The sequence below is a fragment of the Hemiscyllium ocellatum genome, chromosome 13 (genome assembly GCF_020745735.1).
Source record: "Hemiscyllium ocellatum isolate sHemOce1 chromosome 13, sHemOce1.pat.X.cur, whole genome shotgun sequence".
In the NCBI taxonomy this organism is placed as follows: Eukaryota; Metazoa; Chordata; class Chondrichthyes; order Orectolobiformes; family Hemiscylliidae; genus Hemiscyllium; species Hemiscyllium ocellatum.
This window is the reverse complement of record NC_083413.1, coordinates 63,196,718-63,340,896: the sequence shown is the minus strand read 5'-3', so window position 1 is coordinate 63,340,896 and position 144,179 is coordinate 63,196,718. Positions and strand designations below refer to the sequence as shown.

At 41.5% G+C, this 144,179-nt stretch overlaps 2 protein-coding genes across 6 annotated transcripts; both read left to right on the top strand.

The window, feature by feature from the left end:
- The first annotated feature begins 21,377 nt into the window (after positions 1 to 21,377).
- nmnat3 (nicotinamide nucleotide adenylyltransferase 3) lies at positions 21,378 to 73,308 on the top strand. Of its 4 annotated transcripts, XM_060834875.1 has the most exons (6): positions 22,298 to 22,560; positions 27,195 to 27,340; positions 42,176 to 42,371; positions 51,493 to 51,596; positions 62,972 to 63,030; positions 72,779 to 72,887. In XM_060834875.1, the coding sequence occupies exons 2-6, from the start codon at positions 27,232 to 27,234 to the stop codon at positions 72,791 to 72,793; spliced, it is 483 nt and encodes a 160-aa protein (XP_060690858.1). In that variant the 5' UTR covers positions 22,298 to 22,560; positions 27,195 to 27,231; the 3' UTR covers positions 72,794 to 72,887. The 4 variants fall into 4 exon arrangements, with proteins under 4 accessions (XP_060690856.1, XP_060690858.1, XP_060690855.1 ...); XM_060834873.1 differs by lacking the exons at positions 22,298 to 22,560; positions 62,972 to 63,030 and adding an exon at positions 21,378 to 21,422 and having other exon boundaries at positions 72,779 to 73,306; XM_060834872.1 differs by lacking the exon at positions 62,972 to 63,030 and having other exon boundaries at positions 72,779 to 73,308.
- A 15,223-nt stretch (positions 73,309 to 88,531) lies between these two features.
- LOC132821917 (retinol-binding protein 1-like) lies at positions 88,532 to 141,672 on the top strand. 2 transcript variants are annotated; one of them, XM_060834878.1, is made up of 4 exons: positions 88,532 to 88,604; positions 91,046 to 91,224; positions 95,876 to 95,977; positions 100,570 to 100,653. In XM_060834878.1, exons 1-4 carry the CDS (start codon positions 88,532 to 88,534, stop codon positions 100,621 to 100,623), a joined length of 408 nt encoding a protein of 135 aa, XP_060690861.1. In that variant the 3' UTR covers positions 100,624 to 100,653. The 2 variants fall into 2 exon arrangements, with proteins under 2 accessions (XP_060690861.1, XP_060690860.1); XM_060834877.1 differs by lacking the exons at positions 88,532 to 88,604; positions 91,046 to 91,224; positions 95,876 to 95,977; positions 100,570 to 100,653 and adding exons at positions 113,735 to 113,807; positions 131,940 to 132,118; positions 137,991 to 138,092; positions 141,543 to 141,672.
- The last annotated feature ends 2,507 nt before the right edge of the window (positions 141,673 to 144,179 follow it).

Here is a 144,179-nt window from a genome sequence, read left to right as displayed (position 1 = left end):
GTACTTTCAATCTTTAGACCCATTTACATTTTCCCATTTTTGCTCACAACTATCTGATACATTCTATTCCTGATCCACCCTTTGTTCTAATGCTATTTGTCTTCCCAATCTTGTGTATAGTTTATATTTCTTCCATAATGGTCATTCTGATGTCACTCCAGCTGCCAAATTTCACTAAACCTTCCTTATTTCCTTATGGCACTCTTTGCAAAGATATTGCCCTTGTCTCATTCAGGTGCAGCCGAGAACCTATCCCAGAAATGATTGCCCTGCCCAGAATTATGAATTCCTGCCTCTGCACCATTTCTCCAGAAACATATTAAGTTGTCTCAGTTGATCCTATTCTCACTAGTATGTGGCAGTGACAGTAATCCAGAGACCGCCACATTTGAGGTCCTGTAATTTTTTTAAATATCTCCACGTGAGTTCTTGAAACTCTATCTGTCTGTCGGTCAGACTCAACCCTTCTTTCACCGATGTTCTTGGTTTCAACATGGACCTTGATGTCTGGTCATTCTGTTTCCTTGCAGCATAATATTCAGTACCCATTCAGTGATAACCTTTGCCCTGGAATTAAGATAAGCAACCTACCTAGTGCTTAAGCTGCTTCCAGTGAGGTGACAATTGAGTCATAGATGTATACAGCACCAAAACAGACCCTTGGGCCAATGCTGACCAGATATCCAAAACTAATCTACTCCCATTTGCCAGCACTTGGCCCATATCCCTCTAAACCCTGTCTGTTCATATACCTATCCAGATGCCATTTAAATGTTTGAATTGTACCAGCCTCCTCCACTTCCTCATTTCATACATGCACCACCTTCTGTGTGAAAAAGTTGCCCTTTCGATCCCTTTTAAAATTTTCCCCTCTCACCCTAAACCTATGCCCTCTACATCTGGACACCCCCACCCCAGGGAAAGGACCTTGTATATTTGTCCTATCCATGCCCTTCAATATTTTACAAACCTCTACAAAATCACCCTTCAGCCTCTGATGTCCAGAGAAACACAAATTGATGGTAACAGAAATCTCCTCCTAAGTACTGAATCCACTGCAACCATTGCATTCACACACTTTGCTGCATCCCTGTAGTCATTTATCCCACAGTAGAGCGGGTATGTTCTATACATAGTTGAGGTATTGTCACTTCCAGTAGCACTAAAAACTAGTCTGAGAATGGCACTCTTAGCCAATGGATTCCATCAGTACCAGTCTTTTCCTTTCTTTATGGGTGGCCATTTTACTTCCAAACTCCTTGTGGTCTATCAGATGATAAGATACAGGGGCAGAATTAGTCCATTCAGCCCATTGAGTCTGGTCCACCATTTGATCATGGCTGATTTGTTTCTCAACCCCATTCTCCTACTTTGTACCCATAATACTTACCAATCAAGAAGACCCTATCTATCTCTGGCTTAAATTCACTCAAAGACTTGGCCTCTACACCCTTAGGTGGCAATGAGTTCCACAGACTCACCACCATCTAGCTACAAAAATTCTTCCTCATCTCTGCTCTTAAGGGTTGCCCCCATCGCTGTGAGGCTATGCCCTCGAATCTTTGTCTCACCAGCTAGTGGAAATATCTTCTCCACATCCACTCTATCCAGGCCTCTCAGTATGTTGAAACAAAAACAGAAATTGCTGGTGAAACTCAGCAGGTCTGTCAGCACATATGGAGAGAAAGAAGAGTTAATGTTTCATCATTTCTATTTTGTCACAGAATTCCATCACTCGCAGTTCTTTTTTATTCACTCAGTATTCTGTCAATTTCAATGTGGTCCCCCAGATCCTTGTAAATTCCACCAAGTTGCCTCATGGCCATCTCCCAGAACACACAATATTGGTAAATCCCAGCCTCCTGCATGGTGTGCAGTGACTCCAGGTGGGCGTTAAGTTCCAAGATCCTCAGAATGAGTTCAAACAACTTGAGCACTTCCTAAATGCATAGTTATCCAGGAAACATTAATACATTTTTGGGGTCCCCCATGGCACAGAAAATTTTGACAAAGCATGGAGCTGTCCTGTCATTTTGCTTAAAATCCCCTCTCCTCATATTTAATGCATCATTTTAGTTTTTCCATTTATTATTTAATTACTTATGTATACAAGATTTTTACTTCATATAATTCTGATCTCTTTAATGTTGACTTACTATTCAATTAATTTTAATATTATCCCCTCACATCTGACTAATGAGTCTGGCTCTTTATATATTTACTTATTTTCTATTGCCTCTTGCTCTACTGAGCACCCTAATTAATGTTATCACTCAATGTAGAAAACAGAAACTTGTAGGCCAGTTAGCTTAACATATGCATAGGGAAACTTTTATTACTAAACAAGATATAGCAGAGCACTTAAATAGATTAAAGGTAATCAGGCAGAGTTAACGTGGTGTAGTGAAGGGAAAATCACATTTAACAGATCCATTGGAGTTTTTTTGAAGGAAGTAACGTGCTGTGGTTTACAGGGAATTGATGGATCTATTGGGCTTAGATTTCCAGAAAGCATTTGGAACAGAGATATTATTGAAAAAAATGGAAGCTAAGGGTTATCATACTGATGCAGATGGAAGATTGGAGCTGAAAAATGTGTTGCTGGAAAAGCGCAGCAGGTCAGGCAGCATCAAAGGAGCAAGAGAATCGACATTTCGGGCATAAGCCTTCTTCAGGAATGAGGAAGGTATGCCAAGCAGGCTAAGATAAAAGGTAGGGAGGAGGGACTTGGGGGAGGGCGTTGGGAATGTGGTAGGTGGAAGGAGGTTAAGGTGAGGGTGATGGGCCGGAGTGGGGGTGGGGGCGGAGAGGTCTGGAAGAAGATTGCAGGTCAAGAAGGTGGTGCTGAGTCTGAGGGTTGGTACTGAGATAAGGTGGGGGGAGGGGAAATGAGGAAGCTGGAGAAATCTGCATTCATCCCTTGTGGTTGGAGGGTTCCTAGGTGGAAGATGAGGCACTCTTCCTCCAGGTGTCATGTTGTCATGGTCTGGTTTCTTTGCCCTATCCATGCCCTCATGATTGTATAAACCTCTATAAGGTCACTCCTCAGCCTCTGATGCTCCAGGGAAAACAGCCCCAGCCTATACAACTTCTCCCGAGAGCTCAAGATCTCTAGCCCTGGCAACATCCTTGTAAATCTTTTCTGAACCCTTTCAGGTTTCGCTACATCTTTCCGATAGGAAGGAGACCAGAATTGCATGCAATATTCCAACAGTGGCCTAACCAATTATCTGTAGAGCTTCAACATGACCTCCCAACTCCTGTACTCAATACTCTGAGCAATAAAGGAAAGCATACCCAACGCCTTCTTCACTATCCTACCTACCTGCGACTCTGCTTTCAAGGAGCTATGAACCTGCACTCCAGGCTCTCTTTGTTCAGCAACATTCCTTAGGATCTTACCATTAAGTGTATAAGTCCTGATAAGATTTGCTTTCCCAAAATGCAGCACCTTGCATTTATCTGAATTGAACTCCATCTGCTACTTCTCAGCCCATTGGCCCATCTGATCGTGATCTCATTGTATGCTGAGGTAACCTTCATCACTGTCCACTAACCTCCAACTTTGGTGTCAGCTGCAAATGTACTGACTATACCTCTTGTGCTCATATCCAAATCGTTTATATAAACAATGAAAAGTAGTGGATCCAGCACTGATCCTTGTGGCACTCCATTGGTCACAGGCCTCCAGTCTGAAAAACAACCTTTCAACACCACTCTCTGTCTTCTATCTTTGAGCCAGTTCTGTATCTAAATGGCTAATTCTCCCTGTGTTCCATCGGATCTAACCTTGCTAATCAGTCTCCCATGGGGAACCTTATCGAATGCCTTACTGAAGTCCATATTGATCATGTCTACAGCTCAGCCCTCATCAATCCTCTTTGTTACTTCTTCAAAAAACTCAATCAAGTTTGTGAGACAGGATTTCCCATGCACAAAGCCATGGTGACTATCCCTAATCAGTCCTTGCCTTTCCAAATACATGTACATCCTGTCCTTCAGGATTCCCTCCAACAACTTGCTCACCACAGATGTCAGGCTCACCAGTATATAGATCCCTGGTTTGTCCTTACCACCCTTCTTAAACAGTGGTACCATGTTTGCCAACCTCCAATCTTTTGGCACCTCGCCTGTGACTATCGATGATAAAAATATCTTGGCAAGAGGCCCAGAAATCATTTCCCTAGCTTCCCACAGAGTTCAAGGGTACACCTGATCAGGTCCTGGGGATTTAACCACTTTTTTGTGTTTGAAGACATCCAGCATTTCCTCCTCTGTAATATAGACACTTTTCAAGATGTCACTATGCATTTCCCCACATTCTATATCTCCCGTGTCCTTTTCCACAGTAAAATATTCGTTTAGCATCTCCCCCATCTCTCCACATAAAGGTCGCCTTGCTGATCCTTGAGGGGCCCTATGCTCTCCCTAGTTACACTCTTGACCCTAATGTATTTGTAAAAACCCTTTGGATTCTCCTTAACTTTATTTGCCAAAGCTATCTCATGTTCCCTTTTTGCCCTCCTGATTTCCCTCTTACATATACTTCTCTTGCTTTTATACTCGTCTAAGGATTCACTCAACCTATCATGTCTATACCTGACATATGCTTCCTTCCTTTTCTTAACCAAGCCCTCAATTTCTTTAGTCATCCAGCCTTTCCTTTCACCCTGACAGGAATATACTGATTCTGGATTCTCGTTATCTAATTTCTGAAGGCTTCCCATTTTCCAGCCGGCCCTTCACCTGCAAACATCTGCCCCCAGTCAGCTTTTGAAAGTCCTTGCCTAATACTATCTAAATTAGCCTTCCCCCAATTTAGAACTTCAACTTTTAGATCTGGTCTATCCTCTTCCATCACTACTTTGAAACTAATAGAATTATGGTCGCTGGCCCCAAAGTGCTCCCCCACTGACACCTCAGTCACCTGCCCTGCCTTATTTCGCAAAAGTAGTTTTGCACCTTCTCTCATTGGTACATCCACATACTGAATCAGAAAATTTTCTTGTACATGCTTAACAAATTCTTCTCCATTTAAACCCTTAACACCATGACAGTCCCAGACTATGTTTGGAAAGTTAAAACCCCTTACCATAACCATCCTATTATTCTTACAGATAACTAGAGAGCTCCTTACAAATTTGTTTCTCAATTTCCTGCTGACTATTGGGGAGTCTACAATACAATCCCAATAAGGTGATCATCCCTTTCTTATTTCTCAGTTCCATCCAAATAATTTTCCAGGAATATCCTCCCTCAGCACAGCTGCAATGCTATCCCGTACAAAAAAACGCCACTCCCCCTCCCCCTCCTCTCTTGCCTTCCTTTCTATCCTTCCCATAGCATTTGTATCCTGGAGCACTAAGCTGCCAGTCCTGTCCATCCCTGAGCCATGTTTCTGTAATTGCTATTATATCCCAGTCCTATGTTCTTAACCATGCCCTGAATTCCTCTGCCTTCCCTGTTAGGCCTCTTGCATTGAAATTTATTGCAAGGAAATTGAGTACAAAAGTAGGGAGATTATAATCTACTTATATGGGACAGTGGTGAAATCACATCTGGTGTGCTGTGTAGAGCTTTGGTCACCTTATTTCAGGCAAGTATAAATGCACTGGAAGCAATACAGAGAAAGTTTATCAGATTAATACCTTGCATAGGCAGGATTCCTATGAGAAAAAGTTGGACAGGTTAGACTTTTATCCCCGGGAGTTTAGAAGAATAAGAGGTGGCTTGATTGGAAATTTTAATGATCTTGAGTTGTTTTGTCTTGTAGATGTGGAAACAATATTTCTTCTTGTGAGGGAACCTAGAACAACGGGTCACTGTTAAAAAATCCGGGCTTGTCATCTAAAACAGATGAGGTAATTTTTTTTCTCAGAAGGACTTGTGCTTTTGGAACTCACTTCTTATAAAGAGAGTGGAAGTAGAGTTTTTGAGCAGAATGTTTATGGGGAAACATGCTATTGAGTTGGACGATCAGCCATAATTGTAATAAATGAGGGAGCAGGCCTTAATATTCTACTCCTGCTCTTATTTTGTTTGTTTCTCAATATGTTAAAGATGGAGATAGATAGATTCTTGGCCAGCAAGAGAGTGAAAAGTTTCGGAGTGGGCAGCAAAGTAAATTTGAGGATAAGTATGATTTTAGTAAATTACCAAGCAGGCTCAATTGGCTAAATGGGCTATTCTCTCTCCTTATTCACCCTGTTTAACAAATTTCCTCAAAAATCTTGTTGTTCTCCTTGCTTTCCTTCACCAACATTCTTTCTCCTTGAATGATGAGAATTATTAACTATTGTACTTCAAAACTCTTTTCCTCTTTTCAAGAGTTATTGAATGGAAAGATTCATCTGATTCATCCTTTTATTCTTGTAACACTTCTGCTTAATTTTTGTCAGACTTTGTTAGTCCTCTCCCTTGGGTGGAGCCAACTTGCTTTACTTTACAATAAAATTTGCATAAACTTTGTGTCTTCTAGTTATTCTCATTAAATTGCATAAAATTATGTCTTTGCCTTGGTGGAAATACAAGTGCAAGATGATATATTGTCAAATTAAGTCCATTGTCTCATGAGTATGATCCTTATGTGCAGTGAATGTGGTTTATTTTACCTCATTCTGCACGTTGCTTCCCACTTTTCTATGTAATTTTCCTCTTCCCTTTTTATTCCTTATTCCATGAGCATGGTTGGAAAAGTCAGGATACATGCAGCCAACTATTAAAAACTGAAAAGCATCAAAGAACTTTTCTGAGGAAAGTTGAGATACAGTAGGGATTTGCACAGCCTGATTGAGATGGGAGTTGAACTGGAATATATCCAGAGAGCTGTGAAAATGTAGGCTTCAGTGCACACATTAAGGTGCTAAAAGTACAGGCTCACAGACACTGTCATCCCCAGTGACATTGGCACATATTTCATATTCAAAATTATTCTGTTCAATAACAATACCGGGAAAGAATATCTTGGTTGCTATCTTGTTCAAATCAAAACAGAAACTGCTGGAAAATTTAGCATGTCAGGCAGCATCTGTGCAGGGAGACGTAAATGTAGTATTTCCAGTCAACAATCTTTCATCAGAAGCACAAAACTTTACAGATGTCCAAGATTTTAAACAAGTTCAGAGGCAGGGAACTTGGGGAGAAATTAAAAAACAAAAGGGACTGTTTTGAATTTTGTTGAGCTCAGAATGGGGAACCTTCCAGATTCCACAGGCCTAATTCAGGAGCAAATTGATTTTCATTCCAATTGTGGTGGTGCAAGTGAGAAATGGAGTTAGGAACACTGCTCCTGTAATGTGTGTTAAAGTGTATGGCAGTGAAGGGGGATTGTGGGGAAGGTCAGCCTTGGTGATAAGGACTTTGTCAAAGCTATTAATAGAACAAAATAAAACAAAACAAAGCCCACTAATCCTCACCACACATACCCTTCCACATTCTGTATACATCTCCCATGCCTTACCCATGTCAACCCCTGCCACCTAATGTGTTACACCAACTCTGCCACGGCCCATCATATCCTTTGATTTATGCCCTCTATGTATTCTGATGGCTCCCCATACTCTCCATTGCAAACCTATGCCTGTTTACTCATCTAATGGTCCTCAACAGCACTTATTATAAGCTAATTTGATTTGTACCAACCCATGCCCCTTACTTAGCATCTTTTGCCTTTACAACTTCCATGCCAATTAATTTAGTATCTACCAGAAGTGGATCTCAGGACTCATGCTATGGTGAAATAAAATTAACTTCTTAAACGTGTACTGACATTCAAAAAAATCACTCTGATAAAAGTCAATTCATTATAATTAATTTGCTTCTATTACTTAATCCTATACAAAAACAAATACTTGTCTTCATAGTTCTTCTTCAATCAAACTGTGAAATAACAGGGTGATAAAGATGGTTGTAAAATCAGTCATACAGCACAAATCCTATGATAATCCTTCAGAGTATCCCAGCAGAGTGAAATAGCAAAGACAGATCTTTTTTATAGTGCAGACATTTAAAAGCAAACTAAAGGCAAGGGGTGTTATCCACAGTATATGTTACTCCTTCAACAAATTCCAAACATTGAAAGGGATATGACACAATCACAAAACTGTGCTGTCTCTTCCTGATTACCTTGAGTTTTTCTAGTGCCTAGTCCTTAACAATTAATTCAAACACCTTCCCATGACTGACATCAAAGTATAGCTTCCTTTTTCTGCCTCCCTCATTTCTTGAATCTTTGCTACTTTACAGTCTGATGGAACAGTCCTGAAATCTAACAAGTTTTGACAAGTTACCACTGACACATCTACTACTTCATTAGCCACCTCTTTCAAGAGCCTCAGATGAAGTCCACCAGGACTCTGAGACTTATCAACTCACAGCTTCATCAGTTTGCTCAATTCTTGACTGATTATAATTTTGCCAAGTTCCTTTCTTTCCTCAATTTCCTGTTTTACAACTAATGCTGGAACTTTTTATTTTGCATTTTCTATAGAAAAAACAGAAGTAAAATATATATTCATTACACATGCCATTTCTTTATTAACTAATATTAACATCCCCTCTACAGGATCAGCACTCAATTTGCTTACTCTTTTCTAAGTTAGATATCTACAAAAACTCTTGCTATCTGTTTTCACATTTCCAGCTTCCTTTCATGCTCTAATTTATTTGTCCTGATTAAATTTTCAGTTATTCTCTGCCATTTTTGATATTCTGACGAAACATCTGACCTGCAAAAACTCTTTGTGGAATTATGTGCTTTTTCTCTTATATTTGGTACTTTCCTTAATGTTTTTAGTTAGCCACCAATGGTGGGTCCTCCCCTTGTAAATTTTCTTTATAGTATGAGTGTACTTATTCTGAGTATTCTGAAGTATCCCTTTGAATGTGAGCCACTGTTTCTCCCTTAATCGATTTCCCAGCCTAATACCCCAATTTCATGCACACCTTGTAGTGCTTTTATGTGAAGTTTCAAAAAAACTAATCTTAGGCTCGTTCTTCTCTCTTTCAAACTGGATATGAAGATCAACCGTATATTGACTTGCTGCCACCAAGAGATAGCTTTACTCTGATGTCCTGAATTAATCCTGTCACTTCACATAATACTTAGTCTAGCATAACCTGCTAGCTAGAGAAAGTGAGGACTACAGATGTTGGAGATCAGAATCGAGAGTGTGTTGCTGGAAAAGCACAGCAGGTCAGGCAGCATCCAAGGAGCAGGAGAATTGATGTTTCGGGCATAAGCCCTTCATCAGGAATGCTGTCAACTGGTTCCAGAATGTGCTGTTCTTAGAAAGTAATGTAAGAGACTTCTATGGACTCCAAATCAAAGCTGAATTTTCCAGTTTATTTATAGATTAATGTCACCCCATGATTATTGCTGTTCTTTAGCACAAGAACCAATATTTCTTCTTGTATACTTATTTATTGGTTACTAATCGAAGGCCTGTAGATCACTCCCACACGTGACGTCTTTCCTTTATTATTTCTCGTTCTTCATCCAAACTAATTCTTCATCCTTCTAAACCATACTCATCTCTAACTATTGTACAAATGCCAATTTTGATTAACAGTGCTACCTCTCCAATTTTACTGAGCTCTCTATTCTTCTCGAATGTCATACGCCTTTAACATTTTTAACCCAATCCCTCTAATGGCTATCAGATCATAGTTGTTCACCTCAAATGTACACTGTCAATCTATTTACTTTGTTTTGAATGCTGCATGCAATCAGGTACAGAGCCTTTAGCTTTGCTTTAATGTAACCTTTGTGACACCTGATCTTAATTACTGGAATATTCTTAAATGTTTTTCCCCTTTCTCTTCCTGCCACCTTTGAACCTTTATTTTCCATGTTAGTATTTTTATCTCCTGTTCAGAACCTTATCCCTTGATTTGTTACACTTTTGCGACCATGAACCTGACCATCACTTCTGCCCATCTGCCCCACATTTTGTTTAAAGCCTGAGTTATGTAGCTCACGAGAACACCAATCCCAGTATGATTTGGATACAAACCATCCCAATTGTACAAATGCCACTTTCCCTCATGTGAATGCAAATGCCTGAATAGAAACTTATTTCTTCCACATTTTTATCTTTCACTTCTCTATTTACTCCTTCTTTTCTAAATTGGACATGGCTTAGGTAATAACTCTTCAATGTTCTGCCTTTTAATTTAGTGCTAATTATTTTATTCTCTTGGCAGGACCTCTTTTATAGTTCTATCTATGTCATTATCATTAACCATGACTATTAGATCCCCTCCCTCCCACTGTAAATTCTTTTCCACACAAAACCGATATTTGCCAAGAATCACATTACGTTGTTTGGCACAGAGAACAGTGTCAATCCTCCTCATTATACTGTCCCCTACTAACAGTACATTCCTTTTAATTCATCCCTCTTGGTTGACTTCTTATATGACAGTGCCATGGGCAGTTAGCTCATCCAAAGTGCAGCCCTTACTCTCAACTAAACAAGTTGAAAAAACATTAAACCTAATGGACAATTGAAAATGCTAAAGGCCCTCTGCTCTTACCTCCTTGGTCTCCTTATCTGCCTCATTCATAGTCATAACCTCCTGGCCCTGACCACTGACTAAATCAGAAGATTCTATCCAAAGGAGTCTGTCTGACTTCTGGAACCAAGTAGCTTTCCCTCTCTCTGAAGTGTCATAGTGTCTCTAACTCAGTCTGTGCTGAAATTCCTGTGAGCACTTAACAGAGGTGTTTGCATCCTGGATCAGACTGGCATTGAGAAGCTTCTTAATTTTGCAATCGCAGTACAACACCTGCCCTGTCATTTCTAATAACATATCGACCAATCCATGACCTGTTGCACTGACTTCTTCCTACCTCAATTCCACTTTTTTCATTCCTTGTATAATTTCTTCTTACAATTTGCAATTTTTCCAACATCCTACACTATTTTAAGACTTCAGTTTTCTGATCCTGCCTGTCTCCTTTTTATTAGGAGCACCAATCCCTCTGCACCTCCCCACTCCATCTGAAGATGATTTGCATCTTCTTTACACAATACACCAACCCACTCCCCATTCACATCACATTCTTCCACTTTGCTATTTCTCCTTTAATTTCCTGCATTAAAACAAAACTGCTGTGGTAACTTTTATGGTGAGGATTTGTAGTCATTATTATGGCACAGAAGGAGACCATTCATTTCACTGAGTCTTTAGTGCCTGCCTACAGGGGATCTGTGGAACATTCTGCTTTAATTCTAAACCATGTAGTCTTTGTCGCCTCTTTCTCACTACACTATATCGATGTCATGACCGATTGTGAATGTATTGGAAAAAGTAATCAAATTTGCTTTCAATTTCCATCTTTTCCTCACATTCACATGATTCACTTCTGGCTCTTGTTTTCTCTTCTGTGACCCCTTTATCTCCATTACAGACCTTGGCCATGGTTCACTATCAGCACTGACTCTTCCAGCTTATCTCAATTACACTTTCTCACACCCCACTTCCTGAAATACATCTATTCCATTCTCCCAACTCCATCACCATTGCTCTGTTTGTCAGTTGCCACTTTCCATGCAAGAGCTTCTGATATATGTTGCTTTTTTTTCTCAATTGAAGCATCCTTCCTCCCCTCTAGCCCTACCATGCAGATAGGGTTTTTGACCAAGCTGGTTTCATTTCACATACTTCTGCTCACCATTTCCCATCCTCCCAAAACCAAGATGTGCTCTCCTTTGTCTTCACCTTTCACCACCTTCAGGGCAATGCCACAATAAAATGTATTTTTTTCCACCTCCACAATCTCCACTTCTCTTCCAGGGCACCTTCGCAATCAGGCTCAAGAGATGCAGCACGTGGCCTATTACCTCAACTTTTTCTACCATTCAGGTCCCCATTGAGTCCTTTGAAGGGAAATAGTACTTCACTTACTTGTATACTTGTTTACATTTTTAAGTTTATGATAATGTGGTCTCCTCTACACTGGGGTGGTCAAACGCAGATCAAGTGATCACTTTGAGGAACATCTCTAACTAGTCCAGAAGCATGACCCCGAGCTTGTGATCACTCATCAGTTTAATTCTTTACAGCCCACTCCCAGTCTGATCATCCTCTTAAGGGCAATTAGGGATGGGCAACAAATACTGGCCTAGCCAGTGACACCCACAACCTTTGAATGAATGGGAAAAAATTCTCTGTTGTCAGTCTCCTATACCATTTCAATGACTCTCATTGTAAATTCAGAAAATGCACCTCAACTTTTAATCAGGCACTTTAACAGCCTTTCGGACTCCACCTTGAATTTAATAATGTCAGATCCTAACCACTACTCCATTTTGTTTTTAACAGCAGCAATTCCACATCCTGTAGACCCTTCCTCTGTTTTTCACTTGAAACATTATCAATTCCATTTGCTTTGCACCATCATACTTTTTGTAATTTGATATCCATTCTTTCAGAGAGCTCCCATTTAGTATTTTCCTTTTCCTTCCTCCCTCTCTCTATTTTTGTATTTATATACTTGTTTAAAGCCGAAATAAACTTTTTCAATTCTAACCAAAGGCGATCCACCTGAAACATTCTCTTTGTTTCTCTCTCCGGAGATGCTGTCGATTCTGCTGAACATTTCCAGCAATTCTCTTTTTTCTTCAGATCGTCAGCATCCACAGCGTCTTACTTTTGTTCAAATAACTCATTTCTCCAGTGAGAATTTGATCATTTGCCTGAAAAGAGAAATAATTCAAACAGCTAGTTGATCCAATCACTTCTGAAGTCAACATTCTTTGGTTGTAGGTCAGAAGCTGTAACTTGTGAAGTGTTAGACAAGAGTAGTCAATCAAAATGAACAGCTCCCCTCAGGGAGATTTTTAAACAAATAGACTGGTACTAACATTTTGCAAGCTGATCATTTTTTTTGCACAGTCTGCTGAAAGTTTGTTTAATATATGACAGAGAAACAAGAAAATAGGTGCATGGGTAGGGCATTCTACCCTATGAGCCTGTTGCATCATTCTATATATTCATGGCTGCCCATCTAATTCTGCTTGCTGTTCCCAAGTTTTTGCCACCGAGTTTTTATCATCTGCAAAATTGGAAATGTTGCAACTGGTCCCATATCCAAATCATTGATAAAGTTTATGAACAGCTGGGGCCTACGTACCAGTTGGGCCCTTGAGGTACTCCACAGGTCACAGACTACAAGGCTGAGGATGAACTATTTATTCCAATCTTTGTTTTCTGTCAATGAACCAATTCTCAATCCATGCAAGTATGTTAACCCAATTATATGCACTTCATTTTTCTTTACTCACCTCTTGTGTGGGACTTTATCAAAACCTTTCTGAAAATCTAAATTTCACAAATACGCTGGTTCCTCTTTAACAAAGCTACAAATAACATCCTCAAAATACTCTTCCAGGTTTGTCAAACGTGATTGCACCTTCATAAGTCCATCTTGATTTTGTTCAATCAGACACATATTTTCTCAATGTCCAGTAGTCAAATCCTCTATAACAGATTCTAGTATTTTTACCACTCCTGGCGAAAGACAAACAGGTTTATAATTCTATGTTTTCTCTCTCTCTCCTATTTTAAATAGTGAGGTTGCATTTGCAACCTCCCAAACTGCAGTTCCCCTTGCATAATTAATAGAATTTTAAAATATGTCACTAATCACCTAATTATGGTCACTGACCAAACTATCTCTGCAGCCATCTCTTTCAACTTGTTAGGGAAAGGTCACTGGGTCCTCGGGATTTGTCAACTTCAGGTCCTATTAATTTCTCCAATACTACCATTTTACTGAAATTAGTTCCACTTCTGAAGAGACCCTTGGGTCTTAATTATTTCAGGGAGACTTCTCATATCTTCCTCTGTGAAGGCTGACAAAAAAAAAGTTATTTAGTTTCTCTGCTACTTCTGTATTCCAGAGCCAAAGAGTAGAAGAGGCCTTTTGGCCCATTGTGTCTGCATTGACCTATCTGGACTAATCCCAATTTATTTCCTTTGTACTTGCTAAGTGCCACCTTTTCCTTCTTCTCCAGTCCTGAATATTTCTAGACATCCAGGGTTCTCTGGGCTTATTGTTCCTACATTTCACCCTAAAGAGAACATGTTGGACTTGTACTCTCCCAATTTCCTTTTTCAATACCCCTCACTGTTCTGCTGTAGATTTTTCCACAAAAGGCTGTTCCCAGTCTACGTTGGCCAGATGCTGCCTTCTTTTATTAAAATTTGCCTTCCCCACAATACAAAACTTTTTTTTGCAGGCCATCTTCTTCCTTTTCCAAAACAAACATTAAATATATGGTGTTGTGGTCACTATAACTTAAATGTTCTGCCATGTGCGTCAATTCCTGAAAGTTGCCACCCAGGTTGACAGGGATGTTAAGAAGATGGATGGTCTGTTAGGTTTTAATAGTAGAGGGATTGAGTTTCAGAGCCATGAGGTCATGTTGCAGATGTACAAAACTCTAGCGCAGCTGCACTTGAAGTATCGTGTACAGTTCTGGTCACCGCATTATAGGAAGGATGTGGAAACATTGGAAAGGGTGAAAAGGAGATCTACCACAATGTTGCCTGGTATGGAGAGAAGGTCTTATGAGGAAAGGCTGAGGGATTTGAGGCTGTTTTCATTAGAAAGAAGAAGGTTGAGAGGTGACTTAATATAGACATACAAGATGATCAAAGGATTACATAAGGTGGACAGTGAGAGCCTTTTTCCTCGGATGGGGATGGATAGCATGAGGGGACATAGCTTTACATTGAGGGGTGATTGATGCAGGACAGATGTAAGAGATAGGTTCTTTACTCAGAGAATAGTAAGGATGTTGAATGCCCTGCCTGCAACAGTAGTGGATTTGCCAATTTTAAGAGCATTTAAATGGTCATTGGATAAACATTTGGAGATAATGGAATAGTGTAGGTTAGATGGGCTTCAGATTGGTTTCACTAGTCGGCACAACACTGAGGACCGAAGGGCAAGTATTGCGCTGTAATGTTCTATGTTCTATGTTCTAATGCTCCCTCATACATGTGTTAGGCTTCATTCCCATATAACAATAATTCTTCATTATAAATTGTTTTGTTTTTGCTTGGAATTGAGATTTGTCTTTTTTTTCCTTTTTTAACATAGCTATTGAAACTTTCACATTCCATTTTTATGTTTCTTTTTATTTACATTCATATTTCATTCTCTATTTCTTTATCAATTTCTTGATCCTCCTTTACTGAATTCTAAATTTTTCCCAATCCTCAGGTTTATGACTAATATTTGGTAACTTTATAAGCATCTATCTCTGATCTAATACAACCTTTAGCTTTCCTAATTAGCCATGGCTTCCTTGCTTTTCCTTTTGGATTTTTTTTTGCCTGAAAGAAATGTTTTGCTTTTGAAAACTGGTCATTAATTATTTAAATACTAGCATTGCCTATCTATTAGGAGAAAGTGAGAACTGCAGACCTGGAGATCAGAGTTGAGAGTGTGGTGCTGGAAAAACACAGCAGTCAGGCAGCATCCGAGAGCAGGAGAATCGATGTTTCAGGTGTAAACCCTCCATCAGGAATGAAGCCCTTCATCCATCATTCCTGATGAAAGGCTTATGCCCAAAATGTCGATTCCCCTGGTCCTCGGATCCTGTATTGCCGACCTATTGTCAAACCTTTCAATGTATTTTGTCAATCCACCACATCCAACTCTCTCCTCATACCTTCAAACTGTTTAGATTTAGGACTTTATTTTCAGATTGAACTAGATATTTTTCAAGCTTAATGAGAAGTTTCATCATACTATCATTCCTGAAAGGTTATTTTACACAGAGATTATTAGCTAGGCTTTTCTTGTTGGGTAATACTAGAGCCAAATAGTTTTGGTTTTTACCTCAATGAATTGCACCAGCAAACTATCTCTAACACATTCTAGGAATTCTTACTCCACAGCATTGGATTTATCCAGTCTGTCCATTCAAGTCACCCATGCTACGTGCACCTCTAATTTCTTGATTTAAACCACACCCTACATCACAATTTCTGTTTAGAGAGTTATAAATCTCTTATCCCTCTGTTGCCACTTGCTGTTTCTTTGCTCCACCTATACACCATGCTCGTCTGATTAAAGATCCCCTCTCAAAAATAAGCTGATCCTGTCCATTATTACCAACACTGTTCAACTTACTTTTCCTTTTTATCTATCCCTCCTCACTGTTCCTTTATTTTTCAGTTCCAGTCTTTGTTCCTGCACCCATGGCGTGTAAATCATGTCATTGTCTGCTGACACCCAATGTTGGTCATAGCCATGCATACACATCCCCATTGGAAACAGGCATGTGTACAATTTTAAAAATGCTACATCGTCACACAGAATTCCAATGGCCCAATACGCAAAGGAACTGCACATGCTCAGAAAAGAAACAAACTATTGAAACAGAGTTCAGCACAGGGCAGTGAAAGCGGGGCGGGGGGTTGTGAATATGGAGTGGGTAGCAAGAATGGAAGGAGGAGAGAGGGGAGGAGGGAGACAGAAAGAGGACTTGGGGGGGCTCAGCAGTGGGAGGAGGAGGTCCAGGAGGGGAGGAAGGTCATGGGGTGTGCTAAAAGGAAATGGGGCCACCATCCCCCTCCCCACTTTCACAGTGCCCTACTACCTTTCACGACTCCCTCCACCCCTTCCTTAACAGACCCCTTTCCTCTCTTTGCAGCCATACCAGATTTAAAGGTGAGCCTGCTTAAATGACAGGTACTAATTCCTATAAATAGATATGCACAAATTCCTGCAGTGCATATATGAGTGATGTCAATAGATATGACCTTTTATCATACCCTTTTATTTCTACTTACACCATTAGTTCACTTATCATGTTACAAAACTGCACGCATTCAGACAGAGAGCAATTATCTCTGTCTTTTTAACACTAATCTGTAATTTGACCCTGTTTGATTCTGAGATTTGTTTCTGCTGCATTCCAGGTTTAGTTACAGCTATTCTATATCCCATAACCAACTCAATTTTTATTCTACCTGATTTCTCTCTCTTATTCCCATTCTTCTGATAAGTTTGTTTCAGCATTCCGCAACAGCATTGGCAAATCTTCCTGTGAGGATATTTGTTCTGATCCTGTTAAGGTGTTTTGCCTGCTCCAGAACTGCTCCCAATGTCCAAGAAATCTCAAGCATTCCCTCTGATAGCAATTTTCCAGCCACATGTTTGCACATTTGATTTCCTATTTCAGTACAGGAAACAATCCTGAGGCTACTGACTTTAAGGTTCTGCTTTTCAATCTCATGCCTAGCTCCTTAAATTCTACCTTCGGGACCAAGTCTCTCGTTCTACCTATATCATTGCTACCAATGTTGACTATCACTTCTGAATCTTCACTCTCTCCCTAAAAGAACATCCTGTAATCACTCTACAATATCCTTAAGCTTGGCACCAGGGAGGGAGGGGGTATACAATCCTGAAGTCACATCTACAGTTGTAGAAATGCACCTCTGTTTCCCTTGCTAATGAAATCATTATCAGAATTGCTGTTTCATGTCCTGTACAGCTGAGCAACTAGTGGTGCCACAAGTTTGGCTCCTTCTACACTCCCCTCCAGTGAACCATTACTCTCATCAGTATTCAAAATCCAAAATAGATTAGTGAGTGAGATAGACTCACTGGATTCTTACATATCCTGCTTTGTCTTCTCTGATGGCCTAGCCATCACCTACTCCCTCCCTGCCTACCTGCTCTTAAGCTACAGTTATAGCAACTTGTCAAACATGCCATTCATGTAGATTTCAGCCTCAAGGATGAACCACAATGACTCTTACCTCCAGGACAGGATTCACTCTAATTTTATTGCCGGCCCTCTGAGTCTTGTGTTCTGGATATGGAAGTCAATGCCACGATCAGTGTATTGTCACCGATTGCTACGTGCCAAACGGCGGGGCAGCTGCATGCACACATAGCCGAGCAGTCTAGAGGGAACTTTGCTTCCAGAGCACAAGCGTTTGAAGCTGGAGAAATTTCCCACACAATTATCTCGGCATGTGAAATGACCATAGCTCCTAATATGGCAGAGGATAGGCATTCCGCACAGCTCAGCTGTCCTGCCATTTCTTCAGCTTACTTTCAGACAACCTACTTTAAACTGGAGAGTAGAAAGTAAAATTGTTCATTCAATGATTCCAGCTGAATTACAAACAAATACCAGCTTATGACTTTACTGTGGCATGACTGAGTCTCTCCAATCTAGGTGCACACTGATTCCCACCTCCTGCCTGCATGTACGAGGGAAGGGGAGACAGAAAGAGAGAGAGGTGCTTTGCAGATAAATGAAAGCCTTGAGCCTAATCTTGATTTATATTTTCCCGTTCTGCTGCTTCACCAACTCACAGGTAAAAAAAGTGTGTGAGGTCTTGGTCCCAATTAATATCCTCCTTCTCCACTGTATTTCCAATTCTTAGAAAGGTTTTGCCTGAACATAAACAGAATTTGTTGTTGCGGTAGGTTCGTAAAACAGAGTTATTGGGTTAGAGAGCCCATACAGGGTTTATAAAGGCAAAAAAGACTTTAATTTTTAAATGTTATTGGACAGTTTAAACTTAGCAATGACCAATTGTGGGCCCGTAAAATGGCAAACAAACATTAAACCTTGAGAACGAATGTCAAGCGTGGCTGGAGGATAACATATATGGAGCAGCACGGTGGCTCAGAGATTAGCACTGTGCTACCTCACAGTGCTAGGGACCCAGGTTTAATTCAAGCCTCAGGCAACTGTCTGTGTGGAATTTGCACATTCTTCCTGTGTCTGTGTGGGTTTCCTCCCACAATCCAAAGATGTGCAGGTTAGGTGAATTGGCCATGCTAAATTGCCCATGGTTCAGGGATGTGTAGGTTGGTTGCATTAGTCAGGGGTAAATACAGAATAGTAGGGGGATGGACTACTCTTCAGAGGGTTGGTGTGGACTTGTTGGGTCAAAGGGTCTGCTTCCACACTGTAGGGATTCTATATTTAAAAAATACACAGGGACAGATCATTCTGTTTGTTGAGGAGCAACAGGATACTGGGGCTATTGGATAGATTTCTTTTGGAATTTAAAAAAAAAATCAAGATTCAGAAGAAATTTTGAAAATATATTCATGAGATCCAATGAAGTTCAGTTTCTGTTCAAAACCAAAGAAGGCATTATGATCGTGAAAGAAAAGACAGCTGGAATACCAGAGGAAACAGCTTGAACACTGTTGATAGGTCACAGAGAGACTGGGCTTATACAGGATTCTTGGCCTGGATAATATAAAGTCATACAGGGCCATGGGATGTTGAACTGCCCACTTCGAGCTAAAGCAATATATATTACAGAAAGGTAGGAAGGGGTCACCGAAAGGGTTAGGTGCAGCCAAGTTTTTGTTGTTTATTGATCAAGTCAATGCCCTAGGTAGAAAGACAAGAATAAGCATAAAAAGCAAATCCACAACAGTTAAACATTAACAACGGGAAATGTAAATGTGGCAGGGAATTGTTCCTGTGCTTTGAAAATGAGCGGTGTTCAATCATGACATTAAGGGTGCTCATAAATAGGTGGTCACAAGGAGCAAATTTTTCCCAGCCACTGTCATGGACATTAGTAAGCCAGCTGGAAAAGTAGGGAGAGATTGGCAGAAATTAGATACTTGACATTGAGAAATAAAAAAGGTCTGGTACCCAACCAGATTTTGAATGAGGAAATGAGATTTTTGCTCGTGAGCAGAGAATGGTCAATTTGCAACTACTTGCACGTATACGGCTTAGGTTTGCTCCATGGGCACTGACCCTGTGCACCACTCCACACTCATCCCAGGTGGTGGCATTGGCCACATACCAGCCTCACCACACTGACGTGGCACATCACCTACAATACAGCTCTGCACTTCACTGCTGTACTAGCAGCTATTATAATAAATGTTGCTTCAGAGTTGACTAACTGTGTTGGGTCCCCTTAGTCTAAATGAGCATGGCTCCCCTTAGATTTTGAGACTTGGCTGTTCGGTTGATGCCCGTATACTATGCTTGCTGTGTGGGCAGGTGTGAGGTGTGATGTAGCTCAGTCATCAAAGTAATACAAATTGAGGGATTGTTAACAGAACAAGTAAGGAGAGATGCACCCCCTCCACCTCACCCCTGTCCCCTACCCCCTTACTCAGCCCCAGTCCTCTCCCTCGTCCCCTCCCCCTCACTAACCCCATCCCCTCACCTGTCACTCACCCCCTCAATCCCATTCACTCCGCTGTCCAGCCCATCCTCAGCACTTCACTCACACACCCACCCACTCCTCAATCACCCACCCTCTCCTCCCCACCCCACCCCTCACTCACATCCCCCTCACACTCACTCAAAACCCCAACCACTTCTCTCTTACACCCAACCATACCTCACTCACACACCCACCCACTCCTCAATCACACCTCCCCTCAACCATCTGCTCCTTACTCACACACCCCTTCACTCCAACCCCTCACTCACAACCCACCCACTCCTTATTCACACACACCCCCTCACCCACCCATTCCTCACTCACTCACTCACCCCTTCACCCACCAACCCGTCATTTCACAACCCAACCACTCCTCATTCACACACACACCCTCACCTACTCACTCCTCACTCACACACCTTCACTCACCAACCTGTCACTCACAACCCACCCACTCCTCATTCACATACACCCCACACTCACTCATACACCCCCCTCACCCACCCACTCCTCACTCAATCATATACCCTTTCACACACCTACTCCTCACTCACAACTCACCCACTCCTCAATCGTACACCCCCTCACCCACCTATTCCTCACTCAAACCCCCTCACCCACCTACTCCTCACTCACACCCCTTCACCCAACCCGTCACTCACAACCCACCCACTCCTCAATCGCGCACACCCTCTCACCCACCCACTCCTCACTCACTCGTACACCCCTTCACCCACCTACTCCTCACTCACAACCCACCCACTCCTCAATCGCACACACCCTCTCACCCACCCACCCCTTCACCCACAAACCCCTCACTCACAACTCATCCACTCCTCACATACCCCAACCCTGCATTAATTAACACTTTTCCCATTTCTTCCCACTCACCAGTAATACCTCTTGTTCAACTGAAGACCCTCCACCCACCAACCCCGTGTAATTTAGAGTGAGTTAACATTTCTTTCCCTCTCTCTGTCTTTATAAATACTGCCAGACTTGCTGAGGTTCTCCCCCACTATGTGTGTGTTCCCGATTTCCAGCATCCGCGGTTCTGTAACTGAACACGTAGCTGGGCTGGTTTGAGATTAAACTGAGTTGGTCTTGTTATGTCGGTAGCTGCTGTTGTGAATTTTTGACTATGTGTTTAGTCCCTCCTCTTATTCCGTTCTGAACAACCCTGGAGAATCAGCCAGCAGAGGGCGAGGGAAAGGAATAGATTTGAGATTAAGGTGAGTTTATCTGATTCCTGTTTGTCTCCCCCCTCCTCCCCTCTCTCTTTCTAGCTGCCCCTTAATGTCTCACAACTAGGATTCACAACCGAATGGTTTCTGAGTGTCCCATGCACGGGAGCTTCCCCTCTGATGGGTAAGGGAGCTGTACAAAGACGTGAACCTTCACTGTATACAACTGGAGGCACCCTCTGCAGACCGAATACCACAGCGGGAAAAAGGAAGCAAATCTAGACATGTTGTTGCATTTGTTTTGGGTGGGAATCAGCCGGAAGCCAGATTGAGACGGCGTTGCCGAAATGTAAAAGTTGGAGCAAAAAGTCCTGTTGTCGAAATTGGAGCAGTCTAGGCCCGGAAGAATGAGCTACCTTTCAGCTAAAGCAGTTCACAGTAAGAGAGGGGAAGCCTCAGGATTAAGGAGGCAAACAGCAGTGCTGTTGAGGGACACTTACAAAAAGGCAAACATGACTTCCTTCCTGATTTTATAACAGCCTTCTTGAGATCAGGGTAAATGTTCATTAACCTTTTTGATTGCTTTTAGTTTACATATGTTATCCCTTCAAAATAGGAGAGAAACAAAATTGGAAAGGGGTAAAAATATATTATTTTAAAGAAAACCCATATCATGTACTTAAGTAGTGGGAGAGGGATTACATGCACAAACTATATACATGACTAGAAATTAGATTTAAAAAGCAAAAGACAAATATACATGTCTATATACCAGCTTATCTGGTAGCTCAAACACTTTATTTTTACTTTCAACTAAATATATTTGCAGTACCTGTTAAGCATAAACACAAGCAGCCAGTTTTGCAGAAATGAAATTGACTATTTCATTTATATTTGACAGAAGGAATGATGTCGATGATGACACACACTCTTGTACAAATAGTCTGCTGGGATTTTTAATGTCCACCCTAAATGGTGCCAATAGAACCTTGGTGCAATATTGCGTTCATTAAACCCCGCTGCAGGTTATGCAACCAATCTTTGGAATAAGACAGAAACCCTCAATTTTTTCCTTTCATTAATAAGTGCTGCCAACAAGAATCCCGCTGAAGAATAACCTGGTCAGTTCCATAATCACTCTTTATTACTGAAGGCACCCAACAGGATCCCGCTGAAGAATAACCTGGTCAGTTCCATAATCACTCTTTATTACTGAAGGCACCCAGTCAGGAGAGATTTGTATGTACTTTTTTTAGATTACTGTAGATTTAGATTACTTACAGTTGGAAACAGGCCCTTTGGTGCAACAAGTTCACACCAGCCCTCCGAACAGCAACCCACCCAGGCCCATTCCGCTACATTTACTCCTTCACCTAACTCTACAGGCAATTTAGCATGGCCAATTCATCTAACCTGCACATTTTTGGACTGTGGAGGAAACCAGAGCACCTGGAGGAAACCCACACAGGCATGGGGAGAATGTGCAAACTCCACACAGACAGTTGCCTGAGACGGAAATTGAACCCGGGTCTCTGGTGCTGTATGCGGTAGTGCTAACCACTGTGCCACCCATGAAGTCTATTCCTTTTACTAGGAATAGACTTGCAACTTTCCTTCTTTGTTCATAGCATGTGCACATTGCTGGCAAATGCATTTATTGCCCATCCCAAATTGCCCTTGAGAGGATGATGGCGAGTCTCCTTTTGAACCCCTGCAGTCCATTGCACAGTAGGTACACAACTGCGGCCTTGACCAATCTCCGTGTCTTGGGTCCCTTCAGCGGACAAACTAATAGTCCTCAGTGACCTCAATGCTAGAGTTGGCAAAAGTGCAGACCTTTGGGATGATCTAATCGGGAAAGAGGGAGGAGGGAAGCAAAACTCCCAACGGCATTCTACTCCTGGCCAAATGCAGCAAATACAACCTCCTCATCACCAACACACTGTTCCGCCAAAGGGACAAATAGAACACAAAATGGCAGCAGCAACGCTCCAAACACAGGCACCTCTTTGACCATGTCAGTTGCCAGAGCGAGAGATCAGAAAGACATTAAAATCACCCATGCTGTGACAGGAGCTGACAACTGCTAGACGGAACATTGTCCGATCTGAGCCAGGATCAACATAAATATTTAGCTCTGTCGCAGTGGAGACAATAGAAGCAGTGCTATAAAAATTCAACATTGAGGCACTTAAAGACCCAGAAAAGAGAGCCCCGTACAACCAACTTCTCTCCACCAACCTAGCGACGTTGAGTCACAGGATTCCAACAGCCTCTGCTCTGCCGTCAAGGCCATCACCATCATCAATGCCTACAAAACCCTGGCTGGTCACTTAACCACAAAGCACCAAAACTGGTTTGACAAGAATGATCAGGAGGTCCAAGAGCTGATTAGCTGGAAGCGTATGGCATTATTAAGTGTCAAACAGAAGCCGCACTCGGAAGAGAAAAGACAGGCCCCCAGGCGACTGAAGGCTGAGGTCAAACAATGGACCCGTGACATGGTGGGTGGAGAAAGTACTGGAGGCCCAAAGAATGGCTGACAGCCATGATGTGCAGAGTTTCTTCCGTGCTGTCAAGTCCATTTACACACCCAAGACACAAAGCCCCACTCCACTGCTGGTCAAGGACAGAGTTACTCTTGTCAAAGGCAAAGAAGCCAACAAACAACCCTGGGGGGAGCACTTCTGAGACTTCCTCAGTCTGGTTTCTGTCATCAATCTGAGGATTCTTGACTGAATCTCACAGCATGCTATGTGGCACAAGCTCAGCAATGCCCAGCCCCACACAAATGAGAGATGACCATCCGCCAGCTCATGAACAACAAGCCTACTGGAGCAGATGGTAACCCCGCTGAGGATTGAAGTGCTGAGGCACAGAGCTCCCAGTGCAGCTACACGCCATTGCCTGCCTTATCTGGAAGGAGAGGAGCTGCCCAGAAGAGCTCCAAGATGTCACAGTGTGAACAGTTTCAAAAAGGGAACAAGTCCAACTGTGGTAACTACAGGGGAGTCTCCCTGCTATCAACAGTTGGGAAAAGTTATCACCCAGGTCCTCCTCAACCGTCTCCTCTCTGCGGCTGAGGAACTCATCCTGGAATCGCAGAGGGGCCAAACAGACATGATTTTCACTGCGTGACAGCTGCATGAGAAATGCAGAGAAAAGAACCTCTCCCTGTACGTAGCTGCCTTCGACCTTATAAAGGCCTTTGACGCCATCAATCGGGAAGCGTTATAAAGCATCCTTTACTGCTTTGGTTGCACCATGAAGTATGCCACCATCATTTGCCTGGTCCACAATGACTTGGAAGTTGTGGTAATGACAGATGATAGTGACACCACTGACCCATGCCACATTCAGACTGGTGTCAAGTAGGGCAGTGTCATTGCCCAAGCACTGCTCTTGATTTACCTGGCTGCAATGCTTCACCTCATTGCTGACGAGCTCCCTGCTGGAGTGGACCTAATTTACAAAACCTTTGGGAAATTATTCAACCTCTGCTGCTTTCAAGCCAAAACAGAGTCACCCCAACCAGTGTCATCAAGCTTCAGTACTCCGATGATGCTTGCAAACTGAGAAGATGAACTCCAGACCATCACCAGCACCTTTACAGAGGCATATGAAAGCGTGAGTCTTGCTCCACAAGATGAAAATCCTCAACCAACCTAGCCCAGCATTGTGGAGCGAACCCCGGATCATCAAAGTCCACAGGGAGGCCTTAGAGAACATTGACTACTTCCAATATCTTCCGACAGCTATTGATGAATAGCCTGAGGAAAAAGGTATTCAAGGCCAACATCATCAGATCTGACACCAGCATCATGGTTTACAGAGCTGTGATGGTTCTCACCCTCCTGTATGGCTCTGAGACATGGACTGTCTACAGCAGACACCTCAAGGTGCTGGAGCAGTTCGACCAAAACTGTCTGCGCACAATCCTGTGAATTTTCTGGGGAAAACCAATCACTGACATCAGCGCCCTCAACCAGGCCAACATCGCCAGCATCATGGCACTGACCCCCCCTTCATCAGTTGCGTTGGGCTGGGAACGTCATCCATGTGGCCAACATAAGACTCCCTAAGCTGGTGCTCTACTCCCAGCTTTGAAATGGCAGGTGAGCCCCAGGTGGACAGAGGATGTGCTTCAGGGATACCTTCAAGGCCTCACTGGCAAAGTGCAGCATTCTCACAGACACCTGGGGATCACTGGCCCCAGACCGTCCAAAATGAAGGAGAAACATCTGGGAATGTACCAAGCAGCTTGGGATTGGTATAAAAAGCGGAAGCCAAGCAAAAACAGCGTAAAGAGCACACTGCCACACCAACACCCCACCCTCCCTTTCCCATGGCCACTTTCTGCCCCATGACTGATATGATTGACCTCTGACACCCACAATATTTTCCAATGTGCTAGCAATGATTCCATTGGAGAGTTTCCCCCGATTCCCATTGACTTCTGTCTTGTTAACACACCTTAATGTCACACCTAATCTAATGCTCCTATCATGTCAAACACAATCACTTCTTCCGCACTTATGGAGTATGGCTACATTTTTCCCCATGTTTGCACGGAAGCTGTAATCATATTAGAACTATGTGTCCCACGAGAACCTGAACTGAGCATCACATGAGTCCATTATCGATGAGCAATTACTGTTTGATGGTATTGTCAATGATACCTTCCTTCACTCTGCTGATCTTTGAGAATAGACTGCTGGAGTAGTAACAGTCTTGTGGACAGCCACATCTAAGTAATTTTGCCCATTATCGGGTAGATGCTTTGTGTAGCTTTACGAGCACAGCTCAGTAGAGTCACAGTTAATTCTGGAGTGCAGATTTTCAGCATTTTAGCTGGGATGTTGTCTTGACTCCTTCACTTAGAATGCAGTTCTACACTGCAGCAAATGAGCTGTCTAGTTCAGTAATTTCTGGCTTCAATTTGGTATTATTATAGTATCAGACATAAATAATGGTTAGAAGAAAAATAGGGCTTTCACAGAATCCTGTAGGATGATAACACATACTGGTTTGAAATTCATTGTTGCACTATTTTAACAAGCCCATTTATTTTAAACTGATTTGACATTTGTTCAGATAACAGAGGGAGCTTTTTGATGAAACCATTAAATGTTTTGAATGCTTTTCAACAGCATAATTTCAAGGTCTACATTTATTGAAACTTGAGAAAATGCTACTCTTCTTGAGAGTTTTGGATTCATTTTTCCTTTATTCATGGGGAGCGCTGTTAATTCTGTTGTTTGAGCAATGAGAGGCAGAGATTTTAAGTTTGATTTTGAGCATGGTTCACTTACATGCATCTCAAAATGAAGCTGTTGAGTGTCATGTTCTCAGATGAGGGTGGGAGGAAGTGCTTTGATGTTCAGAGAGAATTCAGATGCATGGCACACTGTGCAAAGTGAAGTAGAAAGCAGCACTGTCACACATGCATGACAAACTGTTGGATTACTGGGTTGAAATAAATCACAAAATTTACACTAATACGTTAGACAGTGAACTGCTTGAGTTCTGGCGTTGTAAATACAGGCTTTGATTCCTTTAGAACTCAAAAACACTCCTTACCCTCACAGCCATAACAACTATCTCCACTGTTTGGGTCACTCCACTGTACTGTGTACTAATGTAATTTTCTTTGTTACATTTTCTCAATAGATATGGTGTTTACTTCCTTGGCCTGAGTCTATTAAATTCCCACTTCTTATTTTGTATATCATTCCATGTCCAAGTACGATTCTATGTGTACCTCAGAAATATTTGTTCATGTTTCTGACCAGCTCAATTATATTTCTTCCTTCCTTAAAGCTTTAATTTTGGCGTCAGACACCAGCACTGTGCTAAAATGATTAACCGTATTCCAGTTGCATTGATTGCCTGCGGCTCCTTCAACCCTATCACAAATATGCACATGCGAATGTTTGAACTTGCTAGAGATCATCTTCATCAAACAGGTCAGTTTTCTTGCAACTTTAAATGGGGCTGTGTTACATTTCAACTTAAAATGACCACAAGATAAAATGAAATATTGAAATTACCTTTTTTCATTCGAAGGAGATTCAGTTGACAATAATGACCTATTTTGTAATGAATATGAGTGTGTGAAAACAGAATGAAAAGCAAATTTACTTGGACAGCTGTTGAGTAGATGAAAGGTGACCAGTAACATTCCTTCTGATTCCTGCTATGTCTTTCCATTTGTCAGAATGATGGGTATCAACACTGACGAGCTTACCATTATTCTACTGTTTTCCTGCGCATCAGGTATTAGTCTTTCTCAATTCAGGGTTAGCACACTTTGGATGCAGATTGAAGGTCTCTTCACAATCCTGTTTAAATGTGTCACTGTTTCTACCTTGAATCAGCATGCCTGTTCCAGTATTTCTTCTGAGGGACGTTGTTAACTAGTTCAGAATTAGGGGAAATTTTGTGATTCTGCAGTCAGTGGTTTATTTGAGCCTGGCTAAACTCACTGAAGTTAGGATTTTTACATTAGGTTCACGTTCACACCATCAATTTTGTCTTGAACCAGTTCCAGAATCTTGCAGGGAATGCCATCACCTACAAATTCCTCTTCCAACTATACACCAACTTGAGATGGAACTATGTCCTTCGCTGTCAGTGGCTCAGAAACCTGGAAACCACTCCTTAACAGTACTGTGGATGCATCTGCACCATTGCATTATTGCTGTTCAACAATGTACCTCACCAATAACTTATTTGGGACTCCTGGAATTGGGCACGAAATGCTGAGTTTTGCCAGTGTTGCTGACATCCCAAGATAGGTCCTCTCTAGTCATGCCACTTGACAGTGTCCTATACTTATATAGAAGATGGTAATGAGTGGTTATTAGTAACTAGTGATTATTCATTTGTGAAACAGACTTAGACAAATCTGTTTTTATGGGTTAGCATCATGTAAAATAAGACCAGGTATGTTGCCAGATTTATATAATTACCCATTATTCCCTCATATCTTTTAGAGAAGGTAGGTTGCCATAGCTGTCTGTGACTCTAGTCTCAGTAAATAGTTAATTCGTAATAGCATCAGAAGTATCGACCAAGCTACTCAGTAGAGATAGTCGTGATCTCACTATTACTGATATGTATTAGCATCAATAATGGATTTTATCTCATCAGTCCCTGTCCTAGGTATGTAACTGAGCTTGTGGTGCCTTTCAAGAGTAGTTTTCACACAAAGATACCACTAGCTGTCATGAGAATGAATATTGTGCTTTTTTTTTACTGACCATTTAAAGAAGTTTAAATGATCAGATTCTTTTGGACAGAATAGAAAATTGTAAGAGGTTTGTCCCAGAAATATGTAAAATATTAATAAAACCAATGCAGCTCAGATGGTAGAGTGATCATGCCTCCTCTTTTATGAATTGCAAATTGTCATTGCCATTGTATTAAATCCATGCTGTTGGCCATGTGCCACAGAAGTGCTGACAGGTGGCACATTTGCACCACTTGGTTGTCACAGTTAAACCTGTATCCTTAACAGTGAGCTGTAATTACGTACAGGGTACAAGTATGCCATATTTGCGGGTTAATTATCATGAACGTCTGTGAGATCTTTAAAAATGCACATGGTGAAAATGAAATGAAAAATCATGCTTTCTGAATCAGAGGGGCTAGAACTCAACATTAGTAATGATACAAACCAGTGAAGTGATTGGAAAAGGAAATGGAGCAGAGAGTACAGATGGCAGCAGATGTACTGCTCCTGTTTTGTGCCCTCTGTGAATTTGAATTTTATCCCCAGGGTTCCTAATCACAAATCGTTTTAATAAAAATAAAGCTGGGAATGAAATTGACTCTTTCACTGTTTTTGCTTGCTTTCTATAAACTCAGATTCCAATAGAGGTGAAATCTATAAAAGTGTTGTTAATTTAAAGATACAGTATGCATTTTTGAAATTTTACATGCAGGCAACAGTCTGAATTAGAATGAAAACAGAACTAGCATTTCTGTTACAATGTATAGATATACTGTACTGTTCTCTTTTATTTTTCTGCTAAGTTGGTTTGTAACATCCCCACTATTCCTGTTGATGATCCTGTCTAGTCAATTCTAAACATATTTATTGGTATTTCTCAAATTCAATATGCTAACTAAATTATCATTCATGTGTTGGCAAGCCACAGTTTGAAATGCCAGTATGAGGTAGCTGTTGGCATTCATGTATTCAACTATTAATTAATCCCTTGAAAGATCAATCCTAATATAAGGGTTAAACTCAATAAAAGAAGGCCAGCTACCAAGTGTTTACAGCTCAGAAACAGCCTAACTGTGGGGTGGTGCTGAACTCGTAGTAATGTTACTAGATTAATAATCTAGAGCCCCAGGCCAGTGTCCTGGAGAAATAAGTTCAAATTGCATTGTGGCAACTAGTGAAATTTAAATTCAATAAAAACCTGACAGGGAAAAAAGCTACGATAATGGCAACTATGTAACCTTTGTCGATTGATGTAAAAGGTAATCTGGTTCACAAGTATTATTTAGGAAATGAATCTGCTGTTCTTTCCTGGTATGGCCGACATTTGACTCCAGATCTACAGAAATATGGTTGACCCCTAACTGCTGGCAATAAATGCTGGTCCAGTCAATGACAACTTTATCCTATGAACAAATGGGGGAAAAAGAAAACTACCCAGTCTGTCCTTGCTAGTGCTTGTATTACACTTGAACTGCTTCTAGCTACAACTGTCTTGGGAGCTATATCACTAATTATTGACAGTCACTGGGTCAAAGTCCTGGAGCTCCCATCTTAGCAACACTGTGGTGTCCACCACATGGACTGCAGCATTTTACAAAAGCAGCTCACCTCCACTTACTCACAGACGACAGATGTCGGGCAATAAATGCTGGTCCAACCAGTGATGCCTCCATCCCATTACCAACATTTTAAAAACTGCACCCATCTTGCTTGATTGGATCTTAGCCACATGGCAACATATCTTTCTACTCCTCTGCACCCCCTTTTGACCATGTATCCTAATAATTCCTTTTATGGATTGATATAAATTATGGCTGATAATGATCCCCCTTAGGATTGTGACGCTTTATTACCTTGAAAGTGCTATATAAAATACAAGTTATTATTGATGCTGAGAGACAGCTAATTCCACCCAATGCAGAAAAATCAAAATTTTAGCTGTGTACATCATAAAGCCCAATCAGATTTCAGTTCAAATTATAGCTATAAATAAAACATGACAAGGCTTCAATTTAACATTAATTATAGCTTGAACATTAGATCAATCAATGCAATCTTTAAATTTATGTTGAGACTGCGTTGTTTGAAGTCATAATGGTTACAATGCAAAAGTATTCTGACTTGTTGACTCGGTAGTAAGCTAATATTTAATGTGGATGTCGTATATCTAATCAACATCTCTAGGATTATAGTTGTTAACTCCTTTCTGTGCATATGATATGATTCTTTTGGTTATTGGCATTCTTAAGTTTATCTTTCTTTCATGAGTCAAATTAAGAATGGGGATGTCTCTTCGTATTACACCCTTGGGGTTCCTGGGAACTAGAATTGCAACAATCTATGATAAATTATTTTTCTCCTGAAATAAATATTGCCCTTGGGGCACTCCCACATTTTTAATGCAGCATCTCTAATTCACACAACTAGCATAAACATAAATCTCTGAGTCCCATGGTTGCCATTCATTGTAAAGTCTGGAAACTTTGATTTTTCTTCTTTCTGCAAACACTGCACACTTAGAATTCAGCCCGGCTCGATAGGTTTTAAGGAAGTGATGTGCTGAGCTTACAAGTGAATGGTATCATGATACTGACGAAAGGTGGTGTTGTGTCTAATACTGTGTATAAGCTGAGTAAGATATCGTTCTGCCAGTTTGCTTCTCCCCAGCTAACCCTTCTTTACTCCAAAGTTTGTGAGAAGATTTGTAGCTTGGGTGCTCGTTGTTGTGGTTCTGTTCGCCGAGCTGGGAGTTTTTGTTGCAAACATTTCATCCCCTGTCTAGGTGACATCCTCAGTGCTCGGGAACCTCCTGTGAATTGGCGAACAGAACCACGACAACCCTTCTTCACATTCCTGCCAAAGTTCTCATCATCACAAATGGGAGTTAAAAATGGCACCACTTTTTCTTAGAGGATTAGATGGATTTCAGGCAGCACCCTATCGTCCTTCTCAAGGGCAACTAGCAATGGCTAATAAATGCTGGCCCAGCAATACCCACATCCCACGAATGAATAATAAAACAAAAATCACGCGCCTACGGTACTATAGCTAACACTGGGAACTGCTCAGGTTCTCTGTAGTTTCCATTGCCAAAGGTGTCAACACCAACTGTTGAGCCTCCACAAAAAAACCCCTTTATCTCACATTATAAAAGTCTGTGATGATTGGTGCTCAAGACTTAGTGTTCGATGATGTGCAGATAAAAACTTTTGGGGATTTTTCTCAGGAGGTCAGTGAGGGAATTCAAACTTCCAAAAGATTTAAGGCTGATGGAAAAGATGAGGGATTGATGGAGACATTGTCATGAATGTGGGAAAAAGACAAAAATCAAAATCTTGCTGGAAATCAAAAATGACAAGGATGCTGGAAATGCACAGTGAGTCAGGCCAGTGAGTGAGGAGAGAAGACATCAACTTTGGGCCATTGATTAAAATTGAAAATTGACAGTTTTAGTTGTGGTAAGGTGTGAAGTCCAGTTCAGATTGAAACAGTTTGCTGATTTTGTGAATTGCCACGGCTAGCCTGAATGAATAATTGAAGCAGATGGAAGTGGTAGCTCAGTTTCAGATCCGAATTTGTCAACAGTTTTGATCTTATCTTTATTCCTCTAGATTGTAGTTTATTAAACAATCACACAGCATAATAGCAATGGATTGTATGGTGATGAGTTTAATTGGCATGTCGAGATTATGATTACTTACGGACAATGACAAAAAGAGGTAGCATACAGGTGCATACTTGAAAGGAACTCTTTTCCAAAACTTGTTTATCTCTCCTGCGGCTCCAAAGTACCCTCAGAATTTACCACTTTAATTCAGGTACCTCCCAGTTTTGCTTTAGTTGGTATATTGGAAAGAAATACTGGACTTGTGAATATTTTGTTGTACCGCAGGAGTCCCATACGTGCTCAGAGAAGGAGAGGAATTATTACTTGACGTTGTTGAGCCAGATCTGTGGTCAGCTAAGCCAGTTGCACACCATGGAGTAGATATTAAAAATTCTTTGTCCCTAATTAGTGCAGGGTGCCAACCAATTAACTTACTGGTGCCACTGGAAAGTCCAGTCTATTTTAAAGCCACGCCATAAGCATACAGGCAGCAGATTGAAGCTACCAAGCATTGCAGCTTATCTTTTTCATGCTAGTGCAAATGAGTTGAAAGGGGACTTGAAGCAGACTTTGTTATTCCTGCAGAGGAGACAACACATTCTTTCGTTGTGCTTTGCAAGCATTTTACTGAGACAAAATTTTAATTTGAGGCGAAGTGCCATCTGCTGCATATGCATATGATCCGTGACCTTGATCAGAGACAACGTTAAAGGCCAAGCTGGTGTGTAGAGCATTACGAAGAAAATCCAGACTGTGGAAAGTGGCAGATGGGCAGAAGGAAGGAAGACAAAAGCATTGGTTCCAGATAACTTGGCATCAATGATTTATTTCAAAATTGTAAGCATATAAAAATTATAATTTAAACCAAGGAGCTAGCCATGCATAGCCTATATATTGGTTGCACTATTGCTGACTTCATGACCTGGGGCAAGTTCTTGCTGCACTGTATGGTGGCTCAGTGGTTAGCACTGTTGCCTCACAGCACCAGGGACCTGGGTTCGATTCACGCCTCTGGCGACTGTGTCGAGTTTGCACTTTCTCCCCGTGTCTGCGTGTGCTTCCTCCAGGTACTCTGGTTTCCTCCCACAATCCAACGATAGGTAGGTCAGGTGAATTGGCCGTGCTAAATTGCCCAGAGGTTAGATGCAGTGGTCAGGGGTAAATATAGGGTAGGGAATTGGGTCTGGGTGATGTGCTGTTCGGAGGGTTGGTGTGGACCTGTTGGGCTGAATGGCCTGTTTCCACACTGTAGGTAATCTAGTCTAATATATCTAATCTAAAAATATTATGCTTTGTAAAATCGCCAGCGTGCATCCTCTTTCTAGAGTCATGTGTTTGATGCTGGAAAAGCACAGCAGGTCAGGGAGCATCCGAAGAACAGGAGGGTCAATGTTTCAGGCAAAAGCCCTTCATTGGGAAGCCCTGCATCCCCTTCCTAGCTGAGAAAGAAGATTGAATAACTTAATACAAAAGATTTTGAGGCAGGTAATAAGTGAATGGGGAGCTGAAGAAATGCCACAACTATTCAGAAACCATCAGACTTCCTCTTTGCAGCAATGATCATTTCAACAGGCAAGTCTGAGCTTCCTAGTAATTGACAATGATGTATCTCATGGGTTAAGCAGATATGATATAGGATTAACCCTTGTCGCAAACTGCTTCAGCGTTTAATATACTCAACTGACTTTTATCAATACTGCATTCACCAATGTGCTGACAGCGCATATTAAAGATAAGCTATAAAGCATAGTTATTGTGATTCATAAAAAATCTACAAAGCAAAATGAATCAGTGGATAAAGAGCAGTTGCTATTTAATTCCTACCAGTACTTCAAGAGGTGTTTGATTTCATGGGAGCCTTAAAGTGAGGTTCTTCATTTTAAATGATTTCTGCGCAGCAGCATTTGCTGCCATGGGACTGGATTTCTGGTGCAGCCTAGTCTGTGACAGCCCAGCTAAGATGTTGGTGGTGAAACCCTCAACCCACCATAGTGACTCACCAGCAGTTTACTCCTGAGAGTGGTGTTAATTTAAGGCACTTTAAGGTGAGACTTGCCCCTCCCTCTTGAGAGGAAGTTCCACTTTAGATAGGTGGGACTAATCAGCTGACAGTTCTGTCACCATGGCAGTGTAAGGTGGGAATGGTGGTTACTGCTGGACTGTGGAAGGATACAAGAGCAGCTGGAGAAAACCCACGCAGACACTGGGAGAATGTGCAAATTCCATACAGACAGTTGGTCGAGGTTGGAATCGAACCCAGGTCCCTGGCACTGGGAGGCAGCAGTGCTAACAACTGAGCCACCTTGCTGCTGATTGCTAAAGATAAATCTAGTTGACTGAATTTGTTAGAAGTATTTAATTACATTGGAGAACTATCTGGGAGGGACAGGAAAAGTTTGAAGTATTTGAATGTCTTCTGGATTAAGATTTTAATATGTGATTTTTTTTGAAAATGAAGCAAGTCATTTTATGTGCTGTAGTTTACCTGTTTTCTTTTACTGTAACAGTGACTTTGATGAAACAGCTAAGCAAAACTGTCAAGGATTTAAAAGATGCAGTTTATTGCCCTAACTACTGGAAAAACCTGGCTTTGAGAGGATTGGGGGCTTCTCTGCTAACAGTTACCTGGCAACCCTTTCTGTTTTTACAGACCCAGAAATCTGAGTAAAGGAGACACCCTTGAGCTGTTGAGTCTCTTTCCTGAAATCCTATTCTCAGTGAAACTCCTGGGAAGATTAGAGTTTCCAAGTACTGAAATTACTTGGTAAAACCTGAAGTAGTGCACTGTGACCAATTCATAGAGACACAAATCCAAGTTGGTTTGAATTAGAACTGGACACATATTATCAATCTATGATTTTGTGGTAGGTTCGGCTTCGTGGACAAGAAAAGGTGGACATGAGAAGTTGCCACATTCCATCTTTAGTTTCTGGATCTTTGGCCATTCTAGATCATTTGACTTTGTTTTTATAAGAAAACACCATCTCTGCAGAGAGTTTTCTCTTTGTGTTGTGAGAGTGTGTCTGTGAGGGGATCCAGGGATATAGTTTAGTCCTAAAACACAGCTACAATGTTAATTTGTTGCTGTCATTTGTTTTAAGAATAAGTTTTGTTTATACTAAGTGGATGAAGGTCATTCAAAGAAGCCTAGTGGATGTTTGCTATGTTTTGGACAAGAGTACAAAAGGGTGGAATTGGACAATTAACACATTTATACAAATGGTGCAATTGGTTGAGTTGGGGCTTGATTTATCTGTGCATTCTGGGAGGAATCGTTACAACAGACTTTTGTTGAGAGAACAGATGCAGTTGAGGATAATGTTTGATGTTATTGTGTGAATGGAATTCCAAAAGGTGCCTGCAAACGTGTCATATAACAAGCTTGTTAGCAAAGTCAAAGATTATATGTAGTAGCAGTGTGGTTGTTAGATTTGAGTAATGGCAAATAGAATGTGGTGAGAGACAATTGTTTTTCCTACCAAGTACGTAGTATGGTTTCCCTGTGTTGTGTTAGAGTCCCAGCTTAAGTTTAGATGTTAATACAGAGCAATTTCAGAACTTGACAGTGACACATGATTGTGAACTGTGAGGAGGTTAGGGATAGTATCACAATCCCAGGCTAGACAGGCAAATTTCTGTTACCATCCCAGCCAAGTAGGTCACCAAATTCCATTAAAACTTTGTCTTCTCACCAAATAATTTAAACCTTTCAGTTTTGAAATGGGACCTTGGAACTTTGTCTGCTCTAAATCAGATTGAACAACTCATTTCCCAGTTCAGTCTCTCTTCCTGAGACTGGATTCTACTGAATTCACACAAAGCTGGGCATCTGTCTGAAAGCATGACTCCACATTAGCTTCTTGCAGCCATCGTTCTGTCTACTCACTCTTGGACTGTGTTCAGTGACCCTTCAATTGTTTCAGACACTTCAAGAGCATCTTGTCCTTCTTATTAAGCAGAATTAAATGGAGCCAGCAATGTGATATCCTCTGCTCCTAATGTTACCATCTTCACAGCAAACCATTATATAGAAAATGGATTTTATCAAAATAAACTTCAAGACAGTGTAGATGGGTTGGTAGAATGAAGCATACATTTAATGCGACAAAATGTGAAACAATACATTTTGGAAAGAAGAGCAAGGAGAGGTAACACAAATAATGTATGTAGTTCTAACAGGAGCAGTGCTAACCTACACCAACGGTGTATGGGCTTAAATCAGTAATGTTGGTAGGGCAGATTGAAAAAGTGGTTAAAAATGCAAGTGGTATCTTAAGCTGAGTAAATAGAAATATTCAGGCCTGGATTTTCAGCCAAGGAGACTCTACAGTCCTTTTAAAGAAGACTTGTAGAGTCATAGAGATGTACAGCACAGAAACACACCCTTCGGTTCAACTTGTCCATGCCGACCAGATATCCCAACCCACCTGCCAGCATCCGGCACATATCCCTCCAAACCCTTCCGCTTCATATACCCATCCAAATGCCTTTTAAATGTTGCAATTGTATTAGCTTCCATCGCTTCCTCTGGTATCTCATTCCATGAATTACCACCCTGAGTGAAAAGGTTGCCTCTTAAGGTCTCGTTTATATCTTTCCCCTCTCACCCTAAACCTATGCCCTCTCGTTCTGGATTCCCCCACTCCAGGGAAGAGACTTTGTTTATTTATCCTGTCCATGCCGCTCATGATTTTATAAACATTGATAAGGTCACCCTTCAGCCTCCAACACTCCAGGGAAAATAGCCCCGGCCTGTTCAGCCTCTCCCTATAATTCAAATCCTCCAACCCTGGCAACATCCTTGTAAATCTTTTCTGAACCCTTTCAAGTTTCACAACATCTTTCCGATAGGAAGGAGACCAGAATTGCACACAATATTCCAACAGTGGCCTAACCAATGTCCTGTACAGCCGCAACATGACCTCCCAACTCCTGTACTCAATACTCTGACCAATAATGAAAAGCACACCAAACACCTTCTTCACTATCCTATCAATCAGCGATTCCACTTTCAAGGAGCTATGAACCTGCACTCCAAGGTCTCTTTGTTCAGCAATATTCCCTAGGACCTTACCATTAAGTGTATAAGTCCTGTTAAGATTTGCTTTCCCAAAATGCAGCACCTCACATTTATCTGAAATAAACTCCATCTGCCACTTCTCAGCCCATAGGCCCATCTGATCAAGATCCCATTGTAATCTGAGGTAAACTTCTTCGCTGTCCACTACACCTCCAATTTTGGTGTCATCTGCAAACTATACTTCTTAAGCTTACATCCAAATCATTTATATAAACAATGAAAAGTAGTGGACCCAGCACCGATCCTTGTGGCACTCCACTGATCACTGGCCTCCAGTCTGAAAAACAACCCTCCACCACCACCCTCTGTCTTCTATCTTTGAGCCAGTTCTGTATCCAAATGGCTAGTTCTCCCTGGATTCTGTGAGATCTAACCTTGCTCACTAGTCTCCCATGGGGAACCTTGTCGAACGCCTTACTGAAGTCTATATAGATCATATCTACCGCTCTGCCCTCATCAATCCTCTTTGTTACTTCTTCAAAAAACTCAATCAAGTTTGTGAGACATGATTTCCCACGGACAAAGCCATATCTCTAATCAGTCCTTGCCTTTTTGAATACATGTACATCCTGTCCCTCAGGATTCCTTCCAACAACTTGCCCGCCACTGACATCAGGCTCACTGGTCTATAGTTCCCTGGCTTGTCCTTACCACCCTTCTTAAACTGTGGCACCACGTTAGCCAACCTCCAGTCTTCCGACACCTCACTTGTGACTAACGATGATCCAAATATCTCAACAAAGAGCACAGCAATAACTTATCTAGCTTCCCACAGAGTTCTAGAGTACAGCTGATCAGGTCCTGGGGATTTATCCACTTTTATGCATTTCAAGACATCCAGCACTTCCTCCTCTGTAATATGGACATTTTTCAAGATGCCACCATCATTTCCCTACATTCTATATGTTTCATGTCCTTTTCCATAGTAAATAGTGATGCAAAATATTCATTTAGTGTCTGCCCCACCTCCTGCGGCTCCTCGTAAAGGCCGCCTTGCTAATCTTTAAGGGGCCCTATTCTCTCCCTCGTTACCCTTTTGTCCTTAGTGTATTTGTAAAAACCCTTTGGATTCTCCTTAACTCTATTTGCCAAAGCTATCTCATGTCCCCGTTTTGCCCTCCTGATTTCTCTCTTAAGTAAACTCCTACTTTCTTTATACTCTTCTAAGGATTTACTCGATCTATCCTGTCTATAACTGATATATGCTTCCTTCTTTTTCTTAACCAAATTTCAATTTCTTTAGCCATCCAGCATTCCCTATACCTACCAGCCTTTCCTTTCACCCTAACAGGAATATACTGTCTCTGGACTCTCGTTATCTCATTTCTGAAGGCTTCCCATTTTCCAGCCATCCCTTTACCTGCGAACATCTGTCCCCAATCGGCTTACAAAAGTTCTTCCCTAATACCATCAAAATTGGCCTTCCTCCAATTTAGAACTTCAACTTTTAGATCCGGTCTGTCCTTTTCCATCACTATTTTAAAATGATCAGAATTGCGGTTGCTGGCCCCAAAGTGCTCCCCAACTGACACCTCAGTCATTTGTCCTGCCTTATTTCCCAAGAGTAGGTCAAGTTTTGCACCTTCTCTAGTAGGTACATCCACATACTGAATCAGAAAAGTTTCTTGTAGACACTTAACAAAGTCCTCTGCATCTAAAACCTTAACACTATGGCAGTCCCAGTCTATGTTTGGAAAGTTAAAATCCTCTACCATGACCACCTTATTATTCCCACAGATAACTGAGACTGTTGGAATCTGATTCTGGATCCCTGCCCCATTTCTCCAGTGACGTTTTCCAACCTGAAGCCTTTCCCAGACTGTTTTAATGGATTACCTTGAGCAGTCCAGGTCTAGCTGACCAAATAAGAGAAGGTATCTAGCTCCTCAGCTATTGGTTCGACCTCAGGCACACTCAGCAATCCAGATGCAAATTGCACTACTTTAAATTTGCTTTTTCTCTTGAGTTTCCTTTCAAACATATTTACATATCACTGAACACACACAAACTGCCACAAATGAATGCATTCTGACAGTGGTTTCAAATGTAATCTTTTTCAAATTACCTTACAAATATTCATTTATATGATTCAGGATGGTAACCAGCTGAAAATGGCTCATTCCACAGTATAAGCACTAATTAAGGATTAGTTGAGTGAGAATTGATTGTGTGAATAAGGAGAGCAATTGGGATGTGGGTTTTCTGGAGTGTGACAAACTAAAATAAAACTTTCACAGCAAATGTAAATACTATTATCCTCTAGTATACAACAACTATAGGCACCATACTTGACTCCTTACACCCCTGGACTCCTGATCACCAGATCATGCACTGCCCAAACAAGATTCAAACAATTCCACCACCCTTACTCCGTCCATCCATCCATCCCTTGGCGTCCCTCACCTGATTTTCCCTGTGTCCCTGCCAAACGCCCTATCTTCCAGCTCGACTGAAATCAAAACATTCCCCTGATGCCTACCCCTTTCCTGGATCCCAGTAACCTCCCTCCAACCTCTTGTTGGTTATCTTAACTTCAGTCAAATTGTTCCAGAAACTCCAGTGCAACCTGGCAGAAGCTCCCTACCCTACCCTACCCTGCAGGATAAATTAATGCAGTGATGGATGAAGATGGTTCCTTGTTGACTTAGCCCTTCATATTTCACCAAAAACGAAAATGCTGAGCAGACAGGTGAAGAACTATGACAATGAGAGGCAGACAGAACTGGAACAATCAGATGATCATTTTTTCCACTAGCTTTGGATTTTTTTAAAAAAAGAGAAACTGCATGAAATTATAATATTAAATCTTTTTATTTCTTGAGCAGCTACGTATTTCTAGCATTTTATTTTTAAATATTATCTCACACTTTTAGCGTGAGGATAGTTTTCTCTTTTTGTTTGTACCAATCACAGACATCCTGGACCTTTTTACTTTCTGCAGTGCAGCACTGAAGATGTGTCATGTGCAGCAGATTATTCTTACAAACCTGTAGTCTCACGTCTATCAACGAATCCTTAGCAAGTGAACTTTACCGAGCTACTGAACGTCTTCCTTTTATGAAGTCAGTTAATTGTGTACTTTTTGGTTCATCGGTGTTAAACAGTAGTTGGTGATTGGTTGTTTCCAGTGACAAAAGTGTGCTTGATCGTGCTCTGCTTTCCATTCTCATTGAGTGAAATATTGTCCACCACTGTGCCCCACTAACAGGAAAGGAGCCATTTTGTGAAATTTAAATGGCAACCTGTTGTCCAAACAATCCGAACTATACGGAATTAATATGCCAGTCTTTCCCAAATTCTTTACTGGTGTGGAACCATTTTAATGCCTTCGACTTCGTGTGACTCCGGGTGGAAATTTGAGTCATTGAGGGCGGTGAGTTGTTGGGGACAGGGAGAGTTCCTTTAGTTGAGCCATGACGGAGAGGAAGAAAGGCCTTCATTGTATCAACAGATGAGAAAGGCCCCATCTTCCCTCTCTCACCTCCTCACCCTCCCTCCCCTTTGATCCCCTCATCAAAATTCAGTTTCTCCAAAAACAGAGCAGACACCTCTCCTTTCAGGCTTAATGTGGTGTCAATCAGCATTCCTTGAGTAGTCAATTCGGCAATGCCCACCAATAAGAAATAAGCAAGCACTTAAAGGGCTCCTGCGACTGTCAGAAATCATGCTGGAGCTGGTGACTCCAAAACCTCTTCTAGACACACCATTTGGAAAGCCCTGAAATGCATCATGTAGAATATTCTGAGGGCATGCCCTATTTGCTACTAACAAAGTAAACCATTTTCCTCGCTGATGTTTATGTGATGGTGAGATGAACACTTTATCAGTATTACTGTTGAGCTTTCTTATTTGGACTTTGAATTGAAAGGGTTCAATGTGTTTGAAATGGATAGGTTTGAACACGCTTGGATCTTTTGATCGTTTGGGTGCATGCTCTTATGAGGTTATATTGAAAGAAAATAAAGAGTATTTTTCAAGGCAGGATTTTTTTAAAGCTACCTGTTTGTCTTCGTGGTGCTGTCAGAGACTTGCTACATGAACCTGTGAAGCTATGATTACGGCGATGTTCTCTGGAGCGCATGTCTTTAAGCTCATCCACATTATCAGTGGGAATGCAGAGTGGATAAGGCAAGGGAAGTGAACAAACAGAGGTACACACGTGGAACTGGAAATAGAGCAACATTTGCCTAGTCATTCAGTTGCTCTGCTCATCGAAGGTGTTTTACATAGTGACACCCAAGCCGGGTGGGTGAGATTGTAAATTACATATTGAAGCAAAGCTTGTAGTCAGTGGTGAAGGGATGACACCCACTGCTGACCGTGACTTACCCACAGATTTAATTGGCTTTATATTGTGGATTTTCCCCTGCTTTGACATGAGTTTCAGTCTGTTGACATCTGTCCAGAACCAACTAAGCTATCACGACCGAAACCTCTATGGCAATATCTAATTTTCCTAATTTCATCGTTGATACCTCAGGAAGCCACAACATTTTCTCCAACTTCACTCAAGTGTAATGCCCTTGCTAAGCTGTGCGGTGTGTGCGGCTGCACAGTAGGCTAAAAGGCACCATGCAGTTCTGGTCCTAGGATAAATACTGTACTTACGTTTCCATGCGGAAAGATAAAGGGCCATGCATGGTAAAAAAGAAGCCACACAGATTCATTCACTTTTAAAGAGAACATTGCTTCTTCAAACATATTTTGTTTTTAAAAAGTAAACATGTTTTCTCATTTTCACTGTGACAGAGATGGATAGAAAGAGATAAGATATGTTTTCAGATTTATTATCATAAAGTATATTCACACAATAAGTTAACTGAACGTCAACAGGTGCAAATTTTTGTGAGTGCATTCACACTGGGGCTGAAATTCTTCAGTTTTATTTGCAGGACTGTATGAAGTTATCAAGGGTATCATTTCCCCAGTTAATGACAGATATGGGAAAAAAGGACTAGTGACAGCAAAGCATCGTGTTGCAATGGTTCAACGTGCTCTGGAGACCTCAGACTGGATTACCCAGGACCCTTGGGAGAGTCAGCAGGAACAATGGGTGGAGACTGTAATGGTGCTGAGGTAAAACTCTTTTCGCTTCTTTTGACACAAGCAGATAGCTTTTTCTGCCTTAAAACCAATTTTGGATCTGTGGTGTGCTTTCATTTTAGAAGTTGGGTTACTCATTAATCTACAGCAAAATGGATTAGCAAAATGATGGATCACAAAGATCTCTGAGGTGGCAACTGTGCCTCCCAAACGCAAACACTTTAATTGAATTTGTGAATAACTGCGCAATAATTAGTAATTTCCCTTTCCTTGCTATGTTTCGCTGTCCAAGATGACTTTGTTTAGTTTAAATTGGGACATATTTGAATAGTGATGAGGAACAAAATGAACACATGAAACAGATCAAAATTTATTTTGGAGATATGAAGATGACATTGATTTTGAATTCTGAAGATATGAGAAGAAGCAGAAGCCATTGGCCATGTCTTAGCCATGTTTGCTGTATCCAAACATTTCTGTCTCTCGCTGTACCTTTAAACCTCTGTAATTTCCACCAGACTAACAACACGGGGGCGGCACGGTGGCACAGTGGTTAGCACTGCTGCCTCACAGCACCAGGGACCTGGGTTCAATTCCCGCCTCAGGCGACTGACTGTGTGGAGTTTGCACATTCTCCCCGTGTCTGTGTGGGTTTCCTCCGGGTGCTCCGGTTTCCTCCCACAGTCCAAAGATGTGCGGGTCAGGTGAATTGGCCATGCTAAATTGCCCATAGTGTTAGGTAAGGGGTATATGTTGGGGTATGGGTGGGTTGCGCTTCGGCGGGTCGGTGTGGACTTGTTGGGCCGAAGGGCCTGTTTCCACACTGTAAGTAATCTAATCTAAAAAAAACACTTCGAGTTAGTTCTGTGTGGGTATTTCAATCTTCTTGAACATCTATAATTTTAAATTTTCCACACCTTCTATTGCATTCTGAAAGAGGGTCACTGGACATTAAATCTGCTTTCTCTCCACAAATATTGCTGGATCTGCTAATCTTTTCCTGCAATTTCCAACTTTGTATCTCACTGAACACCTTTTCGTTTCTTCAGCATCCTAAAATCTAGACTCAGTAAAAGTCTGAAATCATGTACCAGCCACAGTAAGAAATATTAACATATAATGACCACAGACTAATATGTTCCATAATCTGGTTTTACAATAGCTTTGTTCCTCATCACTCTTAATTGTATCAAATTATCTAAGGTAATCTAATTTTTCTGTAGATTTTGAAAATTTATTTTCAATCACTCATCTGCCCCCATTACATATTGTCCAAGTATTTCCTTATGTGATGGTTTGCATTGAGACATGAAATGCTGTATGGTGGAGGAGGAGGGTATTCAGCCCACCATGTCTGTGGTGGCTGTGTAAAACATATCTAGTTCCAGCTTCCATATTCTAATAACCCTTTCTGTCAAAACAATGTTCGAACTAACCCCTTTGTTCTTGCAAGTGTCTTGAGTTTGTTCCCTTCATTGGCAAGGTGGTGAAAGCAATTTATTTATTATTTATCCTCTCTGAAGTTTTTCTCTGTTGTGAATATCTATTAGATTCCCTCTTCTACTTCCCATGTACTACTGAAAAAGCTGCAATTTTTGAGGATTCCTGCATCATCTTTTGTCCTTGTATCAACTTCACAAATCTTTTCGTGGCTCCAATATCTTTCCTGTAATAGAGTACCAGAACTGTAAACTGTGCTCCCACTTATAGCATGGTGGCTCAGTGGTTAGCACTGCTGCATCGCAGCACCAGGGTCCCAGGTTCAATTCCAGCCTCGGGAGACTGTCTGTGGGGAGTTTGCACATTCTCTCCATGTCTGCGTAGGTTTCCTCTGGGTGCTCTGGTTTCCTCCCACAGTCCAAAAATGTGCCAGTCAGGTGAATTGGCCACGTTAAATTGCCCATACCGTTATGTGCATTCGTCAGATGGAAATTGGTCTGGTTGAGTTACTCTGTGGAAGGTTGATGTGGACTGGTCAGGCCTGTTTTCACATTGCAGGGAATCTAATCTAAATATCTGACACAAATTCAACCTTGCTTACTTTTTTACATACATTGCTCTTGATATAACAACTGCTGGAAAATCTCGCAGCTGTAGAGAGAAGTAAAGTTGGTGTTTCAAGTGAGATGCACTTCTTCACTTCCAGGTGTGTTTTGAATGAGTGCAAGTTTATGAAGGATGAGAGACCACCCAGGGAGCAAGGAGTGGTCAAATGTCCAGTTAATAGTCACAGGTGAGGGTTTCTGTAGCAAATGAGCACATGGAGTTGTGGGAATGAGGATCCAGACAATGGTATAGAAATTACCAACTTTGGTTCACTCAGTCAGCTACCAGGAAGACAATAGCATTGATTACTAAGAAGTATAAACATCAGGATATCCAGTTTGAGCTTTTCTATCTTTTTTATTTGTTCATTCACAGGATGTGGGCGTAGCTGCTTGGCAGCATTTATTGCCCATCCCTAATTGCCAAGAGGGCAGTTAAGAGTCAGCCACATTGTTGTGGATCCAGTCACATTTAGGCCAGACCAGGCAGATTTCCTAAAGGACATCAGTGAACCAGATGAGCTTTTAGGACAATTGACAGGAGACACATGATTGCTATTAAGCCAACTGCATATTCCAGATTTTTTTCTTAAATTCATATTTCACCTACTGCCAGGGTAGGATCTAAATACATGTCCCCAGAATATTGGTCTGGGTTCTAAGTGAACCACTCGGCTACTGTCTTGCATAATTGTTGGCAGGGCACCTTTCCACTACTGAAGTATCAGGTCTGACAGCTACGTTCAACTGGGTGTGGCATAAAGGAGACCACAAAACTGGAATCAATGGAATAAAGGAGCCCTAGTAAAACTGGAATGAATGGAATAAAGGAGCCTGAGCAAAACTGGAATCAATGGGAATCGGGGGCAAACTCTCTGCTGGTTGGAGTCATACCTGACACATAGGAAGATGGTTTTGGTTGTTGGAGGTCAGTCATCTCAGCTCCAGGACATCGCTGCAAGAGTTTCTCAGAGTAATGTCTTAGGCCCAACCATCTTTAGTTGCCTAATCAATGAACTACCCTCCATCATAAGATCAGAAGTGGGGATATTCGCTGATGATTGGACAATGTTCAGCACCATTCACAACTCCTCAGGTACTGAAATAATCCGTGTTCAAGTGGACAATATCCAGCCTTGGGCTGACAAGTGGCAAGTAACAGTCATGCCATACAAATACCAGACTATGTCCATCACACCTAAGAGACAATCTAACCACCATCCCTTGACATTCAATGATGTTACTACCACTGAATCCCTCACCACCAAAATCCTGGGGGTTACCATTGACCAGATTCTCACCTGGACTCACCATATAAACACAGTGGCTACAAGAGCAGTCCAGAGGTTTGGAATATCGCAGTGAGTAACTCACTTTATGATTCGACAAAGCCTATCTGCCTACAAGGCAGAAGCCAGGAGTGTGATGGAATACTTCCCACTTGCCTAGATAGGAGCAACTCCAACAACACTCAAGAAGTTAGGCAGCATCTGAGACAAAGCAGCCCACTTGATTGGCATTACATCTACATAGCACCCACACCCTCTACCACCAACTCTCAATAGCAGCAATGTGTACCATCCACAAGGTGCAATACAGACCAAAGATCCTCAGTCAGCACCTTCTTAAACCCACAATCACATCCAACTAGAAGGACAAGGGCAGCGAGTGCATGGGAACACCATCACCTGAAAGTTCTTCTCCAAGCTACTCACCATCCTGACTTGGAAATAAAATGTCGTTCCTTCACAGACACTGGATCAAGATCCTGGAATCCGAGCCCTCTCCCGCGCACCAACCCCCCGAAAAAAAAGGCATTGTGAGTTGACCCACAGCAAGTGGACTGCAGCAATTCAAGAAGGCAGTTCACCAACACTCTTGGACTACTAGGGATGGGAAATAAATGCTGGCCAGCCAGAGATGGTCTCATCTCACAAATAAATAAAAATAAGTATATACATGAGAGTGAGGAGAGAACATTACCATGCTTGCCTAGAATGTTCTGTGTGATTGAACAAGCCTGCAGACATTTTCATTGTTTAGACTGAGCGTCATGAAGACGACAACTTGGGCAAGATATTTGAGAGTCACTGCTGCCCTTGGGGATGTAATGAGTACCATCTACATCTACAAGGGTGTTGGAAATGAAAAATATTCTGAATTTTATTTGCAATCCCAACCTTGTTCTCCATTGCAACACTCGATGTCTTGTATTATAGTCTAACTACAGGATCTCACTATGCAACCACCTGTCAGAAGAGGCACAAAAAAAAATCCTTGCTCTATTTGTCTTCGCCTGTTGTGTTCTTTCCTGTGAAGGAAAACAAAACTTCAGATGACTGTTTCTGAGGAATTGTGATTTGGAGACGCTGGTGTTGGACTGGGGTGTACAAAGTTAAAAATCACACTACGCCAGGCTATAGCCAGACTATAACCCGGTGTTGTGTGATTTTTAACTCTGAGGAATTAGCCACTGTTTGTCAATTAGGAATGACCAGAGCTTGTCAAAGGTGTTACACAAATGCAAATTTTTCCTTTCTCTCAACACAGAAGATGTCATAAGTCACTCATCGCCTCAACTGGACAAAAAATTACAGTGACAAAAAGACTTCTGCAGTCTATGATTCATTGCAATGACACCATTCTTCAAGGGCACTTCAAACTCTGACTGATTCTTGAATTTTTTTTTGAAAAGGGGGAAATAATTACCTTTAAGAATTTTCAGGATGAACAGTAGTGAGTATGATTGTCATAATAAATTCTCAGAGCTCTGTAATGTAAAATGTATATGCCAATATAGAACAGAGCTCTGATCATTGCAGCGATGCTTTTTAAAAAAGGCTTGACTATTATCAGTACAGAGCATTTTCTCCACAGTAAATGATCATTTCCAGCATTGGCTGTTGCTATCGTATGCGTGTTAACTGTTACGATACAATTGCAGATACCATGAATCACAACTGTATACAGGATAAGGACAGTGTACAATTTGGAGCTAAAATTCAATGCTGCAGTCCCCGTATTATCAAAGTGTTTGATGCTTTGCTTGTCGACTTTCTGGCTATTAGGTAACGTACTGATAAGCTTAGTAAACTCATTTTTCCAAATGCTGATACCAGTTCAGCCTTTAGATTGGAATCCTGCCCTTTGAGCAAGCTGATAAATGCAATTCACGTGTCCAACGATTATATTTTAGAAGCTGCTTTTGTCATTTGAATGGGCACGCTGGACCTGCAGAACCAATTTCTGATCCAAATCCAAATTAAATTTTTTATTTGGTTCATGGAGTTCAAAGCATTGCTGAATTAGTGCTGAGCTGGAAAGCTTCTGGGCAGGCTTATTGCAGTCTCTCTGACACACACAGTAATTCAAACGAGTAGTGACAGGAGCATTGTGACTGAGGGTGTGAATAATCAATCTGGTGCAGCATTGAGATATCCATCGGATGCTCTGCTTCAGTACTGCAGTGAGGAGACGAGCTTCTCTCAAGGAAATCTATTTGAGCCAGAGGGAACTACAGTTGGCTTCATGGTTGACTGAAGCTCAGTATCTAACAGTGGCTTTTTTCCACTAGTAGCACCTTTTGCAAACCAGAATGTTTTCATTAGAGAATGATTCAAGGCACTTTGAGGACATTAATAAATTTATTGAAACTGTGATTTGGTTAAAATAGGAATTTTCTAGTGGTTATATTATCAGAAACCTGGTTGTGCTGAATATTGTTCAGTTTTATCTAGTAGTTCACCTGCCAGATTTCAATCACACCACCATCTCCACCATTGGTAGTTGTACCTTTTTTAGCTGTGTTGACCATGAGTGAATGGAACTCCATCCCTCAACTTCTCCCCCCTATCTTTTTAACCTTTCGTTCTGCATTTAAGATTCTCCTTAACTCGTTTTTTTAAAAAATCAAAAGGAGACGGGGTGGAAGTGGGGAGGGGTGGGATGAACTTAAAATGATCACCAACACCATTGAAACGGTGCTTGGTAAATTATTGGAACAGAAGGATGATAAGTCCCCAGAACTGGATGGCCTAGGTCCTGGGGTCTTTAAGGAAGTGGTGGGATAGAAAGTAGATATGTTGATTATAATCTTCCAAACTTCCTGAGTTTCTGGAAGGATCCCAGTGAGTGTGGTTAGTAGGAAATGTAGCACCTTTTATTCAAGGAGAGGAGGAAGGCAGAAAGCCGGAAACTAAAGGTCAGTTAGTCAAATAGAACATAGAACATTACAGTGCAATACAGGCCCTTCAGCCCTCGATGTTCCACGGCCCTGTGAAATCAATCTGAAGCCCATCTAACCTACACTATTCCGTTCTCGTCCATATGCCTATCCAATGACCATTTAAATGTCCAGTAAAGTTGGCGAGTCTACTACTGTTGCAGGCAGTGCACTCCATGCACTGAATATTTGTCATTGAGAAAAGTCCATTATTAGAAATTTATAGTATGGTACATGGAAAATCACAATGTGATCAGGCAATAAGTAGTGTCAGACAAAGTAACGTCGTGGTGGGTTGTGGGGAACCCATAGATGTGGTGCATTTGGATTTCCAAAAAGCATTTGATGAAATGCCACTTCAAAGTTTGCTGCACAGGGTAAGAGCATGTGGTTTAAGGGATAGTACATTATCATGAATAAAGGATTGGTCAGGTTTCAAAGCAGAAGTTGGGATAAATGGATAATTTTCAGAGTGGCAAGCTGTCAGTAATGGAGTCCCACAGAGATCAGTGCTGTGTCCTCCACTGTTTACAATCTAAATCAATGTTTTAGGTGACTGGGCCAAATATATTAGAAGGTAATACATTTGGACACTTTCTTATTGCCAACAACACCAAGATAGACAGGAGAATAAATTGTCAAGAGGAAGTAGAGAGTATGCAAAGAAATTTAGACAGGTTGTTAATCGGCAATATGAAAAAACACCATATGTTTAAATTAAGAGACATTGCAGGACTCTGTGACTAAGGGATGTGGATGACTTGGTACGTATATCACCGGAAGGTTATTATGCAGCTATAGCAAGTGATTAGGAAGGCAAATGGAATGTTATTATTTATTACAAGGAGAATGAGAATATAAAGGTAGGGAATCTTTATCAAAGCAATACTGGGCTGTAGACAGTTCAGAGTAAGTTCACTCAACTTATTGCTGAGATGAAAGGCTTAATGAAGAAAAGTTGAAGAGGTTAGGCCTATATCCATTGATGTTTAGAAGAATGAGAGTTGATCTTATTGAAACTAACAAAATCTCGAAGGGACTGTGATACCTGGAAGAATGTTAGGCAAACGTGAGAACTGCAGATGCTGGAAGTCAGAGTTTAGATTAGAGTGGTGCTGGAAAAGCTCAGCAGGTCAGGCAGCATCTGTGGAGCAAGAAAATTGACGTTTTGGGCAAAAACCCTTCATCAGGAATCATGGGGGAATGTTCCCTCTTGTAGAGAAATTAGCACCAAGGCACTTAGTTTGAGAGGTTGTAAGGCATGTCGGGAGATTTCTTTTCTCTGAAGATAATTAGAACGTGGAATTCTTTTCTCCAGAATTTTAGTTTATTCAAGTCTGAGTTAGATTAACAATTGATAGGCAAGGGAGTGGCGAGTTATTGGGTGCAGACAGGAAAGTGTAGATCAGGCCACAACTGGATCAGCCTTGATTTTATGGATTGGTGGAGCATCTTGAAGTGTCTAATGATCTGCTTCAGCCCCTGTGTGCCTCTTTGACAAAGCTATTCTTTGTTCCTTCTTAATCTTTCCTTATGTGGCATGGCATCAACTGATGTTTGCTTACACTCTTCTCAAGTGTTTTGGGATTGTTCTGTTAAAAGCACTGTATAAGTACAAGTAAATGTAGCATGATAAATTAGATGCTGCTGTTTGTACATCTGATCCATAGATGCAATTCCCTTGCTTATAAACAGTTTCTTTCAGATTATAATGTTAAATATTGCAGGTTCTGAAAAGGCTTGCCCTATTTTTATCCATGTGAACTGATTTAGTATTTAGTTCTCTTTTTAAACTAGCCATGCAGGAACAAGAATAATACAGAATGTTTACATGGACTACTGAAAGAAATAAAACTTGACTCTTGGATGCCAGGGAGGAGAGTTTGAAAGTTCTATTTGGACATTTTCTTAATGTTAATGGAATGTGGTCAGGGATTGTTTTGATTTCATAACAGTATAGACTTGAAATCTGCTGAAGTATTGAGGCAGTGTTGAAATTGTAACGCAACTGGCTGAAGTTTTAATGTAGTAATTGATTAGTGCAGTAATTGATTACTGCAGTGATTTTTAAATCTGATTGCCACTAGAGGGTGTTATGCAATTGTGGTGTGAGAAATAAAGCAAGATGACATATTTCGGGTGGTGAAATCTTTGCTTGCCCACATTGGATTAAGGCTTTCTAAAGGCTTCCAGAGTTTTCTCCCCCTCCCCATTTCTATCACTTCCTTTTAAATTATCTCAACCTCTTTAAATGGAAATGCCAATGAATATCCCTGTCTCAACCTAGAGTTCCCTCGATTATACTTATCTCAGTCCAGACTTGGCATTGTTAATAGTTACGCCAGATGGTTTTCCCCTGAAGGATTAAGTGCTAGTCACACTTGACTTTTCAGACCAGATTTGCATAAATGATTGGACTAGTAGCTAGTCCAAACAGCTTACAATATCGTTAGGGTTACTGTTCTCTTATAAAGTCATTTGTGCATATGCCTTGGTTTCTATTGCAATTTAAACTATATATAATTCATGTACCAGCTCTTACAGTAAATGAGACTAAAATTTGTGGATATTATTCCATTGTGATACATCTGAAATAAGTATTTCTCACAAACGTACCTGCTTAATCTGCAGAGTTTACTGTGGTGAAGGAGATCAAGGAAACAGTTTGCCATTGAGCAATACAAGAGAAAATTTGTTACAGCTTTTGTAAAATCTCTCATTTAACCAACAACTATGCGCTGAAGTTGGCTAATAACTAATTAAAACCTGAAGTGATGCCTTGTACTCTTTGTTCAGAGTTTGCTATGTATTGTAATAATCTCCTTGCACGTCTTTCATTGGATTATCAAAAACACTGGTCTTGCTGTATTCCTTTCTGTTTTTGCAGGCACCATTACAATGTGTTGTTTCATCAATATCACACTAAGAATGGAACGTCTCCAGAAAGCTCCAAAGCTCTAAAACAGGCGGATTTGTCCAATGCTCAGTCAGGTCAGTACTTTTTTTTTCCCAAGAGTTTATTTTCTCCAGACTTTTGGGATTTCACATGCTCGTTTTTCGCTTTCTTTCTAGACCTTCTCCCAACATCAAGTTCCCTAGATAAAAATACTCATCCTTCTATGTACTTTGGATCTGCAGCCCCATACATACTTCACCTGAGAGGCTAGATTTACATGTGCAAGTTGACATTGACTGCCACTGGGCTGTTCCACTGTGGGGGCATCAGAACCAAAACTGACATCCCTCACTAATTGTATTTGTGGGCACTTCGCTCTACAGAGATAAGGATGAAACTCCTGGAGTCAGCGTTACTCCCTACTCTCTCATCAACTAATGATAGATCCTACAGTGAGTGCAGTGGTTCAAGAAGGCAACTTACCACCACCTTCTCAAGGGCGACTAAGCATTGGCAATAAGCATTGGCCTAGCTAGTGATTCCCGATTTCTCATGAATGAACCAAACAAAAGTGCCATTTATTGCTCCCAAAGTACAATTTCTGACTGAGGACAGAACAGGGATCAAATCTGGGGGACCTATTTGGTCTGAATGTGCCATACCGACTAGCTAAACACTCAAGACATTTGGGAACCATTTACCTTTGTTCTTCTTTTGATCAAAAGAGCCTTTTCCTACCTGATGAATTTGTGGCTGTCCTCCCAACTGGCATGATTATTTTTTTCAAAACCTAGGATATCCAAAGCATTAAAAGCTCTGCCTTTCTCTCTTCCTATTTAGCTGTGAACTTGCTAATTTAAGCTGTATAAAACATTTTCAAGGCTAGATAGAAAAACTAATCCATTTTGAGTGGCAGCGAGTATGACAACACTTCTGAAGAAACTGTTAGGTAATAGTGTTAACAAATTCTCAGCACTCTACTCCTCTGCTGTAACCTTTTCAAATTGGACGTCAGTATTCTGGTTTTGGAGTAAATTGGCCCAGATTTTGCTAGTGTGCCTTGTCAGTTAGAATTTTTCTCTTGTCCTTCATCTGACAATGTTTTGTTGCACAAGTTGTTGAAAGTCCAACCTGATAATGCCAGCAAAGCATCTGGGACCTTTGTGAATGATCGGATTAATAGTCTATCTCCTTTACCCTGAAGTTTTAAGAATTGAGTGGAGAAAGGAGTTATGTGAAGGGGAGTCCAATTGGGTGTGCAAATTGAAATAAAAAGGGGGAGGATTAGCTTGAGAGGAAGAAAGGCAAGCAGGCAAGTATCAATGTTTTATAAGTGATATGCATATATGGCTTAGCTGTGGAACAAAGTTGAATTCTCTTTTTAGGTTGGAGATGTTGATTTGGTGTTGCAGAAGTGTAAATCCTCTAATTGAACATCTACAGATATAATTTTGAGGAGCAGCCCTCACTGCTAATTAATGCAGAGGTGCAAGAATTCCACAAAGTTTATGGAGTAGTTGAGGCGAGTGGCCATTATGACAAAGATTATGGTGGAGCAGAGTAGGTCATCCAGCAACTTGTGACAAGAATTTATAATTCCCGAATATCTGTTCTCCATCATAAGTTGCTAGACTGTTTCCACATTAAGGGCAAGCATCATTAACATCTTTTTTTTAGAAATAGGATCAGTCTGAACATTGGGGCACAGACTGTGTCACACAGGGCATTTCACACCTTCAATGCATTATCTGAGACGACATGGTACCTTTTGTTCAAGTTCACTTGAGAATGTAACTTTAAAAAAAGTTCTGGAATTTATAAATGAAAGAACTGAAATCAACATGGTCAATCTAAAAGATGAGAGACGTAATAAAAATTCCAGGTCTTTTTCAATATATAATTTCAGTTGCATCATATTGTAAACTTTTGCTATAAATTCTGCGTCTTACGATTTTTTAATCCACAACCACCTGATGAAGGAGCAGCAGTTCAAAAGCTAGTGCTTCCAAACAAACCTGTTGGACTATAACCAGATATTTTGTGATTTTTAACTTTGTACACCCCAGTCCAACACCGGCACCTCCACATCATCATTAACCTTATTGCGTTGGCAGCAAAATCTGGACCACCAAATTAAGTCTGTCCTGTCAGATGGACATAACCAGGCATGTGTCACTATTCAGAGCAGAATGGAGTGTTGCATGAGTCACAGACAAATGTTCAAACAGTGTAATCTAAAAAGATGACCTAGCCAGTTATCTTATTGCAGTTTGTGAAACTTTGCAATGCAAGAGATGTGATTCCCTATGTTACAACAGCGGTAGATCTTCAGAAGTATTCCATTGGCCATAAAGCACTATGGACATCCAGGGGTCATGATGTGTATAAATGCACATTTGTTAGTTTATTCTTTATTAGTATGAGTGGCCTCCTGAAAAATCCACATATTATTTTTACCTATTTAGTAAATTTCCAAGTGAAAAATTAATTTTGGAGATTTTCAGTTTTTGTTCTGTCTGGGAGAGAATGCTCATTTCTGTACTTACCCCAAGTATGTCAGCGTAAATATTATTAGAACACTGGCATGATCTCTGAGAAAGAAAACTTTGGCAGGTTTTAGTCTTCTATGGGAGATCAAACCTTAGTGTCATCAAGGAGAAGAAAGTCAGCTGAAGCCTTTTCCTATGGTTAAACTCCAGCCTGATCAAGTGTTCACAAGCCAGATGCAAAATAGGATGGAAGCAGGCTACCAACCAAGTACTGTATTACCTTAACTAGTCTCAGGAGAGTAAATGTTACTGTACTACTGAGAATTCTATTTTCCACAACATGCATTCCTTTGATCTCTGAGTGACATTGTTCATTAATATTCAGAAGCGCCAGAATTTGTATTACCCTCAGCTTTCATATGTACCAAAAGTTCCTGCAGCAGTCCTACTTTTTTGCAGCACTGATAATGATGGCAACCTTCAACAAACAGCTATACCCTGCTCTAATAACTCTTGTTTAATTATTTAAACTGTGGTGTGGTTTTACTGCCTGTTCAATTTACCAGCCCACTTTGAAAATTCCTCACTGTACTCTGGGATCTTTTTGTACATGTGCAGCCTACTTAGTAAAGTTACATCTATTATTGTGGTCCTATTATCAGTTACAATGAGAAAGTTCTTAATCAGTAATTAATTCTATTTCCTTTTCCTCCTTTTCATGTGGTCAGCCCAGGAGCTAAAAGTATTGCCTATTTCCCAAGTGACTTGGATTATTTTGTCTACTTAAATAACTAGCAGCTCTAATCTTGTCTTCAAAACCAAGCCTAGAGACATATGTAACCTATTTACAGAGTAGCTATTGACTGAGAAATAAAAAAAAAGTTTTCAATAAATCATGATGGATAATAAATAATTCAAGACCAACTAATCTCTCTACTGTTCTGGTGTCCTCAAAGTCTAAATATATCATGCTTGGATCTTCACGCATGGTGCACACACACCAATTAGTCACCCGTGTGTCACTTAGGTTTCAGCTAATCTTCCTGACAATTCTAAAGGAGCTCATTGTTTTAGTCATTGACCGACACACATACTCACTCAGAGAAAGGCTTTATTCTTCCCTGCAAAGGTGATCAATGCCTCTCAGGAGGTTATCACATTATGATTATGGGGCAAGATTAATACTTTATAATGAAGCTATAGTTGGACATAGAATTTGATTTTGCAGTTGTGAATGGTGTGTATAACAGTTCTTAAAAGTCATTGATCATAATAAAGGCAACAGCTAAGTTGTTATAATCAAAGCAGGCTAATGAATCACAAGGAGGAAGTGAAGAGTTGTTCAGAAACAGAGCTGCCGTGTTACGGGGTTTGAGGACGGAACAAAGTGCAGGCCAGAATTCTTGAAGATGATCGACAACATCTTGCACTTATATAGCATCTTTTTAAGCTAGTAAGATTCCCAAGGTGCTTCACAGCAATATTAGATTTGATATGAAAGTAAAGCTGGAGAAATGAGGAAAGGTCAAAGAGTTACATTTTAAGGATTGTCTTAAAAGGGAAGAGAAGCAGAGAGCAGTATATGGAAATTTAAAAGTGTACTGCCTGGGCAGCTGAAAGCATGGTTACCATCAGTGAGTTATAGAGTTATGCAGTACAGAAACAGGCCCTTTGGCCCAACTCATCCATGCCAGCCATCCTAAACTGAACTAGTCCCATTTGCCTGCATTTGGCCCATATCCCTCTAAACCCTTCCTGTCCACGTACCTGTCCAAATGTCTTTCAAGTGTTGTAATTGCACTTGCCTCTAACTCTAACTCTCAGCTTGTTCTATACATGCATCACTCTCTGCAAAGAAAAAGTTGCCCCTAGAGTCCCTTTTAAAACTTTCCCCTCTCACCTTAAACCTATACCCTCTGGTTTTGGGTTCCCCTACCTTGGAGAAAAAGACTTTGTTGAAGGAAGTATGGATGCTGTAGAGGCCAGTACTGCAAGACATCTCAAGGCACCTTTCAGCTGATGGGATACTTTTGAATTGTAGTCTAGGAAACACAGCAGACAGTTTTGTTTTTTACACAGCAAACAGCAAAATGATAATAGCCAGATAATCTGTTCTTGTGATGTTGCCTGAGGGATTAATGTTGGTGAGACATTGGAACTAATGCTCCTGCTCTTCTTTGCAGTAGTGCCATGGAAGTTTTGACAGGCACCATTGTGGGATTTTCACAAGATTAGAAGCAGGGGTAGGCCATTTCGCCCGTTGATCCATCATCTCAGCTTCTCCTACCTCTATTATCTCCACAACCCTTAAATCCCCTACCATGCAAAAACCAATCCAACTGTGCCTTGAATGTATTTAATAAAGCTGCCTCTACTGCTTCCTTGGGCAGAGAAGTCCATAGATTCCCTATTCTCTGGGAAAAGCAGTTCCTCCTCATCATTTTCCTAAATCTACTCCCCCTATTCTTGAGGCCATGCCCCCTAATCCTAGTCTCACCTATCAGTAGAAACAATTTGCTGCCTCTATCTTATCTATCCCTGTCATAATTTTATATGTTTCTAGAAGATCCCCTCTCATTCTTCTATATTCTAGCGAGTACAGTCCCAGGCAGCTCAATCTCTCCTCAGAGGGTAATTCCCTCATCTCCTGATTTGGAGGTGCCGGTGTTGGACTTGGGGGAGGTACAAAGTTTTTAAAAAAATCACACAACACCAGGTTGTAATCCAACAGGTTTATTTGGAAGCACTAGCTTTTGGCGTGCTGCTCCACAACCACCTGATGAAGGAGCAGCGCTCCAAAAGCTAGTGCTTCCAAGTAAACCTTTTGGACTATAACCTGGTGTTGTGTGATTTTTAACTTTGAATTGCCTCATCCCTGGAAACAATAGGCTGGAGGAAGTTGCAAAGATATAGGTGAATGAGATCTTTGAAGAATTTGAATGCAGACCATACAATATTTGAAAACAATATTGATTGGGTTGCACATGTTTTGGCTCACCATTGAAGAGCACGGTATTTTCCTTTCTTTTACATTCACATCTCTCACCCTTTATGAGGTGCTCATTGAAGTCCACATTGACATTATGAGAGCACAACCCTTGTCACCGGGGCTGAAGAGGGCAGCTGAAGGAGGAGAAGGAGGCAATCAATATGATCTCTTTTTGGCCAGGCATTATATGATTGACAAGATGGCCTATTCATTGTTGAGGATGAGGTGGGAAGAATGGTCCCTGGAGACCATTTATTGGGGCGTAGGGGAGTTGTCATAGCTTCCTGCTGTTGCCCAAACTCCTCTCTTCTTCACAGAGCTCAAACTCCTCTGCTCAAGCTACTGGTCATGCTGCAGAACAACCCACAATGGAGATTAAGGCACCCATGACTAGCTGCAAGGGTATGAGCGAAATCCTTGATGTGAGAACCAAGACCACCATGTGGAAGACCCCCCATTGCAGAATTTCGTTTTAAATCGCAGTACAAATGTCCTTATAATTCTCAAGCAGGCAGAGGAAGTTGATGAGCAATGAACATGCTCATTCTTTTAGATATAATAGTCTCTAAATAGTTTTTGTGCTGTTGTCTACTTCAGCTGTGCAAGGTAAAGAGAGGGTGGAGACTGGAGCATTGATGTTGACATTGATACCGCTGGATCAAGTTTGTGTTATCTGTTGACATTGCCACGTGTTTACACCGCATAATTGACACACAGTCCTATTGTCAACGCTGCCGACATACCCAAGAATGGACCTGGCAGAAAGCAAAATTGAAGTGTGTGAACATAGCCTGAACACAATTTTGGATGCAAAATAGCACCTGTAGCAGTGAAGATGCAAGCACATTGGAACCCCTATCTTCAGACCAAAAGTTCCAGGGACATAACCATTGTGCTGCTGTAACTACTTTTAAACCAGACTTTCTTCCCTTCCCTTTATTTCTCTCTTTTTGGATAGTGTCTAACTCTATTTCGCCCTATTTCCTTTCCCATCATTTCTCTGTTTCTGATTGGAGTGAGGGAAGTATGTTCTGGAAACTATATGTTCCTTGTGTTACCATAGCTATGTTGCCATAGCAAGGGTAAGAGCCCTATAGTACTGATTGCTGGGAAACAATTGCACTTGTTATGGTAATTTCTTTGTGTCCAAGATAGACATCTGGAATGATAAAGGAGAGAAAAAATGTAGTTGATATGACAATTCTCCAGCTACGCTATCCTTCCCTCCTATTACATGCTAATAAGTAGATGAGTAATCTGATGAAAAGTGCACTTGGATGGGGGGATATCTATTAAATAGAGATAAATCTCAGCAATTGACAGTATTAAAGAATCTTTATTCACAGTTTTAATTCCAATAGAAATTATTTGTTCCCATAGCTGTGGGAAATAATGGCATTTGACTCTCGTTGCAAGCTGCCAAATTGTCCTGGACACTTATTCAATATGTGGATGTACCTACTAGAGAAGGTGCAAAACTTGACCTCCTGTTGGGAAATAAGGCAGGGCAGGTGACTGAGGTGTCAGTGGGGGAGGACTTTGAGGCCAGCGACCATAACTCTATTCGTTTTAAAATAGTGATGGAAAAGGATAGACCAGATCTAAAAGTTGAAGTTTTAAATCGGAGAAAGGCCAATTTTGACGGTATTAGGCAAGAACTTTTGAAAGCTGACGGGGGTCAAATGTTCGCAGGTAAAGGGACGGCTGGAAAATGGGAAGCCTTCAGAAATGAGATAACAAGAATCCAGAGAAAGTATATTCCTGTCAGGGTGAAAGGGAGGGCTGGTAGGTATAAGGAATGCTGGATGACTAAAGAAATTGAGAGCTTGGTTAAGAAAAAGAAGGAAGCATATGTTAGTTATAGACAGGATAGATCGAGAGAATCCTTGGAAGAGTATAAAGGAAATAGGAGTATAGTTAAGAGGGAAATCAGGAGGGCAAAAAGGGGACATGAGATAGCTTTGGCAAATAGAATTAAGGAGAATCCAAAGGGTTCTTACAAATATATTAAGGACAAAAAGGTAACTTGGGAGAGAATAGGGTCCCTCAAAGATCAACAAGGCGGCCTTTGTGTGGAGCCACAGAAAATGGGGGAGATACTAAATGAATATTTTGCATCAGTATTTACTGTGGAAGAGGATATGGAAGATATAGACTGCAGGGAAATAAATGATGACATCTTGCAAAATGTTAATATTACAGAGGAGGAAGTATTGGATGTCTTGAAACGGTTAAAGGTGCATAAATCCCCAGGACCTGATCAGGTGTACCCGAGAACTCTGTGGGAAGCTAGAGAAGCGATTGCTGGGCCTCTTGCTGAGATATTTGTATCATCGAAAGTCACAGGTGAGGTGGTGGAAGACTGGAGGTTGGCAAATGTGGTGCCACTATTTAAGAAGGGCGGTAAAGAAAAGCCAGGGAACTATAGACCAGTGAGCCTGACCTCAGTGGTGGGCAAGTTGTTGGAGGGTACCCTGAGGGACAGGATGTACATGTATTCAGAAAGGCAAGGACTGATTCGGGATAGTCAACATGTCTTTGTGCGTGGGAAATCATGTCTCACAAACTTGATTGACTTTTTTGAAGAAATAACAAAGAAGATTGATGAGGGCAGAGCAGGAGGTTTGATCTATATGGACTTCAGTAAGGCGTTTGACAAGGTTCCCCATGGGAGACTGATTAGCAAGATTAGATCTCATGGAATACAGGGAGAACTAGCCATTTCGATGCAGAACTGGCTCAAAGGTAGAAGACACAGGGTGGTAGCGGAGTGTTGTTTTTCATACTGGAGGCCTGTGACCAGTGGTGTGCCACAAGGATTGGTGCTGGGCCCTCTACTTTTCGTCATTTACATAAATGATTTGGATGTGAGCATGAGAAATACAGTTAGTAAGTTGGCAGATGACACCAAAATTGGTGGTGTAGTGGACAGCGAAGAGGGTTACCTCAGGGTACAATAGTATCTGGACCAGATGGGCCAATGGGCTGAGAAGTGGCAGATGGAGTTTAATTCAGATAAATGCGAGGTGCTGCATTTTGGGAAAGCAAATCTTAGCAAGACTTATACACTTAATGGTAAGGTCCTAGGGAGAGTTGCTGAACAAAGAGACCTTGGAGTGCAGGTTCATAGCTCCTTGAAAGTGAAGAAGGCGTTTGGTATGCTTTCCTGTATTGGTCAGAGTATTGGGTACAGGAATTGGGAGGCCATGTTGCGGCTGTACAGGACATTGGTGAGGCCACTGTTGGAATATTGCATGCCATTCTAGTCTCCTTCCTATCGGAAAGATGTTGTGAACTTGAAAGGGTTCAGAAAAGATTTACAAGGATGTTGCCAGGGTTGGAGGATTTGAGCTGTAGGGAGAGGCTGAACATGTTGGGGCTGTTTTCCCTGGAGCGTCAGAGGCTGAGGGGTGACCTTATAGAGATTTACAAAATTATGAGGGGCATGGAAAGGATAAATAGACAAAGTCTTTTCCCTGGGGTCGGCGAGTCCAGAACTAGAGGTCATAGGTTTAGGGTGAGAGGGGAAAGATATAAAAGAGATCTAAGAGGCAACATTTTCACACAGAGGGTGGTGTGTGAATGGAATGAGCTGCCAGAGGATGTGGTAGAAGCTGGTACAATTGCAACATTTAAGAGGCATTTGGATGGGTATATGAATAGGAAGGGTTTGGAGGGGTATAGGCCGGGTGCTGGCAGGTGAGACTAGATTGGGTTGGGATATCTGTTTGGCGTGGACGGGTTGGACCGAAGGGTCTGTTTCCATGCTGTACATCTCTATGACTCGATGACTATCAGCTGTTGCAAACTGCGTACCTCCCTCCTTTAAGAGATATCAACAGGGCAAACAATGTTACAGCTTTCCAAACAGTCGTTAAATAATCCTTTCTGAGACATGCATTGCATAAGCAAAAAAAAGTGCAGATTAGAATAATTTATTCAATGCAATATCATTTGCAGTAAATAAAATGCAAAGAAGGATAGCAAGATTGGGTCAAGAGGGAGAGGAACAAAAAAAAGTAAAAATTTAGATCTCCAATAGTAATTAAAATTTGAAGGTCTGAGACATTGCATTTTAAAAATATAATTAGCGGTGCAAGAAAGGTTGTTAGTCAAAACACCATACTGTCATTTAAAATTGACTTTTGTTTGTTTGGACTAGATCTGAAATCGCCTGGTGAGGTACGAATATAATGGAAGTAGTGGAGGAACTTCCTAAGTCCTGCATTTAATTGTGCAGTTATCACAGGTTGCTCTTTGATTTACGGCTTAGAATCAATGAATGCTAAATGCTGTTAACCTGCTGCAAATTCTGGAATACAATGCACAAAGAAAATTTGATGCAAGTGCTGCTTTTGTTGGGCTGCCCTTTGCAGTAATTTGGTTCTGTGTGGTATACTGAGTATTAGAAACCAGAAAATTGCGTCATTTCTTGCTTGGATCATGATTTCATCCATTAGCTATGTCCATTTAGATCAAGAGTGCTTGGAGGAAATGAGATAAAATGTGTTTGATTGGTGCTTTGATCGGATCTTGTTTATGAGGTAATTCACATATTTTGATTTTTCTATCTTTCAAAGTAGTTTAGTTTGGATTTCATTCATGACTGCTACAATTTTCTCCCATTTTAGTTTCACTTTTCGTGCAAAGAATGCCACCATTGCAATCGGGATTTAAGGCAATCTGCCCTCCAAATGAGTGGCATTCCATCACCAACCAACAGAAGGCATTCAAAAAACTGGTCTGCCCTAACTTCCACAAATTCACATTCATGGTTCACCCTTGGTTTGAAAGCAGCCCGTTAATATGAACATTCTCCACCTTCCTTTCAAGTCCTTTCATGCTTTCTCTTGCCCTTATCTCTTAACACCTCCGACTCTCTAACTCTGAATGATATCTGAGTTCCAAGACTGGTGTCTTGAGCATTGCCAGTTTTAATTGTTCTAGCATTGGTAGCAGCTAATTTTTAATTGTTACCATGATCACTAGAATTCATTCCCTAATCATCGCTCCCCTTCTTTTCTTCTGAAAAATGTCCCTTTAAATATACCTATTTAACTAGGTTGCCTTTACCATCTTTTGTGACTGAGATTCGAATTTTGATTGATCATGTCCGCATGAACTGACTTGAAATGTTTTATGACCTTTTATAGATTTTATAAGTTCTAGTTGTTGTTTCCACAGCGTAAGGCCTAATTTTAGCTATGTCTTACCCACTCATTTTCTTTCTCCTCCACTGTCTGGTCACAGGCCACTTTGGAATAAAACCAAGATTTGCGTATGCTGGTGATCTGAAGTATAAGTTGCTGGAAAAACTCAGCAGGTCAGATGAGGAATCACCAAACTTGAGAGCTTGAATATGATTTCTTCCCACATTTGCTGCCAGACCTCCTGAGTTTCTCCAACAATCTCTGTTGTGGTTACAGGCTGCATTGGGGTCATAAAATATGCATCAAGGCCCTTGTATCGTAATATTATCCAGAAATCCTATTGGTTGCTTCATTTTAGAACTTGATTACCTTGGCCTCTGGTGCTGTGAAATATTTTTCACATTGCTTTCTATCACATCTGTAATGAGGCCTCAGCCATTTTACACTGGCATCATGGGAAGGCCATTTCTTTACTGACACTTTCTGTTCTGTGTGTCTTTTGGCCCCTTTATTGCTTGCAGTACTTATCTGGTTCCCCAATATCTTTAGCTTTTTACAGGACTTAGGTCACATTTTGCATTTCTGCGATCGTCGGTAATTGACTATTGTACAAGCAATGACACCACCACAATTTTTCGTCTATTACTTAAGACCATAATGCAGAGAATTTAAAACTAATTTAGAACAAATCAATTAATGGCCTCGATCACCTGGTCAGTGGCAATTCTGGGTGCATTACTTTGCAAAAAGGCTTTTCTTTCTCATTGGACAGTACTGCCCATTTCTTCTGACCTTGGCTAAAGCATAAACTGACATGGACATGATTTTTGTCATTTTGCTAGGTGTGACTTTTTGGAGTCGTGCTTCCTCAGACTTACAGAAACATAAATTGCTGCTAATGGTATGTTACTGCGAATGTCACTGAAAACACTCAGTTATTGAAATTCTGTCCGACTGGATTAAAAGGGACTTAAGAATTTTTTTTAGAATGCAGACTTCCAAGTTCTTTAGCAGGACTTAATAAGGAATATTTCCTTCCATATTAACTGTTTAAATGTCACGGCCATGAGATTTTCTTTTGTAAGAGGATTGGTGATGATGTGCAATCTTTTTAAATCAGACGAGGAAAACCATTTATTATAATGCAAAGTATATCAGAAAAAGTTGTAAGAATAGAATTTCACTGTGTTAATGACGTTTCAAAGTAATAAGATTTACTACAGTGTGTGAACGAGTAAATCAATTTCTCCATCAAGTTTTCAAAACATCTTGTATAGCAATAAATCAAGTGTACTTTGAGAAATTAGAATGATGTGTTGCACAGGGTAAGCTCACAATCTAGATCATGGAAATTTAATTTGGAGAAGATGACTTTTTTGAACAATAACTGTTTTTTTTGCAATGTGCAGGTTAAAGTGCTTAATGAACCATAAGTGGCAATAACCACACAATCTATTCATTATATTACTTTTATATATTTTCTATGAACACTGATAGGATACTAAATATATCTATGTTCTTTAATGAATTCACTGTTGAGCTTGTGATTATCCTTCTTTAAAATGGTTATAAGAAAACACTTTCACTGAGTTGGGAGCATTAGGAACCACTGGAGCAGATATGCATGGATTTCCTCAGTAACAGGCTGACCTTCATATTCTCAAGACTTTCAAGGAGAACTGTTGTCTGATAAAGTCACATGAATTGCATTTTTCTAATCAGCTGGACCCAGGATGAGGAGAGAAATTAGAATTTCTATTTTTAATTTATTCCTGGGATGTGGGCATTTCCAGCAACATTAGAATTTGTCCAACCCTAATTGCCCTTGAGAAGGTGATAGTACAATGAGAGATGTGATTTATCTATTTTAGTGTTTGGATTTTAAAATAGTCTCATTAATGTGTTACTTTTGGGAAAGGTTTTTTCTTAAAAATTACTAGCTTCAATAATTCTTTTGGAACATTTAGAATGTATTGGGGAACAAGGCCTGGAGTAATGATAAAACAAATGTTTTTTCTTTGGTGATTTGTAACTGGGAGTGTAAACATTGAAGACCATTATCTTGTTTTTGTTTCAGAATAATCAAAAAGTTTAACTTAGAAAATCCAGAGTCTGGAAACTTTGAGAGAAATTTCAAACTGGAGTCAGGAGCAAATGTAATTTCTCTCCCAGAAAGGAATTTAAGACAATTCAGGAAAAGCACAGTTACCTCCCTGTAAAAGTTAAATCTTTGTAACTTGCAAGCAAGGAGTACGTGGTTAGAAATCTGCAGGTTACTAAAAGCTGAGGAAATCTGAACTTTGTTTATTGTGTATGCCTGTAAAAGGACTTCATTGTTCAGAGGGGGAAAAACGCTGTTGAGAATCAGTTTTAGAGAAATTTGATGATTTGACGTAAAGGGGTAATTTCTTCAGATTTGAGTCTGTAAGACGCAATGCTGCAAAATGGGATGAGAGTTTGCTTTTCAATTGTGGTCTTTTCTTTTGTAATAAATTTCTGTTCTGTTGCTAAAGAATCCCATCAGCCTTGAGTAGTTACTTTTCAGGAATGACTGCTATGTTAACTAAAATATCAGAAAATAAATCTACCTGGCCAGTTTTTGTTCTGGGATCTGATTTGTGCAGTAGTACCATTAGCTGATATCATAACAGTGCTGAATTGGCTCTTTGTACTGCTGCAGTTCACATAATGAAGGTGTCCTGTGACTGCTGCTGTTTAGTAAGGAGTTCAAAATTTGGCTCAGTGACAATGAAGGAAAGGCAGAATGGTTTCAAGTAAGGATGGGATTTGGACCTTCTAAGGCCTGCTTCCTTGGACCTTCTAGGTGTTAGCCTTTGTAGGTATGGAAAGCACTGTAGATAAAGTTGACAAGTTGTTGCACTGCATTAGGTAGATTTTAGAGACTCTAGCTGAGGTATATTGAAGATGGAGGAAGTGAATTGTATGATAGTGGTTGAGTGCCAATAAAATGGGCTGCTCTAACATGGGTGCAGTGGAGCTTCTTGAGATTTTTTTCAAACCTGCAAATTATTCTATATCCTGTATTCACAGTATCAGTTGTTATGCTTTTGCCTCTGAAACAGAAGCTTGTGAGTTGAAGTCTCCAGAAACTTAAGCAGAAAATCTAGGTCGACCTTGAAGTATCACAAGTGTGCTGCAATTTTGAGATGGGAAACCAAGGCCCAATCTGACCACTTGTGTAAAAAATCCCAGTGCACTTTCTAAGGAAGAATGGGAGAGTTCTAGCAAACATTCATCCTTGAGCTAACATCATCTAATACACATTACCTGGGCATTAGCACTTGCTGTTTTTGGGAACTTAATGTGCACAAGTTGTTTATTATAAAACAATAGTCTAAGAATGAACATACTTCAGAAGTAGTTTATTGGCCGCAAAAGTGCTTTGGAACAACTGGAGGCTGTACAAGGTGCTATATAAATGCATGACTTTCAAGTGCTTCTTTCTTTAAAATTCAACTGAACTTTTAATTACTCAGAGGGAAGAATCTTACGAATTTGGACCCTGGTGTCATGGTGTGGCTATTTTTCATTTGCATGCTTTACTCTTGCTTTGCTGGAGGAAAGCAATGTTTCATAACATTCTTTCCCAGGGTGTGGGCTGTTGCTAACTAGGCCAGCGTTTATTGCCCATGCCTAATTGCTTTTGAGAAACGTTGGTGAGCAGCCACCTTGAACTCCGTATATGATGGATCCATCCACAGTACTGCTAGAAAGATTGTTCCAGAAGGGATGGTCATTTAGTCTGAAGTCAGAATGGTGCATGCTATGGAGGAGAATTGCAGGTGGTCATGGTCCACAGCATGCTGCCCTTGTCTTTTTAGGTGGCACTGTTCCAAGTTTGAAATGTTTTGATGGAGGAGCCTTTGTTTGTTGCTGCAGTGCGTCTTGCAAATGGTACACACCGCCACTACATGTTAGTTGTGGATAGAGTGCCAATCAAGTTGGCAATTTACCCTGGATTGTGTCAGGCTCTTGAGTGATGTTGGAGCTGCATCCTCATTCAGACAAACTGAGAGTATCCCATCATGCTTCTGACTTTATTTTGTAGATTGGTGGAGTATTCAAAGGTGAATTGTTCAGCACCGAACTCCCAAACTCTGATCTACTCTTGCAGTTGAGCATCTGGTCAATGGTAATTGCCAGGATGTTGATAGTTGGATGTTCAATGTTGGTAATGCTGTTGAGTGACACATTTCCTTCTGACAAATGCATCTAACACTATGGGCAATTTAGCATGGCCAATTCACCTGACCTGCACATCTTTGGACCATGGGAGGAAACCGGAGCACCCAGAGAATGTGCAAACTCCACACAGACTGTGAACTGAGGCTGGAATCGAACTTGTGACCCTGGTGCTGTGAGATAGGAGTGCTAACCACTGAGCCACCCATAAAGTCACCATCATTCTCCCACACCATAGGGCTGCGCTGTCATTTGAGAGAGACGATTGGTGATGATTTACCATGAGGTCACCACACCTCAAGCAAAGGGAGAGGTTGAGAAGGAGAGTCCTTCATGGTATCCTCAGCCACTGCAGGGATTGAACCCATGCTGTTGTCATCACTTTGCTTTGTAAATCAGCTGTCCAGCCAACTGAGCCAACCAAAAGTCACAACTCACAATAATTGCTGAAGGGAAGATAAATTGGTGTTCTTCAGAATTAAGTGGGTTTTGATTGCACTGTGCACAGAGAGGCAGCTCCTGAGCTGGTGGAGATCAAATCACTTCCCACTCTCTGTTGCTCCTTGCTCCAAGCTGTCGGGTTACCTGAGAATCACTCTCGCTGTTGGCAGATAAAAGGCCGTTGTCATCGGTAACTGGTCACTATTCCATAGATCAACTTCTTGTTGCTACTCAGTGGATAGCTGTACACCAAGACCCTTGGCTCCAGTTCATCTACAACCCAAACTGCAAATACTGATTGATCAAACAGCTGTTCATGCAGTGCTTCCTGTAAGTGTCAGGTTACCAGCTTTTCAGAACATCAATTCTTTAAAAGCTGTCAATCCTTTAAAAACTGGTTCTAAAACAGCTCTTTCTCATTTCCATCCATCAATTTTAAAAAGAATTGCAAAAATAAAAAGACACTCTTTACAATAGAGCATATATTATCAGGAGTATTATTTGTATGGAATGTCAGATTTTTTTGTTTATGCAGAATGCCTTTTGCTTGCTACAGGATGGAAATAGCACTTGAAAACTAATTTGTGAAATACTCTGAGACAGATTGTTAAAGTAAGATACTATGTGACCACAATAATTGTCACAGCTTTCATTTTGGAATTCGTTCTCAGGAGATCGCATGGTAGTGCATGGAGGAATAGCTCAATTTCTTTCACCTGCATAATTTATCAAAGTTGATTGCAACCTAAAGGAAAGGGACAATGTTTTGTTTTAAAGTGTCCATTCTGTAAGAGAGTATGCAGTGTCAATTTCTGTTTGGTATCAATATAGAGACTCTTTCAGAGAATGTTTCCATGCAAGTCGTTCCTAAGTAAAATCTCTTCAATAATACAATACAGTCTTTTCAATCTACTTTTGGCTAAGGCAGAGTAAAATGTCTTTTGTTCAGCCTTCTGCATTTTAGTTGTGCAGTAAACCTAAAGGTGTACATTAAAATTATTATGTCGATTCTTTTTCAGAATAGGTTTGTTCTATAAATGGGCACTTTGGAGGCATGGAGAATATTATTAATTTTCTTTTATAAATGCTTGCCTTTAATGAGTTAAGAGGATTGACTGTGCTTTTCTGAGGGAGAGGAAAAATTATGGAAACTGTTTTTAGAAAATACTTTGGTCCGCTGTGTAATTTCTTTAAGTAATTATGTTTTGAAAAGAAAGAAATTTTAGGCATTTCTTACTGATGAAGTATTGTTCTGATCTACGATATGGAATGCAGAATAGTCAGTAAGATTTTTATAAACTCTCAGTTTTTCAAGTTAAATGATAAGGAAGTGTTTAATTATGATGCTCCTGGTGCCCATGGTGAGGACAGGTTTGTCAGGGTCTGACAGCAGACTGGCCTTGAATCTACGTTAGTCAAAGCATGGATTTGACCCAGTGCTGTTGGTGTTATTTTGAAACACATTAACCACTATCCAACTGAGCTGACCAGCTCAACAAGGAGAAAGTGAAGACTGCAGATGAAAGGAAGGTGAAGTAAAACCTGAAGAAAGAACAAAAAAGCAAAGGTGGAATTTAAAAAAAAGCCCCTAAAGAATGCTAATAAAAGTAGCAAGAAAGGGAGGATTAGATAAACGGACAATAAAACAAATGAAGCAAGCAAGTGAAAACAAAATTATATGCAAATTGATGATATAATTGGGCTGTTTTCTCTTGAACAAATTACCAGTCAAATCTCAAAATATCCTTAGCAAATATTGCCATGATCAAAATTAATCAACAGTTAACAAATACAGTCAATTTTAAACTATTAATAGTTTTTATGAATGCATGGGAACATACTGTTGAGCTGGTTAGAGAGAGTGGTAGTGGAAAGGCACTGCAGGTCAGACAGCATCCGAGACGCAGCAGAATCCATCCTGATGTAGGGCTTCTGCCCAAATTGTTGATTCTCCTGCTCTTTGGATGCTGTCTGACCTGCAGTGCCTTTCCACTACCACTCTCTCTAACCAGCTCAACAGTATGTTCCCATGCATTCATAAAAACTATTAATAGTTTAAAATTGACTGTATTTGTTAACTGTTGATTAATTTTGATCATGGCAATATTTGCTAAGGATATTTTGAGATTTGACTGGTAATTTGTTCAAGAGAAAACAGCCCAATTATATGATCAAAAAACATTATTGATAAGGGAAAATACAAAAACAACATCAGTGGAATATGCAAAGCAAATAAATTAATAAAAAAAAACAAAACATAGAATCTCCACAGTGCAGATAGAGACCTCATTTGGCCCACTGAGTCTGCTCTGACCCTCCCACTGAGACCCACCTCCTTCCCTATCCCTGTAATTCGTCATTTACTGTGGCTAATCTACCGAGCCTCCATGGCCGATCAACGTAATCTGCACGTCTTTGGACTGCAGGAGGAAACTGGAGCACCTGGTGGAAACCCACGAAGACACAGGGAGAATGTGCAAACTCCACAGAGACAGTCACCCAAAGTTGGAATCAAACTCGGGTCCTCGGCACACTGGGGCAACAGTGCTGACCGCTGAGGCCACCGTGCCACTCTTAGCCGTGGCTTATCATCCAAAGTTCCCACTGCCTCCCCTTGTCTTCCAGAGCTATCAAAAGCCAAGTTGAGACTTGAACCTGGGAACTCTGGTCCAGAGATAGGGGGTGCTACTGCACCACAAGTCCAGCTGTAAAATGAAAGGAAGGTGAAGTAAAACCTGAAGAAAGAACAAAAAAGCAAAGGTGGAATTTAAAAAAAAAGCCCCTAAAGAATGCTAATAAAAGTAGCAAGAAAGGGAGGATTAGATAAACGGACAATAAAACAAATGAAGCAAGCAAGTGAAAACAAAATTATATGCAAATTGATGATTGAATGAACCAGACCAGAAAGGTGAATTCAGAGAAAATAATGATCCTGATTCAGTAAGGCATTCAACAAGGTTTTTCTTGGTAGACTGGTTAGCAAGATTAGATCACATGGAATACAGGGAGAACTAGCTATTTAGTTATAGCACTGGCTCAAAAGTAGAAGGCAGAAGGTGGTGATAGAGTGTTGCTTTTCAGACTAAAGGCCCCTGACTAATGAGGTGCCACAAGGATCGGTGCTGGGACCACTGCTTTTCATCATTTATATAAATGATTTGAATGTGAACACAAGAGGTATAGTTAGTAAGTTTGCAGGTGACACCAAAATTGGAGGTGTAGTGGACAGCGAAGGAGATTACCTCTTGAGCAGATGGGCCAATGGGCCAAGGAGTGGCAGATGGAGTTTAATTAGGGTAAATGTGAAGTGCTGCATTTTGGAAAGCCAAATTAAGGCAGGACTTATACACTTGCTGAACAAAGAAACCTTGGAGTGCAGGTTTATAGCTTCTTGAAAGTGGAGTTGCAGGTAGGTAGGATAATGACGAAAGTGTATGGTATGCTTTCCTTTATTGGTCAGAGTGTTGAGTATGGGAGTTGGGAGGTCATGTTATGGCTGAACAGGACATTGGTTAGGCCATTTTTGGAATATTGCTTGCAATTCTGGTATCTTTCCTATCGGAAGGATGTTGTGAAACTTGAAGGGATTCAGAAAAGATTTACAAGGATGTTGCCAGAGGATTTGAGCTAGAGGGAGTGTCTGAATAGGCTGGGGCTGTTTTCCCTGGGACATCAGAGGCTGAGGGGTGACCACATGGAGGTTTATAAAATCATGAGGGGCTTGGATAGGGTAAATAGAAAAGGTCTTTTACCTGAGGTGGGGAGTCCAGAACTAGAGGGCATAAATTTAGGGTGAGAGAGGAAAGATTCAGAAGGGACCTAAGAGACACCTTTTTTATGCAAACAGTGGTGCATGTATGGAGTGAGCTGCCAGAGGAAGTGATGGAGGTGAGTACAATAACAACATTTAAAAGGGATCAGGATGGGTAAATGAATAGCAAGAGTTTAGAGGGATATGGGCTAAGTACTGGCACATGGGACTAGATTAAGTTTGGATATCTGGTCAACATAGGTGAGTTGGACCAAAGGGTCTGTTTCTGTGCTGTACATCTCTATGACTCTATGACCTGGAGTACCTGTCCCAAATATTACTGTCATCACCCGGTTTTAATTGAAGAATGAACCAAGGACATTTGTTGTGCAGAGATCATTAACTGTCTTGGTGCCAGGTTGCAATTAATTGTGAATCAATACATTTTGTTGAATCAAGGTTGAATTTACACAATACAGTCTGGGATTGATTAATAGATTTCTGTAAATCAAATGTATTGAGGGACATGGGCAAGGCCGAATATATGGAACTTCGTCACAGATCAGTCATAAAATTATTGAACAGTAGCATCGGCTTGAGAAGTGGTGTGGTCTATTCCTGTTCAAAACTTCCATATATTTTCTGATATTATATAGTGACAGCTGATGAACCTCATTCAAACAAAGTTTTCCGACTATTGACTATGAATAGTGAGGCAACATTGTCCATAATTGGAGGTGTAGTGGACAGCGAAGGAGATTACCTCTTGAGCAGATGGGCCAATGGGCCAAGGAGTAGCAGATGGAGTTTAATTAGGATAAATGTGAAGTGCTGCATTTTGGAAAGCCAAATTAAGGCAGGACTTATACACTTGCTGAACAAAGAAACCTTGGAGTGCTTTACCTTTTTATTCCCCTTCCCTCAAATGTAAGGGTCAGTTTCTGTGCCCTAAAATACATCACCCGATTAGCCATAATGTGGCAGCCTAGATCATGAGAATGGGCAAGGAAAATAGAAATTACTGGAGAAACTCAGCAGGTCTGGCAGCATCTGTGGAGAGAAAGCAGAGTTAATGTTTTGGACCCAGTGCCCTCCTTCAGAATTCTGCTTTCTCTCTACAGATCTTGCCAGACTTACTGAGTTTCTTTAGTAATTTCTGTCTTTGTTTTAAATTGCCATCACCAGCAATCCTTTGTTTCGAAAGAGAATCAGCCCATTATTTCGCTGATTCTGATCTCCTATGAATACCATGTATACTCTCTCTAATAACAGCAAATAGATCACTATCAGAAGCAGGAGCTCCAACCTATTTTCCCCTTCTTTTGCTTATGGTCACTGACAATTGTGTTGTTCTTCCTGCATCCTGATCAGAGAACTCAACACTAAATGCAAATCAATCCTGGGACCTAATGATCTGCATAGCTCAATTATACACTGGCTTGTTTTGTTTTTCTGTTGTTGTGAGATGGGGATTATCAATTCCCACACAAATGGACGTCTAAACCCTGACTACCTTTGTGAAGTTAGATAAAGTCTTTGGCAGTGAACGGAGAGAGGAGAGGGTCGAATCAACTGAATTTGCAGTTCAGTGTGGCAAATCACCTTTGTGCTGCTTGGTTACTTTTTAAAAAACAAATTAATAAAAATCATCTACAGGAATGCAATCAATAGTCCTCCAAAGGTTTCTTAGCCATTTAAAAATTAAGGCTCCCCCTCTGTTGGTTACAGCAATGAATGGTATTACAGATGATCAAGCATCACTTACACCCATTATTATGGCCAAAATGATTAAAAATTTATCAACTGACCTATTTGCAAACTGCCTTTCCACTCAAGGACAGATTGTTTGTTTGTTTGTTCTGTCATCACAATCGATAGGCAATCCTAGAACTAGCAGGGGAGAGCAAACCAGCTGTCCAGCAGCTCCCATGCATTTGTGTTTAACCAGTAACCCGTGCAAAAAATTTCAGCCTGGTTCTTCGATGGCTGAACTATTAGGGAGCAGAAGCACATCTTTCATGGAGAGAGCAGCGCATCAACTAGGTTCGCAGCTTAGTGACGATAATAAACCCTTCTGTTAGGTACTGTTTCAATTTGTTTTACAGTACACTGTTGCATGTCATGTTATAATAGAATCAGTTGAAGCACCTTCTACTTATCAGCCTGAAACAGTTTGCCTTCCAGGTAAACGTATTTTTATCACAGATATTTGGCTTTCTCTAATGGTGTGAATTCTGTGTTTATCTCTCTGCAGTTGCACCAAGGCTAAAATTACTTTGTGGAGCGGATGTTTTGAAAACCTTCAACAATCCCAATCTGTGGAAGGATGAACACATTGAGGAAATAGTTCAGAAATTTGGACTGGTTTGTATTAGCCGTGGGGATGTGCATCCACAGAGGTTTATTTATGAATCAGATATTCTCTTTAAACATAGGCACAATATCCATGTGGTGAGGGAGTGGATACTGAATGATTTAAGTGCTACTCACATTCGACGTGCATTGCGTAGAGGACAAAGTGTGAAATATCTACTCCCAGAAAGTGTCATTGACTACATCCAGCAACACAATATATACACTGCAGAAAGTGAACTGCAGAATATTAACGAGATCCTGCAGCCATTAAAAGCTCAGCACAGTATGATAAATGTGCTAAATGATTAAAGTATAATTGATAATTTAGTTTGTCGGAGCCAACAAATGTTTTGTAACTTGCAATGAAAAATGCTGTTTGAAAATGTCATGATGGTGTGGAAGAAATTAGTTCACATTTTAACTGTATTTCTCTCTTAACACTTGGAAAAAAATGATTAAAGTTTATTGGGGTTAATTAATTAGGCATTTTTCAATATTGAATTCAAGTCAATGGAAATTAAGAGAGAATGCTGGCTTGACTGAGGATACATGTCAAAATAGTAAGCCATTATAGCTTTTAGAGTCACAGCGATGTTGTGAGAAAAAGAAAGGGAGAAAACGACAAACTAACTTGCTATCAAGGTTTTAAGATGATTAGATACAAATCTTTGCCTCCATTTATCCCAAAATTTACACTAAACTCACTCTTTACTTACTTCCATGGGTCACGGGTATCACTGACAAGGAGAAAATGAGGACTGCAGATGCTGGAGACCAGAGTTGAAAAATGTGGTGCTGGAAAAACACAGCATATGCCCAAAACGTCGATTCTCCTGCTCCTCGGATGCTGCCTGGCCTGCTATGTTTTTCCAGCACCACATTTATCACTGACAAGGCCAACATTTATTGCCCAATCCCAACTGACCTTTTGAGTAAGGATGGAGTGTGGCTTGGAGGAGAATTTCAGGTGGTTGTGTTACCGTACATCCACTCCCCTTGTCTATCTGGGTAATTATGTGGCCATGGGTTTGGAAGCTGCTGTCAAACTTGGTAACTTCTCCACAGTCTATCTGTGAACAGATATATGGCTGCCACTGGGAATGAGGAGTCACTTGGTATCCTGGGATAGGTTAGAAATCGTGAATGCTATTAATCACTGAGACAAATACATGCAGCAAGTCTCACTCGCTGCAGAATGTTGAACTTAGGATTTTGCAACTTGAACATTGACTGCAGTCACCATTTGTCAGATTGAGGGATATGTGGGTAGCCAATTCAGAGAGGCAGTCATGGCAGGTTAGGAGTTTGGAGTCAGAAAAGGAGTGAGTGACCGCAGGGAGTCTAAGAGAATTAGACTTCCGTTGAAGTCTCCTTACCTGACTTGTATTGATTTACAAAGTTAACAAAGCAAATGCGATCACCCTGTTAAACATGATGTGTAATGGCAAAATACTGTTGCTAACTTGTAACAAACATTTCTTTTTACTTCAGAGCAATCTGCATTGCAGTTTTACTCTGAGCTCCATTCCTGAAAGATTTGTTGTACATAATATGGTCTTATAGAAGATCGATGTGTAATTTCAGAAAAGGCCTTGATGTTTTTTGCGATCGGATACAGACTCAGATGAGATCCACTGGACTAATAAATAGTACAAGTAATAAAAATGTTGAGAGGCAGAATGAGGCCTTTAAAAGGTGGCCTAATTCCGAAAGTCGAGTTGCTTGGTGACACCTTTAATATGAGTCTCACTTCATATCGAGTGAAGACATGCATAATTGGTGCAGGTCAGTCCAAATTTAGATTCTCTGCATTTTTTTATTCATTGTTTTGGTCTCCAAAGCTTTCAGTATAATTGAATACGGGCCAATCTTTCAGCAGCCTTAATTTCACAATCATGAGAAACACATGCTGGGCTGTTGATGATAGTGCAATTCAAACTATTTCCCTTATGTTTATGGCCTCAAATTTCTTTGCGGATCAGGAATGAATTAAGGGTGTAACTGGATCAGAGGATGGGTGATCTGTAACTTCAACTGCCTTTGGTTTGATGCCCAGGATTTCCTCAGAATAACAGTGTTCGCGTGCTTCTTCTTTCTATTTGTTGTCTGGATGAGCTCATGAAAAGAACCCAGATTGATGGCAAGGTGACATTGTATGCCAATGTACATGTGCTGTATGTCTATATGAAGAAAACAAAAAGTCCTAAAACCTAATAGAACAGATCCCACTAAGGTGGGAAATGTCACTTCCCTCTGTAAAGAAGGCAGATTTCCGAGTCCTATTTTTGTCACAGTTATTGTCCAAAATAGGCTCTTGTGGATTCTATGGATACAGCCCTCTTGGCTGACGCATGTTGAATGTGCTGCTGGCATTAGCTGGCAGCCATGAGTTACTGATCCCTGGATAGTTAGTTCGCTTTCACAGTCAAAGTAGAAGTGGGCATCTTTATGTACTGCCTTGTCACATAATGCCTCAGATCTTCTGGTCACCAGAAAGTCCTCTCTCAAATACAGTCCATGCCCCTACAGAATTGACTCTCCCAGAACTGTCTTGGAAGTTTAAATATCCCACGGAGAATTGCCCTGTTTCCAGAACATTCTAGAAGAAGTCTTAAACACCGTGTTGCTACTGAGTATTGCATTTAACTTTCCTGGATATTTAACCAGGAAAGGTTAAACTGATTAAAACACATTCTATCACTTGTGGAACTAAACAACTAACCCACAAGGATGCTTGTGATGCTGTGGTAGTGTCTCTGCCTCTGATCCAGGAGGCTTGAGCTGAAGTCCTCCAGAAGTCTATGATGAGATATAAAAATAGGTTGATTAAAAGTACAGCTGAGCCCCACCCTCAGACTTGATTTCACTACCCTACTGGCCTGGCCATCCTACCTAGCTCCTGATCTACCATATGCCATCCTGTCGCCTACCACTGTCACCCCACACAGCTGCCAGCCAGCACATTAGCTGTCTGCCTCCCTACCCTGCCATCTTACCAAGCCAGCACCCCTCCCAATCCATGTCCACATTTGCAAAGCTGCAGAGTCACCCAATTTGTTCATACAATAACACAAGAGAATTCCTGGCACAGTTCCTGGTAAACTTTATATCCCTGAATTTTGCTACTGGTGCTAAAAAAGGAAGTGTGTCTCCCATCCAGATTCTTTGTGTTGCTCCCATGTAGGAACTCTAGTTCCTGATTTGGATGTGATGAATCCTCCATAGGCAAACCACTCAAAAAAAAAACAGAGGGAGATAAGTGGAAAGGATTTTGTTTGATCTGGGGTCAGGAAGAGGAGGTTACTGATCCTGACTAGAAGAACTGGATCAGTAACACACAACTGTTCTGCACCAAATCATCTGCCCCAGCACAGTTAACCTATTACCAGCACGAGTCTTCAACCTGGTGTTTTCCACAATGATTAATTTCTTTCAACTCATGTGTACAGTCACAGGGTTAACTTGTAGTAGGTATGCTCCACTTTGTATATATACTTGATAGTTCCATCGTTTTCCCCTTTGTAAGATAGCTTAAGATAAAATGTTCCTTAATCTCCTGGGTGCACCATTTCATGGCATGGCAGTTATGGAATCACAGAATCCCTCCAGTGTGGAAGCAGGCTATTTGACCCATCGAGTCCACACCGATTGTCCAAAGAGCATCCCAGTCAGGCCCACATCTCCTCCTCTATCCCTGTGATCCTGCATTTCCTATGGTTAATTGATCTAGCTTGCACACCCCTGGACACTGTGGGCAATTTAGCATGGCCAGTCCACCTAACCTGCACATCTTTGGACAGTACGAGCCTTTTGCTTTCCAGCAGAGATTTTATGATTGTCTATTAACAAACTGACCTCTCAACACTGAGTTGCACCACCATGTGCTGACCTGGCTACCAAATCTTACTTATCTTCAACAAGTTAGATCAACCTCTCAAAGGAGTCTCTCTCATAACCTCAAATGTTTACTTCTAAAAACAAGTTGGTCTCTGCATTGGGGGACTATAGTTTTTGGGTCTTGAACTCGCTCTTTGGTGGATCTTCACTGTTGTACAATACTGATTTGATTTTGATTTATTATTGTCCCCTATGTGTTTACTGGCAGATTGTACGATGCAAGTGCATCAGGGTAACAGAACAGAGTGTATGATACAGTATTACAGCTGCAGAGAAGGTGCAGAGAGAAATCGACATTAACATTAATGAGGTGCATTCAGAAGTCTGAAAACAGCAGGGAAGAAACTGTTCTTGAATCTGTTCGTATGTGTATTCAAACTTTTATGTCTTCTGTGCAACAGAGGAAAGTATAACCGGCATGGGAGGGATCATTGATTATGTTGATTCTTTTCCAAAGGTGGCCAGAAATATAAATGAAGTCAAGGGATGGACTGGGCTGTGTTCACACCCCGGTAGTTTCTTTCTGGCAGAGCAATTGTCATGCTATGCCGTGTTCCATCCAGATTGGATACTTTCTGTGGGTGCATGATTAGACTCCCTGCAGTGTGGAAACAGGCCCTTCGGCCCAATTAGTCCACACCGACCCTCCGAAGAGAACCAGCCCAGACCCATTTCCCTTTGACTAATGCACCTAGCACCATGGGCAATTTAGCATGGCCAATTAATCTAACATGCACATCTTTCGACTGTGAGAGGAAACCAGAGCACCCGGAGGAACCCCCCGCAGACACAGGGAGAATGTGCAAACTCCACACAGGCAGTCGCGCGAGGCTGGAATCAAACCTGGATCCCTGGTGCTGTGAGGCAGCAGTGCTAACCACTGAGCTACCGTGCCGCCTATCTACAAAACTTTGTAAGTGTCTTTATGGATGCGCTAAATTTCTTCAGCCTCCTGAAGAGCCATAGAGGTTGCTGTGCTTTCTTGACCATAGTGTCCATTGGGTAGACCAGATTGTTTCTGATCATCACTCACAGGAACTTGACACTCTCTAGCATCTCCACCCCAGCTCCATTGATAAAGACAGGGTCGTGCCCTCCACTCCACTTCCTGAAGTCAATGACCAACTCTTTCGTTTTGCTGACATTAGATTAGATTACTTACAGTGTGGAAACAGGCCCTTCGGCCCAACAAATCCACACCGACCCGCCGAAGCGCAACCCACCCATACCCCTACATTTACCCCTTTACCTAACACTACGGGCAATTTAGCATGGCCAATTCACCTAACCCGCACATCTTTGGACTGTGGGAGGAAACCAGAGCACCCGGAGGAAACCCACGCAGACACGGGGAGAACGTGCAAACTCCACACAGTCAGTCGCCTGAGTTCGGAATTGAACCCGGGTCTCAGGCGCTGTGAGACAGCAGTGCTAACTACTGTGCCGCCCACAGAATTAGAGTTCGGATACCGCAGAAGATTATGCAGAAGCCCACACCGACCCACCGAAGCGCAACCCACCCATATCCCTTTACCTAACACTATGGGCAATTTAGCATGGCCAATTCACCTGACCTGCACATCTTTGGACTGTGGGAGGAAACCAGAGCACCCGGAGGAAACCCATGCAGACATGGGGAGAATGTGCAATCTCCACACAGTCAGTCGCCTGAGGCGGGAATTGAACCCGGATTTCTGGCGCTGTGAGGCAGCAGTGCTCACCACTGTGCCACCATGCCGCACTAATGATGGAGAGATTGTTCCCTTTACACCGTGCCATTAAGCGCTGTATCACCTTCCTGCACTCTTGTTGTTTGAGATCTGACCAACAATGGTGGTGTCCTCAGCATAATTCAACCTTTTGTATTGTTGAATATGAACCTCTCAAAAAATACATCTTTGAGTGTTGACTGCACTGAGATACATTCTTCAGTTGCTCGGGCTAAAAGGGCTACCCCAGTGCTAGCTTTATTCCTGTCTTCAAACACACTCCAGCCCATGAGGAGGAGACTTTGTGTGCTTTGTTCCCAGTCACTGTAGGCAATGGTTCTACCAGATTTTATTCCATCTTCTCAGCCAGCTCTATCACCAGACAGCAGCACCACTGCTCACTTGAATCTCTTCAACTTTTCTGCAATATTTCTGTGATGTGTTTGAAGAATCTGAGGTGTGGTAGGGCACCTCCTAGCTCTTTAGGCTTCAGTTTTTACATATACTAAAAACCATGCCAGATGTCAAGATAGAATCCCCACAGTGTGGAAACAGGCCATTCAGCCCAACACATCTGCTCTGAGTCACCAAGCAGCATCCTACCCAAAGGCATCCCCCACCCTTCCCCTGTAACCCTGCATTTCCCATGGTTTACCCACCTAAGTTACACATACCTGAACACTACGAGCAATTTAGCATAGCCAATCCACCTAACCTGCACATCTTTGAACTGTGGGAGGAAACCGGAACATCTGGACGAAACCCATGCAGACAGGGGGATCATGTGCAAATGCCACACAGTCGCCTGAGGCTGGCATTGAACTAGAGTCCCTTGTGCTGTGAGGTAGTAGTGCTAACCACTGAGTAACCAAGCCACCAAAATAATGATTTTTACTTTAAACATTCCACCACAGTCAGAATGCATCAATATGTCTTTAAATAGCAGACATAGGTGAACACACAGGGAATTACTTGCTGAATCGCATAATGATTATTCACATGCTACTCAGGTTTAATAAAATATGACCTGCAACACTCCAACAGCCATCTTTGATCTTGTGCTAAATTCTTCCAGGATTGCAGTATCAGCATCGAAGTAGTAGTTCTGGTTTTGAATGCACATTTACAAATGATTTGTGAACGTCAAGAAAGTATAGCATCTTGAGTTTATGTTCCATTCGGATATTTTGTTGTACTGAAAGCAATGTTAGCGGTTCACAGAACCAGTGTTGAGCTATGTCAGAAATAAATAATGGCAACAAACAACTCTACCGTGTCATATTATATGAATCTCCCAAAAGGTTTTTCCTTTCCATTTATTAAAGTTAACATAAACAGTACATATGAATAATCATCTTTTGATTGTAATGTCTCCAATACATTGGAGCCTGTCTACATGGTTTTATAATAAATACTGATAGAATTTATTGTTTGTCTTGCGTCAATACTAATGTTATTCAAGCAGCGCATATGTATTTTCAAGATAGGGAGTTTCTGATTACAGTTTTTTAACGATTGTATGAGGAATGGTGAATTGTCAACTGTGAACCCTGGATCTAGCTTCTATATACAGTTTTTAAGTACCTTAAGTATATTGTGTTGCAAGTGAAAATAATGTGATGGTCATTGTTCACAAATATTGTTCAATTTCATTCATACGAGCCTATTTTTATGCAAATGTTGATCAGGATAAAATGTCGTCCCCCTACTGCAAAAGGACCATTCCACACTTGCAATATTAGAGAAAATAATCTGAATACAATTCAGTTTTCTAAAGCAGGTTGCACTAATGATCAAATTACTGTGTAGCATGGTGTTCACCCCCTTGGTTTCATTGCACATAATGTAACTGTGAAGTAACCTAATTACAATACTAGTGATGAGTGACTGCAGCTTTCTACCCACCCAAAGGGTTTAAAGACATAGTGCAGTTACAAGGGACAAGCCTTTATATTAAAAAAATCTGATATGCATTCAACCAGAGTCCATCAGAAATTCTGACCACTAGCTGCTTAGTCATCAGGTAAGAATGTAAAATTGTATTTTTTATTTGAGATCCAAGCTTAGGTAAGTAAATTATAATTATTAAGGCAACTAAATTACCAAAAAAAAAGAACAATTTAAAACTGTCCTGCTGTTTATCTTGGACACACTGATCTCAGATATTGAATGAAGCTGCCCTGCAATTTCAATAAAAGTTTCAATCAGTATATGTTAGTTTGTGCAACTATTATTTTTCATCTCCAGGTCGCAGGCTTAATTTTTCAAGGATTGCCAAACCATGTCTTATGCTGTGATTTTCCAAGGGTTGGGGCCAGCCAAGGATGCAGACCCTAGGCTACCTAAGCTAGAACAGAGAAATAAACAACACACTGGTGGCTAATGTGTGGTTCAGAATAATGCCATCTGACTGCACTTGCCTTCCAAACGGTATTAAATTTTGAGAAGCTCTGATAACCGATATAGGCAATTTGTTAATAGAAGGGAGGTGCTGAGAAGTATAGAGACAAGCTGTCAACATCACTTACCTGCTGGGAAATGTGGGACAAGACAACTGAAGAGAAAGCAGGTTATGCACATCCACATATATATCTTTCCCTCTCCCACCCACCACCATGCAGCACAAAAAGCCCTTACCAGTATTAATGGATTTGACCACTATCAGGCAAGGAGAAAGATTTAAAAAGGACATGAGGAGCAACTTTTTAACAGGGAGTGGTTCATGCATGGAATGAGCTTCCAGAGGAAGTGGTGGGTGAGGCTACCATTGCAAAGTTAAAAGACATTTGGATAAGTACATGAATAAGAAAGGTTTGAAGGGATACAGACCGAGTGCAGTCAGGTGGGATTGGGATGGTTTGGGATTATGCTCGGCATGGACTAGTTGGACTGAAGGGTCTGTTTCCATGCTGTCTGACTCAATGACCTGTCTCTCCACCACCCCTTCACCGCACGGACTCCTGTCTCCAGACCAAACTGATTAGGAAATGTCAAGAACAAGCAGGTTGGTTCAACACTGTCACTAGTATTGCTCACTGTACCTTCACAGTCGTACCGAGAAGCTTCAGACATTTTGCATGCACGAGCACCAGGCAGTGAAAATATGTCAGTAGTAGTTTTGTAAAATATACATGTAAATAAAACAAATATTTTACACTTGGAAAACCTGCAATAGATCAGGACATCAGATAACTTAATTTTTACTTTGCTAAGATAATTGAAATTCTTGGATTGAATATAAATTAGTCACAGATGATTGCATAATTGAAGCAGGATATGAACACCTGAATGCATTTTTATATAATGAATCAGGTGATTGACGTGTCATCAAGGCCTGTTTTAGTGTGATATACTGATGATTTGCTACTAACACAATGGTGTTTACCTTAGCTTCAGTAACATAAGGACGAGATGTGGATTACATTGTACTGAAGTATTCAATGAACTTTTGTTGTAGCACCTGGTATCTGAATATGTACATTACAATCACAGGCACTTGTGTATTTGTGCTTAAGTGAAGCAATTTGGAGATACTGCAGATGCTTCACACAGTGAGTCATGTTGCAAAAGGATACAACTCAGTAAGATGGGGACTGCAAATTTTATATTTTACAGGTCACATACCATGATATGGTGATGTCATCATAAGCAATCACCTTAAAGGTATATTATATATCTTGCTTTGAGGCATGACACAACATCACTTCTTTTAAAAAGAAATCCCAAACAAATATACATCATTGTACATAGGCAAGTGTTGTCAATGCAATAATTACAGAGACATATAAAACCAAGTTAACAAGATTCAATATTACATTTTGAAGGATTGATTGAATTGTTCTGATCTGGTGATCATATACTCACCAGGAGAGGTATGTTATTGGTGGATGCCCTCTTGTTGCTAGCTGCTATTGCTCAGGATCATCACACAGCCATTACTATTGGAGCTTTTCTCTTGCTCACTGTGCGCATGGTTGGTGTGTCTGGATTTCTAGGAGAAAGTGAGGACTGCAGATGCTGGAGACCAGAGTTGAAAAGTGTGGTGCTGGAAAAAACAGCAGGTCAGGCAGCATCCGAGGTGCAGGAGAATCCGACGTTTCGGGCATAAGCCCTTCTTCAGGAATGAGGCTGGTGTGTCAAGCAGGCTGAGATAAAAGTTGGGGGGAGGGAATTTGGGGGAGGGGTGCTGGGAATACGATAGGTGGAAGGAGCTGAGGGTGAGCGTGATAGGCCGGAGAGGGGGTGGGGATGGAAGGATGAGGAAGAAGATTGCAGGTCAAGAGGGCGGTGCTGAATCCGGCGGTTGGGGCTGAGATAAGGAGAGGGGAAATGAGGAAGCTGGAGAAATCTACATTTATCCCGTGTGGTTGGAGGGTTCCTTGGCGGAAGATGAGGTGCTCTTCCTCCAGCGTCGTGTGGCCAGGGTCTGGCGATGGAGGAGGCCAAGGACCTGCATGTCTTTGGTGGAGTGGGAGAGGGAGTTAAAGTGTTCAGCCACGGGCCGGTTGGGTTGGTTGGTGCGGGTGTCCAGAGGTGTTCCCTGAAACGTTCTGCAAGTAGGTGGCTGTCTCCCCAATGTAGAGGAGACCACATCAGGTGCAATGGATGCAGTAAATGATATGTGTGGAAGTGTAGAAGAATTTGTGACAGATATGGAAGGATCCATTGGGGCCTTGGAGAGAGGTGGTGGGGGGGAGTGGAGGTGTGGGCGCAAGTTTTGCACTTCCTACGGTTGCAGGGGAAGGTGCCGGGAGTGGAGGTTGGGTTGGTGGGGGGTGTGGACCTGACGAGGGAGTCACGGAGGGAGTGGTCTCTCCGGAACACTGATAGGGGTGGGGAGGGAAATATATCCCTGGGGGTGGGGTCTGTTTAGAGGTGGCGGAAATGATGGAGGATGATCCGATGTATCTGGAGGTTGGTGGGGTGGTAGGTGAGGACCAGTGGGGTTCTGTCCTGGTGGCGATTGGAGGGGCAGGGCTCAAGGGCACAGGTGCGGGAAGTGGAGGAGATGCGGTGGAGAGCATTGTCAACCACGTCAGAGGGGAAATTGCGATCTTTGAAGAAGGAGGCCATTTGGGTCTGGATGTCTGGATTTCTAACTTGCAATCTCTGTCTGGTGCATGTTTCTGGTAGTTCTGTACCCCCTCACTGAGTTTGTGTCTATTTCATTCTCCCTCTGTTTGAAGACAGAAGACCTGTAGTTCCTTCATTCTCTGTGGCTGTGACTGTTTGAAGCTGATGCACAGTTATGATGATGAGTTCCATGTTTCTGGTAACCCTGTCACTTATGATCCAAGGATACCTCTACCAGGTAAAGGGTTTCAGGAATTAAAGTACAACTTGCATTTTGGCACTAACGTGTGAATTTACTACTGCATGGACTCTCCGAGTTCACAGATGAACAAAGCTGGGTGAACTGTGGGCAAGATGCAGAGTTGTTTCAGTTTGATTCGGACAAATTGAGCGAGTGGACAAATACATGGCAGATGAAGTATAGTATAGATAAATATAAGGTTATCCACAATAGGAACAAAAGCAGGGAGGCTGATTATCTATCACCTGAATGATGATAGATTGGGAAAGGGGGAGGTGCAGTGAGACCTGGATGTCTTTGTACAACAGGTCAGGCAGCATCCAAGGAGCAGGACAATCGACGTTTCGGGCGTAAGCCCTTCATCAGCATTTCTGCTCCTGGATGCTGCCTGACCTGCTATGCTTTTCCAGCACCACACTCTTGACTCTGATATCCAGCATCTGCAATCCTCACTTTCTTCCTGTCTCTGTACTACCGGTGCTGCAAGTCAGTATGCAGGTGCAGCAGGCAGTGAAGAAGGCAAATGGTGTGTTGCTGTTCATTGTGAGAGAATTTGAGTACAGTAGGAGAGATATCTTGCTGCAATCTTACAGGAGAAAGTGGGGACTGCAGATGATGGAGATCAGAGTCCAGAGTGTGATGAAGGGCTTATGCTCGAAACATTGATTCTCCTGCTCCTCAGATGCTGCCTGACCTGCTGTGCTTTTCCAGCACCACACTCTCGACTGCAATTTTACAGGGCCTTGGTGAGAGCATACTTGAATATTGTGTGTAGTTTTGGTCTCCACGTCTGAGAAGGATGTTCTGGCTCTGAAGGGAGTGCAACAAAGTTTTAGCATTGTGATTCCTGGGATGGCAGGAAAGAAACTGGATTGGTTAGGACTGTGTTTGCTGATGTTTTGAAGAATGTTGTGGTGGGGGGAGCACAGAGGAGAATCTCACAGAAGTCTATAGAATTCTAACAGGACTAGATAAAGTTAGTGCAGGGAGGATGTTCCTGATGACCAGGGAGTCCAGAACCAGGGGTTCATAGCCCAAGGTAGGCGTTTGTGGAGTGAGGTGAAGAGAAATTTCCTCAGCCAGAGATTGGTGGGTGGGCCTCTGAAATTGTCTGCCACAGAAATTGGTTGAGGCCAAAACAACGAATGTTTTCAAGACAGTTAAAAATATTTCTTGAGGCTAAAGAGATTAAAGGTTATGGTGAGAAAGTGAAAAAGGGTACTCAGCTGAATGATCAGCCATCATCATATTGAATAATGGAGCAAACCCAGAATGCTGAATGGGCTATTTCTGCCCTATTTTCTATGTTTCGGTGAACTGTTATATGAGGTAAGATGGGTTTTTGTCGGTTGTACTAAGAAGAATAGCCAAGGCCTTTTCTCCAGCCGAGGGGAGTCCAAACCCAGAGGGCATGGGTTTAACATGAGAAGGGAAAAATTTAAAAGGGACCAATGATGCAACTTTTTATGCAGAGGGTAGTGCAGGAATGGAATGAGCTGCCAGAGGAAGTGATGGAGGCTGGTTCAATCACAGTATTCAAAGGCATCTGGATGGGAACATGATTGGAAGGGTTTGGACAGATATGGGTCAAATGCTAGTAAATAGTATTTCAGTACTTGGTTGGCATGGACAAATTGGACCGAAGGGTCTGTTTCCATGCTATACAGCTTTGTGACTTGAAGTGTACTTGTTAGGGTATCTGTCTTTTAAAGTGCAAAGTGGTAATATGGGGTTGGCACTACCTCCTGTATCAATTTTGGCTTTCAGGTGTGTGAACCTGCCTTTTGGGGACATGCAAAGCTAATGACCATAAAATCGCCTCCTTGTTTTATACCATCAATGTAGCACGTGAAGTTGACGATATGGAAGGCTTGGTCATCTACCAAAGGTTGCTTTTCAGTTTGTTGGCTGTTCACTTTGTCGATATGTTTGTACCTGTTTGGAAGAGTCTCAATGCTGCCTAAGTTTAGTGTTGTACCACTGTGTTGGTTGCCTGGTTCTTGTTCTGGCTCTGGTTCAGCTTTTGAGATCTGATTTTCTGCCTGTGTGTCCAATGTCCTTGATGCCATGTGCTTTTCAGATTGGAGGAAATGCCAGATAACCTCTGTGGGTGTGACAAACTGCATCTACTTTGGAGCTCTATGCTGACTATAGAAATAGTGTTATCAGCATCCAAAGTATGGAATGGCAGTTGGCCTGCCTCTGTGGCTTCATGCTGGTAGCCATCTTCCAGCAATGTATTGATAGTATGGCCCTGTTACTTACCCAGAAACTCTTTCTAGAAAGCTTTGATCAGAACAGAAGTGATTACAAACTCGTTTAGCTGCCATGTGAATTCTTGCTCACAGAAATCATACCCATGCCCTTTGCAGTGGCATTTGGTATCAAAGTCATCAATAAATCTTTGGGCTTTCTGTCTATACACCATGAGTCAGAGTTTGTTAATCTGGAAGTTGAATTGTAGTTTGAGCTGGTCTTCAAGTACTCTTCAGATCATCACCTGATTTTCTTTTATTGTCCAAGGAAAAAATCGATGTGCTTATTTGGTGAAGCCCCTCCTTTCTGAAAGGGAGTACTATTTTAAGAGATCCATTGGGATCATTTGGCACAATCTGCTTTGCAAAGCTTGTGGAGCTGTGCTTCAATGAAGGTGTCGCTTGCTGCCCAATTTGCAGACAAATTGTTTGCCTTCCATTTCCTTTGCTGAAAATGTGTTGCTGGAAAAGCGCAGCAGGTCAGGCAGCATCCAAGGAACAGGAAATTCGACGTTTCGGGCATAAGCCCTTCATCAGGAATCAGATGAAGGGCTTATGCCCGAAACGTAAAATTTCCTGTTCCTTGGATGCTGCCTGACCTGCTGCGCTTTTCCAGCAACACATTTTCAGCTCTGATCTCCAGCATCTGCAGACCTCACATTCTCCTCCTTCCATTTCCTTTTGCAACATTTCGAGTCTGATAGAACCAGGATGAAGAAGAGTTCTATTAGACTGTACCTTTACTTGGTCTCTCTTCACAGGTTTGCTTCTAGACCTGCTAAGTTTCTCCAGCATTTTGTTTTGATTTTAGTTATGCTGATAGTGTCCTTTGATTGTCAATGTTAGCTTTAAACATGTTAGAAGTTTTTTTAGCGGCAGATTTTATTTTTCAACCTGTAAGAAGCCTTTTACTGCTGTGTCTTAATTTTTATATTGGGAAAGAAATTGAAACATTATGCTTTAGTTTTGTAAAAGAGTTAGAGAGCGGCTAGCTTAATAGTTCTTGAACTGTAACAAGAGAAGGTGCATTTGCTTCCTGGTTATTTAAGTTGGAGATGTGTACTCACTTAAAGAATTTAGTGTGCTTGGTTGTCCAAACGCTTTGATGTCCAGGGCTGTCTAACCTTCAGTGGAGATTCTTTTATGAGCAATTTGTTTTTTACTGCATTGCCAATATTGTGTGAGGTGCTACCAAGATGTGATATGCTTTAATATACTGACGATACGCCATTATCATGCTATGATACATTGATTCTGAAGAAGGGGTTCTTCTATTGAGCTTCATCAATGATACATACCAGCTTCAGTGTGTACCAAGATGGTACACAGCAATTCACCAAGACTCCTGTAACACCTTACAAACCCATGTGTTCCACCATGTAGAAGAACAAGAAGCACCTGCATGTTCCAATTCACGCCACAAAGCATCTGGACTTGGAAGTATAGTAGCATTCCTTCAGTGTTGTTGGCTTAAAATTCTGGAACTTCCTTGCATTGTGGGTGTCCCCATACCATAAGGAATACAGTGGTTTAAGAAAGCAGATGGCCAGTGCATTCTCCAGGGCAATTAGCCAATAATGCTCACATCCCATGAACAAATTTTTAAGAATGATCTAATTGAAAGTTGCAGCAGGTTTTTGGATGTTGTAAATGACCTGCTTCTGTTTCTGTGTTCATGGCTGGGCTCCAATTTAGAAATCCTGCAGAAATGCCATTCTGCTAATTCACTATATATTATCAAGATTGAGTCTTATGTTATCAGAGAAGCAGAATGTTTGCAGATAGTAAGTGTTAAAAAGAAAGCATTTCAAAATTAGGAAGATTTTGGATAAGTTAAATGAGGAAAAATGTTTACAGATTATTGGCATAACAGCTGAATATTTTAAACAAATTGCTTGCAAATTAGGCAACCCTGGTCATTTTCCAATTTATCATCTGGGCATAATTGCAGCATTTGTTATGGTTAGTAATTAGAACAGAGGAAATGTTCGGACAAAGAGCTCCAAACCCCCATTGTTCCCTGTGAACATTGCCCAGAATATTAATTGATTTTATCCACTCAAATAAAGAAAATATATATTTTTGTGACTATGCTTAATGAACAGTTAGGTAATGTGCACAATGGGAAGAAACCATTTGGGTTTGGCTCTCATCTTATTATGATGTCACTGTAATCAGGAGTATTCTACTTTCGAGAAAAGAAATTAAAGCATAGAATCCATCTTTTGTGAGACACAGAAGGCTATAATGAAGGGTTACTTAATAGTCATCATTGATTTCAGCAAACGGGATTTCTGAGTCTGACCGGAAAATGCATTGCAGCATTCTCCAATTAATCGGATCAAAAGACTTGCATTGTGAGAGTCGGGCTGATAAAGTGTGTTGGACTATAGTCTCTACATGTTTGTGAACTCAGTGAGGACAAGCCTGCAAACCGTGGCAAACACTTCAGCTCTTCTGTTTCTGAAGATTTAGAAATGTCAACTGATTTCAGTGGATACTGGAAAATGATATCCAACGAGAACTTCGAAGAGTATCTAAAAGCACTAGGTAAAAATCTGAACCATTGGTGTTGATGTAAGCTGAAATTGCACTCAGTATTTGGCACGATATTTAAACTAATGCTTTGAGAATTGACAGTTAGGTGACAAATTTGATATCACCGCAACTTTTCAATGAGAGTAATGTTGCCTGTTGAAGTGTTTCTGTGTTTTGTTATGGAATCAATTTAACTAGGGCTCTGTTTTTAAAAGGAAATTGTTGCTGTAATTGCAGATACATTATTAAAACCTAATTATAAAATATTAGAAGTTTTTCATTGGTGATGGAGTGCTCTGGATGATGAAAGATATAAGAAAAATGCAAGTCTTTCATTAATACCAATTCAACAATATGCAGCATGACTGAATTACAGGTGATTTAATTTACTTTAGGAATCTCCTCCTACATCAAACATCAGAGCCTTCATTTTGATTAATGTCAGTGACATATCACATATCAGATAATGTGTAAAGTTAGAGGCTGTTCAGATTACGTTGACCCCACTCATTCCCAGTACAGACTTAAGAGGAAAGGTGGAACAGGTGAGCCCAAATCCTTTGGAGTTTAGAAGAATGAGAGATAACTTGATAGAAAGATAATAAGATTTACCTGCTGAGGTTGGCTACCAAGTAAGTGCTCCCTTTGTGTGGAAGACAAGAACAGAGGGATACTGTTTAAGAATATGAGGTCTCCCCTTTTGAAATGGAGACGAGATGAATTTCTTTTCTCTCAAAAGGTCACGACTATGTGGAATCCTCTACACTTAAAGCAATGGAGGCTGAATTAGTGAATTTCTTCCAGACTGAATAAAATAGATTTTTGATAATCAGTGAAGCCAAGGGACTCTGGGAGGACAGACAAGAAAATGGAGTTAAGACCACAGCCAGAGTGGTCATAATCTATTATTAGTATTCACAAATGTGATGGGGATGTCACTAGCTGGTCAAAATTTATTGCCAGTCCCTAATTGCCCTTGAGAAGGTAATGGTGATTTGCTGCCTTGAACTAATGCAGTCCATGTGCTGACAGTCGACCCACAACACTCTTAAGGAGGGAATTCCAGGATTTTGACCCAGCGACAGTGAAGGATCGACGATATATTTCCAAGTTAGGATGGTGAGTGTCTTGGAGGAGATATTGCAGGTGGTGGTTTTCCCATTTATCTGCTACCCTTGTCCTTCTGGATGGAAGTGATTATGGGTTTGAAAGGTGCTGCTGAATTTCTGCAGTGTATCTTATAGCTAGTACACACTGCTGCTACTGAGTGTCGGTGCTGTTGAGAGGGGATGCTTGTGGATGTAGTGCCAATCAAGCGGCTGCTTTGACCTATATGGTGTCAAGCTTCTTGACTATTACTGCAGCTACATCCATCCAGACAAGTAGGGACTTGCCCCTGTTAGATGGTTTATAAGTGCTGGGGAGTCAGAAGGTGAGTTAATTGCTTCAATATTCTGACCTAATCTTGTAGCCACTGTGTTTATATAGCAAGTCCAGTTCAATTTCTGGTCAGTGCTAACACCCAGCATGTTGATAGTGAGGGATTCAGTGATGATAATGCCATTGACTATCAAGAGATGGTGGTTAGATTGTCTGATATTGGAGATAGTCATTGCCTGTCATTTGTCTGGTGTGAATGTTACTTGCCACTTGTTAGCCCAAGCCTGGATATTGTCCCAATCTTGTTGTATTTGGCCATGGACTGCTTCAGTGTCTGAGGAGTCACGAATGGTGCTGAATGTTGTGTAAAAACTGGTGACCATCTCCATTTCTGACCTTATGATGGAGGTCATTGATGAAGCAGCTAAAGATGGTTTGGCCCAGGACATTATCTTGAGGAGCTCCTGGAGCTGCAATGACTGACTTCCAACAACCACAACCATCTTTCGATGTGCCAGGTATGACTAACCCACAGAAAGTCTTCCCCCGATTCCCATTGATTCAAGTTTTGCCAGGGCTCCTTGATGTCAAGGACTGTCACTTGTTAAATGGTTAAGCAGATTTGAAGAGCAAGAGCATACAGCTATCCCTAAGTCCTGTAGTCATATTAATGGATTCAACTCATAATACCACATTAACAGTATGTAGACTAGACTGTATATATGTCAAAACGTGTGGCACTGTAAAAGCACAGCAGGTCAGGCAGCATACAAGAAGCAGGGGAATCGACGTTTCGGGCATAAGCCCTTCATCATTTGCCCGAAACTTTGGCTCTCCTTGGGTGCTGCCTGACCTGCTGTGTTTTTCCAGCACCACACGTTTTGACTCTGATCTCCAACATCTACAGTCCTCACTTTCTCCTAGAGTGGATATATACAAGATAATAATGATTTTTTTTTTATTTTTCTATAGTATACAATTTTCACTTAATACCATAACTAATGTCACAGTATAAAGTTCAATGTTGGATTTTGTTTCAGTTCAACATATGATTACCTTCCATTTTTGCATAGATGTAAACATTGCTTTACGGAAAATTGCGGTTTTGCTGAAACCAGACAAAGATATTGCTCAGACAGGAGATCACATGATCATTAAAACCATCAGCAGCTTCCGGAATTATCTCATGGAATTTGATATTGGCAAGGAGTTTCCTGAGGATTTAACTGGGATAGATGACCGCCAATGTATGGTAAGCATTGTGTGACTGAAAGATCCTGTTAAACCTCTGATTAGGATGGCTTTTGCTGTTAGTCCAAATTTTGGAAATACTGCCAAAACTAAGCATACACCAATCACTGTGAGGCCAGGATTGTAACCAGCGTTTTAATGCTTCTATATATTGAGTCAAATTTGCAGTGGATACAAACATTCTGTATGTATTTCAGACAGATTTGTGCCATTTTGTACTGGTAAAACAATGATGCGCCAAATGGTACTGGTATATTTTCTGTGTACGTAGTTCAGTAGCTTCCAGGGTATAGTTACTATATAGGAGAAAGTGAGGACTGCAGATGCTGGACATCAGAGCTGAAAATGTGTTGCTGGAAAAGCGCAGCAAGTCAGGCAGCATCCAAGGAGCAGGAGAATCGACGTTTCGGGCATGAGCCCTTCTTCAGAAATGAGGAAAGTGTGCCAAGCAGGCTAAGATAAAAGGTAGGGAGGAGGGACTTGGGGGAGGGGTGTCGGAAATGCGATAGGTGGAAGGAGGTTAAGGTGAGGGTGATAGGCTGGAGTAGGGGTGGGGGCGGAGAGGTCAGGAAGAAGATTGCAGGTTAGGAAGGCGGTGCTGAGTTCAAGAGTTGGGACTGAGACAAGGTGGGGAAAGGGGAAATGAGGAAACTGGAGAAGTCTGAGTTCATCCCTTGTGGTTGGAGGGTTCCTAGGCGGAAGATGAGGCGCTCTTCCTCCAGCCGTCGTGTTGCTATGGTTTGGCGATGGAGGAGTCCAAGGACCTGCATGTCCTTGGTGGAGTGGGAGGGGGAGTTGAAGTGTTGAGCCACGGGGTGGTTGGGTTGGTTGGTCCGGGTGTCCCAGAGGTGTTCTCTGAAACATTTCGCAAGTAGGCGGCCTGTCTCCCCAATATAGAGGAGGCCACAACGGGTGCAGCGGATGCAGTAAATGACGTATGTGGAGGTGCAGGTGAATTTGTGGCGGATATGGAAGGATCCTTTGGGGCCTTGGAGGGAAGTAAGGGGGGAGGTGTGGGTGCAAGTTTTGCATTTCTTGAGATGGCAGGAGAAGGTGCCGGGAGTGGAGGTTGGATTGGTGGGAGGTGTGGATCTGACGAGGGAGTCACAGAGGGAGTGGTCTTTTCGGAACACTGATAGGGGAGGGGAGGGAAATATATTCCTGGTGGTGGGGTCCTTTTGGAGGTGGCAGAAATGACAACAGATCATACGATGTACATGGAGGTTGGTGGGGTGGTAGGTGAGGACCAGTCGGGTTCTGTCCTGGTGGCGAGTGGAGGGGCGGGGCTCAAGGGCAGAGGAGTGGGAAGTGGAGGAGATGCGGTGGAGAGCATCATTGATCAAGTCTGGGGTGAAGTTGCAGTCTTTGAAGAAGGAAGCCATCTGAATTGTTCGGTATTGGAACTGGTCCTCCTGGGAGCAGATGCGGCGGAGACGAAGGAATTGGGTATATGGGATGGCGTTTTTACAGGGGGCCGGGTGGGAGGAGGTATAGTCTAGGTAGCTGTGGGAGTCGGTCGGTTTATAGTAAATGTCCATGTTGATTCGGTCACCTGAGATAGAAATGGAGAGGTCTAGGAAGGTAAGGGAGGAGTCTGAGATGGTCCAGGTAAATTTGAGGTCGGGGTGGAAGGTGTTGGTAAAGTGGATGAATTGTTCAACCTCCTCATGGGAGCACAAGGCAGCATCAATACAGCGGAGGAAAAGGTGGGGGGTGGTGCCAGCGTAGCTGCTGAAGATGGACTGTTCCACATATCCTACGAAGAGGCAGGCATAGCTGGGGCCCATGCGGGTGCCCAAGGCTACTCCTTTGGTTTGGAGGAAGTGAGAGGATTGGAAAGAGAAATTGTTCAGAGTGAGGACCAGTTCAGTCAGTCGAAGGAGGGTGTCAGTGGAAGGGTACTGGTTGGTACGGCCACAAACCTGACTGCCCCGGCCGACCCATTGTCTCAGCCTGCTCCTGCCCCACCGAACTCATCTCTGCATACCTCGACACGGTCCTGTCCCCCTTAGTCCAAGAACTCCCCACCTACGTTCGGGACACCACCCATGCCCTCCACCTGCTCCATGAGTTTTGCTTCCCCGGTCCCCAACGCCTTATCTTCACCATGGACATCCAGTCCCTGTACACCTCCATCCCCCATCACGAAGGACTCAAAGCCCTCCGCTTCTTCCTTTCCCGCCGTACTAACCAGTACCCTTCCACTGACACCCTCCTTCGACTGACTGAACTGGTCCTCACTCTGAACAACTTCTCTTTCCAATCCTCCCACTTCCTCCAAACCAAAGGAGTAGCTATGGGCACCAGCATGGGCCCCGGCTATGCCTCTTTGTAGGATATGTGGAACAGTCCATCTTCCGCAGCTACACCGGCACCACCCCCCACCCTTTCCTCCACTACATCGATGACTGTATCGGCGCTGCCTCATGTTCCCATGAGGAGGTTGAACAGTTACTGAGGAAATGTTGATAGTTTCTGTTTGAGACAGTGCATCGGGGTTTCACCTGCTGCCTGAGGTAGACACCAACGATCCTCAGAGAAAGTGAGGATTGCAGAGTCAAAAAGTGTGGCACTGGAAAAGCACAGCTGGTCAGGCAGCACCTGAGGCTTTGGGCATTAGCCCTTCATCAGGAACATGGAGGGGAGGTGGGGCCCAACAGCAGTTGAGAGATAAATGGGAAGGAGTGGGGCTGGGGGTGGGGGAAGGAGCTAGGAATGAGATAGGTGGGTGCAGGTGAGGGGTCATGGTGATAGATCGGAGTGGAGGGTGGAACAGATAAATGAGAAGGAAGTTGGATAGGTAGGACAGTTCAAGAGGGTGGTGCTGGGATGAAGTGGGGGGAGGGGATATGAGGAGACTGGTGAAATTGCCATTGATCCTGTGTGGTCAAAGATTCCAAATTCTAGCCACCCGATGCCTGGAGGAAGAACGCTTCATCTTCTGCCTTGGGGCCCTCCAACCACATGGGATCAATCTCAATTTCGCCAGTTTCCTATCTCCCCTCCCTCCACCTTATCCCAGATCTAATCTTTCAACTCAGCACCATCCTCTTGAATTGTCTTACATGTCCATCTTCCTTCCTACCTATCCGCACACCCTCCACTCTGCCTTCCCACCTATCCGCACCACCCTCCACTCTGCCTTCCCACCTATTCATGCCACCCTCCTCTCTGCCTTCCCACCTATCCGCACCCCCTCCACTCTGCCTTCCCACCTATCCGCACCACCCTCCACTCTGCCTTCCTACCTATCTGCACCACCCTCCACTCTGCCTTCCCACCTATCTGTGTCATCCTCCACTCTGTCCTATCACCATCAAACCCACCTTCATCTACCTATCGCATACCCAGCTACATTCCCCCTAACCCCACCCCCTCTTATTTATCTCTCAGCCCCCATTGGGCCCCCCCCCCCCCCCACATTCCTGATGAAGAGCTTATGCTCGAAACAGCGACTGTTTTTCTCCTCGGATGCTGCTTGACTGACTGTGTTATTCCAGCACCACCCTTTATGACACAATGATTCTTTGGTATTTTCAAAGAACTGCAAGGTGCTTCCAGTGATCTGGCCAATATTTATCCCTCAGTTACCAATTTACCAGCTCTATAACTTATTAGCTATAATTGGAGATATATATTTTGATGTTGTTAATGATGAAAATACTATGTAGTTGAATATTGCTTTCGTTTTAAAACTTTGAGTATATAATACTCTCCAATAAGTCAAAGCATGTTGGAGGATGAAATAAGTTCTCTCTCTGCAGTCAATTTGTTAAGTCAAGCATCTGATTATCTGAGTTAGAGGCAGTATTTCGCTTATATTCGACTGGATTTATTACTTTGTTGTGCATAGTGCACGGAGGATATACTTTGTGAAAGTTAGAAACCTGAAGACTAATGTCATCTGGTCAGTCACAGTTCAGGAGGTCTCATCTAATGCACCCATTTAATGTATGTTTTGAAATGTTAGTTCATTTTAACCAATTTAGTATCAATTCAAATTCTTAATACTTCAAAAGTTCCAAGCCATTTGTGACATCTTAGCTGTAATGACCAATTGGAATTACTATGTGGAAATTTCAGGAAAAATCAAGAAACTACTGAACATTTCTGGTGCAGTGGTTTCTGATAATTATTGTACAAAATTGAAAGATAGGCCTTCGGACTTTATATAATTCCTAAGGTTCCAAGTTAATTTTGCATTATGTAGAGTATCCATAGAATTGGCAGTCATGCTTCAGTCATTTAATTGAGTTGAACTATCGTGAACTTAAAATGTAAAGGAAATGTTGGCTGATTTATTATCTGAATTAAAGTACATCCAACAAAGAAGACTTCAGCTGATTAGAGACAGTGACTTTTCACAAGTATACAATTGAGGCTATGACTATTCAAGCAGAACTGTGGAGCCAATGAGAAATGCTCCTGATAAAAGTCTTTACATTAATAGGGAACATGAATTATTATTGCCAATTAGTAGAGAATTACGAATCTGAAATTGATTTAGCAACGGGATGGGATTAATTTAGGATATCTGGTCATATATGCATTGGACTGAAGTTTTTGTTTCTATGTTGTACATCTTTATGGCTCTAATAATTTCTGTTATGGACATTTTACATTATTTGAATTGTTTTATGTTTCCACTTTAGACCACAGTAAATTGGGATGGAGATAAACTTGTGTGTGTACAAATAGGAGAGAAACAGGGTCGAGGATGGACACAGTGGGTGGAAGGTGATGAACTGCATCTGGTATGTCATTTGTTGCTGAATAATACAATGTTTTTATATGTTCAGTGGACTTGTATTTTGCAAGTAAGTACAATTGGCCTTTCATGTTTGAAACTTACAGGATGTCAGCCGAGAAATTCCATATCTCCTGATGCAGTCAGTATACAATCTTCATGCTACCTTCCTCAATGACATGATTGCAGTGTCCAGCAGGCACTGAGTGTACTGTCAAGTGGCTGGAACCTTCACCAGGGCCCGCAAAACCATATGAGATTAATTATTATGGCCAATAGTAAACAAGTAGAAAGCTGAAATTAATTTTGAAGAGTTTCTGTTATGTACATTTGACATTGTTTTAATTGTATTTTGTTTCCATTTTAGACCACAGTGAATTTAAACTACAGGGTGGCACGGTGGCTCAGTGGTTAGCACTGCTGCCTCACAGTGCCAAGGACCCGGGTTTGATTCTATTCTCAGGCGACTGTATGGAGTTTACACGTTCTCCCTGTGTCTGCGTGGGTTTCTTCCAGCTGCACTGGTTTCCTCCCATAGTTCAATGATGTGCAGGTTAGGTGGATTGGCCGTGCTAAATTGTCCATTGTCTCCAGGGATGTGGAGGCTAGGTGGGTTAGCCAAGGGAAATGCAGAGTTACAGGGTTAGGATAGGTGGGTGGAATCGTCTTCAGCAGGTCGGAATGGACTTGATAAGCCGAATGGCCTGCTTCCATGATGTAAGGATTCTGTGAGGACAAGGTGGGGAGCAAGAAATGTTGCCTATCTACTGAGGGCCAGGAAACAGGATGAAGGACCCCATAACGGCCCCGACAACTTGACTGCAATGCTGTATATGATCTCTTAAGCTAGTGGTCAGTGAAAGCATCTTCAAGTGCACATATCCCATTTAACCACACCCCTATCCTCACGTACTCCTCAATACAGCAGAGCCCCATCACTCATTTACCAACAATATCTACTGACCATGACTAATTTGGACATTTCATATTCCTCATTCAGCTCTCACACTCTGCAATGATGTAAGTCTCTTATCCACATCGCAGTTTGTAAATACTGTCACCTTCTCAATCCTGACATCAGCATCGTTGAAACACATTGCACCATACTCACTTGCACTTCCTGTTGTATCTGAACAAGGTGGCATATGGTGGTAGGAGGTGACAGTGCCCAGCCAATAAGGATGGGCACAACTGCATGTTTTCATCTCAGAGGAGGAGACAGTGCTCACAATTATTGGAGCAGCCATGACTGAAGCTAAAGCCAATAGCAGGACTTCAATAACCATTTAAGATGATGGAAACTTATTCCCAATCCTCTTCTTCTTGTCCCATTTTATTTCCTCATCCCATTCAGTTCTGAAGAAGAATTGTGCTGGACTCAAAATATTAACTTTGTCTCTTGTTCTGTGGATGCTGCCAAACCTGCTGGGTTTCTCAGCATTTTACATTTTCAGAGAGGACATTCTTCATGATGCAAGGATAGCTGACATGCTTCTGCTTGCCGAGTTTGAGGTAGGAGAATGATTTCTTGAACACCCTTGGTGGTGTAGTTTCCAATTGAGAACCCCACTTCACCACCATTGCATTCTTGTCTCTGTACAACAGCTTGTGGTGCCTCTTCTCATTCTTCCAGTTCAGCTACAGGCCAGGGGATCTGTTGAAGGGAGTGTTTGCACAGAATCAGTGAAGTAAGGACAAACTCCAACAGGACCTTTTGTTTAGGTTACCAACTTTACACAATTCTGGAAGCCACAGTCACAAGAAAAAGTAGTAGAAAACAATTAGTAACTAACCTGGAAGTAGCGATAATCCTGTTAGCACGGTTGAATGGGGTTTCTTTCTGCTGTTGAAAATATGTTCAGTTGTGGATTTGAGTAGGCTTTAGAAAGATCATTGATCCCCAAAATGGCAATACTGACCTTAAGTCACATGTTGTATGTTGACCTGTGTCACATACTTCCAGCAGACACATCTGATATCCTCAACGAAATGGAGTTTCATGTGATTAGCATCAGAATTTAAGTTATCCTCAATTTGAACTGAATGTATCACTTACCAATAAATCAGTTTTGCCTCCCATTTGCCAGGACTGGTGATTAATAATCCATTAAGCTTTCATGATGGGAGTCAAATCTCTCGGCACTGCTGTATCTCCAGCCAGTCACTTGGTTTCAGCTTCAGAATAGACAAAAGATTTTGTAGAAGACTTCGTTTCCAACAAAATTAATTAGGTCGCTCAAACGTTAAGACAAATATAATCTGTACTTGGTTAAAGTCTAACCTGCTCTTACAATCGGAATTAAGGTATGGTAGATCTCTCAGATGTTCCATTCACTTCTATGTTGAGATAGATTAAAATAAATTACAAATTAATCTGCATTGCTGTCTATAATTCCCAGATACTGATTTGAGTAGCATGAGTAAAGGGCAAAGGGGATTTTGCTTGCCAAGCTAAGTTTTATGTGTAAAACCATTACTTTTTTTTAACTTAAAGTTTGGTCAAACGTGGGCAAGAGCCTGAATTAGTAAATAAATCCAGCATTCTAATTTCTGTGATGTGTCTTATACAATTATTAAAGCTTAAATTTGGCTACTTGTATTTGGTAAATTATTTACTTGCTCGCAAGCAAGCATTTTTCAATTTTGTATTTAACAAATTCCAGCAGTTTTAACCCCACCAGCCAAACATATTCTGTATGGATGAGCAGTTAAAATCACCCACATTATTTACTAGCCAAAACCAGCCTGAAGTCACTGCTGTGCCCTACTGAGTAGGCAACAAGAATTCCACCCCACCAAATGTGCCAGATTCATCTGTTACCCAAGTGTGTTGGGTCCTGATGATGCTGTCAAGATCTGTCTGTAATTGTAGCTGATGGCCTAAGTAGGAAAACTGCTGCAGCATTCCCATTGCGTAAAAGACCCAGGGCCATTAGGAGCACAAATTAATATGCTTTTGTATTTTACATATAAAGATAGGGGGAACAGAGTTGGCCCCTTATACACAAGACAACCAAAACTCTAACTGTATCGCGACTTAGTGTCAGTGAATACTCTTAGGGCTGTGTATTTTTTTTTTCCCTGTCTGTTCCAGGTGTGAAGTTAATCAATAGGGTTTAGTTGATGTCTTGTATATTAAAATAGCCCTGTTTTGTTTCTGGAACAGTGGATGAGTCTCCAGTTCGCTTCATTGCTGACCATCTGGTTCATGTCTAGAGTTTAACTGGGATCAGTGGTAGTTAACATGGTAGTTTGCACCTATACCATGCCACAGAATCATAGAATCCCTATAACATAGGGAAAAGCCATTTGGCCCATCAAGTCTGCACTGACTGCCCAAAAAACATCCCATCCAGACCCTATCCCCATTACCCTGCATTTCCCTGGACAATATGGGTAAGTTTGCATGGCCAATCCACCTAAGCTGCACATCTTTGGACTCTGGGAGGAAACTGTAGCTCAAGGTAGAAATCCATGTAGACATGGGGAGAACATGCAAACTCCACACAGACACTTGCTTGTGGCTGGAATCGAACCTGGGTCCCTGACGCTGCAGTGCTAACCACTGAGCCCACCTTGCCGTCATGTGGCAACCATCATAATGCTGCAACATTGTTTTTAATTTGATGTGTTAAAATAGGTTTTCTTCTCCTTCTCCTGAGGCTGGTAATTAATCTTGGGTTCTGTACTCATTATGTATAAAACGAGGGCAATGTTTTTTTTGGTGTCAGTTTGGCCTGTCAGCAGAGATTAAACCTTTGTTCATTAAGCATCCAGGTCTGAGGTCACTGTTTCAGTTTTTCACTCCCTTCTCTACCCTATCTAAGGAAACTAAAGTTTATTGAAAACAAATTAACTCTGCATAGAGCAGGAAGAAGACCTGAGAACCAAATGATTCAATAACAAATTCTTTCAGTTCGTGACTTACGTTTGATTTGGGAAAATGTGGTGTTTTCCACGCAAACATCAACTTTTACAACTTTTACAGTCTGCAATGTCAGGACTCCAATGCCCTTTCTGAAGCTGTGTTAATTACAATAGGGTTTAGGATCAGGACAAATCCTGGCCACTTAAAGAGTGACCTGAAATATTATTTGGTAAGTCAGCACTTGAGTATTTCTTTTAAAAAGAGACCTGCTGTTGAAATTACTTTTTGCACAAATGGGTCAGTTACAAATCTATCAAATTTCAAAAGGAAAAGTATTTTTACTGCATGAGAAAAGAGTGCCAAGGTATCAGGAACTTGCACTGTGGGCTCACTTAGGTTTACTTGAAGTTCATTCACAGGGCCCTGACTTCTGCAAGTAGAAAATGTGTAGTATTATACTTTTGTTGAATAAGCAAAAAACATGAGGGTACATTGTTCTCTGGTGCATGAGAGCATCTTAACCATTCAGAGTCAATTGGTCTTGCTTGAAGAATAACTGTCCATTGGTGAGTTCTCCATGGCCTTGATTAGAGTCCACTTGCTAATCATTCAGCACCCTTTATAATGCAGAATAAATTGTTTCCTCCCTTTCAAATACAGATGTTTAAAGAGATTGATTAATGTTATCTGTTTTAATTTCCTCTCTTGCCCTCATCCTCACCCACTTCCAGGAACTGCGGGTTGGTGATGTAAACAGCAAACAGGTCTTTAAAAAAGTCCAATGAAGAACCTCAGCACACAATCGAAAACTAAACATGAAGGAGATGTGCCAGCTAAAGACAGAGAATCTCGGCAGCCTCTAATGTAAAACTGTTCAACACAGTTAAATGTTCACCTTATCAAAAGATACCAGAAATAACACATTCGATGAAAATAATTTGAATATTATTTGGATGAAAGTTTAAACTAATTTGATCTCTTAGGTACCTTATTTTTTCCAAAAATAATCGTTTATTAAATTGCATTTAGTTTAATATTGTGTTTGAATTTGCAGTCTGTGATATCTCCTTTTATCTTATCTGTATGGAGATCAGTCTATCTTCCTGCTTTCCAATCATGCCTTCTATGTCTTGTCTTACCTATCTGTTTTTCTCTCGCACTCTCATTTTCAAATCGTTTTCTGATTCAGCCATTCAGTTTTGTGAAGATAAAAGAAACCATTCTTTTTTCTCTCATCTTGCATCACTGTCATTAGTCAATGTAAACTGGGAATTGTTTTTGCTTCTGACCTTCAGAAACATGGTTTTCACTCCCTTTGCACAGTGTGCTGCACTTTATCCTTAGACCTGCACTTTCTGCCTACTTTTATGACTTGAACTTTGCAGCCTAAATGAATTTTAATCAAATGCATTGTATCAGTCACCATATCTGACTTGAGTTAGTTAGCACTTGAATATTGGTTTGATCTTTATTGCTGTTGCTTCTATTCAAACTAAACAGTCTGCTTAAGCAAGGTAAGCTTTGAGCAGCATTTCTGTAGGCTCTTCATAAAGAATATTGGGCCATTTGAGTTAAAGTAAATCAGAAAATTTCTTCATTGTACAAATAACTCCCCCTCCAAGTGTTCTGAGGCATAATGTATTTTGTGAACTTTATTGGATATGTTAGTAGACATTTTTATTCATTCATGAGAAAATGGCTGCCATTGGCTAGACCAGCTGCTATGGTCCATCCTAATGGCCCCTGAGAAGCGGAAAAGTTGCAATCCAAGTTGGGCAGGTACACTGACAGAGCTGTTAGCAAGTAGTTCCAGGGCTTTGAGCCAGAGACAATGAAGTAACAATGATGTAATTGCAAGTCAGGCCACTGTGTTCAAGAGGACCTTGCAATTGGTGGTGTTCCCATGTGTCTGATGCCATTGCTGTTTGAAGTCAGGGTTTGGAAAGTACAGATGAGGAAGCTTTCATGAGTTACTGTAGTGCAAATTGTGCATGATATACAGCTCTGTTACTATGTATCAGTAGTGTAGAAAGTGAACATTTAAGGTGGTAGTGTGTCTATCAAGTAGGCTGTTGTGTCCTGAAGACTGATGTCAATCTTCTTGAATGTCGGAGTTAAGTCTTCAGCACTATTGCCAGGTCCCATCGCCTTTACACAATCTATCCAGTGCAAATAAATATTCATTAGCACAGAGTTTAAACTTAAATATTTAGTAGCACAGAGCTTAAATGTTGTTAAAAATAGGCAGAAGGCAAAAGCATTTCATCTTGCATTCATTTGGATTGAAATACAAGAAATAAACAACTTAAGAAGAATGCAGCAATTTATAAAGAGTCCAATTTATTTCAGCTATTTCCTTGATATGACAGAGAGTGAAGCTTAGGACCTCAGGAGGAGGCTGAGATGGATCATCTGTTCAGCAATTCTGGATAAAGATACTTAATGCTCCTAATTCAAAATAAAAGCATTGTGTCTTAACTTGAGAGCAAAAGATAGTCAGATTCTTCTAAAATACTCTAGGTTCGAGTGGTGCTGGAAAAGCACAGCAGTTCAGGCAGCATCTGAGGAGCCGGAAAATCTCTCCACCCTGCAGGCACCCTGCCTCTATTCCTAATGAAGGGCCTTTGCCCGAAAGGTCGATTTTCCTGCTCCTCGGATGCTGCCTGAACTGCTGTGCTTTTCCAGCACCACTCTAATCTAGAATCTGGTTTCCAGCATCTGCAGTCCTTGTTTTTACCTTCTTCTATTATACCATAATACTTACGTGTGTAATATATGGATCTAAATGGGTTAACATTGAGGAATGCTGTAAACACCATTTACAACAATGATGTTATTGGACTTTTGGGCAAACATTGTAGGCTATTGAAGCAATGAGACCCAACTCTGACCATCCTTAATGCCTCTGTAATAAGTCCACCATGTCAATGTAATCTGCAACTGGTTGCTGACATGCAATAAATGAGAACTTGAAGTGGTTTTCTTCTGTGCCACTAGACCAAGTAGGCCCTGTCAGCTCATAGATGTGAAAAGCTCCACCATAAGAATCAGCTCATACATTGTTGTGAGCTGACATGCCCTTGCAACACTGTGAAAGGCACTGGGGCACAGAAAATACTATTAGTGCAGTATCGCAAACTTTCAACATTGTATGTGCCTTATCCAGTTCTGCTGATGAGGATTAACTTGGAAGTGATACATGGGAAAAAATAGATCCAGGGTGGGAAAATTGCTGTCAGCTGAACCGATGTGTAAAGAGCTGTTTGAAGTCTGGCCACTTGCCAAATTTTTGTGCAATGTAGAGTAATGCTGTGACAATTTCAAGTGTGCTCAGAGAACATTGAAGTGGACTGAAACTTGTCATCCAGTAGCACTAGAATCTTCCTTGTACCTTTTGAATAGAATACATATCTCATACTGAAGGATACAACTGTCGACACAAGTGGTAAAAATCAAATCCTGACTTTGGTTTGTGTTGCAGATAACTGACATGCAGGAATGATGGCCCTGGTGCTAAGCAATTAGAGACTAAAAATGTGAATAACTGGGGAAACTTTATTCCTTGATTGAAATTATGTATTGAAGCGTTTGGTCTCAGCTGGGAATTGTGTATAATGACAGTAACTGGTTCGACTCATTGATATTCCATGCTTAAACCAAAATATATGTTTATCTGCAGTCAATTATATCCCAAATGACAATAGCTTTTGAAAAGCAATAACCCATATTAAATAACTTGATTAAATGTTTTGACAGATTTTATCAAATCTGACAGGTCCACAGAGTCTCTATGTGATAAGTAATTGTCTTACTGCTTTTAAAGAAAATTATTGAGTCCAGTGTCCTCGGTATCCAGTCTGAAGATCATGGCACATAACCTCTACCTCATTACAAATAGATTCAGGGCGGAGTTGAATAACTCCTTGTGGTTAAGCTCCACAGAAAGTAATAATTATCATTTGAATTGTAAATGGTAATGATGTTTGCAGAACTGAACAATATCTTTTACCATTCATTGGCCAAGCAATTATAAAGAAAGGCGTCGCAGAATGAAATTGAAACATTTTTTTTTACATGAAATACAACTTGACAAGATATCCTGAGCACACCCTGTGTTGGTTACTAATTACAACAGCAAGTCTGCAAATTTCTAGTCAGCTTTCAATGTAATTGTCCAGGTTTGTTAAAATTGGCAGTGAATCCTCATGGGAGTTTTCTCCATCAAAACACACTCTCTTGCACTCTCCTCATTCTTATTAGTACTGAGGCACTGAGTATTTAAGAACACATCAACTTAATTTAATTTGAAGAATGTGCCATGATTTTGACTATATTTTTGTCCAAAATGTCTAAATCTATTCCCATGAGCAAGCGGTTATCTTCTGTTTTCCAGAAGCTTTTTTATCCATTTCCTGTAGGCTGATCGCTACCAAATATCCCACTTGTGGAAATGCGTGTGCGAGATTTTGTTTTGGTTTCTCGTGAACTATCAACCTTGTTTTGGCAAGTTTAGTTATTGCTGTTTAAACCAGACGTTCAGAATAAGTAATTAATGATTTTAATTTGCAAATGAACAGCCAGGGATTTGATTGTGTTGCAGTTATGTTCCTGGTCTAGTCATCCATAGGACTGAATTAATGCTCCAGAGAATGTGACTTCATATTTGAAAACTTGAAATGAGTGTTTTAAAAACATCTGGAAGTATTTTTTTTCTCGAATTAAAATTTAGATTGTTGTAGACATTCTTTTGGTCCTGTAGCTTCCTTTAAGTAAGAAAATCTGCCAATCTTACCAGTGTTCAATTGGTCAATGTGTTGAATTGATCCCTAGAGTGATGGTGCTGTCTTTTGAGGATAGATTGACTGGAATGGGCTCCAACTCTCTCAAGTTTTGAAGTTACAGAGCTTGAGGAACTGTTTTGTTGCTCAAGAACCTAGACCCACACAGGGTGCTTGTCATGACAGCTGCTGATACATGGTACAGGTGTGAGACTGACACAGCAAGGTGGCATCTGGCAAGATGTCCACCTCCTTGACTGAGGATTGCTGACCAGAAGGGCACGCCATCTGGTTGTGTCATTACGCTAATTTGCAGGCCAGGCAAGGCAAAGATATGGTTAACATGCAGGTAGGCACTCATGAACACATACTAAGAAAGCAAGCCAGAAACCCTGAGGTGCAGCCTTGTCCATCCATGAGCCTACCCTTTGCCTCTGCACACAAACTAATCCCTGCTACAGCATTTCAATACCAATGCAGCCTGCAATGATTAGATTAGATTCCCTACAGCGTGGAAACAAGCCCTTCGGCCCAACATGTCCACATCGACCCTCCAAAGAGTAACCCACCCAGTCCCATTTCCCTCTGACTAATGCACCTAACACTACGGGCAATTTAGAATGGCAAATTCACCTGACCAGCACATCTTTGGACTGTGGGAGGAAACCGGAACACACGGAGGAAACCCATGCAGACACGGGAAGAATGTGCAAACTTCACACAGACAATCAACCAAGGCTGGAATCGAACCTGGGACCCTGGTGCTGTGAGGCTGCAGTGCTAACCACTGAGCCACTGTGCCACCCAATTGCACGTCTGCACTTGCAGACCATCCTTCCAGTGTGTGGAAGAGGTGCCATGATGGTTGTGAGGGGTTCGGGAATGCCAGATTCAGTGTCTGTGGACAAGGGATGCCCGCAGCTGGTACATGTGGATCTTGTCCTGATCTGCAGTTTGGCCATCCACAACATGGACGCCATTCAGTGTAAGCAGTCTGTTGAATCCACCATCTACTCACTTTAGTTTGCATATTGAGTTTTTTTGGCATCTAGCTTGTTTGGCAGGTTTGTTGAAGTAGAAAGGTGAATATTAACATGCTGAGTTTGGCTATCAATGAGGCATTTTACAAGCATTGTTGCCCTAATTGGTAGCTCACTGGTGCCAAGTGAGAAACTCACCTCGCTGCTTGTGAAAAGCATCATAGATGGAGCGAGATGCTTTCACCATTGAGATAGACCTTGCTGGATTGCTCATCTGATTCTGCCACATATTTCGCCATAGCAGACGGCACTAAGACCCTATAGGACTCTACCAAATAACTTGTCTCAAAAAGCTTCAGTGAAATTCTTGTATTCTCCTGCACACTGCTCTGTGTTGTATATGAGTCTGAAAGGGTGAGTATTGACAAGTGTCATAAGCACTACCAACTGTGTTGATATTTTACTTGCTAGGAGCAGAACTACTTGGGTGGCACGGTGGCTCAGTCGTTAGCACTGCTGCCTCACAGCACCAGGGACCCGCATTCAATTCCCACTTCGGGCAACTGTCTGTGTGGAGTTTGCACATTCTCCCCGTGTCTGTGTGGGTTTCCTCTGGGTGCTCCGGTTTCCTCCCACAGTCCAAAGATGTGCAGGTTAGGTGAATTGGACATGCTAAATTGCCCATAGTATTAGGTGCATTAGTTAGTGGTAAATGTAGGGGAATGGGACTGGGTGGGTTGCTCTTCGGAGGGTCGGTGTGGACTTGTTGGGCTGAAGGGCCTGTTTCCACACTGTCGGTAATCTTATCTACTTAGAATCTTAAGGAGTGCAAGTTAATATGAGATCTTCCTCAAAGTCTCTGTAACCTACCATCTTATATCTTGAAGTGCTTTTTCTCTACCACACGAGACCAGCCAGTTGTGTAGTTTCCTGGGAGGATGGTGGTTATGGAGAATGCAGCAATATTGCTTTGAAGAACTGTTGTATGCTTCAATTTACTTGTTGGGAATTGGCACCAACTACATTTCTGGGGGTAGGAGAGATTTGGAATTGGCATTTTTTAAAAAAAAGCAAGTTGGGGTATTAATAAGTTCCAAATGCATGTAAATAAGGTAGTCACCACTAAACAGCGTGGTTCTGAAGACGCTATTTAAACCTTAAGGGGAAGGTTGCAAACTCTTTTCTCAATGGGAGATTCTGTTATTTTCATGCTGTCAGTGGCTTCCCAATCTTTTACCATTGCTCATGCCACACCAGGCAAAAGACATTCTGCCCATAGTTTCAGGTTAGAGAGTCATTCATTTAGAACTGCAAAAGACTGAGTTTCATGATCACCGAACCAAAGGATCAGATCAAAACATTACGGTCCTACTGCATTCAAACATGACAGTTAGACACCTCAAAGGAAGAAAAGATGCCATGAAGTTTTATATCCTCGGGAAGATTCTAATGCATGTTTGCCAAAAAAACAAAGCTGGCACTTCCAGAAATGTGCAAGTTGATAATTGATCCAAGTCTGATTACTCAAACATTACAGTTGTCACATAGTCATACTTATTCTAAATTATATTAAAAAGCAGATGAATACATTGGATTCAGCAAAAGTTATGGTCTGTTAAAACATACTGGCTGCAATCAAGCAGTATGCTTGTACATTGATGGTCAGTTTGGGTTTCACTAGGGCCACTTGATATGTCCATGAGTTCGTGACAATAAGCACTAGAAATGTGTTTGATTCAGGAGCAGTAGACTTCATTGGATGATGAAAACCAGCATGAAGTTAAGAATGAGGCTGAAGATTGAAGGGTTACTTTTGCCATTCCTTTAACTGTATTGAATAATATTGAAACTATTCAGATGCCTTCTATGTTAATGAGAGGTTAACAAGACAGAATCAGAAGCTGTTAAAAAACTTCAATCGACTAAAGTGCACACATGATCAAAGTGATTCAGTTTAACTAAACGCAAAACTGCCTTGAAATAATTTCTCAATAAGTGTCAACCCATGGATTCTTTTACAAAAGGAGACTGAGTGTTCTTATTCTGCAAAACACTTTTGTAGTGGCCTCAGCAAAACTGATTAAGATATCCTATTGCTCACACAGTGATTCTGTGCTAAGTTAGAGGAACAAAGGGAGTAGAATGGTGAGTGGAGAGGTGAAAGAAGTTTTGGCCAATGTTTGTAATGAACCCCAGTTTTTTTTTATTTCAAAAATATACTTTATTCATAAAATATTTTGATGATCTGTACAATTGGTTATGCCATACATCCGTAAACATTCCATTTCTTGGTATACAGAGACAGAGTAGTCATTCATCTATACAGGTCTGAACGATTACTATCCACATATTTAGCAGGAGGGTCAGTGGAGTCCCCTTACTGCGTCAGCCCCCTGTGCTTAGGCAGGCAGACATTACACGGTGGTCTTTCCCCACTGCGCCTTGGCGGCAGCTACCCCAAGCTTCAGCGTGTCCCTCAACACGTAGTCCTAGACCTTGGAATGTGCCAGTCTGCAACACTCAGTCGGGGTCAACTCCTTCAGCTGGAAGATCAACAGGATTCGGACCACCCAGAAAGCGTCCTTCACTGAGTTGATGATCCTCCAGGCACAGTTGGTGTTCATCTCGGTGTGCTTCCCGAGAAACAGACCGTAGAGCACGGAGTCCTGTGTCACGGCGCTGCTTGGGACGAACCTCGACAAACACCACTGCATTCCTCCCCAGACTTCTTCTGCATAGGCACATTCCAGAAGGAGGTGTGTGACAGTCTCGTCCCCCCCACAGCCGCTTCGAGGGCAGCATGCGGTGCAGCTGAGAGTCCGGGCGTGCATAAAGGATCTCACAGGCAGAGCCCTTCTCACCACCAGCCAAGCCATGTCTTGGTGCTTGTTGGAAAGTTCTGGTGATGAGGCATTCTGCCAAATGGCTTTGACAGTCTGCTCAGGGAATCGCTCGATAGGATCCGCCCTCTCCTTTTCCCGAAGGATCTCGAGGACACTACGCGCTGACCACTTCCTGATGGACTTGTGGTCAAAGGTGTTTTTCTTCATAAACTTCTCCATGAAGGACAGGTGATACGGTACGGTCCAACTACTCAAAGTGTACTGCGGCAGCGAGGCCAGGCCCATCCTTCGCAACACCGGGGACAGGTAGAACCTCAGTACGTAGTGACACTTGGTGTTTGCGTACCGGGATCCACACACAGTTTGATGCAGCCACACACAAAGGTGGCCATCAGGGTGAGGGTGGCATTGAGTGTATTTTTTCCCCTGTTGCCCAGATCTTTATACATCGAGTCCCTTCGGACCCAGTCCATCTTTGATCTCTATATAAACTGGAAGATGGCCTGGGGGACTGCAGCGGCAGAGGTTCTGGGAATAGGCCAGACCTGTGCCATGTATAACAGCAATGACAGTGCCTCACACCTGATGACCAGGTTTTTTCCCACGATGGAGAGCAACCGTAGCTTCCATCTACCCAGTTTCTGCCTCACTTTGCTGATACGCTCCTCCCAAGACTTGGCCCACGCCCCAGCCTCCTCGAACCAAATACCCAGCACCTTCAGATGGTCAGTCCTGACGGTGAAGGGGATCGAGGATTGATCGGCCCAGTTCCCAAAGAGCATGGCCTCGCTCTTGCCTCAGTTTACCTTGGCCCCCGAGGCCCATTTGAACTGGTCACATATGCACATGAGTCTGCACATGGACAGCGGATCTGAGCAGAAAACTGCAACATCATCCATGTACAGGGAGGCCTTGACCTGCAGGTCCCCGCTGCCAGGAATAGTCACCCCTCTCAGGCTCGCATCCTTCCTGATGGACTCGGCAAATGGCTCTGTGCAGCACACAAACAACGCAGGAGAGAGGGGGCAGCCCTGCCTGACTCCAGATCTGACTGGGAAGCTATCTGATTCCCACCCATTGATTGACACTGCACTGACAATGTTGGATTGTAGAGCAATCTGAACCAATTGCAGATTCCCTTCCCAAAGCCCATTTTGGAGAGAACATCTCTCACATACCTGTGTGATATCCTGTCAAAGGCTTTCTCCTGGTCCAGGCTGATCAGGCAGTTGTCCAACCCTCTGTCCTGCACATAGGCGATCGTATCCCTGAAGAGTGCAAGACTCTCAGTGATCTTCTGGCCCGGTACAGCACAGGTTTGGTCAGGGTGAATCACTGACCCCAGAGCAGACCTGACCCCGTTGGGGATTACCTTTGACAGAATTTTGTAATCCGCATTCAACAGTGAGATTGGTCTCCAATTTTTGAGTTCCTCCCTCTCCCCCTTCCGCTTGTAGATGAGGGTGATGATGCCTTTCCTCATGGATTCACTCATGGTACCTGCCCGAAGTATACTGACATACAGCTCCAGCAGGTCCCGGCCAATCAAGTCCCACAGAGCGGAATAGAGCTCGATCGGTAAGCCCTCGCTTCCGGGAGTTTTATTCTTTTTGAAGGACTCGAGGGCCTTAGTCAGCTTGTCCAGAGATAGCAGCTGGTCCAGCCTCTCGCGTGTTCTGTTGTCGAAGACCTCCATGATAGAGGACAGGAACGACTGGGAGGCCGCGCTGTCAGTTGGCTTTGCGTCATACAGACTGGCATAAAAGGATTTACTGATCCTCATGACGTCAGCCTGAGATGATGTTACCGAGCCATCTTCTTCCTTCAGGCTGCTGAGCACAGAGCTCTCTTTGTGCACCTTCTGGAAGAAGAAACGTGAGCCCGTCTCGTCCTGCTCCATCGAGCGGACCCTGGACCTGAAGATTATTTTGGAGGCCTCCGAGGCAAAGAGCGAGGCTTGCTGGCCCTTCACCTCCTTGAGGTCCTCCGTGACATTGACCCCCATCATCTGCAGCAGGAGCAGGTTTTGCATACTTTCGTGGAGCTGGGACAGTTTTCCCCGCCTCTGTCTCGCCTCCTGAACACCTTTGTAGATTAAGAACCTCTTGATGTTCCCTTTTACTGTTTCCCACAAGTCTGCTGGGGACTCAAAGAGGGACTTCATGGTTCTCCAACCTGCGTAGTCCCTCTTGAGCTCTTCAATGTTTCCCGGGGTCAACAGCTTTGTGTTCAGCTTCCATGTTCCCTTACCAGACCGCTGCTCGTCCTGTAGGTGACAGTGAGCCAGCAGGAGGTAGTGGTCAGAGAAGAACACTGGCTTGACGTCGGTGGATCTGACCGAGAGCGTTCGGGACACAAACAGGTAATCTATCCTTGAGCGGATAGACCGGTCTGCCCGTGACCAGGTGTATCTATGCTGCGCTCTGTCTGCAGGGGTGCTGAAGATGTCGTGCAGCTTGGCATCTTTTACCGTGTCCATCAGGGCTCTGGACGTGGCATCCAGTTTACTGTCCCCCCCCGCCAGATTGTCCATCTGCATCAATGATACCGTTGAAGTCTCTGGCCAGAATGACCAGCCTGGACATAGCCAGCAACAGTGGAAGCTGCTGCAGGACAGCCAACCGTTCAGTCTTACCCACTGGGGCGTACACATTAATCAGTCTCAGGGGAGTGTTTCTGTTCATGCCGTCAGTGATGAGGAGGCGCCCGTCCACCACCTCCTTAACCTCGGAGATGGTGAAGTTGCTTCCTCGCAACAGGATACCCAGGCCGGAGCAGCGGCTATCGTTGACCCCCGACCAAACTGACAGCCCATGGGCCCACAAGCACGACCATCTCCTGTAGCTGCTGAGGTGCGGTATCTCACACTCCTGCAGAAACAGGACGTCAACTTTAACACTGGCCATGAAGGCCATTGTAGAAACACATCACGTAGCCGATTTGATGCTACGCACATTGATGCTGGCAACTCTTATCCCCATTTTAACAGTTTACGAGGTTACCCGTGTCCATTTGCTGCTGGTCTTGCCTCTCTGGGGTAGCTGTGTGCATCCCCATGGTAACGGCAAGCTGTGGACCCTCCCAGGGCTGAGGTAGCTGTCCAGCTCCACACTGGGGCCATTTCCCCGCTCTGGTGTCTTAGGATTGGGCCCAGGGTCCACACAGTCGAGTTCTCTGTCCGACAGCGGGGCTGTCACAGGACAGCTGCTCCCAGTTACCTGGAGCTGAGGGCCGGTGGGTACCTCGTGGTTCTCACTGGGTGGAGGGAGGTCTTTACCCATCCCCTCAGAGGGATCGCCTTTTCCTGTTTGGGCGGTGCTGCCCTCCTTTTTCCCTGCAGCGCTCTGTCTCTTCCTCTGGTAACGTCCCTCCTTGCGCCTGTCCTCACCATCGGAAGAGCTGCCTGTATCCTCATCATGTAGGTGTCGCTTCCCCCTTCGCTGGGTGGCTTTGGGGGCCTGGCAAGGTTTCTTCTTCCTGCTTTTGACAGTAATCCAATCCTCTGCCTCCTTTGTTCCCTCGTCTTCCCTTTCCTCTGTCTGTCTTGAAGGAGCTTGGATTGGCTGCTGCATCTCCCCGCTGTCTGCAGTCTGCTCCGCTACAGCCTGCCCTTCCTTTTGGGTGCCTCTAGACACCGTTCCCATGCTGGTTTGTGGTACCTTGTTGGTCTTATGCGGTCCATGGCTCGTGTTGCCACCTCCGGCCATCTGTGCATAGGTGCCGGCCCCTCGTCTTGGCCAGGCCTTGTACATGTGGCCCGCCTCTCCGCACAGATTACAGTTCTTGGCCTCCTTACATTCCTTGGTCGGGTGGCCTTCCTGCTTGCAGTTTCGACAGACGATCACCTTACAATCCTCCACCATGTGGCCTGACCTCCCGCAGGTTCGACACACTTTCGGCTGCCCTGCGTATGTTAGGTAACCTCTGCTTCCTCCAATGGCAATGCTGGAGGGTGGGTGGAGGATGTTCCCACTGGCATCGACCCTCAGGGTTACCCTGACCTGTCGTTTGCTGGTCCAGATCCCGAAAAGATCGACCACATCGGGACTTTCTCCCTCGACTTGGACGTATCTTCTCAGGAAGGTCAGGACATCCGCTGCTGTGACGTGGTGATTGTACATATGGATTGTAACAACCCAACTCCTCTGCACAGGGAGCACACACAACGGGACCGCCGACAAGATGAACCCCAGTCCTTGGTTCATTGGCATTGATTTTACTGACTATCCCTTCTGGATATTATACCTGGAGAACTTCCTGTGACTGTTGGGACACCATGTTTTCCTCCTTTACCACCACCTCTATGGAGATAATCAGAAAACCTTTGGGAACTGCCTGACAACATAAGAATTTGTCCAAAAGTATGACAACAGTCAGTGCAACCTCACTTGAAAAGTGTATTGCTCTTCAAACTGAGCAAGTGCTTATATGCAGAGAAAGAGTTAATATTGCATCCAATAACTCTGGAACTGAAGGGGGCTGGAAAATGATGGTTTTTATGTTGCTGAAAAATGGGAAGAAGGAGGGAGTGGAAGAGATGGTGAAGGTGCCTGGAACCGCAGACGAAGAGCAGTGGTAATGAAGAGTGATCCCAACTCAAAATAGATATTCATGACAGCTGTGGATATTGGAAAATAGATTGGCTTTGCTAAGAGGAAACCCAAGTACACAAGACACTGGAGGGGTAAGCAAAATGGAGGACAACATTCATGTTCTGAAGTTGTTGAACTCTGTGATTTGTCTTGAAGGTTACAAATGCCAAGATGAAAAATAAGGTATTGTTCGTTCATCCAATTCCTGCTTCTGATCAAAATTGAGTCTTGTACGTCACAAGTAGCATGGTCTACTTAAACTAATTAGGCCAATTACTACAGACACAATTTGAATAATTCAATCAAACAATTTCAGCCTCTGTCAGAGATACTAATAGAAGTAATAGCTTGGTTACCCTTTTGATAATTCAATTGCTTTATTTTAGGAAGAGTTTTCCATACTGTAGTCTTATTTCTCACATAGGTTCTAAGATTGTGCATAAAATTATTGAATCACCCCGCCCTTGGAAATTAAGTTGATTTTTCAATTTGCCAACTAAGCAAAGATGAAAAGAGCTTGTGCAATAGATAAATGTTTTGCAATTCCCTAATCTGATCGTATTCTCTAATATGTTGAACTACGGTCATTCATGAGATAACTAGGAGCAGTATAAAAGCATGTGCTCTCAGCACTTTGTTCTGGTTGATCTTCAAACAACAAGGATTTGCTTTTTCTTGATTCTTTGCTTCAAAAACTGACAAGATGCCAGCAGATTACAGTGGTACGTGGGAGATGATTGAAAATAACAATTTTGATGGCTACATGAAAGCTTTGGGTAAGTTTAGACTTATCTATGGAATAAATTGAAAGCTTGGCAATCATAAAGTTCCTTTTAAATTTTGGTGTGAGATCTATACCTCGATGGAGCTCCAGGCTTTAACCTTGAATCCATTAAAGTGTGGTCGAGCAGAATTCAAGATTTGCATGTTTCTAAAAATAACTAATTTTGTATTGTTGGTTTTATACTTAGCAAATGGCCACTGGCTTTGAAGAAAGCTGTCCACTCTGATCTCTGTGGAATGAACTTCCTCTTTCTTTTATGTCAGTTTAACTCTAGGAACAATTTAAGAGGATCTCCAGACATGCAGCAGTAATAATGCCTGCAATCAGGGCCTGGCAATCACTTTGCAGTCTTCACATTGGGTTCAAAATTTCATTTTTTGAAAGGTAGAAAAATAATGCCACTCCTGATAATTTAACCATCATTTCCATTTAAAATCCAGGCCAATATAGTTTATAATACTTATTACTTTAATTCTTGCTTCCCTTCCTGAAAAATGCGTCCTCTTGTGATCGGTTTGTTATGTGAAATGAAGGGCAACCGAAACTAACATGATCACTCCGAAGAGGAAAGACTCAAGCTAAAATTGTTTAATATTACATTCCATGACACTGCAATCCTGTTGTTATAAATTCTGTGTCGCATGATTCTGCTCCACAACAACCTGATGAAGATGCAGCACTTCGAAAGCTAGTGCCTCCAAATAAATCTGGTGTTGTGTGATTTTTAACTTTGTCCAGCCCAATCAAACGGCAGCACCTCCAAACCGTAAAAAACAATATCAGTTGGCACTGCCAATCACTTTGTCTTACAGTTTTGGGAAAATACTTTTCTAGCATATGAGATTTGCTAGGCAAAGAGTGGAAACATAGATGTCTTATGCCATTTAACCTGCATGGCACTTCAAGTGGGCACCATTACCAAGTGCCAACCATCTGCTTTCTTCCCCTACTACTACACCTTTATCATATATTGGCATATTACTTTATCCATATAATTGTCTAATGCCCTCTTGAAAGCTTCACTTGAACCAGTCTCCACTACACTTCCAGATAGTGTATCAAATGCACTGAGTACTCACGGAGTGCAAAAGCTTTCTCTTATATTACCTTTATTTCTTTGCAAATCAATTCATACCCTCACATTCTGGTTCCTTTTATAAGTGGGAACAGTTTATCCATATCTATATCTGACCTGCTTATGATTCTGAAAATCTCAATCAGGTCTCCTCTTAGCTTTCTTCTCTTCAAGGAGAACAGTCCCAAGTTCTCAATCTATCTACATAACTCTGGTTCCTCATTTCTGGAAGCATTTTTGTACATTGCACTTGTAACACTTTCTCCAATGTGTTCACTTCTTTCTAATAATGTGGCTCCCAGAAATGTACCCAACATTTCAACTGAGGTTTAACAAGTGGTTTTTGTAAATTTAACATCACCACCTTGCTCTTGTATTCTATGCCCTAATATTAAAGTCAAGGATACCGTATATTATGTTTAATGCTCTCTCTAACTGTCCTGCCACCTTCAACTATCTGTGCACATTTACATCTTCGCTTCTGCGCCCCATTTAAATTTGTATTCCTTATTTAAGATGGGATGTGGGAGTCACTGACTAGGCCAACGTTTATCCTCATTCCTAATTACCCAGATGCCAATTAAGAGTCAACCATGTTGCTGTGAGTCTGGAGTCACATGTGAGTAAGGATGGCTGTTTTCTTCCTTAATGAACCAGATGAGTTCTCCCCTAACAATCAACAATGGATTCATGGTCATTATTAGATTCATAATTTCAGAATTTGTTTCTCTCTTGAATTCAAATTCCACCATCTGCCATGGCAGGATTTGAACCAGATCCCCTGAACGTTAGAACATAGAACATTACAGCACAGTACAGGCCCTTCGGCCCTCGATATTGTACAGACCTGTGAAACCAATCTGAAGCCCATCTAACATACACAATTCCACTTTCGTCCTTATGACTATCCAATGATTCTCTGGGTTTCTGGATTAATAATTCCTCTAGGCCATCGCCTCTCCAATTTATATTGTCTTTCAATGTGCACCTTTGAAAATTTCATAAAACTAAGGTTAGGTCATGCCATACATTTTCTAAGTGCAGTAGGGTGTATTTTACAATAAATCATATTTGCAAAGAAAATCTGACTAAAATTCATAAGATATGCTTCTGTTGTCTGATGTAGGGCAGCTTCAAGTAGGGATCCGTTTCCCAGGTTCAGTTATGAGCTGAATTGGGACTGTCGGTCATGAGGCACCAAAGGCTCACAAATGCAGATCTGACAGAGTTGTAGTAACTGTGCTCCCTTTCAAAAAGGCCCCTTCTCCTACAGACCCCTCTCCACACTCAGAGCTCTTCCCTACTCTTGCGCTCACAGCCCTCCTCTTGACCACTCCCATATTTCTCACTGAAGAGCTGTAACAATTTCTAAGCCTCAAACTGGTGTCACAGTGGGAAAATGCTCAGGAAACACTGATCTAAACTATCCCATTTTTCAATTATCATATCTGCTATTGCCAATAGAGAGATGAATTTCTGTATTAAGTTATTGGTGATGTTTTTATAATGCTAAATGTATTAAGCAAATATTGCATTATCTGGTAAATATTCTCTGATCATAATAAATTGCTTAAATAAATGTGTATTTATAAAAAGATCAATGATATTGTATTTCACTTTATATCTACTGTGAATATCAGTGGAAAATAAAGCAACATGATTGTTAGAAAGGACAAGAGCAAAGTAATTCAAACGCTGCAAGTTTTGAAATAAAAACAGAAAATGTTGGAAAAACTCAGTAAGTGTACCTGTCACTGATGTGAGCTTGTGAAGATTACCTTTCCTCAACTCTTATTATTTTGTACCCTCATATACATATGGTACTGAGGCACAAGCTAAGCACCTTAAAGGTTTTTGTGGGATGCTTTCTTTAAAAGGCTATTTTCACAGAGAGAGGAGGATTGTAGAGTTGGATTTGTGATAATCTGTGACAGGCAGTCACTTTGAAAGAATGAGTCTGAATTTGAAATTAACTTCTATGGATTAAAAACATGAATAAAAACTTTTCTAAATGCTCCGGCCATCTAACTTTAAACTGTTTCTTCTGAGAACCTTCACACAACATAGGACAACAATCCTATTTTTGATCTAATCAAGAAAGTATATACCCTTTATCATGTGATTTTTCATGGACCCATGTCAAAGTATAATATGGACAATCAATGGATTGGAGTCATGTGATCAATGTTGCCGTTTGATATGTAGTGTTCATTGTCACAATTTAAAGACGAGTTACATTTTTAACAAGTATTAGAATCAACTGAAAAGCTTGTAAAAATATTTAGGACCATGTAGTGCATGGCAATTTTATTTTGCATCACACATGACAGCTACGGACCTATAGTTCTAAGCTTTGCATTTAGAAATGCCAAGCAGGAGGTTACCCCATGATTCCAAAGTTATCTTCAGGATGAGTTCGGGGTTCCTGGGTCAGTTGTTAGCCCAGGCACAAAGAAGTCCAAGTGAGGTAGGGCGAGGCATTTCTCTGCTCCCATTTCATTTTTCATCACAGGCTTCCAGAATCCTTTCTTATTTGCACATCTAAGAATAGATTACTCACTTTAAGTAATGCTGATCTTTCAGACAATGCATATGCGCTTTCAACAGGATCTGAACTCAACAACTTTCTGGTTTAGCAATAAAATTGTCTTTCTTCAAGTTTAATCCAAGGCTGAGGCAAATGACAGAATCTTTGGAATGTCACTAATGGCCTTCACTATCCTGTATGCAGCCACCATTTTTGGTATAGACTCAAGTGCTGCCATCAGTCAATTCTATCATCGTATAATACTGTACATATTTTAGAATGGGTCATGCACTCAATTCTAGTCCTCCATGATCAGAAATATATCATGTTAGGCAACTGGAAATGGGCAATTATTACCTGCATTCTGAAAATGATTACAAAACGTCAGAATGTTGAGCTCCAAGTTCTTGTAATCATATTTGTAAGGGTAGATTTTCTAAACCTCTTGTATTGAAATGCTTCATATCCTGAAAATAAGCATTAGACGACAACAACTCCTCTGTTTGCAACTTTCTAATTCACTTTCATGACATCCAACATACCTCACCTTTGGGAGATCAGAAAATCTCCTTTGTGCCAACATTCAGATTATGCTAAAAATGAGCAGATTGGAGTTGCTGTGGGCCAGTTTTATCCTTGACATTTGGTAAGGTACTTAATATTCCATACTGAATATATCAAGATGTGAACACAATGTATGGATCCACCTCCCATTACACAAGCCATCATGTAAATGTATACAAATCAGTTTCCACCTGAATCCAACATTGTCAAATAACTAAAGGCATGATAAATCATTTTTATATTATTTTCTCTTTGAGTGACTATTAAGAGTGCCTTTCCTAAAATTTTCTCCTATTGTCATTTCTTTGTATCCCTCTGAATAGTTATTCTGCTTCTTTATTAACATGTAAATTTTTTAAACTATATAAGCTGAATTCAGAAGTAAACTGAACGTCAAGGGAATTTGATTAAAATTAAAAGTGGGAATTTTGCTTCCTTTGCAAAGAAAGCTTCTGTGAGGAGAATTATGGTCTGAGGTAAACTATGCCCAAATCATTTATCAAATGCCAGATTTAAACAATAAGTTGCATAAAATAATTTAATACAGTCACTATCCATTTGATAGTGAAGTTGGAAATTCTTACCCATGTACATGAATTTTAATCACACTGGTAAGGGGGATGGTTGGGTCACAGGAATATGGAATAACAGCACCACCAAATATCAAGCCATTATTTCTAAAGCAGTCACTAACCCTGACTAGCTTAGCATCTTTCAATTAATTTCTCTACTTTGAAAGAGCAAAGCCAAAGGGAAATTCTCACTATGTTGAGGGAACTCAAAAGGAAACAGGGGAGGGCAGAATGCAGAGGGAAGAGGGCGTTTGGTGTGGATGATGGAAACTGACAGCTTTGCTAAATGGCAAAAAGTGACATCTTTAAATCACATAAAATACCTGATGGCTTAAAAAAAATCAAAATGGACCCAAGGTTATGGCAATATGGCATTGAGATAAAGAATCAGTTATGGTCATGTTGAACAGCAGAGTAGACTTGAAGGGTTGAATGGTCCAATCCTGGTCTTAGTAGCTCTGTTTAAAGAGTCTGTGAGGAATATGAAAAGATTCTGAGCAATATGGGTTATGGCAAGATTTGTGGCAGAATCAGGAACAAGTGGATCAAGGCCTATCTTGACATTGATTTATTCGCTCCATATTTTATGCTTTTCACAAGTTGCATGGCAAGATTGTCTCTGGGCAGTGGTGAGATATGAATTGATAATCATTACTGATAATGAAATGTCTTACTAACACCACAAGTCACCTTATTATTATTCAGACTGCCAACATAACACTCTAAAAAAGTTATATTTTGGGTAAACTTGGCAAGGCAACTAAATGAGATGTCTGGCAGATTCAGTTAGCCACTTGCTTGCAGTGACCTCCACACTGGATACTTGCACCAATACCTCAGGGCAAGCTCCATGGGCACTGACTACTTACAGCTCATGACCATGGTCATTGGTATTCAATCTGCCAGTTTCTGAGAATGCTCATGTACCTCTTTACCTGCACCTATCATTGAAATGTTGCATTAAAAACACTTTGCGCTCCGTGACACATATTTAGGTCATTGACTGATCCAGGCTATATCTGTAGCTCTTTGCTTGCGCTCTTCCTGCTCACGCACTCACTCTGAACTTATCAAGAGGGTTGGAATGTGAAAGCAGTGATGTGCAACTGAGATTTTATAAAGCTCTGGTTAGGCTCCATTTAGAATACTGCGTCCAGTCTTGGGCCCCACACTTCAGGAAGGACATATTGGCATTGGAGTGTGTCCAGTACAGATTTACACGGATGATCCCTGGAATGGTAGGCCTAACATACGATGAACAGCTGAGGATACTAGGATTGTATTTGTTAGAGTTTAGAAGTTTGAGGGGAGATCTAATAGAAACTTACAAGATAATGCATGGCTTAGAAAGGGTGGATGGTGGGAAAATGTTTCCATCAGGCAGGGATATTGGGACTCATGAGCACAGCCTTAGAGTTAGAGGGGGTCAATTTAAAATAGATATGAGGTGATATTTCTTCAGCAAAAGAATGGTGGGCCTGTGGAATTCACTGCCATGGAGCGCAGTGGGGGCCGGGATGTTAAATGTCTTCAAGGCAGAGGTTGATAAATTCTTAATCTCACAAGGAATTAAGGGATACAGGGAGAGTGTGTGTAAGTGGCGTTGAAATGCCCACCAGCCATGATTGAATGGCAGAGTGGAATCAATGGGCCAAATGGCCTTACTTTCAGTCCTATTTCTTATGGTCTTATGGAGGTGTTTACAGCAGCTGTGTTGAATTGCCTTGCCCTGCCATTCTGCACGGTCCGTCTGCCAAAGATACCGGTCTCATATTAACTTCTATGTTGCCTTGCTGTTTAGTGTAGACTCAAATCCAGGAATATTACCATGGTTGTCAGCAGACCACAGACAATTCAAGTGGAATAGCCTTCACTTGGGGCTACCAGGCACAGTTGGTCAAGGGCAGAATTTGATGCCAGTGCAGGGCCTGTTCGAGATAGAGTCAGGATCCTCTCCTCATAAGCAGCGAGGAATTAAATGATAAGTAGCACATTACCTGTCATGCCTCTTTCTTCCATACTTGGAATGAGACAGGCAGGTATTATGGGAGATGAAAATGGGTGGCTCAGTGATTACTAATGATGATGATGGAGAGATATCTTGTGGGATTATGAAGGTAATGCAGAGTGCATGTAATATTAATGGTGTTGGAATTAGGGTGTGTGAGAATAAGAGGTGGAGATGTCATATGCAGTTGTAAGGGCAGTAGAGTGTGACTATTCATGTGAGGTGCATAGAATAGCAGAGGTAGAGGGAGTCTGAGGTATTGGAGAGAAAATGGCAGCACATGCACAAACAGGGCAGAGAAGGTAATTGACCTCATTCCTTCTGGACATTCCTGTAAACATCTCACATGGTTTTATTGCAGACAGCAACTTCAGAGAAGGTCTCTGGTCATCAAAGGTGGTCTGGTGTCCATTCCTGGAGGAAGCCAAACTCCCACATCATTTCCAACCATCCAGCTGTGTCTCCAGGGCATTAAAACTCTCTGGATTCACAAATGGTTCCATTAGATTAGAAATAACTCCTTTATTTAAAAAGAGAGGGAGTCAGAAAGCAGAAAACAATAGACCAGCTAGCAATTCCATAAGGAAAAAAAGGAAGCCATATCTAAAGATGTTTTAGCAGGGCACTTATATAAGTTAAATATTACCTGCCACAATTAGCGTGGTTTTACGAAAGGGATATTTGACAATTATTGGAGGCATTTGAGTGCTATGTGCTATGGATAAAGGGAAATCAGAGGATAAATTGTACTTTCCAGTAGACATTCAGTGCCAAGAAAAAAGATTACTGTAGAAAATAAAAAACTCACGGTGTAGGTGTATCATATTGGCATGGACAAAAGATTGGCTAAGCGTAAGTAGACAAGAAGCATAAATGACTAATATTCTGGCTGGCAAGACATAACAAGTTGCTTGGCATAGGGATCAGTGCTAGATTCTCAACTGCTTACAATTTGTATAAGTGAGTTGGATGAAGGGACAGAAGAAATGTTTGCCAAATTTATCAATGTTATAAAGATAATTAACAAAGGTAAGATGTGAAGATCACATATGACGGTGACAAATGGATATAAATAGATTAATGAGTGATCAAAGACATAACAGTTATGATGTAGGAAATTGTGGAAATGTCCATTTTGGTAAAAAGAATAAAGAGAAGCTTATGATGCAACTGGCGAGGCATTACAGAGCTCTGAGATACAGACGGGATCTGAGTGTCCTTGTGAATGAATTACAAGAGGTTAGGATGCAAGGTAATTAGGAAAGTTAACAGAATGTTATCATTTTTGAAAAAGGGAACTGAATTCAAAAATCAGAAGTCACGTGACACCAAATTATAGTTTTGGACTATAGCGTGGTGTTGTGTGACTTCTGATTTTGTTCACCCCAGTCCAACACCGGCACCTCCACATCATAAATTCCAAAATGGGGAGATTATGTTTCAACCAAGCAGGGCAGATGAAACTACATCTGAAGTATTGCGTGCAGAATTTGGTAACCTTTATTTAATGTATGATGTAAATGCATTAGAAGCAGTTCAGAGAAGGGTTACCAGACTAATATCATAAATAGGCCTCATATGCCTCAAATTTCTTATGCAGTAAGGTTGGACACATTGGGCTTTGTCATTTGACTTCTGAAGAGCATTAGAAAACTTAATTGAAACATATAAGATATTGAGTGGGCTTGATGCGATAGAGGTGGGGGAAAATGTTTTCTTGGATGGCATAATCTTGAAATTGGGGGTCAGTGTCTAAAAATTGGGGTCACCAGCTAAAATAGATGAGGTGAAAAATATTCTCACATAATATCACAAATCTTTTGAAATTACTTCCTAAACACATGGTGGAAACTAAGTCTTTGAATACTTTTAAGGCTGAGGTGGATATATTATTGGTAAGTAAAAGGGTGAAAGATTATCGGGGATAGACAGGAAGATGTATTTGATGTTATGGTCAGATTAGCTATCATTTTATTGAATACTTGAACAGAATCAAAGGGCAGTTTGGCCTATTCCTGCTCCTTGTTTGTTTGCATATGTATAACAAAGCCTGACCAATTCTTAAAATCCAGGTAGCATCAAAATAAATTTGTTTCTGCTGGGATTCACTTGGTGTGCAAACTTCCTTCAAAAGTGATTAACATTTAGCTTGTTCAACCTTCAAGAAATTATGCTATTTACATCGGTGTAGCTATTAATAATTTAGATCCTGGAGTCATTGTTGATCTAGAATTAAAGTATTCTACTTAAGACTGTGACAAGTACAATTTATATATTTACAATGCCACAAAATAATTTGCATTTAAATTGCACTTCTAAAATAGTGCAATATTTCAAAGCATTTCACTGAACAGCATTTGACATCAAGCCACATAAGGTGGTATTAAAACAAGTGGTGAACAATTTGGTTGAACGGTTAACCCTAAAGGAAGAAAAAGTTAGCAAAGTTTATTGAGGGAACTAAAAAGTTTCGTGGTTAGGTAATGACAACAACAGCTTATGTTAATAAGCTGCAGGAAAAGCTAAAGACTAGTATAACAAGAAAAATCAGAGATGCACAAGAGATCTGAATTAGAGGAACACAGTTACTTTGCAAAGTTGTGGAGGCTAGAGAAGGTTATAGCGATGTGGAGACGCAAGGCATTGAAGGATTACAATTCAAAGATGAGGATTTTAGAAATAAAATTGCAAGCCTTGCAGGTCAGTGAGTGTAATGGTAGTGGGTGAATGGTACTTGATGCATTTAGGAAATAGACGATAAAGTCTGGACCAGTTTCAATTTACACTAGCTGAATAATAGTAGAAAGGATGATGGAATTCAAGGCTCAAGGTAAAATAAGTAAGGATTAAGATTTTAGCAGCAGTCAAGCCAAGCCTATCCATTTGCATGAGAAATATTTTTCATTGCTTAACTTAAAGCAATAAAATTCATCAAAACAAACATGTTGCATGACATTGAAAATGGTTTTGGCAACTGGTCCACTTCCAAATGGACCAAAATGCATCTGACTTAGTACTTGGACAAACCCAGCTCAGAAGGCATGTAAGATTAAAATTGACTTAAATTTCACAACTGTGGTTTGAACACACATGTTGAGGTTCAAGCCTAATGTTGCTGTTTCAGTAGAATCAGAACAACAGAATTATTATAGTCAATGAGTCTTCCAGTATCTTACCAATGACATTCCAATTTTGGGCACAAAGATAGGAAAACTTGCTGATTTAACTTCATTTTTAACAAAAAAAAGTCTGTCTTTCATTTTGAGACAGTGATTGTTATTGTTCAAGAAACATAGGACTTAGCTTGTTGCTAATTTTGTCACTTCTTTTTCCTCATCTTTGAAAAGAGATACATCAATGACCTTCCTTCTCTCGTAAGATCAGAGGTGGGGATGTTCACTGATGATTGCAGTGTTCAGCACCATTCGTGACTCCTCAGATACTGAAGCAGTCAATGCTCAAATGTGACAAGATCTGGACAATATCCAGGCTTGGGCCAACAAGTGGCAAGTAGCATTCATCCCCTCATACAGACAGAGAAAAACATGCATGTAAAGAAGACGTCCTCTGCTTCCTATTTATAGTAAAATAATAAATATGTTCAGAAAGAGCTAATTATCCAAAACTAACAAAATCACAGTCAGGGAAAACTTTCCCTGTAACTCTCCGAGAGGTTAAAAATTAAAAAATAATTTGACCATATTTAAGCAAAGTCTTGAATTTTGTTAGAAAAATAAGGACATAAGCAGACATATAGGTAATAAAATGATAAGAAAAATGGTTCTAAACTCACCAAATTCATGGGGTTTTAATGCAATTTCTATGCTCATTGAAATCTCTCAAACAGATGACACCAAAATTGGAGGTGTGGTGGACAGCGAAGAAGGTTGCCTCAGATTACAACAGGATCTTGATCAGATATGCCACTTGGCAGAGAAGTGGCAGATGGAGTTTAATTCAGATGAATGCGAGATGCTGCATTTTGGGAAAGCAAATCTTAGCAGGACTTATACTCTTAATGGTAAGGTCCTAGGGTGCGTTGCTGAACAAAGAGACCTTGGAGCGCAGGTTCCTAGCTCCTTGAAAATGGAGTCACAGGTAGATAGAATAGTGAAGAAGGCGTTTGGTATGCTTTCCTTTATTAGTCAGAGAATTGAGTACAGGAGTTGGGGGGTCATGTTTGGTGGCTGGACAGGACATTGGTAAGGCCACTGTTGGAATATTGCATGCAATTCTGGTCTCCTTCCTATCAGAAAGATGTTCAGAAAAGATTTACAAGAATGTTGCTAGGATTAGAGGATTTGAGCTATAAGGAGAGGCTGAACAGGCTGGGGCTGTTTTCCCTGGAGTGTCGGAGGCTGAGGGGTGACCTTATAGAGGTTTACAAAATTATGAGGGGCATAGATAGGATAAATAGACAAAGTCTTTTCCCTGGGGTTGGGGAGTCCAGAACTGGAGGGCATAGGTTTAGGGTGAGAGAGGAAAGGTATAAAAGACACCTTAAGAGGCAACTTTTTCACACAGAGGGAATGAGCTGCCAGAGGAAATGGTGGAGGCTGGTACAATTGCAACATTTAAGAGGTATTTGGATGGGTAGATGAATAGGAAGGGTTTGGAGGGATATGGGCCGGGTGCTGGCAGGTGGGACTAGATTGGGTTGGGATATCTGGTCAGCATGGATGGGTTGGACTTAAGGGTCTGTTTCCATGCTGTACATCTCTATGATTCTATTACTCTAAATTGTTTCAATACACAACTACAGCTAAAATGTAAGTGTTTGCGTCATTTTATTCAGACCCTTGTTGTAATTGAATGAAACTCCAAAATATAAAAGAAATGACAACCATTCATTGTACAGGTTTATCATCTTCCATAAGGACGATCAGTTGCACTCTATTCAGCTATATGCTTTTGTATCTTAAGAAAATAGTAATGTTTTAAATGTCATTGGAAATGTGAACGGTTTGATGATCTTGGAAGAAAACAGAGCACTTGACTGTGCAATGTAGTCTTAGTGGGAGTGCCAACTAGCACCTGATAGCTCGTTGTCCATCTGCTATATACTTTGGCCAAATAACCAATTCTGTTCTTTGGCAACTCATTTCTATTATTTTAAAATTTGAAATCCCCCCCCCCAATCAATGCATTTTATAATGATTCATTTGTAACAGACAATCCTTGTAGGAGTTTTCCATCATCACGTTCATTTTTCAGTCTAGCATAGCCAATTGTATTGTGTAAGAGAGCAATCTGTGAATATTGTAATATTCAATAAAGTGGGGTGGAACAGTCGCTGAGTGGTTAGCACTGCTGCCTCACAGTACCAGGGACCTGGGTTTCATTCCACCTGCAGGCAACTGTCAGTGTGGACTTTGCACATTCTCCCCCTGTCTGTGTGACTTTCCTCTGTGTATACTGGTTTTCTCCCACAGTCCAACGATGTGCAGGTTAGGTAGATTGGCCATGCTAAGTTGCTCACTGGGTCTAGAAATATGCAGGCTTGGCAGATTAGTCATGGGAAATGCAGGGGTACAGGGATTGGGTGGGTCCTGGTGAGATCCTGGTGATTGATGTGGAATCGAATGGCCCGTTTTCACACCATAGCAATTCTATGATTCAGTGAACAGGAAAATGTTCTACTGCTGATCAACACCATCAGGTTTTGCTGAGTAATAAATGGTGCAAAGTTTTCACCACTCTGAGGAAGTTCAAGAATGACTGAGCAATTAGGTGGTGACAGTGTGTGAGAGAAAACCAGAAGCAGACTCTGTGCAGATAAGAACTGTATAGCTTTGTTGGTGATCTCTATGACTCAATGACTCTGAGAGAAAACACCATAAAATCATTGGTTGTATGTAGTTAGGACTCAGAAAGTAGTCCAAATCCTGGTCAGTACAGTCTTGGGGTTGGGGGGCATGGGGGTGGTGCGGGACGGAAATATGTTGAAAGGATGCATGTTGAGGGCTGGCTCCATAGGGATGAAGCGTGTTGGGTCAGCTCAGGAGTGGGACCTGGGTCCGGATCTAAGAAGTAGCCAGGCAGGGCTATTAAATAAACTGAAGAAGCAGTGGATTCAGATCAAATCTGGACGGGGTTGGGTTGGGAAGCTGGGTCAGAATTGGTATGGAGTGAGGAATGGGCTGTTCATGAATTCACGGCAGTTGTCTGTGTAAATGCTTGGGGTGTTCGGTTTCAGAGTTAGTTAAGAGCTGGAGCAGTCTTATTTCCTCTTTGTTATCTATTCAGGCAAGTCAGACAGATAATTGAAGCCTCTGGTCTTTAACTCAAAGTTAAGATACTTTTGAAGTGTGCAAAGGCTAAAGAGACGGTTCCTACAATAGGAGCTACACCCAAATAGTAATTTTTAAAATTCATTCATGGGACTTGGGCATCACTGGCTGGGCCAGCATTGATAACCCATCCTTATTTGCCCTTGAGAAGGTGGTGGTGGGCTACATTCTTGAATTGCTGCAGACCACTTGCTGTGAGTTGACCCACAATGCTGATAGGGAGGGAATTCCCTCTTTGCTCTGTTTTATATCCTTTGCTTTTCTAATAACAGCCTCATGTATATATGCGGGCCAGAATAAAAGACTTTACAGCAGTGGTGTTTTCTAAATTTGTTCTCTCATGGAATATGTACACCACTAAAAATCCAGCGTAAGTTGCCCATTCTCAATGTCCCTTGAACTAACAAAATTGTGAGCTATTTCAGAAGTCGGCCACATTACTGCAGATGTGATTTCTTAACTCCACCAGGCTGGGTAATGATTACAGATTCACTTCTGTAAAGGACATTAGTGAATCAGATGTTTTTATAATGATCGATGATCACGGTTTCTGAATCCAAGTCCAGTTTTTATAAGTTGAATTTAAATTCCACCAGCTGCCTTGGTGGATTTGAACCCAAGTGCCCAGAGCATTAGCCTGGGCCTTGGGATGAACGATCCAATGATATTACCACTACATCTATTTCCCCATGGCTGCACCCTAATCAATTTTTATCATCTGTTGACTGAGCACTCTCTGTGAGCAGAGAGGCTTGAGCAAAGGGAATTTTTGCAAAACATCATTTCCTTGACTATCAGATTGATTCTATCATTAGTTGTTGCAAATCTTATTTAAAAGTGCAACACCAGGGAGGGTTTGAAATAAAAGAAGTAATACATGCTATTTTTACTACTGCTGGCATCTGTGAATCTCGTGTTTAAATGCCAAGCAGAGAGTGATACACAGCAGGAAGGTCTCTGGATTTGTTTCTATATTTTGCTCTGTTGATTCCAGTCAGACCAGCCAGGGCTGAAGGTAGGAGCTAACCTTTCACCAATGGGTGGCAGAAATCTGGATGGAATTTCAATGGTGGCAGCCAATTAACAGGCCAATGCCAGAGCTCTATACAACCACACGTCATGGTGAGTGCTGAGGCACCCTCAAAGACAGGTAAATTGCTTTCATCCAGGCAAGCCGTGGAAATAGAAGAGGTCACAGCCATGTGACACAGCCACGGGGGCAGCTATTGCCATCAGGGGGCTTCACCTCTTGGGACCAACTCTGAGGTAACCAGGGTCTACCCACTGTGATAGCATCATAGAATCATAGAGATGTACACCGCGGAAACAGACCCTGCAGTCCAACCCATCCATGCCAACCAGATATCCCAACCCAACATAGTCCCACCTGCCAGCACCCGGCCCATATCCCTCTAAACTCTGGCTATTCATATACCCATCCAGATGCCTTTTAAATGTTGCAATTGTACCAGCCTCCATCACTTCCTCTGGCAGCCCATTCCATACATGCACCACACTCCATGTAAAATAATTGCCCTTTTGGTCTCTGTAAAATCTTTCCCCTCTCATCCTAAACCTATACCCTCTAGTTCTGGACTCACCTGTCCCAGGGAAAAGATTTTGTCTATTTATTCTATCCATGCCCCTCATGATTTTATAAACCTCAATCAGGTCACCCCTCAATCAGGTCACCCCTCAGCCTCCAACACTCCAGGGAAAACAGTCCCAGCCTATTCTAAGTTTCCCTATAGCTCAAATCCTCCAACTCTGGGAACATTCTTGTAAATTTTTTCTGAACCTTTTCTGGTTTCACAATCCTTCTGATAGAAGGAGATCAGATAGCACACAATATTCCAAAAGTAACCCAACGAAACTCCTGTACAGCAATGTGACCTTCCAACTCCTGTACTCAATACTCTGACCAATAAAGGCAAACATACTAAATGCTGCCTTCACTATCCTATCTACCTGTGACTCTACTTTCAAGGAACTATGAACCTGCACTTCAAGGTTTCTTTGTTCAGCAACATTCCCGAGGACCTTACCATCAAGTGTATAAGTCCTGCTAAGATTTGCTTTCCCAAAATGCAGCACCTCACATTTATTTAAATTAAACTCCATCTGCCACTCCTCAGCCCATTAACCCATCTAATCAAGATCCTGTTGTAAACCGGTAACCTTCTTCACTGCCCACTATAACTCCAATTTTGGTGTCATTAACAAACTTACTAAATGTATCTCTTATGCTCATATCCAAATCATTTATATAAATGATGAAAAGTAGAGGATCCAGCACTGATCCTTGTGCACTCCACTGGTCACAGGCCTCTAGTCTGAAAATTACCCTCCACCACCACCGTCTGTCGTCTACCTTTGAGCCAGTTCTGTATCTAAATGGCTAGTTCTCGCATTATTCCATGAGATCTAACTTTGCTAACCAGTCTCCCAAGGGGAACTTTGTCAAAAGCCTCACTGAAGTCCATATAAATCATGTCTACCGCTCTTTCCTCATCAATCCTATTTGTTATTTCTTCAAAAAACTCAATCAAGTTTGTGAGACAAGATTTTCCATGCACAAAACCAGGTTGACTATGGTTTTTCATGCTGACCGTGACTACCTGGTCAGGTCCATGCCCCCCTACATCCCACCCTCACATCCTGGCACTTTCCCCTGCCACCGCAGGAAATGTAAAACCTATACCCACACCTCCTCCCTCATCTCTATCCAAGGCCGTAAAGGAGCCTTCCACATCCATCAAAGTTTTTCCTGCACATCCACCAATATCATTTACTGTATCCGTTGCTCCCTACGCGGTCTCCTCTACACTGGGGAGACTGGGCGCCTCCTGGCAGAGCGCTTTAGGGAACATCTCCAGGACATCTGCACCAATCAATCACACCGCCCCGTGGCCCAACATTTCAACTCCCCCTCCCACCCTGCCGAGGACATGGAGGTCCTGGGCCTCCTTCACCGCCGCTCCCTCACCACCAGATGCCTGGAGGAAGAATGCCTCATCTTCCATCTCGGAACACTTCAACCCCAGGGCATCAATGTGGACTTCAGCAGTTTCCTCATTTCCCCTTCCCCCACCTCACCCTAGGTCCAAACTTCCAGCTCAGCACTGTCTCCATGACTTGTCCTACCTGCTTATTTTCTTTTCCACCTATCCACTCTACCCTCTCCTCCCTGACCTATCACCTTCATCCCCTCCCCCACTCACCCATTGTACTCTATGCTACTTGAAATGCAGAACTAGAATGCATAGGTTTAGGGTGAGAGAGGAAAGTGAAAAAAGAGACCTAAGGGGCAATTGTTTCACATAGAGGGTGGTACGTGTATGGAATGAGCTGCCAGAGGAAGTGGTGGAAGCTGGCACAATTACTGCATTTAAAAGTCATCTGGATGGGTATGTGAATAGGAAGGATTTAGAGGGATATGGGAAAGTGTTGGCAAATAGGAGTAGATTAGGTTAGGATATCTGGCTCAGCATTGATGGGTTGAGTCTGTTTCTGTTCTGTACATCTCTATGACTCTCTGACTCTAACAATATCCAACTTCCTTTTGCAAACATTCAAACACTTTGTGGTAGAAGATTCAATCCATTGACTACTCTCTAGGTGAAAAAGGTTCTCCTCATCGTAGACCTCAACAGCTTAGCCTTTAAACTGAGATTGTGACATCTGGTTCTGAACTCCCTGGTCATTGGGAACCATCCTTCCTGTACTTACCTTGTACAGTCCTGTCAGAACTTTATAGATTTCTAAGAGATCCTCTTTCGTTCTTCTAATCTCCAGTGAATATAGTTCTAATCAACCCACTCTTTCTTCTTAGGTCAGTCCTGCCCTTTCAGGAACCAGGCTGGTAAACCTTGATTCCCCTCCCTCTACAGTCAGAATATCCTTCCTCAGATAAGGAGAAAAAAACTGCACACAATACAAATAACTAAAACAAATATTGTCAATTTCAGGATTGAGAATTATATAAATAGCTGCTATCTGAACCTCAGGTTTAGATAATCTTGAGTCATTCTTGTCCATATATCTTTTAAAATCTATAATTTAAATTCATGTTGAAGTCTTATTAAACTTTTAATTGATTTTTTGCATACTTGACTAGACTTCATGCATCTGGTATGTGGCCAGGAATCAAAAATAAGGTAGGAGCCTAAAATCTTAGGCTAAGCTGTCATTTCTTATTAGAAAACGTTATAGCATTACCGAACAAGCCATGAATACTTTTAGTTCTGTTCTTAGGGAAATAAAGGCTTAACTGTTGAGAATAGACCTTCAAGACAGCTTTGCATTCTTCAAATAGATTTTTTTGTTGTTTGTTGTTTGGTATGCTTTAAATAAACTTTAAACTAACTTGTCTCATCGATTGAAAAGTCACTCCACAATTTCCCACCTTTTAAAAAAGCTGCCTGCAGTGAGAATTAGTGAGTTGTACTGTAAATATTTGAGCCTATTTAGTTCAGAGGTTTAAATTCATCGTGACTCAATACTTTTCAAACAGCTATGCCACAATGACCTCCAGTGATAATTCACAGCTGTGATATGCTTACTCTATTTTTAGTTTACAACAGCATCTTCCATTTATCACCATTTCCATCAATAAATTCATCTCTGACCACACGATACTGAGAACTCCCTCAGTTGCTGAAGGATCAATGGTGTTCCAGCATGTGTCACTGTGCAGTGGGAGGTAAATTCTAAGTCACAGGATCAAGCTTGGCAATATTCCTCTTCTTAGAAAAAACTCGTCCACAGATGAAATGAAACAAATTCTAACTGCGGTTTTCCAGCCATAACTGTAAGATCACTGCCTGTATAATACAAAAGAGACCTGAGCTGTGCAATAATCTTCTTACCAAATACAATCTTGATCATTTCCCTTAAGCTTACCTCCCTAGCCTTAAAGTGCTACTTCTATTTGTATGTCATGCCATGTCATAGCATATAAAACTCTGATTTAAATTTTTCAACTTGATTACGAGACATAGCCTTTCAAGCAGACAGCAAGCTTAAATTCATCTGTAATAAAGGCTTTAGATTTTTCACACTGAACTGACTTTCTTCTCTTCATTGCAGATATTGACTTTGCCACCAGGAAGATTGCTCTTCACCTCAAACAAACAAAAGAATTCAAACAGGAAGGGGACAAGTTTATCACTAAAACCCTAAGTACCTTCAGAAACTACAACCTGGATTTCACAATTGGAGAGGAATTCGAGGAATGCACAAAAGGCTTAGATAACAGAACAGTCAAGGTATACAGCAAAGATTATTTCTCCATGAGGATTTTCTTTTAGATATTATTTCTGCCATTTGTAAAATATGCTTTTGGTGGCTCTTGGGGATGTATTTCTCCCATCAAAGAAGGTGGTGGGGTGGGGGGGGGGGGGGAAGGGGGGGGGGGGAGTCTCTTGCCGGTGTGGACTCACTGGTGTATCAACAGGTGGAATCTCTGGGTGAATCCCTTCCCACACGCTGAGCAGGTGAGTGGTCTCTCCCTTGTTTGGGCTCTCTGTTGCTCGGTGGGATGGGCTGGTCACATGGACATGGTGCTGCGGTGGCGGCGCCTGGGCTGTCATTCCTTGGTGTGGGTGTGTTGATGGGACATCAGTCTCCTGGAGCTTTTGTGGCCCTTTCCATTTTGAGCAGATGGGTGGCTTCTTGTTGATGTGGATCTACTGGTGTGCTGGTAGATTGGATATCCGAGTAAGTCTCTTCTGTCACAAGGAACAAATGGTTAAGTGAGTGGGCAAGGATCTGGCAGATGGACTACAAGATTGGTCATCCATTTCAGTAGGAGTAACAGCAAACTGGAATATTATCTAAATGGTGAAAAATTGCAGCATGTTGCTGTGCAGAGGCAGTTGGGTGACCTTGTGCATGAATCACAAAACATTGATTTGCAAGTACAGTAAGTAATTTGGAAGGCAAACAGAATTCTGTCCTTCATTGCCAGAGGATGAAGTTTAAAATGTGGAGATTAAGCTGCAATTGTACAGGATGCTGGTGAAGCCACACCTGGAATACCGTATACAGTTTTGGTCTCATTACTTGAGAAAGAATATACAGCACTGGAGGGAGTGCAGAGGAGGTTCACTGGGTTGATTCCAGAATTGAGAAGGTTGGCTTATGAGAGGATGTTGAGTAGACAGTACTGCAAACCAAAGCCACGCTAATATTCAGTCCCATCACAATACTCCCAAACAGATTGTTTTAAAAAACAAAGAAATGCCAACCAAGAACTTTGGATTACATTTTACAATGATTTCTCTGTCTTAGTTACTCAAACGAAATAAGTTTAATATGATACTATCCCTAATGTAGACACACATCATCATTACAGTTGTATTGGGGGAGTTATAATGTGCCTCAATTTTTCATCCTTTCACTTTATTTAAGTTAAGGTGAAAATTCCAAACGGAGAAGAGAGTCAATTGTCTCTACCTGCCCTTTCCCTCCTCCCTCCCAACTGCAGCTCGGTCGTTTCTTTTTGTGGATTATCTTTGTCTATTCCAGGAATTCTCCACAACTGCTAGGAATAAAAAGAGAGGAGAATGAACTGTGTTCCTCTGTCAGAGACAGACATTGACATGCTGGACTGAGTGGCCTCCTTCTGTGATGTAATCATTTTATGACTCGATGACGCTTTAACTTAACTTCTTAGTTTCTACGTCCTGGGCCCAACCATCCTCAGCTGCTTCATCAATGAGCTTCCATCATAAAGGTAGAATTAGAGATGTTTGCGAATGACTTCACAATGCTTAGCACAATACATGACTCCTTGTATCCTGAAATAGTCCATGCCCAAATGCAGCAAGACCTAGACAATATCCAGGCTTGGGCTGACAATGACAAATAACATTCATGCCACACAAGTGCCAACCAATGATCATCTCCAACAAGAGAAATTCTAACCATGGTCCCTTGACATCTAATGGAATCCTGTACTATCAACATTCTGGGGGGTTACCATTGACCAGAAACTGAATTTGACTATTGAGTACAGGAGCTGTTGCAGCTGTACAGGACATTGGTTCGGCCACTTTTGGAATACTGCATTCAATTCTGGTCTCCCTGTTGTAGGAAGGATGTTGTGAAACTTAAAAGAGTGCAAAAAAGATTTACAAGCATGTTGCCCAGATTGGAGGGTTTGAGCTAAAGGGAGAGGCTGAAAAGCCTGGGGTGATTTTCCCTGCAATGTCGGAGGCTGAGGGGTGATTGTATAGAGGTTTATAAAATCATGAGAGACATAGATAAAGTGTATAGCCAAGAGGGTAGGGGAGTCCAAAACTCAGTCATAGATTTAAAGTGAGAGAGGAAAGGTTTAAAAGGGTCCTCAGAAGCAACTTTTTCATACAGAGGGTGGTGCATATATGAAATGAGTTGCCAGAGGATGTGATGGAGACTGGTATAATTACAACATTTAAGAGGCATCTGGATGGGTGTATAAGTAGGAAGGGTTTAGAAGAATATCGGCCAAATGCTGGCAAATGGGTCTACTTTACTTTGGGATATCTGGTCGAAATGGACAAGTGTGGACCAAAGGTTCTATTTCTATGCTACACATCTCTATGTCTCTATATAGTACTGTGGCTACAAAAACAGGTAAAAGGCTAGGAATCTTGTAGCAATTAACTCACCTCCTGACTTCCTAAACCAATCCACCATCTACACAGTCATGAGTGCGTGAAATGCTCCCCACTTGCCTGGATAAATGCAGCTCCAAAAACACTGAAGAAGTTTGATACCATCCAGAACACCATCCATTTGTTTGGCACCACATCCACAAACATTCAGTCACTCCACCACCAATGCTAAGTAGCAGCAATATGTACTATCTGCAAAATGCACAGTAGAGATCATTAAGGTTTCTTAGATAGCACTTTCCAAACCCATGAAACACTACCATCTAGAAAGACAATAGCAGCTGATATATGGAAACACCACTACCTGCAAATTCCTTCCAAGGTGCTCACAATCTTGATTTGGAAGTATATCACTGTTCTTCAGTGTTGCTCAGTCAAAATCCTGGAACTCCTTCCCTAATAGTATTTTAGATGACAACGGCATGTGACTGTACCAGTTCAAGAAGGCAGCTCAGCACCCCTTTCTCAAAGACAACCATAGATGTACGATAAATAGAAGTGAAGCCCATACCTCAGGAATAATAAAAACTGTTCCCATAGTTTTCTTGTCTGTTTGGAACAGGGTACCACTCCAAGTTGTTTTTCACCTTTCTCCATCTCACCCTTAAATGGAAAGATGTTTTACATCTTATATTACTTTTCTTCGTATATTAATGACAATAATAACTGCAATTATTTCTCAGTTGAGTTGATAACCCCTCCTTTGGGTATCTTCTCTGATCATTTCTTTTAAGTTATGGATCATAACTAAGAACCACATCAGTTTAACTTGTTGATTATGTATGCCTAAGCACAGAAAATCATTTCCAGGATAAAAAGTTTCATATATACAAAACAATACACATAGGGATAATTGCAAGTTCTTATTCAAGTGAATAGGCATTTTAGTCACAAACAGAGCATTATTTTTATTGGAAAAAGACAAATTCTGAACATATTCAATATTTTGTTGACTCATTATTATTGATGTTTAAGATACTAATGAGGAAAACACCTATGGATTTTATTGGTGAGGGAAAATCAAAGCAATTTTATCACTCCTTCCCAGTAAACTAGTGTTCTGGAGTTCAGCTGGTATTTGTTGTAATTAAATAAGATTAATTTTACATCAATTTGAAATGAGATTTTCTTAAAATTAAGTTCTTGTGCTTACATCTAAAATATATTGAGATCGATTTAGGGTGTGAGGGGAAAAGTATAAACGAGACCTAAGGGGGTAACTTTTTCATGCAGAGGATGCATCATATATGGAATGAGCTGCCAGAGAAAGTGGTGGAGGCTGGTACAATTACAGCATTTAAAAGGCATCTGGATGGGTGAATGAATAGGAAGGGTTTAGAGGGATATGGAGCAAGTGCTGACAAATGGGACTAGATTCGGTTAGGATATCTGGTCGGCATGGACAAGTTGGACAGAAGGATCTGCTTCTATGCTGTACATCTCTATGACTCTATGACTCTGTCTCACAGAGGATGGTGCGTCTATGGAATGAGCTATCAGAGGAAGTGGTGGAGGCTGGTAGAATTACAATATTTAAAAGACATCTCGATGCGTATATGAATAAGAAGGATTCAGAGAGATATGGGCCAAGTGCTGGAAAATAGGACAAAGATTTATTTAGGATATCTAGTTGGCCTGGATGACTTGGACCAAAGGGTCTATTTCTCTGATTTCATGACTCTATATCATTTTATAAATACCTCACCCAAGTGACCACCATTTAGGACTGAACCTTAATTGTGAGAGTAGGCAAAAGTTTTAACTGCATGGGTATTGGGGCAAAAACTACATATGAACATCTGACTTATGTGCGGGAGATGGCCATTCAGCCCCTTGTGTTTACTCCACCATTCATTGAGATTATGGAGATCTGCTGGTGTTTTGAATTCTGTATTCCCAACTATTCCCAATAACCTTTGATACCCTGGCCAAACAAAAATTTATCTACCTCCTCAAAAATGTTCAGTAACAGTGCCTCCACTATCCTCTGAGGCAGACAGTTTTAAAGTCAAACAACTCTCTCCTCAACTCTGTCCAAAGAGGTCAACCCTTTAATTTTTATGATCTCCCGAGTTCTGGACATATCAACAAGAAGATCTTTTCCACATCATGATGATAATTCTTCTACACATCAATTGAGTCGCTCCTCACTCTTCTAAGTTCTTTTGAAAACAAGCCCAGTCTGCTCAACATTTCTTCATTAGCAACTGTTAATTCTGGTTATCAATTCTCTGAATTGCCTCCAATGCATTTGCATCCTTCCTTAAATAAGGAAACCAAAACTGTGTACAGTAATTAATTTGTGGCTTCACTGTATCTTGAATAGCTAAGTTAACACCCTTACTTTTATGTGCAATTGCTGTCATAATAAAGAATAGCATCTCTTAGTTTTCTTGATTATGTACTGTACCTACCTATTAATTTGTTGTGCCTTAACCAGGAGAACACTTAGATCTCTCTGCATCTTGGAATTTTGCAGTGCTTCGCCATTTAAATAATAAACTGCTTTTTCATTCTTTCTTCCAAAGTGAACAATTTCACAAGTTCCTCCATTATATTCCATCTGCCAGTTTCTTGCCGACTCATTCAACTCATCTATTATCTGTCTGCAACTTCCTTATGTCTTCTTCATATCATATTTTCTTATTCATCTCTGAGTCATCTGCAATCTTCGTCAGGGATTTGCTCACCTTATTTAAAATAACAGATAGAAATTGCACCAAACTGAGGTCCCTGCACATTTCTTTCCTTGAAATTTTATTTTCCACAATAGCCTTCATGTGACACCTTGTCAAATGATTCAGAAAATCCAAGTACAATACGTTACAGGCTCCTCCTTGTCCAGAGTGCATGTTACTCTTCAAAGAATTCCAATAAATTGGAAAAATGTGATTTCCCTTTTACAGCACCATGCTATTATTCCCGATTATCTTTAATTTTTCTAATTATCAGCTACTAGCTCCATAACAATCAATTCCAATATCAACTTTATCAAGCTATCGTTTCCTGTTTTCTGATTCCCTTCTATCTTTTCTAGAGGGCTTATATTTGCTACTTTCTAGTTTTATGTAAACTTGCAGCAAATTTTGGAAAATCAGTACCAACTCATCAACTATTTTGTTAGCCATGACTCTTAAGACCCTAGGATAAAGTCCATCAAGAACCTGTGAGTCCATCAGTTTCCTCAGTATCACTTCCCATGGTGATCTTAATTTCAAAACATTCCTCTCTTCCTTCCACCTCTTGATACCATCTCAGTCAGGTTCACCCATATTCTTATGGAAGCTTATTGGATATCAAAGAGGAGCAAGAATTTGAAGTGATCTTCCACTCTTGACCTTAGGATAAAGAACTCAATTGTAGCAATGCAGCTCAGATCAACAAACAAGATTGAACCAAAGGCTTCCTGGTCAGTATTACTCAAAGTAAATGTACTCCTTAGTCTCAAAGCTTTATTGTAAATGCACCTGTTTCTTTGCAGACGCTGGTGCAGTGGGATGGGGACAAACTGGTCTGTGTCCAAAAAGGTGAGAAGGCTAACAGAGGCTGGAAGCACTGGATTGAGGGGGACAAACTGCACTTGGTAGGTGTCGCTATACAGTAATCTTATTAGTATTCCTCAAGAAATGTGTTAAGATATTATTAACTGAACTATGGCATTAACTACTTTGCTAAAGAAAACAGGTTATTCTCGTAAAATAAGGCAAACTGTTAATGGTCTCATTTTCTGTTACTACTCCATCACTTCCCTCCACAGAGAGCAAGGGGCAAGTCACCCTATGCTGTCAAGATTACTGTCAACTTAAATCCTCCATTGAAAGGAATTTCAGATGAGTAAAGGAGCTTAGCTTTACCAGCTAGGGACTGGTCCAGATATGAAATGTCCTTCCCCACTACTCCACTCAGGCATTTTCAAACCAGAAACGTTACCTTAGAGTTTACTATATCTATAGTCATATTAAATTAGAAACAACTTATCTTTAAATTTACTGATATCAGCACTGAGAATCCTAACCTATGATATTCTTAATTGCTTGTGAGGGATTTAAATATCAGATTACAACATCTTTTAAAATGACATATGAGTCTTTATCCTATCAATCAATTCTATATAACATTATAGGAATGAATACTGTATCACAGAGTATATGCTGAAAGAAGAACACTTCATTTATACAGCTAATCACTGCTCTAAGAAAAATTATTATTCAATGTTGTATTCCCTTAAGGTGAGTGGTATCTCTATGTAACATGACTATTCTACTTTAAGTTTGTCAACAATGTTTAAATCCATCTTAAAAACAAATAAGTATTCAGTCAAATAAGATTTAAAGATAACTAATTTTGTAATCCAGTATGATTTCTCAACATTGTCTTTACTCCAAGCTAAGGGAGGGAGTTCATGGTAAACTCCACTATAAGGTGTCTGATCCATCACCCTGTTCATGTGTACCTGTGTGTTGCTAAGATTTATAATCTGTCTCTGTGCAGTTTGAATAGGCTTTCATTGTGTATCCACAAAAATAAATCTTAACACCTTTCGTATGCTGGCTCTTTATGAATATTTAAGATATAACTGGTATTACCCTCTGTCTTCTATCACAAGTGTTTGGCTATCCTCCAGTGACACAACTTTAAAAGGTTCTTAGCATTTCTATACGGTGTGTATTTTTTAGCTTCTTGGCATTTATTCAAATGCTGCTTAGAGAGCCATTTATTTTCATTAAATCCTACCAACTTAATTAACACCTTTTTTTCATTAAGTTGGTCACTTCACTACAGAACAAGCGGCTTGAAGTTAATGTTCCAGTAGTTTAAGTTCAAATAGGAAATACATTTGGACCTCACAATAGGAGAATAATGCTACTTTTGGAAACTAAAGGGATAGAATTACCATTGTCTCTCCTTCCTAAATCTCCTTCAAGACACTGCTGGCTCACCAGTTGTCTGTCTATGAACAACACCTTTAATGTTCACTGTAAGTCACTGATGTGTGGATCAAATATTCAAAAGGAAGGATCACAAGCACATTCTCAATGCAACTATAGGAACAGGAATCAAGGTTAGAGTGGTACTGGAAAAGCACAGCAGGTCAGGCAGCATCCAAGGAGCAGGAAAATCAATGTTTCAGGCAAAAGTCCTCCATCAGGAATGAGGCTGGGCGCCTCAGGTGTGGAGAGATAAGTGGGAGAGTGGGTGGGGCTGGGGAGAAAGTAGCTGAGAGTGCAATAGGTGGATGGAGGTGGGGTAAAGGTGATAGGTCGGAGAGGAGGGTGGAGTGGATAGGTGGGAAGGAAGATTGACAGGTGGGACAAGTCATCAGGATGGTGCTCACCTGAAAGGTTGGAACTGAGGTACGGTAGGGGGAGGGGAAATGAGAAAACTGGTGAAGTCCACATTGATGCCATGGGGTTGAAGGGTTCCGAGGCAAAAGATGAGGCAGTCTTCCTCCAGGCGTCGGGTGGTAAGGGAGTGGGGATAGAGGAGGTCCAGGACCTGCATGTCCTTGGCAGAGTGGGAGGGGGAATTGAAATGTTTGGCCATGGGGCGGTGAGGTTGATTGGTGCATGCCTCAGTCTCATCCTCTGCGAAATATTGAAGCAGTACAGAATTACGTCAGGTGAAAAGTGACTTTAGAAGGAAAGTGAATTAGAGCTGAATAATAAAATAAGTTGACATTGTCCTTTCAATCCAGCTGAAAGTTATTAGGGCAGAAGCTTACTCTTGAAATGATTAGTTTGAATCTAATTCCCAATTAGCACAGATTGCACAAAATTGCTCATTATTTGACGTTAGTTTGACACATCATTCAGAAGGACCACAGGATAGGTAGCAAGGGAAATGGTAAAATGTCACACAGGAGTACAGAATGTAGCTACAATGTTGGTGTAAAAGCACATTAATGGTGTACAGCTGACAGGAGACTACAATGTATCAGCAGGTGCTGTTGACATTATCAGGTAGATTTTAATTATGAGGTGGTCAGTGGAACACAGTTGAGTCAGATGTTCGTACTGGATGAGTTTTGAAAATGACAGTGGCTGAGGGGGTCCACTGATAATTAAGCGTAAAGTTTTCAATCCCATTTTAACATCCTCATTACGGGTTTACCAGTAATAGCATACCCTGGAAGTAAAGGAGATAATAATGGTACAGTACTTATTGTAAAATAGGGAAACTATGAATTTCTGTGTCCAGTGTAAACCAGGAAGAGTAGGAGTTAAAATAGAATAGGTTACTCTCCAGTACACTATAATTTCAATGCTGATATATTTTCTGGTGACCAAGGTATTATTAGAATTAAAAGGACTCATTTATGCTAATTTGGGTCTTAGACTGGGCCATGATAACATTCAGCCTCTTGCTTGTCTACCTTTGATTCCAGCATCTGCAGTTTTTTTGTGTCTAACATTTGAACTGAGAGGGGAGGTCACTGTGCTAGATCCTCAGTAAAGGCTAGTCTGCAGGAATCACAGCCAGGTCAGTGGGAAACTTAGATTTATGGGTTCAGGAGGAACAGCAGTGCTTCTCTCTGCTCACAAGGTATTCTGAGCCTTTGTCTTTTGCATCTTGCATGCAAGTTTCTTCTGACATTCTCCACTGACTCCCAGACCTCTATTGTGATGTAATTTAGTGCCGCCAGAAGCTGTTCTGCTTCCCTTTTCTACTCCCTTCAGGTGGGTGGTAAATTGAACATGTGGACACAATGCTGAGCGTTCATAACTGACCAAACACCTTGCTGCTGATCTAGGGGGCTCACCCAGCCAGCTTCCCACCTGTGAATTAAAATTGTACCTTCAACATGTGTTAAAAAAATAGAATTCTCATTTGCTAGTTTTTATTTGTTATAATTTCTACCATTACCAGTCCCCTGCTTATAGATTAGATTGTGTCAAATACCATACAGTCAATGATTTTTGAGGGCTGTTCAACTGGGGGAACATCCCAGTCAAGTCTGGCCTTGTGAATGTTATTTTTCATTGGTGACATACTAAGTAATGTATTCTTATTTATCATTTTTCTCACCTTCCAGGAATTAACGTGTTGCGATCAAGTGTGCCATCAGATTTTCCAGAAAAAGAATTAAAATGAGTGATGCACATATTTGTAAATCAGCAAAGATCTGGAAATATTTCTTACATGCAGCAGATCCTGCCCAATGTCATTGTGTATGTGTTTATGCTGTGTACTGTATATACAGTGATTTAAATCATGAGGAGTTTATTTGTACTCTACGCCATGTGGAATAAAAACATTACATTCAAAACCTTCAAAGGCTAAGTTTTATTGCTTCCAAAGTGACAGCACATGCTGTTTAATATTCCTTGCCAGTAACATATCAGTGTCATAGAATCCCTGCAATGTGGAGGCAAGCTATTCAGCTGATCGAGTTCACACTGACCCTCTGAACAGCGTCCCCACCCAGATCCCCCATGGTTAATCTACTTAACGTGCACATTGTGGTCAAATATCATGGCCAATCCACCTAACCTACATATCTTTAGACTGTGGGAAGAAACCAGAGCACCCAAAGGAACCAGGAAGAATGTGGAACCTCTACACAGACAGTCGCCCGAAGCTGAAATTGAACCCAGGTGCCTGGTGCTTTGAGGGCATCAGTGCTAACCACTGAGCCACTGTGCTGCCCTACATCAGAAGGACTTGGATTTATCTTTAGGTGCCTGAGGCAAGCACATCTCCTGTTGACCTATCCTCAGAGAAAAACTCCACCTGTGCTCTTAAAAAGTCCTGTTTTACCAGTTGGTTGTTCAAGGCTGGAGAGATGAAACAGTTCCCAAGTTCAGGAAAGCAAAACCAATTTCTTTTGGATTTCTACTTTATGAATTCTGTTTTTGATTTATGCTTATTAAACATCTAATATCAGGTGCTGAAGTGTGGCATTATGGGAAATTGAAGTAGATTAGATCAGATTAGATTACTTACAGTTTGGAAACAGGCCCTTCAGCCCAACAAGAAAGAATGGTAAAAATAATTAATTGAAGAGTTTTTTTGTAATCAATAGGACTTTATAAGTCATAAAAATGACACTGTAACATGTTTAACAAAGCAAGATCTAATCTCACTTTTGTATTCATGTAAGGCCAAACAATTTACAATAACTGGAATTGTTGTAGTAACTCAGCAGGTTTGGCAGCATCTGTGGAGAGAAAGCAGGGTTAACGTTTCAAGTCTAATGAAGCTTCTTCAGAAATCTTTTCTGGGTCACTTGACCCAAATATTAACACTGCTTTCTCTCCACATATTAGAGGGATTGAGGGTGATTTAGCAATTTGGATTAGAAACTGGCTTTCTGTAAGAAGGCAGCGAGTGTTGTTTAATGGAAAATATTCAGCCTGGGTCCAGTTACTAGTGATGTGCCACAAGGATCTGTTTTGGGACCACTGTTTTGTCACTTTTATAAATGACTTAGGTGCAGGCATAAGTTTGTATAAGTTTGCAGATGACACTAAAGTCGGTGGAGTAGTGGGCAGTTTGGAAGAACATTGTAGTTTGCAGGGGGACTTGGATATACTGCAGAATTGGGCTGAGAGGTGGCAAATGGAGTTTAATGCAGATAAATGTGAGGTGATGCACTTTGGGAAGAATAACAGGAAGGCAGAATTCTGGGTCAATGGAAAGATTCTTGGTAGTGTGGATTTACAAAGGGATCTTGGAGTCCATGTACATAGATCCCTGAAAGTTTTCACCCAGGTTGACAGTGTTGTTAAGAAGGCATACGGTGCGTTAGGTTTTGTTGGTCGAGGGATTGCTTTCCAGAGCTATAATGTCATACTGCAATGCTAGTGCAGCCTCACTTGGAATATTGTGTACAGTTCGGGAAGGATCTGGAAGTATTAGAAAAGGTGCAAAGGAGATTTACCAGGATGTTGCCTGGTTTGGAGGGAAGGTCTTTTTATGGGTCTGTTCTCATTGAAAAGAAGAAGTCTAAGAGGGGTTTTGATAGAGACATGAAAGATGATCAGAGGATTAGCTAGGGTAGATGGTGAAAATTTTTTCCCGAGGATGATGATGTCAGCTTGTATGAGGGGGCATAGCTACAAATTGAGGGGTGATTTAAGACAGATGTTAGAGGCAACTTCTTTACTCAGAGAGTATTAAGGATGTGGAATGTCCTGCCTGCCAATGCAGGTAACTCAGCCACATTAGGGAGATTGACACAATCCTTGGATAAGCACATGGATGCTGATGGGATAGTGTGGGAGGATGGGCTTAGACTACTTCACAGATTGGCGCAACATCGAGGGCCGAAGGGCCTGCTTTGCACTGTATTGATCTATGTTCGATATTCTATTATGCCAGACCTACAAGGTTTCTCTAACTATTTTTGTTTTGGTTTTGGATTTCCAGCTTCCAGAGTTTTTTTTGTTTTTTTTCTAATTTAGGATTCTGGGTAATCCAAGATGGAGGATGGGGAAATTTTCTGGCTGTAAGAGCTGTTCCTTTTTTTGAGGTATTTTAGATGTTGGAGGTGATTTCCTCGAATTCCAGGAGCAGCAATTACTGTTTTATATGCTGTTGCATTGTTTTGGGACTTTGGGGAAAAAAAATCAAACAAGGAAGCACATGGTGAGGACAGTGCAAGAGAGAGGGAGAGAGAGAGAAAACACACAAACAAACCTGCACAGTTACCACCTTTCTGTTTGAATTC

Coding starts and splice junctions, on each gene's coding strand:
- nmnat3 (XM_060834872.1), top strand. CDS start 27,232: ATGATTAACCGTATTCCAGTTGCATTGATTGCCTGCGGCTCCTTCAAC. Junction 42,372..51,492: donor GAGACTGTAATGGTGCTGAG/GTAAAACTCTTT, acceptor CTGTTTTTGCAG/GCACCATTACAATGTGTTGT. Junction 51,597..72,778: donor TTTGTCCAATGCTCAGTCAG/GTCAGTACTTTT, acceptor ATCTCTCTGCAG/TTGCACCAAGGCTAAAATTA.
- LOC132821917 (XM_060834877.1), top strand. CDS start 113,735: ATGCCAGCAGATTACAGTGGTACGTGGGAGATGATTGAAAATAACAAT. Junction 113,808..131,939: donor TGGCTACATGAAAGCTTTGG/GTAAGTTTAGAC, acceptor TCTTCATTGCAG/ATATTGACTTTGCCACCAGG. Junction 132,119..137,990: donor TAGATAACAGAACAGTCAAG/GTATACAGCAAA, acceptor GTTTCTTTGCAG/ACGCTGGTGCAGTGGGATGG.